General features: G+C 40.2%; 3 protein-coding genes across 19 annotated transcripts; 2 read left to right on the top strand and 1 right to left on the bottom strand.

Annotated features, from left to right (window-relative positions):
• Positions 1-11,929: 11,929 nt before the first annotated feature.
• Positions 11,930-35,495, top strand: LOC122901765 (nuclear body protein SP140-like protein). The gene is made up of 6 exons (XM_044240870.1): positions 11,930-11,986; positions 27,545-27,701; positions 28,607-28,775; positions 31,337-31,420; positions 32,779-32,856; positions 35,152-35,495. Exons 2-6 carry the CDS (start codon positions 27,546-27,548, stop codon positions 35,313-35,315), a joined length of 651 nt encoding a protein of 216 aa, XP_044096805.1. The 5' UTR covers positions 11,930-11,986; position 27,545; the 3' UTR covers positions 35,316-35,495.
• Positions 35,496-42,318: 6,823 nt separating this feature from the next.
• Positions 42,319-143,967, bottom strand: SP100 (SP100 nuclear antigen). Of its 17 annotated transcripts, none has more exons than XM_044241799.1 (28): positions 143,832-143,967; positions 112,794-112,956; positions 111,273-111,441; positions 108,456-108,539; positions 106,593-106,655; positions 105,644-105,793; positions 104,054-104,137; positions 100,880-100,996; positions 100,070-100,150; positions 98,290-98,373; positions 96,879-96,968; positions 95,684-95,737; positions 95,293-95,349; positions 94,961-95,044; positions 90,971-91,087; positions 89,924-89,977; positions 67,794-67,838; positions 62,945-63,016; positions 60,384-60,431; positions 59,010-59,114; positions 56,971-57,113; positions 55,398-55,439; positions 53,009-53,050; positions 47,073-47,188; positions 45,167-45,275; positions 44,815-44,886; positions 44,167-44,310; positions 42,319-42,524 (listed from the first exon to the last, which is right to left on the bottom strand). In XM_044241799.1, the coding sequence occupies exons 1-28, from the start codon at positions 143,852-143,854 to the stop codon at positions 42,399-42,401; spliced, it is 2,538 nt and encodes an 845-aa protein (XP_044097734.1). In that variant the 5' UTR covers positions 143,855-143,967; the 3' UTR covers positions 42,319-42,398. The 17 variants fall into 17 exon arrangements, with proteins under 17 accessions (XP_044097734.1, XP_044097735.1, XP_044097738.1 ...); XM_044241800.1 differs by having other exon boundaries at positions 53,009-53,047; XM_044241803.1 differs by having other exon boundaries at positions 90,971-91,030.
• Positions 120,680-121,234, top strand: LOC122902398 (small ubiquitin-related modifier 2-like). The gene has a single exon (XM_044241825.1). The coding sequence runs from the start codon at positions 120,766-120,768 to the stop codon at positions 121,051-121,053; it is 288 nt and encodes a 95-aa protein (XP_044097760.1). The 5' UTR covers positions 120,680-120,765; the 3' UTR covers positions 121,054-121,234.
• Positions 143,968-144,179: the final 212 nt, after the last annotated feature.

Here is a 144,179-nt window from a genome sequence, read left to right as displayed (position 1 = left end):
CCTCTACCCTTTTTTTTTCTCTACTGGGTTATTTTTTATGTTGTTGACTAATGTAACCTCAGTGGATTTAAGGAAAGTAGCTACACATCTATAAATACTTTCTCCTGGTTTGTCTATCCCTTGCAGAAATTTACATTTTTTACTTGTAAAATTTTAATTTATAATTTATTTATATAATTTTATAATACATTTTTATTTATTTATTTTTATTCTATATTATTTATATAATTTTTTATTTAGAAAAAATATAAAATTTTTAAAAATCTTCACATTTATCATTTCTGGATAAGCTATACTACAAAGGCCTTTCTTTCTTTCTCTCTCTCTCTCTCTCTCTATTTTTTTTTTTAAGATTTTACTTTTAAGTGATCTTTCTACCCAACTTGGGGCTTGAACCTATAACCGTGAGATCAAGGGTCACATGCTCTTCCAACTGAGCCAGCCAGGCATGCTATACAAAGCCCCTTTTCGTGCCAAGTACACAACTAATTTTATCCATGTTTCCTTCTTCTATGGTTTAATTTTTTTTCATTTAAAAAAAACTGTCTTAAATTTATTTTAGGAGTAAGGGCAAAATGTAGCTACTCACCCTGAGACCATTCATCAAATCCTTTATTTCATTCCACTAATCTGAAATGCACCCTCACCATAGTCTCTATTCCTTAGGCATTTGGGGGCTATTTCTGGATCTGTTCTGTTTCAGGGATCAGTCCATTTTTGCACTGACACAAAACTGTTTTAATTAAAGATGCTATATAATGTATGTTTAGATATAATAAGTCTGATCTCACAAATAATTTATTTATTTATCTTTAAAACATAATTATGTAATAACTCAATTGTATGAAAATGTACAAAGAAAAATACAATGAACACTCAGTTTAAAAAATTACATGCTGTTAGTAAATTGAAGATCCTGGATTACCTTCCTCTCTTCTACTAGTAATAACTATTCTGACTCTAGTGTTTAGTTAGCATTCCATGAGCTTATAATACTTCTAACTTCTCTCTTTGCTTATGCCTATAATTATATGCAGTATTGTAATTCATGTTTTAAACCTGCTTATTTGTTATAGAAACTATGCACACTCCTAAACAAACCAACTGGTCAACTAGTCTATACAGTTGTGATGATTAATTTTATGTGTCAACTTGGCTGGGCCATGTGCCTACGTGTTTGGTTAAACATTATTCTGGATGTTTCCATGAAGATATTTTTGGATGAGATTAATATTTATGCTGGCAAGTTTTGAGGAAAGAGGATTGCATTTTGCAATGTGGGTGGGCCTCATTTAATCAGTTGAAGTCCTCAATAGAATTTGAGATTGACTTAACCCCAAGAAAGAAAGAATTCTTCCAGCAGACAACCTTTGAACTTAAATGGCAACATCACTCTTCTCTGAGTCTTCAGACTGCTAATACACCTTGCAGATTTTGGATTTGCCAGCCTCCATAATTGCATAGGAATTCCTTAAACTCTCTTTCTGTCTCTCTCTCTTGATTCCATTGGCTCTGTTTCTCTGGAGAACCCTGATAATACATCAGGCCTCTGGCCTTAGCAGCACCAAGAACTGATAGAAAGTTTAAATTATGTTCTTCCCCATCCATGGCCCCAGTATCATATTCTAAGGAAGAGTTCCCCCCTTCACCAAGGGAAGGGGTGAAGTGGAAAGTTATCTTTGTTAAGCTTTCAAGAGTAACTGGGTAGGAGAGAATTTTCTTGTTGACCAAATAGTTCTTTGGCCCAGGGTTGATCCAGTCTGTGGTCAGCAAAGAAAGGCCTCTCTAGAAGGACCATGTCACAGAAGCAAGACTCCTGCCACACTTTGAGTGACATTTTTCATGATCACAGATCCACAGAGTTACAGTTTCACAAATATCTCCTCCTTATAACTGTCTAGTTGGAGGCACTGTGTTAGTCTCTCAATGCTGCTGTAACAAATTACCACAGATTTTTATTATTATTTATTTATTTATTTATGAAATTGTCATACATTTAGCAGCTTTAAACAACACCTCCTTATTATCACCTAGTCCTTTTGGTCAGAAGTCCTAGCTAGGCTCAACGGGGTCTTCAGTTTAGGCTCTCATGAAGCCAAAACTTAAGGTGTTGGCTGGATCAATTCTCATTGGGAGGCTCTATAAAGAATCTGCTTCCAGGCTCATTCAGTTTGTGGGCAGAATGCAGTTCCTTGTGGTTGCAGGACTGAGGGTCCCACGTTCCCGCTGGCTGTCAGCTAGAGGTGCTTCTCAGCTTCCAGAGGACACCTGCATTTCCAGACTTGTGGCCCAGACTGCCATCTTTCAAAGCTAACAATGGTGTAGCGTGTCTTTCTCACGCTCAGCTTCTCTCTTCTGATTTCAAGGGCTATGGGATTATGTTGGTTGGGTTCTCCCAGATAATGCAGGATCTCCCTATTTTAAGAGCTGCCGATTAATAGCCTTAATTACACCTATAAAGTCCCTTTTGCTCTGCAAGGTAATACAACCATAGGTGTGACATCAGAAAGAGAAGCCAAAATTCTTCCTACCACAAAAGACCATAGAGGTTTTTCCCAGATGAAAGGACTGGCCTCATTCAAAATTATGGTCAGAGCTCATCTCTTGAGAGAAAGAAAATTGCTCTTCAGTGGACAATTTTTCCCACTTGAAGGAATCAAGGATTGTGGGATCACCAGTATGCAGACACAATGTATATTCCAGGCAGTGGGGATGGAGCAGAGACTAGAGAAGGGAGTGCCCATTCTGGGGGCAGAGCTGAACAAACTCACACAGTTGCATGAGGATTCTGAGATGCCCCTGGGAAGGGGTTGGGAACCATCTCAACCTATCATCAAGACATTATAACAGGAATTCAAACAGAAAAAATGAGTGAAACAAAGAGCAGGAAATGATGGTGGACTTTGGGAAGGCTGCAAGAGAGACCTTCCAGGAGTTGCTGTGTAGAGGTCTGGCTTGAGAGAGCACTCAAAGAAGGCAGAGGTCCTTCATACATTCAGGAATCTTCCATTTAGGGGAGGGAGGGATCATGTGGGATAAGGAAATAGAGAGACAGCTGAGAAAACGAATGAAGGGAAGAAAGTGGTGGACCCAGAGTAAAGGATGTAGGAGAGAGAAGCATAAGGACAGAAAACCATGAAACAAGAGGAATATTCTAATTCTAAAGGAAATTGCCGTGAATATTATTTAAATCAAGTTTTTGGATGTTCTGGCAAAATCCATAGCCTCCAGCCGGCCCTAGGTGTGTGTGTTGAGGGGTGGGTGTGGGGACTCACAGCAGACCAGCAATGCACCTTTGTCCTCCCCAACAAAAGCTATGGAAGTTTCCAGCATCTCACAGATTCTTCCCCATGTGCTGGGTCTCTGACTTCTCTGCCTGTCAGATTCCTCTGCACACTGGGAGCTGGCTAGGCTACAGGCAGAGAACTTGAGAATTCCCAGCACTCATTGTCCCCAGGAATGCCCCAACCAGTGGGGATGGGAGCAAGCACAGGGATGCTGCCTCTTTGCCCCTTGGGGGCCGGAGCTGAATGGCAGGGGACAGTTTCTCAGAGTTCCTCACCAGATGGAGCCCCAGATGTCCTTTCCCTGGGGACTGGGTCATTTGCTGGTGTTTCTCCCTCCTCCGTCTCACCCTCTTTGTTACATTTGTGTCTGGGTCCATCTCACAAGCAAATCACCTGTCCCCAGGTCCTTGCCCCAGTTGGTAGCAGAGTCAAAACCCCACCTCTGTGTAGCTTAGGTTTTTGGCTGGGGCTCTTTAACAAAGAGATTTACAAAAAGAAAACAATTTATGGACCCCTGCAGCACATACTGTGTGAGAAAAACCTCTATAAAAGGTAGCCCAAAGCTGTGGCTTAGAACCCTGTTTTATTAGCATCTTCAACAAAGAGTAAAAATCTGCAGAGAAATGACTGGATGGAGAAGAGCAGTTTTAGGCCCCCAAGGGGTTTGCTGTCAGAAGGGAAATACAGTGGGAGACCACTGATAGGGTAAGGTTTATTTGCAGATTCCTCTGGTGCTGATAAGTCCATATCCAGTACAAGGAGAATTCCCATCTGGTCGTTTAGGCCCAAAGGGGGAGGGGACAGAAAGCTTTTCCCGTTTGCAACATCTTAGATGCTTTTGGCTTAAATATTATGTTAAAGAGGCATATTTGGGGCAACACAGGTGGTTTCTTTCACCTGTCTCTGGGGGACCCTGAACTAGCACAAGGCCATGGGTCTCATGTATTAAAAGCGGATTTTAGAATGAATCCAGAGCATGTCACAGAAATCTGGGGAGGAGGCCCATTAGAACAGTGCGATAACTTTGGCTTTTAGTCTGAGCAAGGTAAGAAACCTTTTAAGCAAACCGTGACAAAAAGTCACACCTTCAAGAATCATTCTAGTTCCAGGCAGAGATGTAAAGTAGACAATACTGGTTCAAATAAGCTCAGGTGGGAGAGCCAGCTGGGGGACAGGCTTTGAGAATCCTCAACTCTTAGATATTACCTGTCCAACATAGGTATGGACAGAAGCTGTGAGACTGGGTGAGATCTTGGAGAAATGAGCATAGTCAGGAAAGGCAAGAAGTCCAAGAACTGGACCCTGGGGCATGTCCTCATTTATGGGGACAAACCAGCAGGAGACTGGGGAAAAGCTGCAGAACCATTTCAATAAGATTCTCTCATTAGATTAAGAGTTCAACAACATAAAGTTTGCTCCTGACCTTGACCAGAGCAAGGTCAAGTAACCTTTTTGGTCACTGGTGACTGATGGGGTGAGACCCTTTTTGTGCTGGCTCAAGAGGGAAGGGAGGACAGCAAGTGGAGAGTATGAAGAGCCACCTCTCTTTGGAGAATTTTGCTGTAAAGGCAAGACCAAAAATAGGGCAGTAGCTGGGGGGTGAGTAATGGGACAGAAAAGGGCATTTTTAGAATAGGAGAAACAGTCATGTTTTTATGCTGCTAGGAGGGACCCATCATAGTGGGAGACCCAAGGATGTGGTAGACAGAGGGTAGAATTGTTGGGTTGAGTATTTAAGAAGGAATGGGGTTCACTGTGCAAGTAGGAGGTGTGCTTTAGCTAAGGACACCCATGAATTATTGGTGGTAACTTTATAGGCAACCTAATAGAATATTACATATGAAAGTCCTATTGTAAACATGATAACACACCTCAAAAAGAACCAAAAGGTATGTACCAGAGTTCCTTCCCCTAGGGGTGACTCCACCTATTGGGATGATTTTATACATACAAATTTATGTCACACCTCAAATGTTACCTCCTTAAAGAAGCCTTCCCGACCCCCACAGCCTGTCAGATCTCTCTGATTTTCTTTGTAGCCTTACTCACCGTCTGAAAATAGCTTGTTAATTAACTAATCGATCAACCAATCAATTAATTCTTTGATTTCCTCCTCCTCGAAATATATACTCTGCAAGGGTTATGACCTTGACTATTTAGTTTGCTGCTGTATTCCAAAAAATAGTGGCTGGCCAGTGGTGTACAGGTAGACCAACTCTCTGGAGGAAAAAAAAAAAAGAATCCAAACCCTCCAAAACAACAAGACCCTGATTTGTAACATTTGCTGATTCCTGTGTGTAACCATTCCTACCATGGGCACTTTCAAGCTACCAATATGGCATCAGTGAATAAGGAGTTGGAAAGGAAGGAGCACAGTTGGCTTTCATGAACTGGTACAAGCCAGCTGCACCATATTTGGCACAAAAGCAATGCTCAATCAATATTGGTTGAATGAAAGAATAAGTGACTTATCATTAGCTTGAGCCATTATTCCATTAAAGATATTCCCAGAAGGTTTATGTTTTTCCTGTTGCCTTTCAATCCTTTCCCTCTGCTCTTTTTCTCCCCCAGACATTCTGTAGGTCTCCCACATTGCCTTGCTGAAAGCCTTCCATGACGCTACTCATACCAAATATTCACTGGGTGTTTGAGGCAGTGGAGGCGCGTCTGTCAGGTCCAGACTCTGGGGGCATCTTCCTATTTGTCTCTCTGCCCAGGGCTCCAGATTGCAGGCTTAGTGCCACATTGCTTTCCTTTCCTAGGATCTGCTTCTTTAGAAACTAAGTGCTTCCCTCCAACGCATCTCTTTTTGGGTCTACTCAACTTAAGCTTGGACACATAGCCCCAAACTCATTAATGTGTCTCCTTGCCCCAAAAGACATCTCTTTATTTGGCATCTTGGAGCATCTTCTAGTATCTTGGAGCATAGTGTTGCAGCAGGGAAAACCCTACAACTCTTCTTTTTTTGATGAGTGGGGTTAAATTTGATTTCCACCTCTCCACTCCTTCCCAATAATCTTACATGTCTCAGGAGACAAAAATGACTTTTGTGAAGTTATTTTCTTTTTCAATGCAAAAAAAAAATCTTTTGTAACAAGAAAGAGTCTAAATGGGAAGAGAGACCATTGTAAAAGCTCTCCCTGGGGAATCTTATTGGAATGGTTCTGCAGCTTTGACTGCAGTGCCTGCTGGTGTGGATGGTTAATAAGACTGTCTTCAGTATTACCCAAATGGTTCTCCAACTCAAGACTTCAGAAGGACAACCAAGGAATTATGGATATGGAAAAGCCCAAAGATGAACTTTTGATTCCTCTTCTTAAATGAAAACTCACTTGAGCAGGGCTCTGAAATGTCACCTTTCTGGTCTCACCAGGATTTCTTTTTGGTCATGTCCTGGTTTAGCTAATTCTGTTTGTGTGTTAAATGCAGATACTATCCTGCCCTGTTCTGCCCTGTGCAGTTACTTCCTGGTACTTCAGCTTCTGAAACTGCAGCAGCTCCTAATGAAATCAAACTGTTTTCCAACTGTGATGAAGAGCGTTTCACACCAGTGCTCTCTGAAAAATGACTTGTTGCCCATTATTTATAAATTTGGGAATGATTGTTTTTTTCCTCTGTGCATGGTTCTCTGCCTCTCTTTAGCATTCTTTGCTAGCTGCCTTTGCATTTTCCTGTGTTGTTAATTGTTCACCTGGGCTGAGGTGGGAAAGGATTTATAAGTGTGTTACTTTCTTTGTTATGAGTTTTCATTATATAACAATATGAAGGCCATTCAATTTCCTGTGTGACTCTCTTAAGCCTCTTGCCTAAGGTTAGCAAAATTTCTGTTTTATCACTTTATAGCAAGCTATTAAAACACTTTGACAATTTTATGAGTTGATTAAACATTCTTCAACTTTTCATTTCTTCTCCAAACAACAATGGAAATAAAAATAGTGACAAAAAATACTTATTTATTGAGTACTTACCACAGGCCAAGAATTCTGCTTTTTCTTTTTTTTTGCATATTTTTAAACTTAATTCTCAGAAAAACCCTAGAATTATTCTTATTTTAATATAAGGAAACAAACGCAGAAAGGGATGTGCCCTAGGTCTCTGAAAGTAAATGACAGATCTGGAAATCAAATCCAGGCCTGGCTGATGCTGAAGTCCTTGCTGGTAACCTTCCCACTAAATTCTGAGATCTTCTCCTCAGGGCCTGTTGGAGCCAAATTATTCTCTGGGCTGGAGCACCAATAACAAGAGCCACACTCACCTCAGTAGTTATGAACTAACTCAAAGACTAAATCCTGCTCAAGAGATGGAGGTTGTCTACCTTTAGACCTCTTATGCTGTAACAACTTCTATCTCATTGATCAGTATCTACTGAGATTGCTTCTTTAAAAATTATTTACATGGAGGGACCCCTGGATGGCTCAGTCAGTTAAGTGTCCGACTCTTGGTTTCAACTCAGGTCATGATCTCAGGGTTGTGAGACTGAGCCCCACGTTGGGCTCTATGCTCAGTGTAGAGTCTGCTTAAGACTCTCTCTCCCTTTTTTTCTGCCCCTCACCCCACTTGCTCTCTCTTTCTCTAAAATAAATAAATATATCTTTAAGAATATTATTTACATGGAGGCCAAAGAGATACCCAGCAATATAAAAGGTATTTATTGTCCTGCAATAGACGGCCCAAGATGACTAATGTGAGAGAAATGCACTTGGGATTCACCACAATGACGATGATGGTGGTGGTGATATGGTGGTGATGGTGTCGTTATTGTGTGTGTTGTTAATGGTGGTGGTGGCTGTGGCTGTAGCAATGCTGTGGATGTTGGTGTTGGTGGTGATGGTGGTGGTAGTACTGTTGTGGTTGTTGTTGGCGGTGGTGTCAGAGCCGCTGGTGGTGATGATGATGGTGGTGGTGGTGACAGTGTTGGTGTTAGTGGTGTTGGTGGTGGTGTTAGTGGTGGTGGTAGTGATGGTGTTGGTGGTGCTGATGGTGGTGGTAGTATTGAAGGTGAAGGTGGTGATAATGATGTTGGTATTGTTGGTGTTAGTGGTGATGGTAGTGATAGTGTTGGTGTTGGTGGTGATGGTGGTGATGATTGTTGTGGTGATTTTTTTAGTCGAGGTTTATTTCCTGACTCAACAGCCAAAGTGTCAGATCTTGGACTTTTCTCAGATGTTTTAATTTCTCTGAAAGATATAAGGAGCTATCTCTCCTGTCTATGTTCAGTTTATAATTGAACACTCTTTTTCTAAAATCAGATTATATTCCAGCTACCTTCTCTGAGAACGTGGTAGAGATGCAAATTTTTGGCCCCACCCCTGACCTGCTGAGCCAGAACCTCTGTGGGTGGGACCCAGCAATCTGTCTTTTAAGAATCCCTCTAGGTAACTGTGAGGCTTGCTTGAGTTTAAAAACACTGGTGTAGACACTCATACAGCTCATCTTGTCCACTTGCTCTCCTCAGCAACCTCAACCACCCCTATGGTTTCAATGACTTCCAAATGTCTGAAGCTGAGGCCTGCTTTCTGAGTTCTCAATTCAATATATCTACCCACCCTGCTGGGGAGATATGCCATCTCTGCTTGGATATATCACCAGGACTTCAAATTCAGCAACTCAATAAACATTTGTGTTTCACCTTAAATGTCACTTTCTCATTGAACTATGTTTGTTTGGCCTGCTCACTTTGTCTTTGCATTTTATTAAAATTCCGTGTTTAAGCTGGGCCTCCTCTGCCATATCAGAGCTTGGCAAAGACAGGGATCGGATCTGTCTGGGGATGGCTTACTTGTGAACGCAACCAATATGTAGGTATGTATTTATTTATCATTATTTTTTGAAAGAGTTTATTTATTTCTTTGAGAGAGAGATAGAGAGCATGAGCAGTGGGAAGAGAGAGAAGCAGGCTCCCCTCTGAGCTGGGAACCCAATACAGGGCTTGATCCCAGGACCCTGGGATCATGACCTGAGCCAAAGGCAGATGCTTAGCCGACTGAGCCACCCAGGCACCCCTATTTATTTTTATTTTAAAGAGACAGAAAAAGAGAGAGAGAGCTAGTGGAGGGAGGAGCAGAGAGAGAGGGAGAGAGAATCCTCAAGCAGATTCCTCACTGAGCACAGAGCCGAATGCCTTACTCGCTCCCAGGACTTTGAGATCATATCCTGAGTCAAAATCTAGAGTTGGACACACCAATAATGGAGTCACCCAGGCGCCCAAACACAGCCATGTGATTTGCTATGTGCTGTCTACAACTGCTTTTGTGCTACAGTGACTGCGTATTTGCTGCAGAGAACTTCTGAGTTTGTCAAGCTTAAAGTATTTACTATCTGGTCCTTGATAGACAAGTTTGCTCCAGGCCTCCCCTCATGCATCTCTAGAAAGGCCAGCTGCAGATGCTCTTCTGTGCTATCCCACACTGAGCCCTCTGGGGTGCCAGCCTGGCTCAGTGGGACATTCGGGGCCCCACAACTGGCATAAACTTACTTGACACAAAGGCAATATCTAGGGGGAAACCACCATGGGTCAGGATGTACAAACAAATTTGGCGTTTATATTAACATAGAGGAAGGAAATGCTCATGGCCAGAGGCTGGGGCCGTCATGCCCCAGTTCCTTACCACGTCAAATGCACGCATCCTAGTTCACACATTGTCAAGAAAAATGAAGAGATCGCTGTTTATTCTTTTACTGCAGTGCTGCCAGTGCAACTTTGGTTGAACTTTTATTGCCCCAGGTATTTTATAACTGCAAGAGTTAGAGGTTAAGTAGCAGAGGACTGATAATAACATACATGATTCTTATCAGAAAGTTTTGTAAATGAGTCTTGGCCAGAAAAATGCAAAATGAATTTTGTCTGGGAGAGGTACAACTGCTTCGTGTCTGGTAGGAAAGATGATCTCAGATAATGTCTTGTCCAGTGGGATAGTAACCAGTTTTGTACATATTAACAAATTCATTTCAGCATTCCTTTGACTTGACGGACATGAATCTCACTTCTTCCCAGTCTCCTTTGAACCAGTTTTAATATCTTCTGGGTCCCTCATTAATTAATGAATTGAATAAAACCACTGGTACATGTTCATTTTATATTTGTATGAAGTTGTTTTTTATTTTTATTTTTTTAAAAAATACTAACATGAATGCAACCTATTCATTCCGCCCCCCCTCTCCACAACCCCCATGGATTGCTCTGAAGTTAACTGTCTGGGAAAAGCTTCGTGCCACATACGTGAGGAAGGTAAGACCCAGGGGCACTTAGCAGGGGACAGGTCGATGGAACACTGTGGTTCAAGTTAACACTCTTTTAGGCCATATGGAAAGAGTACCGGTAAACATTTGAAAGAAGTGACTGTATTTGTGCAGTAAAACACTTAAAATTTTTAAAATGTTTTTAATATTTATGTTGGGGAGAAGCAGATTAAACATTTCTTAGTTACTCAGGATTTTAACTCTCAGGATTTGGGACATGAAGTTCTTTGGTTTATAGAGGCTGCTTTCCCTTCATAGGACAGGAGAAACAGGTCAGCTCCAGACATGGTTACACCTGCTCCAGACACTTGCTTGTCCCTGGCAGCTTTTCTGGATCTGGGGCTGTGACGCCATTTTGGTTGCGGTTATCAGTCCGAGAAGACCCACCCTCTTCTCTGTAGGGGGCCCCTCACGAACATACGAAGTGTTTGGTTCTTCTTTCTACTGCATATTTCACAGAGAGAGCTCCCGCTGGCAAAGAGAGCCCTTGTTATGTCACCTGTGGTGTGGAGCCCCTTCTCCACGAGCAATGCTCAGAAGCTGTGCATTAACCCTTATTAGAAAATACTTGGGATGCTACAGGGATGAAGGCCTGCTGATGGCATCTACCTCATACGATTATGTTTACCTTGATATATTCAGCCCCTTTTTTCTCTGTTCATGTGACTGGTGAGATTCTACTTTTGGGAAGCACTCAGACAGGAGAATCTGTAGGGCAATCCAGTGGAAGCCAACAGGCTCTGTGCTATGATGGAGGCTGTCCAGAGCAGCTTCCAGAAGCCATCTCACTGCTCTGAGACTTCAGATACCCTCTCACCCACTACACGAGTCCTTGGAAGGGGGCTCAACTTCAGAACATTTCAGCCTAAGGGGGATATCCAGAGGCTGGGGATATCTTGTCCTTGGGGAGCCCTAAACCCAATGAAGATTTCAAGAACCTAGGAAAACGGACAGCTCAGAAAGGGTGTGGGAAAGAGTCAAAGACACAGGGCTTCTCTTACAATTTGAACAAAGACTTCCCTGTCTAGATCAGGAAAACCGTCTCATGCACCAATTCCTTACGTTATTCAACTCTTATCTAGAAGGACGCAGTGGCACTTCTAACCTTGATATTGAGCTATTTGGTTAGAGGGTTGAGAAGACAGTTCTGTTTTTCCAGGGTGGACAACAGGATGAGTTCAGAGGAAAAAAGTACAAGATAGTGGCCAAGGGTGCTTGCAATAGCAAGATTATGCCACGAGAGGGCAGTGTAGACCGTCTATAGAATCAGAGAGGAAAAAGGGTGCGGAAAGAAGAGGGTGGGGAGCTGGAATGCAAATTTAAAATTTAAAATTCACCTGCCGAATTTAGAATAACGCCTCCACAGTAGTTTCTTTGCTTTCATTCTGCTCTGTATCTCCTGATGAGAACCATCGCCCCAGAAGCCTGAAGCAGGTTCCTGAAGGACCCATTGGTATCAGGTCCCTAATTTGGGAGGTCTTGGGGTCAGGAGTTAGGGAGAGGTGGGCTGGCTAGGGCAGCAGGTGGTGGAAGGTGGAGGAGGGCCTGGATCACCTTCCATTTCCATCAGCAGTGCTGCAGGGTTTCAGTCTCTCCCCATCCTCATCAATACTTGTTATTGTCTGTGAGTGGGTTTTGTTTCTTTTAAAAATGTTTATTACAGCCATCCTTGTAGGTATGAAGTGGTATCTCAATGTGGTTTTGATTTACATTTTCATAATGATTAATGATGTCGAGCATCTTTTCATGGCCTTGTTGATCATTTGTATATCTTCTTTGGAGAAATATTTACTTGTTTGTTCATGTTGCCTTGAGTTATTTGCAGTTTTTTGTTGTTGTTGTTGTTGTTAAGCTTCCGAAGTTCTTTATGTATTCTAAATATGGACTCCTTATCAGAGAATGATTTGCAGATGTTTTTTCCCATTCTATGGTTGTCTTTTCATTTTCTTTTTTATTATCTGGAAAGTATTTATTTTTTAATTACAGTTGACATACAATGCTATATTAGTTTCAGGTGTACAACATAGTGATTTGACGTTTTTATAGATTATGAAATGCTCACCATAGTAAGTGTAGTTCCCATCTGTCACTTTACAAAGTTATTATAATATTATTGTCTACATTCTCTATGCTGTACTTTTCATCCTCACAACTTAGTTATTTTATAACTGGAAGTTATTACTTCCTAATCCTCTTCTCTTATTTTACTTATCGCCTTCCCCACCGACTTCCTCTCTGGCGATCACCAACTTGTTTTCTGTATTTATGAATCTGTTTCTGTTTTGTTTGCTTGTTCCCTTGTTTTTGTAAGGTGGTCCAGCCATTGTGAAAAACAGCTTTTTTTTTTTTTTTAGGTTCCACATATAAGTGAAATCATGTGGGACTCATCTTTCTCTGTCTGACTTATTTTATTCAATGTAATACCCTCTAGGTCTATTTATGTTGCTGAAAATGGCAAGATTTCTTTCTTTTTATGGCTGAGTAATATTCCATTGTATAAATTCCGTTATGTGTGTGTACATCACATCTTTTTTATCCATTCATCTACTGATGGACACTTAGGTTGCTTGTATATTGTGGCTGCTGTAAATAATGCTTCAATGAACTTTAAAGGGTGCATATATCATCTTGAACTAGTGTTTTTGTTTTCTTCAGGTAAATACCTAGAAGTGGAATTGCTGGATCCTATGGTATTTCTATTTTTAATTGAGAAATCTCTATATTGTTTTCCAGAGTGGCTGCACCAGTTTTCACTCCCACCAACAGTGCATGAGATTATCTTTTTCTCCACATCCTCGCCAACACTTATTTCTTATCTTTTTGATATTGACCATTCTAACAGGTGTGAGGTGATATCTCATTGTGGTTTTGATTTGCAGTACCCTGATGAGCATCTTTTCATGTGTCTATTGACAGTCTGTATGTCTTCTTTGGAAAAATGTCTATTTGGGTGCTTTGCCCATTTTTAAATTGGATTTTTTTTTTCAGTTTTTTTTTCAATTTATTTATTTTCAGAAAAACAGTATTCATTATATTTTCACCACACCCAGTGCTCCATGCAAGCTGTGCCCTCTATAATACCCACCACCTGGTACCCAAATCTCCCACCCCCCCGCCACTTCAAACCCCTCAGATTGTTTTTCAGAGTCCATAGTCTCTCATGGTTCATCTCCCCTTCCAATTTACCCAAAAGCACATACCCTCCCCAATGTCCATAACCCCACCCCCCTTCTCCCAACCCCCTCCCCCCAGCAACCCACAGTTTGTTGCATGAGATTAAGAGTCACTTATGGTTTGTCTCCCTCCCTATCCCATCTTGTTTCATGGATTCTTCTCCTACCCACTTAAGCCCCCATGTTGCATCACCACTCCCTCATATCAGGGAGATCATATGATAATTGTCTTTCTCCGCTTGACTTATTTCGCTAAGCATGATACGCTCTAGTTCCATCCATATTGTCGCAAATGGCAAGATTTCGTTTCTTTTGATGGCTGCATAGTATTCCATTGTGTATATATACCACATCTTCTTGATCCATTCATCTGTGGATGGACATCTAGGTTCTTTCCATAGTTTGGCTATTGTGGACATTGCTGCTATAAACATTCGGGTGCACGTGCCCCTTTGGATCACTACGTTTGTATCTTTAGGGTAAATTCCCAGTAGTGCAATTGCTGGGTCATAGGGCAGTTCTATTTTCAACATTTTGAGGAACCTCCATGCTGTTTTCCAGAGCGGTTGCACCAGCTTGCATTCCCACCAACAGTGTAGGAGGGTTCCCCTTTCTCCGCATCCTCGCCAGCATCTGTCATTTCCTGACTTGTTGATTTTAGCCATTCTGACTGGTGTGAGGTGATATCTCATTGTGGTTTTGATTTGTATTTCCCTGATGCCGAGTGATATGGAGCACTTTTTCATGTGTCTGTTGGCCATCTGGATGTCTTCTTTGCAGAAACGTCTGTTCATGTCCTCTGCCCATTTCTTGATTGGATTATTTGTTCTTTGGGTGTTGAGTTTGTTAAGTTCTTTATAGATTTTGGTCACTAGTCCTTTATCTGATATGTCGTTTGCAAATATCTTCTCCCATTCTGTCAGTTGTCTTTTGGTTTTGTTAACTGTTTCCTTTGCTGTGCAAAAGCTTTTGATTTTGATGAAATCCCAAAAGTTCATTTTTGCCTTTGCTTCCCTTGCCTTTGGCGATGTTCCTAGGAAGATGTTGCTGCGGCTGAGGTCGAAGAGGTTGCTGCCTGTGTTCTCCTCAAGGATTTTGATGGATTCCTTTCTCACATTGAGGTCCTTAATCCATTTTGAATCTATTTTTGTGTGTGGTGTAAGGAAATGGTCCAATTTCATTTTTCTGCACGTGGCTGTCCAATTTTCCCAACACCATTTATTGAAGAGGCTGTCTTTTTTCCATTGGACATTCTTTCCTGCTTTGTCGAAGATTAGTTGACCATAGAGTTGAGGGTCTATTTCTGGGCTCTCTATTCTGTTCCATTGGTCTATGTGTCTGTTTTTGTGCCAGTACCATGCTGTCTTGATGATGACAGCTTTGTAATAAAGCTTGAAGTCCGGAATTGTGATGCCACCAACTTTGGCTTTGTTTTTCAATATCCCTTTGGCTATTCGAGGTCTTTTCTGGTTCCATATAAATTTTAAAATTATTTGTTCCATTGCTTTGAAAAAGATGGATGGTACTTTGATAGGAATTGCATTAAATGTGTAGATTGCTTTAGGTAGCATAGACATTTTCACAATATTTATTCTTCCAATCCAGGAGCATGGAACATTTTTCCATTTCTTTGTGTCTTCCTCAATTTCTTTCATGAGTACTTTATAGTTTTCTGAGTATAGATTCTGTGCCTCTTTGGTTAGGTTTATTCCTAGGTATCTTATGGTTTGGGGTGCAATTGTAAATGGGATTGACTCCTTAATTTCTCTTTCTTCTGTCTTGTTGTTGGTGTAGAGAAATGCAACTGATTTCTGTGCATTGATCTTATATCCTGACACTTTACTGAATTCCTGTATAAGTTCTAGCAGTTTTGGAGTGGAGTCTTTTGGGTTTTCCACATAGAGTATCATATCATCTGCGAAGAGTGATAATTTGACTTCTTCTTTGCCGATTTGGATGCCTTTAATTTCCTTTTGTTGTCTGATTGCAGAGGCTAGGACTTCTAGTACTATGTTGAATAGCAGTGGTGATAATGGACATCCCTGCCGTGTTCCTGACCTTAGTGGAAAGACTTTCAGTTTTTCTCCATTGAGAATGATATTTGCAGTGGGTTTTTCATAGATGGCTTTGATGATATTGAGGTATGTGCCCTCTATCCCTACACTTTGAAGGGTTTTGATCAGGAAGGGATGCTGTACTTTGTCAAATGCTTTTTCAGCATCTATTGAGAGTATCATATGGTTCTTGTTCTTTCTTTTATTGATGTGTTGTATCACATTGACTGATTTGCGGATGTTGAACCAACCTTGCAGCCCTGGGATAAATCCCACTTGGTCGTGGGGAATAATCCTTTTAATGTACTGTTGAATCCTATTGGCTAGTATTTTGGTGAGAATTTTTGCATCTGTGTTCATCAAGGATATTGGTCTATAGCTCTCTTTTTTGATGGGATCCTTGTCTGGTTTTGGGATCAAGGTGATGCTGGCCTCATAAAATGAGTTTGGGAGTTTTCCTTCCATTTCTATTTTTTGGAACAGTTTCAGGAGAATAGGAATTAGTTCTTCTTTAAATGTTTGGTAGAATTCCCCCGGGAAGCCATCTGGCCCTGGGCTTTTGTTTGTTTGGAGATTTTTAATGACTGTTTCAATCTCCTTACTGGTTATGGGTCTGTTCAGGCTTTCTATTTCTTCCTGGTTCAATTTTGGTAGTTTATATGTTTCTAGGAATGCATCCATTTCTTCCAGATTGTCAAATTTGTTGGCGTAGAGTTGCTCATAGTATGTTCTTATAATAGTTTGTATTTCTTTGGTGTTAGTTGTGATCTCTCCTCTTTCATTCATGATTTTATTTATTTGGGTCCTTTCTCTTTTCTTTTTGATAAGTCTGGCCAAGGGTTTATCAATTTTATTAATTCTTTCAAAGAACCAGCTCCTAGTTTGGTTGATTTGTTCTATTGTTTTTTTGGTTTCTATTTCATTGATTTCTGCTCTGATCTTTATGATTTCTCTTCTCCTGCTGGGCTTAGGGTTTCTTTCTTGTTCTTTCTCCAGCTCCTTTAGGTGTAGGGTCAGGTTGTGTACCTGAGACCTTTCTTGTTTCTTGAGAAAAGCTTGTACCGCTATATATTTTCCTCTCAGGACTGCCTTTTTTGTGTCCCACAGATTTTGAACCGTTGTATTTTCATTATCATTTGTTTCCATGATTTTTTTCAGTTCTTCTTTAATTTCCCGGTTGACCCATTCATTCTTTAGAAGGATGCTGTTTAGTCTCCATGTATTTGTGTTCTTTCCAAACTTCCTCTTGTGGTTGAGTTCTAGCTTCAGAGCATTGTGGTCTGAAAATATGCAGGGAATGATCCCAATCTTTTGATACCGGTTGAGTCCTGATTTAGGACCGAGGATGTGATCTATTCTGGAGAATGTTCCATGTGCACTAGAGAAGAATGTGTATTCTGTTGCTTTGGGATGAAATGTTCTGAATATATCTGTGATGTCCATCTCATCCAGTGTATCATTTAAGGCCTTTATTTCCCTGTTGATCTTTTGCTTGGATGATCTGTCCATTTCAGTGAGGGGAGTGTTAAAGTCCCCTACTATTATTGTATTATTGTTGATGTGTTTCTTTGATTTTGTTATTAATTGGTTTATATAGTTGGCTGCGCCCACGTTGGGGGCATAGATATTTAAAATTATTAGATCTTCTTGTTGGACAGACCCTTTGAGTATGATATAGTGTCCTTCCTCATCTCTTATTATAGTCTTTGGCTTAAAATCTAATTGATCTGATATAAGGATTGCCACTCCTGCTTTTTTCTGATGTCCATTAGCATGGTAAATTCTTTTCCACCCCCTCACTTTAAGTCTGGAGGTGTCTTCGGGTTTAAAATGAGTTTCTTGGAGGCAACATATAGATGGGTTTTGTTTTTTTATCCATTCTGATACCCTGTGTCTTTTGATTGGGGCATTTAGCCCATTAACATTCAGGGTAACTATTGAGAGATATGATTTTAGTGCCATTGTATTGCCTGTAAGGTGACTGTTACTGTATATTGTCTCTGTTCCTTTCTGATCTACCACTTGTAGGCTCTCTCTTTGCTTAGAGGACCCCTTTCAGTATTTCTTGTAGAGCTGGTTTGGTGTTTGCAAATCTTTCAGTTTTTGTTTGTCCTGGAAGCTTTTAATCTCTCCTTCTATTTTCAATGATAGCCTAGCTGGATATAGTATTCTTGGCTGCATGTTTTTCTCGTTTAGTGCTCTGAAAATGTCATGCCAGCTCTTTCTGGCCTGCCAGGTCTCTGTGGATAAGTCAGCTGCCAATCTAATACTTTTACCATTGTATGTTACAGACTTCTTTTCCCGGGCTGCTTTCAGGATTTTCTCTTTGTCCCTAAGGCTTGTAAATTTTACTATTAGGTGACGGGGTGTGGGCCTATTCTTATTGATTTTGAGGGGCGTTCTCTGAACCTCTTGAATTTTGATGCTCGTTCCCTTTGCCATATTGGGGAAATTCTCCCCAATGATTCTCTCCAGTATACCTTCTGCTCCCCTCTCTCTTTCTTCTTCTTCTGGAATCCCAATTATTCTAATGTTGTTTCGTCTTATGGTGTCACTTATCTCTCGAATTCTCCCCTCATGGTCCAGTAGCTGTTTGTCCCTCTTTTGCTCAGCTTCTTTATTCTCTGTCATTTGGTCTTCTATATCGCTAATTCTTTCTTCTGCCTCATTTATCCTAGCAGTGAGAGCCTCCATTTTTGATTGAACTTCATTAATAGCTTTTTTGATTTCAACTTGGTTAGATTTTAGTTCTTTTATTTCTCCAGAAAGGGCTTTTATATCTCTGGAGAGGGTTTCTCTAATATCTTCCATGCCTTTTTCAAGCCCGGCTATAACCTTGAGAATTGTCATTTTGAACTCTAGATCTGACATATTACCAATGTCTGTATTGATTAGGTCCCTAGCCTTCGGTACTGCCTCTTGTTCTTTTTTTTGTTGTGAATTTTTCCGCCTTGTCATTTTGTCCAGCTAAGAGTATATGAAGGAGCAAGTAAAATACTAAAAGGGTGGCAACAATCCCAGGAAAATATGCTTTAACCAAATCAGAAGAGATCCCAAATCGTGAGGGGGGAGAAATCTCCTCTGATTGGGATCTCCTTTGATTGGGATCTCCCAATCTCTTCTGATTGGGATCACCCAATCTCTTCTGATTGGGATCTCTTCTGATTTGGGGATAAAAAGAGGTTCAAAAAGAAAGAAAGAAATAAAAGAAAAAAAGAATTAAAAAAAAGAGATTGAATTAAAAATTCAGTCAAGAATTTAAAAAGGAATTAAGAAAAAAAAAGATTGAAGAGATTAGGATCTCTTCTGATTTGGGGATAAAAAGAGGTTCAAAAATAAAGAAAGAAAAAAAGAAAAAAAAGAATTAAAAAAAAGAAAATGAATAAAGAAAAGTATAAAAAGAAAATATATATATATTAGATAATCTAGTTAAAAAACGTTAAAAAAGAAAAGGGTAAAAGTTATAAAAAATTTTAGCAGAAGAAGAGAAAAAAAATGAAAAAAAAAATTAAATTAACTGCAGGACTAAAAAATCACAGGCAGAAAGCCATGCGTTCCGTGGTTTGTGTTCTCCTCCTCTGGGATTCTGCTGCTCTCTCCTTGGTATTGAAACTGTACTCCTTGGTAGGTGAACTTGGTGTTGCCTGGATTTCTTGTTGATCTTCTGGGGGAGGGGCCTGGTGTAGTGATTCTCAAGTGTCTTTGCCCCAGGCGGAATTACACCGCCCTTACCAGGGGCCGGGCTGAGTGATCTGCTCGGCTTTGCTTTCAGGAGCTTTTGTTCCCTGAGCGCTTTCCGTAGAGTTCCGGAGGATGGGAATACAAATGGCGGCCTCCTGGTCTCCGGCCCGGAGGATTCGAGAGCCCGGGGCCCGCTCCCCAGTGCCCCCTCAGCGAACAGCTCCTAGTAACTCGCGTCTGCCTAACCTCCGGCCGCGCTCCGAGCTCACCGAGCTTGCGACCAGGTTCAAGGCAGCTCCGAGCTGCGAGCTTACTGTCGGCTCTGTCTCTGCAGCTGGCTTTCCCGTTCCAATATCCGCAAGCTCTGCGACACTCAGACACCCCCGATCCTTCTGTGACCCCGCGGGACCTGAGGTCACGCCGACCCCGCGTGGGCTTCGCCCTGGTTTAGCCTCCGGAGCTATGTCCCTCAGCGGAACAGACTTTTAAAAGTCCTGATTTTGTGCTCCGTTGCTCCGCCGCTTGCCGGGAGCCGGCCCCTCCCCCCGGGGTCTATCTTCCCGTCGCTTTGGATTCACTTCTCCGCCAGTCCTACCTTTCAGAAAGTGGTTGTTTTTCTGTTTCCTGAATTGCTGTTCTTCTACTCTTCGATCTGCCGATGGATTTGCAGGTGTTTGCAATCTTTAGATAAGCTCTCTAGCTGATCTCCTGCTAGCTGAGGCAGTCTCAGCCTGCTATTTCTCCGCCATCTTGACTCCTCCCTATTTTATTCTTTTTGACGTAATTTTAAATGGAGTCATCTTGTTATTTTCTCCTTGTGTGTGTTATAGTGAATAGAAACACAACAGATTTCTGTAGATTAATTTTGTATCCTACAACTTTACTAAATTTATTAGTTCTAATAGTTTTTGACAGAGGCTCTAGGGTTTTTCCATATATAGTGTCATGTCATCTTGAAATAGTGAGACAGTTTTACTGCCTTTGTATCAATTTGAATGCCTTTTATTCCCTTTTCTTGTCTGATTGCTATGGCTAGGACTTCCTATACTATGATGAAAGTGGTGATAGTGGGCTTCCTTGTCTTGTTCCTGATCTTGGAGGAACACCTTTTAGCTTTTTACTGTTGAGTATGATGTTAGCTGTGGGTTTTCCTTTTCACTTTCTTGAGCATATATTTTGATGCACAAAAGGTCTTAATTTTGATGAAGTCTAATTTATCTATTTTCTCTTGTTGTCTGTGCTTTTGGTGTCATCTCCATGAAATAATTGCCAAATCCAGTGTTATGAAGACTTTCCCCAGTTTTCCTCTAAGAGTTTTGTAGTTTTGCCTCTTAGTTTTGGGTCTTTGATCTATTTAGAGTTAATTTTTGTATATGGGGATTTTCACATATGGATATCCAATTTTCCCAACATCTGTTGCTGAAAAGACTATTCTTTTTTCATTGAATGATCATGGTGCCCTTGTTGAAAATCAACTGACTGACCATATGTATAAGAGTTTATTTCTGGTATTTTATTTTACTGATCCATATGTCTGTTCTTATGCCAGTGCCATACTGTTTCAATTACTGTAGCTTTGTACTGCATTTCAAAGTTGGGAAGTGTGAGTCTTCTGACTTAATTCTTTTTCTTTTTTTTTTTAAAGATTTTATTTATTTATCTGACAGAGATCACAAGTAGGCAGAGAAGCAGGCAGAGAGAGAGGAGGAAGCGGGCTCCCTGCTGAGCAGGGAGCCCAACACGGGGCTCGATCCCAGGACCCTGGGATCATGACCTGAGCTGAAGGCAGAGGCTTTAACCCACTGAGCCACCCAGGCACCCCTGAATTAATTCTTTTTCAAGATTGTTTTAGCTATTCAGGATCCATTGCAATTCCATATAATTTTGAGAATCAGTTTCTCCATTTTTGTGAAAAGGCTTTCAGAATTTTTATAGAGATTTTGATGAACCAATAGATTTTGGGGGGTAACATTGACATCACAAAATGTTAAGTCTTCCAATCCATGGGTGCCTGGGTGGGTCAGTGGGTTAAGTGTCCACCTTCAGCTCAGGTCATGATCCCAGGGTCCTGGGATGGAGCCCCACATTGGGCTTCCAATTCAGTGGGGAGTCGTCTTCTTCCTTCCACTGCCTACCGTGCCCCCTTCTTGTGCTCTCTCTCTCTCTGTCAGTCAAATAAAAAAATAAAATCTTAAAAAAGAAGTCTTCCAATCCATGAACATGGGATTTCTTTCCATTTATTTAGGACTTCATTAATTTCTTTCAGCAATGTTTGGTAGTTTCCAGCATACCATGGGAGCCTATCACTTCCTTAGTTAGATTTATTTTGAAGTATTTACTTCTTTTGGATGATATGTAGATGGAATTGCTTCCTTAGTATATATATTTTTAATTATTGGCATACAACTCTGGGCTGTGGATCAGCCTGAAGAGAAAGCTTAGGGTCTTTTTAGGTCTTTTCTGCATCTGTCCCTGGACAGATGTGAAGTGGCTTTCTCTTTCTTTCTTCCTTCCTTCCTTCCTTCCTTCACACCCTCCTCCCCCCATCCCTCCCTCTCTTTCTTTCTTTTTATTGTTATTATTATTATTATCATAAACCTGGTTCCAACGCCCCCACACATACACACAAAACCCAAAAACCACAAACTAATTTGTAGCCAAGCTAGCAATGTATAACCTGTGACAATTCCCTGATCCCAGGACCCCTGTCTTCACAGACTCTAGCAAAGACTTCTTCTAATCTGGGATGTGGAGAAGAGAGACATCAAACTATCGAAGGAAGAAAAGTCACCTGTCAGTGTTGAGAGCCTATTATAGAACTTAATTTTAACTGGGCATATTTTCCTCTTGAAGGTTGATTGTGGTGCTATGTTACCCACATTCTGGGGGGATATCTGCGTATCTGAATGGTTTCTTTTTTTCAGAAAGTGACATTTGTCTTCTTGCCAATTTTGTAAATTTTCAGTGATAGTATCCCCTGTTCCCAAGGCTCCTTGGGACTCTCCTTTTCCATGCAGAATCCACACCAGATATTTAAAACCTCTGGATTTCTATTTGCCCTCTGAACTCTGTGTTCTGGCACACGATGGTGGGTCAGTGTTGGACCTGTCTAGGGAGGCAGTTTCATTTGTTAGCGAGGCTATTGTGGGGGACTTATGGGGATCCCATAATAAGGCCCTTTACATGTTATATTTCAAAGCCACTTAACAGAGAGAGAGAGAGAAGGATCCAGGTAGCTGGAGATCATAACATCAACTTTATTATGAATTGAAACTAGATTGGGAGATGTGTCACGGCAATGAGTTTCCTCATACTGGGCCCCGTGATTAGGGACCTCACCGCAGCCAGGCAGGGCCTGCTGTCACAGCACCCACACCTAGAGGCCTAGAGGCCTCCTCTGTGTCCCCAGGATAGCTCCAGAGAGACAGGCAGGAAGAGACCACACCTTATAGTCCATGTGTCTTCTACAGAAACATCTAAGAGCTTACCTCTCATGGGAAGGAAGAGGGGGCAGTGAGGGACCAGGCATGTTGTGCTGACCAATGTCCTTCTCCTGGGAGAAGACACTGGGAACTGGGAGTGAATGTTCCCCACTCCCACATTTTCCAGTCTCTTTTCTGTTCTTTGCTTCCAATTCTCGTCCACAAGAGGAAGCCCAGACTTTCTGTAGCTACAATGGTCTCTGCCCCTACTGCCTCTCTCTGCCTTGAATTCTGCAGGCTCAGGGAGCCTCGTGCTCTGGGTAATAAAACCTCTGTCTCAGCTCAAACTCATCCCTCAATAGGGATGCTTTTGATGAAGCTGATAAAGATGGTTACCTCTGTGGTCTAGTAAGGACCAAGATACTTGCTGTCCCAAATCTTCCTCTGATTCTGAGTGGTCCAAGCTTTGGATAATCAGAGCTGTCCCTGGGGGAGCAGAAATGTCACATGTCATGAAAAGACCTCTGGTATTACACACCTCCTTCAAGTTCCACCTGGATCTTTCAAAGCTCTGGCTGCTTCTGAGGTTCGGGGCTTGTCTTCTCTATGTAGGTCTGATGCCGTTTCTGAGAGCAGAGCATATTTTATCTTTCCTATCCTTCACTTCCTGACCAGCAGGCCAAAACCTTTTTATTAAAAAGATTTCTTTTTATTTCATAAGCATTTTTCTTTTTAAAGGTGAGGTTACATTCTGTTACGAGTTAACAAATACCTTGAATTAAATTGGCTTAGAAATGAGAAGATACTCATAGTGGTGAACCTAGCAGTAGGACATGGGTTTCACATTTGATCGATTCAGTGGGCCAGTGATGCCATCAGTCATTTGGGTACTTTTCATCTTTCTGGTCTGATGCCTCAGCACCAGCTCCAACCCCCAGTTGTTGGTTCCTCTTGTGGCCGTAAGATGGCTGCCAGCAGTAGCTGGGTGACATCCTGCCTTGTTCAGAGCCACGTGGAGCAAAAGACTGCTGGTTTTATACAGTACCACTAGGCAAACTTCTAGCAACTCACTGGTCCATGCTGGCTTAGTCCTGACCATCCGTGAACCAGTGACTGGAAAAGTAGAGGAATGGGTTACCACCACTGGTGTGGACAGGTGGTCTGGGGAAGAGGAGTTTTGGGGAGCCGATCTGAATGTCTTCTTTCTTTGAGCTGAGTACTCCCAGCATAGATCTCAGTATGTAGGTTTGTGTGAATTCTACTGAGAGTTCATCTACCTCAACCAAGAATCATATACCTCTCCCATAGCTTATGAACCCTCATTCTTTTTTATCTGTCTGCTAATAAATCCGCCACATTGCTGGGACTGAAGCAACAGTCAGTGTTCTGCAGTTCAACACCATAGTCCACCTTCTTCCTCTGGGGGCATGTGGTTGCATCCACGGAGGAGGGAAGACGGGGCTTCAGCAAAGCTTCACCTTTACTCTTTGTATCTGGCTGGAGTTCCAAAGGAGATAAAAGTTAAATAGAAGTGGACAGCTAATAACTGACTGTTCACCCATTCCTGGCTCAAATAGCCTGAAGACCAAAGAAGTGTGATGTTTCTCAATGTGGGGTCTATTGACCACCACATCAGAGCCACAGTCCCACACAACTCTCAGATCCTGGTTTTATGTCATGTTCCCCCTTTTAAAATTTTCATTCCAACTTACATTTAACTTCTACTTACATATTTTAAGTATTTTAAAAACACTTTAGGGCTCCTGGGTGGCTTAGTCATTTAAATGTCTGCCTTCAGCTCAGGTCATGATCCTGGGGTCCTGGGATTGAGCCCCACATCGGGCTCCCTGCTCAGTGGGGTCTGTGTCTCCCCTCTGTCCCTCACTCTGCTGGAGCTCATTCTCTCTCTCTCTCAAATAAATAAATAAATAAAATCTTAAAAGAAAAAGTCATTAAAAAAAGTACACTTTAAATTGTTGAGTGATGGTACAGTGTAAATGGAAAAAATCTTTGTGTCTATATTGCATTGTCTTAATTACTGTAATTTTATAGCAAGTTGAAATTGTTAATCTTTTTCAAGATTATCATGACTAAGCTTGCCCTTTGGCATTTCCATTTATATTTTAAAATCAGTTGGTCAATCTCCACAAAAATCTTACTTGAAACCAACATTTTATTGAGCTCTCTCTCCTCCTCAGAAATCCGTGCCAGCAGATTTTCTCCTTGACGTGAACATCACAGACAGGGAGGTTATGACCAGCATTCCGCTTGTTGCCCTCCCTATAACCGGTGCATGAGAGGAAGGCTCCTTCTCTGGAACAGGACACCACAGAGTGGGCTCGGGTCAGGAGCAGAGCAGGCCCAGTCAGGTTTTGTTGGAGCAGCTAACCAGTAACAGCCCCAGAGGTATCAAGAGTTCATTCTCTTGCCAAAAAACAAGAAAGAACTAGTATGACCCCTCACTGGTATCCCTCAGTAGTGACACTCAGAGTTCAAATATGAGAAGAGGATCAGAAAACAGTTAAAAAGGCAATGAAACTAATAGGCCTCCTCTAGGGTGGTGACTGGGGGAGGAGCTAGCCCTGTCCTGTCCCCCTCCCTTGGCCCTAGCTGACCTGCTACACAGTTACTGCAGGAGGTGGAACCGCCAGCCAAGCAGCAGCACCAGTGCTAGCTCCATGGGTAGCACCAACTCTCTCTGTGGTTGGGGATACCCTGTCCCTGAGGGTCAGAAGCTCCAGAACCTCATGTTCTCCCTGGGGTTGGAAAGCATCCATAAAACTTCTAAAGACATCCCTCAGGTCTGTCTGGTTGCGGGTGAAGGCCAAGCTATGCATGGCCATCATGAGGAGCTCAGCAATGGGAGATAGCATCAATTTTAATTCCATCTCATCCCTTCGAAGTTCAGCCACAGAGCCAATTTGCTGGGTTATCACTATGAAAGGAGGGTTTTTGATTGATGTAGTCCTTGAGATTGATCATTCTGAGACCTCCCCAGGTTCTAGGACATGTTCATACAGAGAAGCATCCCAAAAGAGGCCCCCTCACCACCCCCCCCCAAGAGCAATCTTCCTTGAGACATCTTTTCTTGCATTGGTGTTGCCTGCATTGATGGGTGGCAGTGTTCAGAGCACTGGAACCAGTGCTATCCATCTCTACTTATGTTTTACTGAAGTTACATTGGATCTGTAGGTGAACTGGGGAGAATTTACATTTTAACACTATTTAGTCTTCAAATCCATAAACATGGTATACCTTTGCATTTATTTTGGCTTTCTTTAAATTCTCTCAGGGAGTGTTTTGTGATTTTTCAGTGTAGTGTTCTTGCCCATCTTTTGTTGGCTTTGTCTTTATTATTATTGGTTTTTGATGCTTTTAGAAATAAGACTGTTTTCTATTTGTGTTCCAAATTATTTGCTGCAAGTATCTAGAAATACAATTTATTTTTGCATATTGATCTTCAGTCCAATTACCTTGTTCAATTACGAATGAATTCCAAAATTTGTCCATAATTTCTTTTAGATTTTCTAAGCACACAATCAATTATAAAAAATATTGGTTCTATTTCTTCCCTATTAGGTTTACTTTTAAAAAATTGATTTTCTTTTTTAAGATTTATTTATTTATTTATTTGAGAGAGAGAGACAGTGAGAGAGAGCATGAGCGAGGAGAAGGTCAGAGAGCGAAGCAGACTCCCCATGGAGTTGGGAGCCTGATGTGGGACTCGATCCCGGGACTCCAGGATCACGCCCTGAGCCGAAGGCAGTCGTCCAACCAACTGAGCCACCCAGGCGTCCCTAAAAAATTGATTTTCTCATCTTATTGCATTGGCTAAAATTTCCAGTTAATGTTAAATAGAAATGGTGATAGTGCACATTTTCTCTTATTCTCAAACTGAGTGGGAAAGTACTTAATATTTTACCTTTCAGTATGATGTTAAATGTTGGTTTTCAGCTTTTTGGTGTTTTTTTTTGGTATACTCTTTATTAGATAAAGAAAGTTACTTTTTTCTTTAGTTTTCTGAGCATTAAAAAAAATGAAGAGATGTTGAATTTTATCAAGTGCTTTTTCTGGGTCTATTGAAATTACTATATGGTTTTCTCCTTCAATTTGTCAGTGTGATGGTACACATTCCTTAAATTTTAAATGTTAAAGAATTCTTGCATTTTCACACTAAACCCTGGCTAGTCAGGATGCATTATCCTTTTTATCTATTACTGGAATTGATTTGCTAATGGTCTGTAGGAACATATTTTTCCTTCTGCGTCTATAAGAGATAGTGACCTGTGCTTCCATTTTTGTAGTGTCCCTGTCAGGTTTTTTGTATCAAGTTATGCTGTCCTACACTAGCAAGTTGGACCGTGTCCCTGTTTTCTTTACTCCCTGACAGAATCTGTGTAAGATAGGTAATAGCCTTCCTTAAATGTATGTTCTAAATAATTCACAAGGGAAGTGTCTGGACCTAGACCTTTCTGTTTGCTTGCTTCCCTCCACCCCCCATTTTATAGAACTTTGTTTATTTTTATTTTATTTTATTTTTTTATTGTGTTATGTTAGTCACCATAAAATACATCATTAGTTTTTGTTTGTTTGCATTTTGTTTTGGTTTTGGTTTGTTTGGTTTTGTTGGGTGGGAAGGGCATCTTGCCATCTTGATGTTCATTCTGTCATTGTATTTTTTTCCTTAGGATGTTTTCAATAGTTAAGAACAAGGAGATTTCCCATGAGACTCTTTTGAATCTCTTCAAGCAAAATAAGGTGGAGATAGCAAATGCAATAACAAAGCTATTTCCTTTCCTTGAAAGCCTCAGAGACCGCTCCTTTATCACGGAAAAAATGTATAAAGTACGTTAAGTCTATTATATCACCCATGATAACCCAGCCCACCCTAATTGTTGTGACAACCTGGATTCAAAATTTAGTGTATCATTAACTGGTTGACGGCCTTTTCATACTCTTCACGGAAAGACCTTTTTGAGTGAGTTAATCCTCTAAAAGTTTGGGGGTGACAGAACAGGCAGTCCTCACTAACGAGGCTTCTGTTCTGATTGAAGCTCCTGTCTCCTGTGGGGCGTGTTGCAGTGAGGTGGATGGGAACGGTGATATGGCTGAATGGAAATTGATAGCTTTTTATACAAAACCTATAGCAATTTATACAAAATGACAAAATTAAATAAAATTAAAATAATTAAGAGAATTGGGGCAGTATTCCATTATAAAATCCACTACATCAAATGAAACCCCCAGGGATTTTGTGCTATTATAAATCAGTTTGTTCTGCTTTGTTGTTGTGTCCTTTAAGGTATGTTTTGTAAGGTGTTCTGGAGTCTTGGTATTCAGGTGAATTTGATCAGTGGGTCCTCCTGGGGAAATAGAGGAGGAGCCATCCCTGTACCCTGTGACTGTGCTCCTTACAGCCACGGCAGGACCCTCTCCTCCTTCCCAAAACCCTTGCCGGACTCCTCACACCTGGAGGGTGGGCAATGGTTGTTGAGTAGCCAGCAGAATTGCTCTAAGGTCCACTCGTGAAACAACCTACGCAGGATGAAAATTCAAAAGTCAAGAAGAAGAGTTCATTTGTTATTTTAAGCAGGTGATAAAATATTTAAGAAGTTCTAAAATACTATATGAAAAATAGTAGTCTGTGGAATGAATGTTCTATGCAATCACTTCCCAGTGATTAACTTTGAAACTACTTTAACTTTGAAACTATTTCATATTCTTTTCCTGTTGTACTTTTTTAAAGAAAGGATTCTCAAGAAGCCCATAAAAACTTGGTTCCTGTAGAGAGAGTGGTGTATAAAATTCTCTACTACCTTGAGAAGACCTTTGATAGGTCACTTCTACAAGTCCTGTTCAGCAGGGTTCATCTGAAGGAGTATCCTGATTTAATTCATGTTCATAGAATCTTCGAAAATGGTAATTGATATCCTCCCTTCCCTTTCAGGGTCCATGTCTACTTGTCATTCATTCATTCACTCATTTGCTGGTTTAATAAGTATTCATGAAATGTTTACTCTGTCCCACGACCAGTGCTTGTCAGTGGTCACCGTTAATAATTACAAACATGTTCTCTGGTCTCATCCTCAAAATCATCAGTCATGATTACTCTGCTAGGGTCTCTTGTAGGTTTAATTGCAGCCCTTTTTCTTCTTCTGGGAATGTGTGATTTATTCTGTGTCATGGGTGCCTGATAAAGAGAAAATGTTCCTGGACAAGTTGTGACTTTTTTTTTTTTTTTAAAGATTTTATTTATTTATTTGTCAGAGTGATTACAGGCAGACAGAGTGGCAGGCAGAGGCAGACGGAGAAGTAGGCTCCCGCTGAGCAAGGAGCCCGACGTGGGACTCGATCCCAGGACCCTGGAATCATGACCTGAGCCGAAGGCAGCGGCTTAACCAACTGAGTCACCCAGGCGTCCCAAGTTGTGACATTTTTCTAACATGACCAGACTGTCACCGATTCCCACAGAAAACCTTATTTGAGACCGTCTGACAAAAAGTTAGATTCCCAGACAGAGAATTAAAAGGTCAAAAGAGCCCACCCTGCCAGAAGGAGGGCCAGCGTGTGGAAAGGTGTGGGAATAAGGAAGGCTGATTCTGACATGATGGTTACAGGCAGATTGTGCATTTCAGACACCCTAACTGAGGAACTGGAATTTTATTTTCATAAAAACAGGGAAGTCACACCAATTCTTAAGCAAGGGATAAAGTCAAAAGAAGCAAAAATAAAGTAGGGAGTGTATTACTTTGTGAAAATAGTACACTGATTAAAATAAGAACAATATAATTTCTTTTCTTTTTAAATATTTATTTATTTTAGAGAGAGAAAGACAGTGTGCAGGGGGGAGGAGCAGAGGCAGGGAGAAACTCAAGGAGACTCTGGCTGAGTGAGGAGCCCATTGCCGGGCTTGATCCTGTCACCCCGAGATCACCCTGAGTGGAAACCCAGAGTGGGATGCTCAACCCATTGTGCCATCCAGGCGTCCCTGAGCAATATAATTTCTATACCAATACCCAAGTGAGAGAAAGGAATAGAGAAAATCAAATATCTGCACACAAATTTCAAGTGAATGATTTTTAAAAGCTTTATTGAGATAAATTTTTATACCTTAGGTCAATATTATATTTGTAACCAGCATGTCCTGGGCCATGGGAACAGAGAGAATGGTGGATACCTGTACTGCCCACATCTCAGGGACTCTGATTCTCTTCATGGACTGCAGGGACCCCCCCCCTTTCCAGGTTCAGTGTGCACATCACCTGTTTTAGGTTCTGGGGCTCCCTGAGCTGGGGTACCCTTCACCTACACTTGTTGCCACCCACCTGCCCCTGGGAGATGGCAGCAGTTGCCTCCCACACATTGTTGTCCACAGGAGCTGTGCATCAGCGACCCAAAGCCCAGAATCTGGGGGCTGTGGCCTGGGGTGCAGCACCCTCTCCTGCTGCTCAGTCCTACCTTCATCCCATGCTCAGAGCCCCCAGAGCCCCCAGGGGACCGCCTACACGCACACAGACCCGCTTCACCTTTCCCCTTGTTCTCCTTGAATCTTCCACCTGGTTTTGCCAGGGTGTGAGGCCAGGTCCTGAGATGACAAAGCATCTGTGGCTCCCACTGTTCCGTGCAACTCACGCCTGCAGGTCCTGCCCCAGGAGGAGCTCCTGCCATGGGCCCTGGAGCAGCAGGTTCCCTGACTCTGTGGGGTCCCCTCCTCCCTGAACTCCCCACAGACATCCCCCCGACCTCCCTCCAGGCTTCCTAGTTTATTTTCTTCCTCCTATGTGTGCTGGGTCTCACTAAAGGCAGGAGTGCTGGGCTGGTGTCCCTCCCTCCCCTGATTGGAGACCTCCCCAGCCCTGGGCAGTCCTGTGGGGAGCTCCTCCAGTGCAGTTATCTGTGCTCCCTGCTCAGAGCTGCAGAGTGTCCATCCTCTTTTCCTGGCATCTGGGCCCCTGGGAGGTCTGTCTAGTTCCTCCAGGCGTCCTCTGCTTTGTGTCTTTGGGAAGCGCTCACCCTCCCTGCCCCAACCCTCCTCCTGTCTAGCAGCATCTTTAGAGCAGCTGGGCTTTCTCCATGGGTATGGATCTGAGAGCCTAGCTCTTCTCCCAAAGAATTCCCTCTGTTCCTTGTACAGTTCACAGAGACATTCCACTTAACAGAATTTATACTGAGATAAGTTTTCACTTCTCTCTGGCCATCTTGCTGGGTGATTAGTTACTGTTTATAACTTTCCCACTGCTCCATAATCCTAAAACCCGACAGGCTCATAACCTGTAAGATTTGCGTGAGTGTGTTTTTCTCTTCGATGTGGCAGCAAAAGGAACAAATGATACCAAGTTAGGAGCTGCTGTGATGAACTGATCCAGGGTCCAGAAGTCCCCAACAAGTAACTGGATTCTTGGGTGGTCCAGATTGTGATTATGAGGTGGTGTCCCTGTTTATTTGTTTGCAACCACTAATCAATTTTTTTCTCTGTTCAGTATGTGAAGAAAAATATTTTCCCCAGAAAAATGATAATGAAGAGACACAAAACCTCCCCAACACTGGGCCAAGCTCTGAACAAGGTAATTATGATAGAATACAAACTTTGTTTCCTGGTTACAAAGAGGCCAGAACTCAGGAAGGGCAACTGTGATGTTAGAGAGGGAATCCAGAGGGACATGGGGCAGATGGGCGTGCGTGACTTTGTATCAATTCCAAAATGACGTAACTCTACTTGAATCTAAGACAAAAGGTGGCAAAGACAGAATTTCTGCCCAATAACCTGGAAGGTGGAGTAAGAATCTAAATGTGAATTTTGAGTTTCCAGAGGTGACCTTCAGTGTGAAGCTCTTAAGGGGTAAGAACTCCAGGCCCAGGGTCAACATCAAAGAGGGGACTTTTGATGATGGCAGAAGGGACTGATTTCAATGTTTTCAAGAGTCTAGATATTCAAGGAGAAAACTAGTCACACAGAGACATAAAAGAGGAGGTGGTAGAAAGATGGAAGGGAGGGTGTGGGTACTTTGAGTGAGAGAAGGGAAATGAAAGACAGGGAAGAAAGGGTTAGAAGACACACTAGAAATAGCTGTATTATTAACATCTCACTGGTTGAACATTTGAGGGGGCAGTTGTAGGTTTGGTGCTCAAACTGCCATTGGAGATTAGCATTGTTTATGAGCCCATTTTGCAGATAAGGAAACTGAAATCTGGAGACGGCATGTGTGTGGTTGGCCTGGGGTCAGATGAGTAATCATGTGTGTGTGTGTCTTAATGGAGGTAAAATTCATGTAACATAAAATTAACCACTTTAAACTGTTTAGTGATATTTAGTGATAAACACAACATTGTGCAACTCTCCCCCATCTACTTTCAAAATATATCAGTCGCCTCAAAAGGCAACCCCATTTCACTCCCTACTCCCCTTCTCCCACAGCCAGGAGCCACTGGTATAACTAAAAGGTGCATCTTTTCATTTTTGTGTGTTGAGTGAAGGAAATCAAAAGTTGGAGAGAACAACAATGGAGCCTGACGTGGAAGATGGGAAGATGTAGGGGAAGAAAGCTGGGCAAGAAGGTGGAGGCAGGAGAGTGGCTGGAGGGAAGAGAGATGGAAACACAAGGTCATGGAAGGCAAAGGAATCCGGGATGCAGAAATATTTTCCTAGGTTAGAAGCAGCAGTGCCTGGAAGTTGGATCCTAGTGGGAAATGGCAGGAGAGAGAAAGGGAATGAGGTCTAATATGATGGAAAGAGGCAGAGAAGGGCTTGGTTGCATTTTGGGTGGAGTCTTGGAGCAGGAGGAGTATTTATGCCCCAGGAGCCGCTCACCCTCGTCTCCAATGTCAGAGCTCAGTGTCTACAAACTACTCCTCAGTTCCCTGGTCACTGACTTGTTCCCTGGTCACTGACTCTGGTCTTTCCTTTCCTTTCCTCTCTCTTTAGCACTGGATAAATCCACAGATTTAAGAATAAAAAAGAGGAAGTCAGAGACGGTGTGTACCCCGCTGAATGATGGGCAAGGTAACTATGACTGAATCCCATGTTTTAAAGGAACAGTTCCCTGGGTAGCTCATTATGTGGAAGGAGGAGAGTCCATAGACTTGAGCTCTGCCTCTAGCTCCTCTCCAAGGTGTGGGGGAGGCATGCATGCGGGGTGAGACCAGCAGGGCCTAGGGGATGAAATTTAAAGAGAACCCAAAGATAGGTGCCTCCTTAAATTAAGTTCCTTAGGCCTCTTGCCTGTCACACCCTAGCCCTGTCCTGGAGGCAAGAGAGAAAGAGGAGCAGAAGTCTTTAGTGGAGGACAAGGGTAGACAGGTAGATGGACTGGACCATCCAGTGGGAGTTACAGGGCAAGCATGGTTTTTCCTAAATGGACATGAGATTGAAAATTCTCCTTTGACAGGGAGATAGTTTTATCCTACGCTACAGAAGTTGTCACAGGAACATAGAAATAATATGCTTGATGGTCAGATTGGCCAGTAAGTGGGATCCCTGAGAACACCCTAGAGGTAGAGTTGGGGAAGGGGCCCTGCGCATGCGTCAAAGCCCGATGAGAGACCTGGAGTGATGAAGGATGCAAACTTTGAGATGAGGGCAACACACAAGAAAAGGACTGGGAGCCTACAGGCAGGCAGAGGGTCCAGGTAAGCCTGAGAGAAACAGAGACAGAAAGAAGACAATTTACACCAGGGATAGTGACAAAGATCATATGGAGAGAGAAACATAAGGGACAAAGCAAATGCTGGTAAAAGAGAAGGTAGGGGAGGGGCAAAATGAAACCGTGAAGACAGTGTTCAGTGGGAGTGAATGGAGTTTTGCTAGAGGTCAGTGGAGAAGAGAGGAGACATGGTGGGATATTTAGCATCAGGGGGAGTCAACACACAGAAGCTTCTGCTGCAGGGGGTCGTCCCCACCAATAGTGAATTTTCAGAACCTTGAATCCTGGATGTATGTGTTGGCAAACATTACATTACTGGTGTATTTGTATGGAAGGTTCTACAGAAACAGTCCTAAGAAGTGTGTTTATGTAGACATGTAGTAAGCCACCCTTGAAAAGGACACAAGAAACAACACAAAATTCAGCCAAGATAATTTCCAGCAAGTGAATGAGAATAGCAGGTTAAGAGAAAATAGCAACAATAAGAAGGTAGATTTCGGGGTGAAAAGGAAAACCCTGGAGAGATGGAAAGAGGATACAGAGGTCCTGACACAGAGCAAAGCAGGAGGGGAGCAGGCGAGAGGCAACATGGGGGGGGCAACCTTCTCAGGTGGAATCAGGAGAGAGGGGAACAGGAGGCCAATGATGGAGATAGGTGAGGGTTCTTTCTGGATCATTATGTATTTCAGGGGCAGAGATCGTCAGATAAGAACATCTAGTACAATCTTGTGCTGGGGGTCTGGTGGATATACAGAAGACAATTGTGTCTTATCACCTCAAAATTAACCAAGAAGGCCAGCCAGCAGGGACAGCATATGTCCAACCACCTGAAATAATTAGTAAGGCTGGCCAAGGAAGTCTGATGTGATGACACTGTGTGTCCCAGCGAAGGTGTCAGGAGGTGGCCCAGGGAGGACAGGATGGATGCAGGAGAGGGAGACCCTGGTGCTCAGTGAAGGAACTCTTGCCTAACAGAGGAGAGCTGGGAGGGAAGTGGAAAAGTACTGAAAAGGGGATGCTAAAGAGATGGGTAGAGCAAGATGGAAAGAGGAGATGAAGGTACAAAAGGTGCATCAGGTCAGAAGAGTCAGAGACAGAGAGTGCTGAAAAGAATGTGCTAAGCTGAGAGGAGAAGGAGGACATATGAAACCAGAAAGAGAAGCAGAGGCAGAGAAATAGGGGGAGAGAGAGAGAGAGCTGCAAGAGGAAGAAGAGAGGGAGTGGTCAGCAAATGGGGAGCACCGCGTCCAGTGAGCGTGCCTGGAACACCATTAACCTGTAGGCCCCTGGGTCCCGTGAGAATATGGCACCGTCTGGAGCAGGGACATTCCTGCCTTGAACTGATCCCATCAGGCATGTCTTTCCTGATGTCCCCTTAAGATGGGGTTTCCTGGGGGCACCTGGGTGGCTCAGTGGGTTAAAGCCTCTGCCTTTGGCTCAGGTCATGATCCCAGGGTGCTGGAATCAAGTCCCATGTGGGGCTCGCTCTCTGCACAGGGGGGTGTCTGCTCCCCCCCCCACCTGCCTCTCTGCCTACTGGTGGTCTCTCTGTCAAATAAATAAATAAAATCTTAAAAAAAAAAAAAAGATGGGGTTTCCTGCTGGTTCCTTGGCCCCACATTGAGATCCCTAAGGGGTTTTGTTTCTCTGCGCAGGTTTCGGCGGTGAATCCAGTGAGGAGGATGGGCCCCTGGAAGCTCTGAGCTCTGCAGGATGCCAAGGGCCAGAGGAGGAGGGTGAGGACGAGGAGGAGAGTGAGGACAACCAGCTTTGGACTATAGACCCTGAGGCGTCTGCATTCAGAGCTCCTGATTCCTGATGTCCCCTCCTTTCAGTGCCCTCTACAGCCAATGGTCCTGTCAACACTCCCAACACATTTCCTGTATTTACCTTTTGTGCCATTTTGGGAAATGTGGGAGACAGGGTCTTGGTCACTGAATATGTGTGTTCAGATATAAATGTTACAGTAGAAATAAACTAGAATATTTCTGTTTGTTTATTTTTCCTTTCATGTGGTCATGCCTATTGTGATAGAATAAAAAATAGGTATTTAGTCTTTATCCCTAGTTGCTGGCACAGAGCTCCTCAAACCCTTGGAATTTCCCCAGTGGTAAGAGTGTCTCCATGACGAGGGAGACAAACCATAAGTGACTCTTAATCTCACGAAACAAACTGTGGGTTGCTGGGGGGAGGGGGGTTGGGAGAAGGGGGGTAGGGTTATGGACATTGGGGAGGGTATGTGCTTTTGGGTAAATTGGAAGGGGAGATGAACCATGAGAGACTATGGACTCTGAAAAACAATCTGAGGGGTTTGAAGTGGCGGGGGGGTGGGAGGTTGGGGTACCAGGTGGTGGGTATTGTAGAGGGCACGGCTTGCATGGAGCACTGGGTGTGGTGAAAAAATAATGAATACTGTTTTTCTGAAAATAAATAAATTGGAAAAAAAAAAGAGTATCTCCATGACAATTAGAGGGTTAGAACTTTCAGTTCCACCCATCAACCTCTGGGGAGAAAAGAGAAGTGGGAGATTAAGTTCAATCACCAATGACCTATGATTTAACCAATCATACTTATATCATAAAAACCTCTGAACAATGGGGTCAGGAACCCCTAAATTGGTAAATATGTTGATGTGCTGGGAGGGTTGCATGCCAGAGAGGGTGTGGAAACCCTGGCATGCCCCATCCCCATACCTCAACCGATATATTTCTTCCATTTGGCGATTCTTGAGTTGTGTTCTTTATAATAAAACTGCATCATAAGCAGAGTACTTTCCCGAGTTCTGTGAGTCATCCTAGCAAATTATTGGACCTAGGTGGGCATCATGGGAGCCCTCAAATTTACAAATGGCTGGGCAGAAACATGGGTAGCTTGGAGAACCCATTTGTAGCTGGTGCCTGAAGTAGGGTCAGTCATATGGGACTGAGCCATTGTCCTGTGTGGTCTGTGCTAACTCTGGGCAGTTAGTGTCAGAACTGAACTGAATTGAATTGTTCAACACCCAGTTGATGCTGAAGAGCTGGAGAATTGATTGGTGTTGGAATAACCTATTTATTGTTGGAAAAGACACCACATGGTTGGTGTTAGAAAGAAGCCCACATACATAACCATAATGATGTCTTCAATGTAAGTATTGATTTCTGCCTTAACCAACTTCTGTCATCTGTGTCATCTGATCACAAAAAAAGGTAGATAATTTTTTATTGCCTTGATGCATATATTGTTACCAGAAACTTGGGAAGACAGAAAAAGCCCAAATAAGTCTTTTTGACAGGTGCTCTCTATCATGCCATTAGCTTATATGCAAGCTTTTCCAAAAATAATTTGGGAAATAATGTTTCAGAATTCTAAAACATCAGGAAGGAGTAGACAGAATAACTATTATTTTTATCCTTGTTTTGTAGATGAGAAAATTCTAGCAGGTAACTGCTTAAGAATCTTTTCCCAAATCATATGGAGAATTAAAGGCAGAGCCAGGACCATTGTCTTGGATGCTTAGACCTCAGTTCAATAGATGTGTTTCCTTCAGAAGGAAGAAAGGGGAGAAAAACTAATCGGATGCATCTGCCAGTGTTAGTTGTTACAGGATTTATAACTTTTATCAAGCACTTATTATTTGTCTTCCATGGATTTTTTATGAACAAAACAAATTTGGAAATATGCCCTGGTGTAATAACAAATAAGATAACTTAACATCAAAATGCACATTTTTTCCAACAAAAGATCCATTTTTATTGTTTGCTGTATTTTTTGTGAGTAATAAAACTAAATTATCATTTAGGGAATTCCCATCATCTGTTTTTAACCAACGTGTAGTGTCTTGAGCCCTAGAAGTCTACTTAGTATTCATGGAAACAATTCCAACAGGTTTTGGGTTGGTGAGGGGATTGAGTGAGACTTGGGCAAGTGGGGAGGAAAAGAGAGGGCTCTGATCCACAGTCATTCTAGGATCCATCTTCCAATGTTGTCCTGGGCAAGCAACAGAGGCAGAGGAAGTGTGTAGGGATTAGTTGAAAGGATAGCAAGTAGAAAAGGAAGGTGTTAGGAAGGCCAGAGCAAGATAGAGCAAAGCCGTCCAGATGCCAAATTTTCTCAGCTCCTGGCAACTAAAAACAGTGTTAACCAAGGGAATGTGTTGAATTCAAAGAACAGACTGGAGTGCTTGGAGTTTCATGATCTTCTCTGGTCTTTGATAGTTTTCTTAAGGAATTTCCTTCTCTGTTGGCTTCTTGTCCACACACTAGCCATCAGATTGCTCTGTAGAGAGAGCAGCAGTGTGTTAAAGGGAGGGCTGCAGAGGATACCAGGAGCCTCCAGGTCACCACCTGGAATTATCAGTAGGATTCGAAGGGACTCTGGAGCATTAAGCAACAGAGAATCATATAGCTGGGAAAAATAAAGGTCCAACTAAGATTGCTAAGTTAGATATACAACTTGTTAACTTTTTATAGAAGAGTAAAGGAATACCACCTTTGCAGTTAACTTCTCTACCAGTCTAGAAAGTTCTAATAGTGTATTAGTTCTGCAGTTTACCTCTACTCTTACCAGCCTATTCATTGCCCAAGACTCTGTAAGTTGTAAGTTGTTAATCATATGTATTGTCATATTCTCCCTGAGTGGCAGATTAAGGTGTATCAGGCAATGAACAAAAATTATTCACACTTGGCAAAAGGCAATAAAGCAAAAGGATACATGTCCCTATTTGTTATTTACTACTAATTAGGGCCTGACTTTATGAGCTTACATGTTAACTTACAAATTTTTGTCCAGTAGAGATGCACATTACATGTTCGGTAGAAAAGATAATGCCAAAGACTGTGGGCTTATTCCCTTATTAACCAATTTGGGCTCCAATTTAAGAAACTTGTTTCCGCCAGCATGCCTTTCCTGGCCAACTTTATAAACCTCTGTTCCTTGAATTCTCTGTTGGTGGACCACACATGCTGCAATTAACAAGGAAATTCATTTATTTATTTAGAGAACACCAGGGACAACTATTTGAAAACAAATATTGGAAAAGAGAAACAGGAAGCGTCTAGCTCACCACCAAAAGTTGTGTCAGATATGGTGTGCAAGTCTTGGGTTTGAGGATTTTAGGAATCGGAATTCAGAGCTAGTTTTACCTGATGCATTTTACTTGGAGCACCAAACACATGAAAATGAATCAGTGATATTAAAATCCCATTCACTGCATTTTCTTTTCCTATTTTGTGTGCAAAGACATAAGTAATCTTTATAAATTCATATTTAATAGTATTAGCACTGTTGATTGAATAGATGTGCTCATTTTTGATGTTGTAGAAATATGTTCATAAAATGAGCGCTTTTTGATTAGCTCTTCATGCCTATCTAATACTGAAGTCTTGAATTTATGTGGTGTTACCCACCCATTCTCTACCACCTCTTTATCTTTTATGGAGCACAGAATGCTAAGAACTCTTCTCCTGGATAATAATATTGTTATCATTTGGTCAAAAATCTTGAAAAGCTCAGAAGGCTTACTGTCTAATTACCCTTGAAGAGAAAAAAAAAAAGACAGACAGAAAGAAAGAAGGAATCAGACAAATACTGGCAAAGTCAAGTTTTTGATTTTGATGGACGTCTTCCAGCAAGTTGTCCTGATTCAATCAGTTTAAGATTTCCAGGGACAAAACAAGGCTGTATTCCAACACATTTATTGACTCATTAACAATTTGGGAGAGGACCATACGCTAGAGAACCATGGACATTGCACCAAACGAAGACATAGATAGAGTTATTATACAGTTTGTGAAAGGGTGGAGTTGAAGTATAATTTATAGGATGCAGTGATTTGATAGGTTCAAACCAACCCAGAGTGCATGAAGATCAGGCCTGAATCGTAAAGTGAACCTAGGTTCCTTCCTATTGCTGGAAAACCACAAAGTTATGAAAATACAGAATATTGTCTTTAGAAATCCCATATTGGAAACTGTGCCCCTGGATTAGATATCAAGATTCCATCTCTTTACCAAAACAAGGGTGAGATGCTTTATCCTTGCTGATACCATTTCAACAGCAAGTTTCTGATAGTTTGTCAATTGTGACAACAAAGTTCCTCAGTGAGTGAGGAAGCTCTAGTCATTCAAAGAAAGGTAAGACATTTCACAGCTGCAGCAAGTTCTTAGGAAAATGTTTCGCATTAAACTTGCAGCTGGCCTTCTCTCTATCTGTTATTCCAGTCTCATGAATGACAGGGCAGATTTTTATCTCAGACCGAGCTAATTTCTACTTTTTCAATGCCATTGAGTAAGTAGTGGTTTATCAAAGGACTTTGCAAAAAGAATCTTATTTTAACTTCACCACAATCATGAGGTGTAAGGCAAAACAAATGTTGATAGCTCTGTTTTATACGTGATGAAACCAAAGCACACATGTTTAAGGTTCTCCCTTCTTTCTCTTTCCATAATGCCAAATAGTGAATTAAAAGAACAACTAGAATTACCATCCTTGATTTCTAGAACTCAATCCCATCGCTCTTTCTTTTCTTTAGAAAGGTAGAAAGAAATGATAATCAAAATGTCTTAATCCTGACTGTGAAATGTCAAGATTTACCACTTTTCAATGTACAAATTACTGTTTTCCTCTCATTCTTTATAGACCCCATGGATATTGGAACTATTTTTACTCTGGACATACATGGTAGAAGAGAGATATGTGCAAATGAGAATTCTTAGTGTGCAAATGAATCTTTAACCACATTTCTACAAAACATGAAATCTAGTTGTTTGCTGGATCATTCAAAAGTAGGTAATAAATTCCAAAGAATCCAGATTCATCTTTTTTATTAAAGAGGCTTTCTATTATATGAGATAGAAACTGAACATTCATAATTGCCAAGAGAAGTTTCTTTTTCCTCCTCCCTCCTCCTCCTTCTTCATCTCCTTCTCCTTCTTTCCCTCCTCCTTCTTCTCCTCCTCCTCCACCTCATTCTTCTTCTTCTTCTTCCTTCCTTCCTTTCTTTTTTTATTTTAAAGTAGGCACCACACACAGCAGGAAAGCCTAACTTGGGGCTTGAACTCACAGCCCTGGGACCCTGACATGAAGACCTGAGCTGAGTTCAAGAGTCAGACATTTAACCAACTGGGCCACCCAGATGCCCCAAGAGAAGTTGTTTCTTGCTTGTAGGTGATCTCTGTGGTCTTCCAGGCCATGACTAGAAGGAGGGGTATGGGAGAGATTGGGTGTGGATCAGTGTCCACTCTGGTTTACAGAGGATAGGCAAAAGTGGGTCCTCAAAGCTGCTGGCACTTCTACAGAATGTTCTTCTTACTGGTTTTGTAAAGAGAATGCCCGCTGGGCTCATCTGGAATATAAGTCATACAGCATGTCTCAGGGATCTCTTCATGTGATATATCCATGTGAACATTCCTACCTCTCTGAGCCTTCTGTTTCCTTCTTTGGTACTATGCCAAGGCTTTTGGGGGCATCTCCACCTTCTTTGCTAAAGGCTATCCTTTTGTCCAAGCTTCAAGGAGCCAGTTCAGTCACAGACAGGACCAGGCCAGATGCCCTTGCCAGTGCCTTATGCCCTGATCAGAGGGGATGGCTTCCATATCAATGGAATCTCCATTCTCTAGTCTTATATTCTACCCTTCCTGGTCCTACATCCTTAAAACCCACTCCTACAAGTGTTTCTATCTTGTTTTCAATATACATTAGCCAGTTCTTGGTGGGCTATACTTATGGGCACTACACAACCCTCAAGTTTAAATGACTTAGACAACAAAGTCTTCTTGCTTACTCAAAGCCACAGTTGATCTGGGAGCCCTCCTGGTGTAGTAGTGAATACATGGACCAGGCAGGGTCAATCTCTAGGTTCTGTCATCTCAAAACAAGACCTCTGTAATCAACATGGCAAGAGAGGTTACACAGGGAATTCTCACTGCCCTTCTGCGAGTCAACTTGCAAATGACGTATGCCACTTCTGATCATAGTCCACTGGTTAGTGTCTCAGTCATTTAGCCATGCTTACTGCATGTGGCTGGAAAGTAACGACTAAGTTCTGTGTGGAGAGGGGAAAAGAAGAAAAAACCTTAAGGACCTGATAAAGGAGTCATATAAATGGAAGCACATCATACCATCCCTTATAGGAAGACCCGATATTTTCTATTGTAAATTTCAATCCAAATTATTGAATAAGAGAACTTGACAAGATAATTTTTTATTTTATTTAGAAAAATAAATGAACAAAAATGGCAACAAAAAAAGTTTGAAAAAGCTGTCTGCACAGCAACAGGCGGAACTGTCAGTGGGAGGGACCACAGTCCCTTATCATGTAGCTGCTGAAGACTCTTTTGGGGGCTTGAGAAGTTCTTTATAGATCTTGCATATCAGCCCTTTGTCTGTAGTGTCATTAGCAAATATCTTCTCCCATTCTGTGTGTTGCCTCTTGGTTTTGTTGACTGTTTCCTTTGTTGTGCAGAAGCCTTTTATCTTGATGAAGTCCCAAAAGTTCATTTTTGCTTTTGTTCCCCTTGCCTTTGGAGACATGTCTTGAAAAAAGTGGCTGTGGCTCATGTCAGAGAGGTTACTGCCTGTGGAGGACATTAGGAGAAGGAAGGGAAAAATAAAGGGATGGGGATGTGAGATCAGAGTGGGAGATGAACCATGTGAGACTATGGGCTCCAGGAAACAAATGGAGGGTTTTAGAGGAGAGGGGGTAGAGGGATGGGTAAGCCTGGTGGTGGGTTTAAGGAGGGCACGGATCACACATATTGAGTACTGGGTGTGGTGCATAAACAATTAATCTTGGGACACTGAAAAAATAAAATAAAATAAAATACCCAATGATGTACTGTATGATGACTGATGTAACACAATAAAAAAAATAAAGATGTGTGAGCATAAAAAAAAACTGTTGGGGGGTGAGGGGTGGACTACTTTAGGAAAGAGTGGGCTCCAACTGAAAACTGTGCTCTCTTATTTCCTGAATTGCAAAAATGTTTCCAAAAGTATTCATAAATATGGCCTCTAGCTGAAGTCCAAGCTTGATAAATTTCTGGTTGTCCTGAAAAAACAAAGACAAAAATGAGAATGGCCATAGCAACGGAGCTTGAGCTCTCCATGTTTCGTATAATCCAGAGCTTCATTTTAGACTACCCAAATGTTAAGTGAGAATGAATACAGTTAGGAGTATTATGTTCCCAGATAGCTTGATCATTTCTCTTTATCTGGAGGATAGAGATGCAAAAAAGAGTTCTGTATTATAGTCTAGTTCTTCATCAGAAATTTATTGTTAATTTTTTAAAAATACCAGTGGCTATAGTTTCAAATACAGCATTTATGACTTGCAGCACTACAATGGTACAGAAATGTTGAAGGCAAATTCATAGTATCCCTCTTTCTCCCTCATCCCTTGAGATAATCCTTGTTAACTTTTGGATATAGTGTTAAGAAATTTGAAAGTAAAGAAATCCAAGATTTTGAAATTTGAGAAATTCGATTTGGTATCTTCCTTTAGAGAAGAGAAATACGAGTTGTCTTTTAAATGCCCTTGTCCAGGGGAGTGATGTCGGAAGACCGGCTGCTACAGAGATGCCCCTCCCAGCACTATGGCCCCGTAGGTTCTGCCTGTAATCAACCTCCCATGCTCTGCCTCCGAATTGCAGCACTGGGAACCAGTGAAGATAGGAACAGATATGTCCAGGTTGTTTTTTTTTTTAACATTTAACATTTAACAAAAACATAAATTTTTTTTTTAACATTTCCAAAATGTTCCAGAGCTGGCTAACTTTAATTTAGAAAGTTTTTGGCTATTAACATTCAGGTTTAAGGCACATTCCAAATTACAAGAAACCCTGTCACTGGCCGGGAGCTGGCTTTGTTCTCCTGGTTTTGCAGGGAAGGAGGAACAGATGACTTTCTGGCCTTTTTCTTCTTTTTTTCTCTTTCCTAAGAAAACTCTACGGAGTGAGTTTGGCAATAACAAAGCTGGTGACACATTCTCACCAGACGCTAAGATTACTGTTAAAGGTCTTCCCTTTTACTCCTTGCTGCAGACACAGCGCTCCCCGCAGCCTTTCACTCAAAATGTGTATGCAGCAGAGACTTGTATGCATCTGCCTGGCAAGGACTATTTTTTAAAAAAAAAGGTGTCTCCAAATAAAAATATAAAATTACAAGACTAATAGGAAGCCAAGAGTCTCAGCCACAAGCTAAAGGGGCTGACTGCATGGGTCAAGAAATAAAACGTCTACTTTCGCAGCAAGGGGCCGTGAGGGCTGGGGAGGAAAAGGCGCCCTGAGAGAGGGACCCAGGTCCTAGAGCAGGAGCATGATACACAGAGCAGGAGAGGAGGGCGGAGGTGAGGGGGGAAGCCCCTGCCTACGCATTGCTGAGATCCTGGACTCCAGAGAGCAGGTGCACAGCGGCAACAGCAAACAGTGCATGCGCACACTCTACAACTAGGCATCCGGGGGGCGCCCATTGTCAGGGTGAGTTAGGATAGCCCTAAGGTAATGTCTGCAAGGAGACCTGATTTGTTACTGTTTCCACACCTTGGCCCCCGGGGTTTTTAGAATACTTCCAGCATTTGCATGTGTGTCTGTTTGCCACACGTTGAGGGAAACGGTAGCAGTTACCTGATACAAGAGGATGAATGGCAAAGTGGCTTAATGGAAAGAAAGAGGGATGTAGAGGGAACCACTCACCTTGTAAAAAGCCCTGTGGTTCTCAAAGATGAGACACATGTCCTGCACGAACCCCTTCACTCGGAGGTACAGTTTCTTATTCAGCTTTTTCTTGATTTTGTTTAACCACATGGGTTTTGTTAGGCCATGAGATGCATTGTTACTCTGTTGACAGAGGTGCGGAAGGGCAGGCTGTGAGCACAGTTCAAGTCCACCCCCTGTTACAGACGGAGTGTTTGTGTCCTTCCCAAATTCCTATGCTGCTATCCTAACCCATAGTGTGATGGAATTAGGAGGCTGGGCCTTTGGGACATGATTAGACTGTGAGGATGAGCCTCATGAATGGGATTAGTACCCTTATAAAAATGACCCCACAGAGTTCTCTCCCTCTCTTTCCATCATGTAAAGACACAAAATGAAGTTGGCAGTCTGCAGGATTACACAGGCACCCCAATCTCAGGCTTCCAGCCTCCAGAGCTGGGAGAAATAAATATCTACTCTTTGAGCTGCCTTGTCCATGGTACTTTGTGGTAGCAGCTTAAGGGGCCAAGGACTAAGTAAGCTGACTCAGATGTCCATCAACAAGATGGAGATAATGATGAGTGGACCCACTGGACCCATATCCCAAATTTGACAATGCCGGTTTCGGGCTTTGTTGCTGTTACTTACATAATGTGGTCTTGAGGCAAAAAAGGTGCTTTTTGAACAGCAGTAGACCTTCAAGAGGACAAATTCACATTTCTGCAAAAGAGAGAGGAGATTTTAAGTGAGAAGCATCTTGGAAAGAATGAAGTATACATGCTCAGACAAAATGGATGGTTCCCAAACCTGTGGCCTATGAAACAAACATGGAATGGGAATTTTCTCTGGAATACACATTTTAGTGTTAGGTCATGGGAAATCAAAGCACAGCAGGGGGCAGCTGTTCGCCCCTGGGCCCCATCCCTCCAGCCCCTGCAAGACTGCTGCTTCTCTCAAGACTACAGAAAGGAGGAGAGTTCAGGTTTGTATTTCAACTCACCAGCTGTTCCTCAGGCACCATCCGCCTCTGTAAGACCTCAGATATCTGGTGACATTGTTGACTTGGTTGAAGAGCCTTTATCATGCAGAAGATGCAACTCCATGGTTCCCTGAGAAGTTGGGCATAAGGTCAGCAAAGGTAGATTTTCTGTGACTCAGCCACTGTTTCTACAGCTGCTAAAGTCCTCTGTTCAGGAATGACTGGTGGTTTCCACACTGTATCCAACTTCTCTCTGTGCTAGGGCCCCATTTGGGCATAGTTGGCAGACACCCCTCCCATTTATAGTGGTAGCAGGACTGACAGTTTGTCGAGTGAGCTGCCATGGTGGATGATGGTCTTTCATTCATCTCAAAACTTAAAAGTTCCTAACTGAGCCACTATGGGCTCAGATATGAGCCCTGCCATTTAAAATTGAGAATTGGAAATTGGTACCTTCAGCACTGGAGTCTTGGGCCTCAATGAGCCATCAGACCACAGTAAAAGGAAACCAGCTCTTGTTTCTCAACTTTGCTGAGTAAGCGCAGAGTTATAGGCATCCTCTCCTCTGGCACTGCCATACCTAGGCCTAGAATCTGTGCTGCAGAAACTTCTTGGAAAGAAATCTATGAATAGAATAGTGTCAGACATCTGCCATTTGCCTCTACATTCAATGCCTCTGCCATTCTTCTCTGCTAAGCTCCCTGTGCTGAAGGGTTCTTGATAATCAGGAGGATACAGGGGCACCTGGGTGGCTCAGTCATTAGCGCCTGCCTTCGGCTCAGGTCCTAATCCCAGGGTTCTGAGATTGAGCTCTCATTGGGCTCCCTGCTCAGTGGGAAGCCTGCTTCTCCCTCTCCCACTCCCCCACTTATTTTCCCTCTCTCACTATCTCTCTCTGTCAAATAAATAAAATCTTTTTTAAAAAAATCAAGAGGATACAGTGATCCTTCCTAGATATGTCATTTGCCTTCTCTCTCCTTGGCTACTCCAGTGCTTGCTCAAGGGGCCCATTCCCGAGTACCCATGGTGTGAGGATGGGGACTATACATGGGCACAGCAATAAAGAAGACCTGTCTTCTGCCTCTGCAGCATGCCCAACTGCAGAGCTTTATGCAGAATCCCTAAGATGACACTATTCCTTGGGAACTGCCTGGGAGCAGTTGGATTACATTAGACTCTCCCATTACCAAGGGTGCAATGTTCTGTCTTCCTAGGAACAGACACAATCCTGATGGAAATCATCCATCCTCCTTGGTCACAGAAATTCTGCCTACACTATCACTTACAGAATGCCTTATCAACCTTTATGCTATCCCTCTTACCATCATCTCTGACCAAAAACACATTTTTTAAAAAAGATTTTTATTTATTTATTTGACAGGCAAAGATCACAAGCAGGCAGAGAGGCAGGCAGAGAGAGAGGGGGGAAGCAGGCTCCCCGCTGAGCAGAGAGCCCAACGAGGGGCTCGATCCCTGGACCCTGAGATCATGACCCGAGCTGAAGGCAGAGGCTTAACCCACTGAACCACCCAGGTGCTCCTTTAAAATACATTTTAAGGCAAAAGAAATATAGCATCCATGGTTATCTGAAGGCTCATTACAGTCCCCAATTTTTCAGCTTTTTGATGTTCCCAGAGCAGGTGATATATGCTTTAAACCAGCACCCTATGTATGATGCCATCACCCCTTCAAAGTGCCTAGGTCTGAGAACCAAGTGGGAGATGTGGGGGTGACACTTGCAGAGTTTTTGCTTACCATTAATCTATTGCTGCTAACACTGTTATACAATGGATATTGATACTGTAAGACTTGCTCCCTCTGCATCAGGACACATACAACCAGAGACAAACACTGCAGGTTGAGTGCGCAGAGTGGGAGGAGCTGTGCCACAGGAAGGGAGGGTGAGAAGGGACCAGGGCTTGCTAACCTGTTAACATCTATATGACGGATGTGGCATGTCTCATGAAAGGACTTTGGACAAGTATCACAGCAGAACAGCTTTCCAGGTCGACGGCACACCTCACATATATTTGAGTTTCCTGGCTAGAAGGGGAGGTAATGCAGACATCATTGGAATTAGTGAGATCCCAGAAGGTTGATACATTGAGACTCTAAAAATCCATGGTCTTTGCTTGTGCCCAGAGGATGCTTGTAGATTTCTCTTCTCAAAATATTAAGAAATAACACTGAGTGAAGATTTTGGAAGAAGATATTCTGGTCTGCAGTGAAGTTTGGGAGGAAGTGGATATTAGACCATTAAAGTTCTCTTTACAGAGTCAAAGATTCTGACACAGACTAGCAACAATCACAAAAGAAGATGAATTAAAGATAATCTGAGGAATTTATTATTTTGCTGGCAAAACTTGGCTCGGGAATATAACACAGTGTCTTATCTAGTTATTGCATCATCTAATTGACTCACTGAAGAGGGATTTACCGAGGATTTAATGTAAGAGATTACACTTCTGACATATCACTACATCCTATTTTCTTGGCCATAAGTTTCCCATGATTTGAAGGGCCTGGAGGGGAGGGGAGTTCCTGCACTATGAGTTCTGTGCCTGGAGGACCCCTGGGCCTGTGACAGACCTCTGGTTTGGAAAGACGTAGATACAGATTACCAGGTGGATGCCAGGGAGGACAGAGCTCTTTGGCTCTGGGAGCCTGGGGTAAGAGGTTCCATGATTTAGCTCGGCATGTAAGGTGTGGAGGTGCCGTCCCCAAATGGCCACAGATTGTGGTAACAGTGACCACCACAACTGAAGGCCTAGGACATACCTTCATTTTCTGCGCACATGGAAGACCTATACTATACTATATATTGTAAAGGAGCCACAAAATTGGTTAATGCTAGATTTTTCACCAATCATAATATGTGAGACCTTAAGCCAGATTTAATTTTCTTTTTTTTAAGTTTATTTTATTTGACAGACAGAGATCACAAGTAGGCAGAGAGGCAGGTAGAGAGAGAGGAAAGCAGGCTCCCTGCCAAGCAGAGAGCCCAATGTGGGGCTCAATTCCAGGGCCCTGGGATCATGACCCGAGCTGAAGGCAGAGGCTTTAACCCACTGAGCCACCCAGGCACCCCCAGATTTAATTTTCTTTAGTGAAGTTAAACATTTGATAGTGTTTGTATCTAAGTATTGTGGAGAAACAAATATGTGTTAAAAAAATGGAATTAATAGACCAAAATAAGACTTGGTCAAGGAATGAGCCCATTGGTAGGTAAAGAAATCACATTGTTTTCCTGGTGTGTGTGTTTGTGTGTGTGTGTGTAATAATCTATGTGAATAACATGTGAGTCCCGACATACTACAATTTCTATGTAAGAGTGTGCCTGTGCTGCAGAAATTCCCAGAAGGATGAGCACCTGGCTCTTCTCCTGGGACCACCTGAACAGCAAGAGGGCCAACTGAAGAAGACTATGTGATAGGGAAACATTTCATCCAATGGGTGGCAGCTCTACACTTAGATGAAAATATCCTGTCTACACCATGGATTGGAAGAAGGGTTTACATTCTCTTGTGACAATCTAGGTAGAGAATAATGCACAGATTGGGGGGGTTGTTGGCCAACCCAGCTATGGGTGGTTGGGACTCTTGGTGGTGATGAGGAAGTGAGGAAGTGACAGGGAGCACCATTCTACCTCTTCCTTCTAGAAACACTCTTTATGCTTTGTTCCATGATATTATACTCTTTTGGATTTTTTTCTAAGCCTCTGCTTCTTTTTTTTTTTTTTAAATATTGTCTCTTGATCTTTATTTGACTTATTTAACTTTTGTGTAGAAAAGTCAGGTTGTCATCTAAACAAATGTCAGAAAAATGAAACACATATTTCTCACAAATATGTATTGGAAGAAGATCAGAAAATTCATCTGTTTTCACACAATTTTAGTGTTCATCTATATGTATAATATTTTTAAAATTTATTTATTTATTTAGTTTTTAAATTTATTTTTTATTTATTTTCAGCATAACAGTATTCATTATTTTTGCACCACCCCAGTGCTCCATGCAATCCGTGCCCTCTATAATACCCACCACCTGGTACCCTGACCTCCCACCCCCGCCCCTTCAAAACCCTCAGATTGTTTTTCAGAGTCCATAGTCTCTCATGGTTCACCTCCCCTTCCAATTTCCCCCAACTCCCTTCTCCTCTCTATCTTCCCATGTCCTCCATGCTATTTGTTATGCTCCACAAATAAGTGAAACCATATGATAATTGACTCTCTCTGCTTGACTTATTTCACTCAGCATAATCTCTTCCAGTCCCATCCATATTGCTACAAAAGATGGGTATTTGTCCTTTCTGATGGAGGCATAATACTCCATAGTGTATATGGACCACATCTTCCTTATCCATTCGTCCGTTGAAGGGCATCTTGGTTCATTCCACAGTTTGGCGACCGTGGCCATTGCTGCTATAAACATTGGGGTACAGATGGCCCTTCTTTTTACTACATCTGTATCTTTGGGGTAAATACCCAGTAGTAGAACTACAGAACACTCATGAAAGAAATTGAAGATGACACAAAAAGATGGAAGACCATTCCATGCTCTTGGATCGGAAGAATAAACATTGTTAAAATGTCTATACTGTCTAGAGCAATCTATACTTTTAATGCCATTCTGATCGAAATTCCACCAGTATTCTTCAAAGAGCTGGAGCAAATAATCCAAAAATTTGTATGGAATCAGAAGAGACCCCGAATCGCTAAGGAAGTGTTGAAAAACAAAAATAAAACAGGGGGCATCACGTTACCTGATTTCAAGCTTTACTACAAAGCTGTGATCACCAAGACAGCATGGTACTGGCATAAAAACAGACACATAGACCAGTGGAACAGAGTAGAGAGCCCAGATATGGACCCTCAACTCTATGGTCAACTAATCTTCGACAAAACAGGAAAAAATATACAGTGGAAAAAAGACAGTCTCTTCAATAAATGGTGCTGGGAAAACTGGGCAGCTATATGTAGAAGAATGAAACTGGACCATTCTCTTACACCGTACAAAGATAAACTCAAAATGGATAAAAGACCTCAATGTGAGACAGGAATCCATCAGAATCCTAGAGGAGAACATAGGCAGTAATCTCTTCGATATCAGCCACAGCAACTTCTTTCAAGATATGTCTTCAAAGGCAAAGGAAACAAAAGTGAAAACAAACTTTTGGGACTTCATCAAAATTAAAAGCTTCTGCACAGCAAAGGAAACAGTCAAGAAAACAAAGAGGCAATCCACAGAATGGGAGAAGATATTTGCTTCTTTTTTTCAGGTATCCAATTCATCACCAGTCCTGCCAATCCTGCCAGTCCCATCTCCTCAATGCTTCTATGAGGTCTATGACCACGAGGACGCAGATGTCCTACTTACAACACTGTCTTATTAGCCAAAGCACAGCAGCCTTTTTTCAGGTTCTAAATCATAACAATCAGAATATCATCCATGTACCCAGTGAGCTGAGATGAACTGGGATATATCTCAATTTATAAATTCTTTCCATCTATAAATTCAATATAAGAAGAGAAACAAAAATCACACATAAGAGGAAATTCTAGGGTCTGTATCTTGCCCACGCACTTTGAAAGGGAAAATGTATGGAATATGGAATATCCTGTCAGGGACATCCCTGTATACAACCCCACATGGGCCTGGCATGGACCATGTAAATATTCTTCTTTTTTGTCATAACAGATGACACCCATGGATGCTGACCACTGCTGGGTGGAGGTTTCTGGACCATTATCTTATGAAGTGCACTGTAAGTAGGCCCTGAGAAAGAATTAACAAACTTGCCAATCTTGTGTTGGAAGGTCTATAATCTACGAAGCCCACAAACTCAACATATATCTTTTTAATCTTTTTAGCAAGAAATTTGTCCTTTTGCTTGGCAGTGGTTCTCAACATGCTGTACAATAGAATCACTTGGGGAGCTTTAAAAAAATTCTGATGCCCGAAGCCACATCCTCAGAGATTCAATTAGTTGCATGTGATTTTGATTGTTTGTGTTAGCAAGGTGGGGAGGATATTGGCAGTTTGTTTTAAAAATGAAAACCTAGATGGTTTTCAGGTGCAGTCCTTAGTGGAGACCTCTGGCTTCTAAAGCAGTGGTTTTTGCAGTCAAATGCTCTACCACTGAGCTATACCCCCTAAAGCAGTGGTTTTTGGATCAGCAGAAGCAGTGTCCACTGAATCATGCTGGAAGTGTAAATTCTCAGGCGCCATCCCTCACTCAATGAATCAGAAGCCCAGGAAATTCAGATGGACACTGCAGACTGAACCGCCCTGGCCCACCATGGCCCACAACTTTGGCCGTGTATTAAAACCACCAGAGGAGCTTTGGAAAATCTTGACCCTTAGAACACTAGCATCAGATCCTCTGTGGGTGGGACCTCCAGTTGATTGCCATGTGCGGCCAAGGTTGGGAGCCCAAGGTCTGGTGGGATTTCTTCTGGCAAAGTGTGGGAGCTATGAGTAGAGTCATTATCAGCCTACAAAATCTGCCACAGAAAGGCTATGAAGAAGAGTGTGGACATTCTTATTAGGAGACTCTGGGAAACAAATAGGGTTCTAGAAGGGAGGAGGGTTGGGGGGATAGATGAGCGTGGCATGGATTGCATGGAGCACTGAGGTTTATACACAAACAATGAATCATGGAACACAACACCAAAAACTAATGATGTACTCTATGGTGACTAACATAACATAATTAAAAAAAAAAAAGAAGAAGAAGAAGTGTTGCCTTTTTATCTTCACAGAGGGCTTGGCTGTGAGCTGTGGGAATAACCCTCCATGTCCATTCCAGTTATCAGAAAGGCTGTGCAGACCTCAGAGATGAGAGCTATTCCACTATACAAGGGTCCCACCTCCAGCAGAGGAATCAAAGTCATGTGGTTGCATCTAGATCATGCTAGAGGACCAGGGGCATGGTAACCCTTTTCTAATCCTCTCTCCATAAGCATCCCTTATCAATACAGCTGCACCTCATTCTACAGTGAGAGCCCCCCTGGAGTGGTGCAAAAATGTGATTCGGCCCAAAATTCCCATCTTGTTGCAATGAAAGCAACCAAAGTGTGATTTGGCTTAGAGGGAGGGGTCCTTTGTGATGTTGGCAGACTTTAATGCAGGCACCCGTAGTAAGCAGGGTCTTTAGATCATAAGGGTCCATATATAGTCAAGCACTAGCCAAGCAGTTTGAGTAAAAATGTCTGCGATTTGCTACGTGTTGATAATTTCCATCTTAGCCAGTTCAGGTTCCTGACAGCTTCCTTGAGATGGGCTCCAGGTCTCCATAAAGGACCCTGTGATATTTATCTGCATCACCCACTTGCCCTATGTACATTTCTCTGCAGGGCTGGGGACAGGGTCTGCCCCTGAACTTGCCAGCTTGGCCCAGCCTGTTCCTTCTGGTGGATGTTTCAAACCTTCTTAGCTCTGCCTCTATCTAAGAGTGGATGTTGATGATCTTCCTTTCCTTCCTTATAACCTTCTTTAAAATACTGTTCTTCTCTCAGATTCGCTCCTTATCTGTCATGGGCAGGCCAGCCTTAGCTATTACCACTTAAAGTCCTGGCTCTAGAGACCCCAGTGGTCTAGCGCTCTGCCTCCCACAACTACTCTCAAGGGGAAATAAGGGAACTTTCCCTGAACAAATGGAAAGGAAGTTTCACGCAAAGACACCAACTCCAAAATCATCTCCCTGGGGTGGATGATACGTTTGTTCTCTGCTTGTCACGCACAAGGACACACTCCAACTGAGTGTGAACATGCTTCAGGAAAACGCAGCAATGACACAGGTGATATATGGAGGGACAAGGCCTGGGTTATTCTGAGGTCACAGGTGGGGGAGTCAGTACTTACATAAGGGTCAAAAAAGTCCCTGCTAGGCTCTGGTATTGTCTGCTGAAAAGGAAGAAAGATTGAGTGACAATATTGAATATGATTTTTTCATTAACCACGCATTTGAGTGAACTTCTTTATACAAAGGATTCATGCCACAGCCCCCCCCTTTGCTTTATATCTGTGTTTATGGGTCTGTATGTCTACCTGGAGAATAAAAAATCATGAAATTTTATGTCACTGTCAGTTTGGCCCAATGCAAGCTCCATTCTCTGACTGCTCTTCCCAAAGTAGGCCTTTGTGAAGCCACGCAGGGAGCCTGGTCCTGGATTCCGCAGCTGGAGTTGGAGCTGCAATGAAGGACTCAAGCTGAGGACTGACTATCCATGGCCCCCAGTGACCACAGCACCCAGAGTCCTGGACACCGTGCATGTGTCCCAAAGAACCCCGCTGTCTTCTGCAGCTCACCCAGGGCCTAGTCCTGAAAATAAAATGGATCTAAGGTCCCCAGTCCTGTTTGTCTTCTTCCTAAAGCTAAACACCTCTGCCCTTTCTCCTGAATCCCAAAAGGATGCATTGATCTGGATATCTGTGGAATGACTTGGCCTCCTTCAGTTTGGAAGAATGGCTGCCTAGCTTCTACCTCCTGCCCGAGGCAGTGAGGCCACAGATAAGCCACTCAGTGTGATCCAGAGTGCAATGACCTGGGAGGTAGCCATGCCACTGCTAGACCACTAGAGTGGTGAGTACCCCCCACCCCACCCCAACAGTTATTGTTCCACGTTAGACAACAAAGTTGAAACAGTCCCTTGGATCTGTCACTTTGGCCTCCTGTGCGCTGCCACTGACCAAGCATATGCTTAGTGCTTAACGCTTGTGCCACAGGTGTTTGTTGAATGGGTACAGAAGGGCGCAAACAAATGAACACAGCTGTCACTCAGGAGATGAAGTTTCTTAGTAACCGGTAAATGATTAGCGTGGATGGGGTGCCTGGGTGGCTCAGTGGGTTAAGCCTCTGCCTTTGGCTCAGGTCATGATCTCAGGGTCCTGAGATCGAGCCCTGCATCGGGCTCTCTGCTCAGCAGGGAGCCTGATTCCCCCTTCTCTCTGCCTCCCTCTCTGCCTACTTGTGATCTCTCTGTCAAAAAAATAAAAGATTAGCATGGACTTTTCTGTCTTACTATATTGGAACACCTCAGCTACCACCATCAGGTTTAACAGGAATCTTATGAGCAGGGAAACTGCCAATAGTACCACCTGTCATTTGATGGTTCAAGGGACAGAAGCCTAGGGACGGGGGAAGGAAAAGGCCCTCTGCAGAGATGCTCTGAGAATGGAGGTAGGGACACCTTAAGGGTTGTAAGCCCAGATGGAGATGGCATCTGTGATAGAGGGATGGGAGATGGCCAACTCAATTGACAAACCCGGACTGAGTCACCTTTGACTCCCTAGCACTGGGTAGAGATGTTTGCTCCCCCTCCCCCAAGATTTATTTATTTATTTGTCAGAGAGAGAGCGCAAGCAGGCAGAGTGGCAGGCAGAGGCAGAGGGAGAAGCAGGCTCCCTGCTGAGAAAGGAGCCCGATGCAGGATTCGATCCCAGAATCCTGGGATCATGACCTGAGCTGAAGGCAGCCACTTAACCAACTGAGCCACCCAGGCGTCCTGAAATGTTTGCTCTTAAGCAAATAATGTGTCTTTCTCTAGAAAACCCAGTGGGTGCAGGCCCTTGTGACAGAGTTGTTAGCATGAAGTCAGTGGAGCAGGTAGCCCCAGAAACCAACTTTGTGAAGACTGTGACTTTTTGTACAGCAGAGGTGGACCAAGGGGACCTCTGTTGGAGGTTAAGAAAATGGAAGCTCTTCCATCTCCTTTTTTTGCACCACACTGGTTCCTTCTTGCACTTGCTCTTGGAGAGGACACGGAAAACACCAACTATTCTATCTCCTTCCTTGGAATCCATGCACCATGGAAACCACTAGTCCATGAACTCCACATGCGACTTTGAGGGAAAGAGAATTCACCCCCATAGATGGAAATGAGGTTTACAAAGCCCCTCTGGGGAGCCCTGATGCTTTCATGCAGACACCCAGCTCCAAAACTATCTCTCTGGTGTAGTCTCTCCACAAAGCAGATCTTCTGGGTTAGCAGTGTCTCACCCCTGGCACATCATCCTTCCAATCTCTCTGTTCTCTAAGGTGGTATCTCCATAAATGGAGTGAATGTTCCCTTAAAGAAGGATCCCTTGGAGAATGACTCACTGTGGAAATGCACGTGTGCATGTGAAGCAGAGGAAAGATACAAAAGAAAGGGAGAGAATGCGATCTGGGTTGTTAGCTTCGCCAAGCGACACACGGCTATTATCCATCCCAAGGGGGCAAGACACTGACAGAAAGTCATGTGATAATTACTTTTCTTCTTCTTCTTCTTGGTGGCTCTGGTAGATATTTTTTCTGAAAGAGAAATGAGATTAATGCTATAATGGGTCTTTGTTTCTACTCTGAGAGCTTGGCATTCCACCTGCCCTCCAGATAGGTCCCACTGTCAACCCAAATTCAAGGTGTCTTCATGGAAAATAATGTCCCTCTCCAAACCTGTAACACACTGTTCTTTCTTACCCAGACTTGATTTTAAGATAAGCTTTAAAAATTGCATCCTCTCTTGTTTTCCTCATAGCCTCACCAGGCTTTTCCTCACCATGTCTTCTGCACCCACTGCCTCCTTTCCATCCTCCAGGACCTGTCTAGCTTATGTGTCTGTACCTCACATGTTACAACTACTCCACGGCCACATACCTGGAGAGGGGCAGACAGTGGGTAGGCCCCATCAGTGACCCTGGGCACACAAAGATGTCTAGGCCTTTGGGGAGACAAGTAGGATGAGCCTTACAGAATGGGTGCAGATGATGAAGAGTAAACCATGCTCTGACAGAATGTTTTGGGATCCAGAGATGGGTGAGTACTGTAGGCTGAATAATGGCCCCCAAAGTTGGTCAGACCCTAAACCCCAGACCTCTGAATATGTTAACTTCAGTGGTAAAAAGGACTTTATGGATGTAATTAAATTAAGGATCCTGCAATGGGGACATCATCCTGGTTATCTGTGCAGGGCCAATGTAATGACCAGCATCCTGTTGCCAGGGAGACAGGAGGGTTAGAGTGAGGAGTAGGAGATGTAAGGATAGAACACGATGTTGCAGTGATGCCAGGAAGGGCCTCAAGCCAAGGAACACAGACAACTTCCAGAAGCTGAAAAAGGCAAGGAACAAATTCTCCCTGGAAGGCTCCAGAAAGAACCAGTCCTGACAACACTTTGACTTGAGCCCAGTGAAACTGATTTCACACTTCCAGCCTCCTGACCTGTTAAGATAATGGATTTGTATAGTTTTAAGCCACCCAGGTTGTAAAGGGAGCAGCCTCAGGAAACCAGTGTAGTGAGAATGCTGTTTGAGTTGGGCCTTGAAGGCTGAGAAAGGGTGGCTCAGGCCCAGAGGTGGTAAAGGTCAGGTGAGGTCTTCATGGCTGCCACACTCCACACTCCAACCCATCCTGCATTCTCTGATCAGACTAATACTTCTAAAGCAGTGTTTCACCTGTGTTAGTCAGTCCCAAAACTCCCCGTGATTCCTCCATGATTAAAGGAAGGGTCCAGACTCCTTCCTCCAGCCTCCAAAGTCTAAGGAACCCCCCAATTTAAATTACTTTCCTGTGACCCCATTACACAATGGTGATTATTTATGGCCCCATCAGGGCCACAATTTACTGTTCCACCTTCAAAAGGATAAGAGCTCATGCATTTAGAGGATTAAGCTATAATATAAAGCAGCCAAGATGCTTCTGAGTACAATGTTAGTAGGTAACACATGCCCTGTGGGCATCGCGACAGTTTTCTGAACACTGAGAAATTCTGATAATGCTGGTGAACGATGGAGCTGGTGAACGATAACACTAAAGCCTGGACATAAGCCACTTGTCATTGGGATACCTTAATAAGGTCTTTCAGGGTGAATCCGCCACATCTCACACTTGTCTTCCAGTTCTTGGATCGTGAGTGGTTTCCTTCAACTTCAAATTCCCTGAGGGTGAACCACCTTCCATCCACACCCTGTATACACTTCTCTGAGGTTCCTGTGAGACCAAAACAAGGAGTTTCCAGGAGTAACCCCTGCCCCTGACTGCAGAACCTCCAGGATGTAGTCTCCATCGTGGACCTGGGCATGTGGGCAACATGACTTTCAGTTGCCCACAGGCAGCCTGGAAGGCAAGGGTGGAAGAAAGCTCCTGGTCCTGTGTACCTATGTCTTTGACGTTTGTGCACAAAGGACAATAATTAGCACCAACATTTATTTTTAAAAAGTATCTCAGTATATTCAAAAGAGGAAAATCTGAATGGCTCTGAAGATGAATGAGGAGGACTCTTTTCCTCCCCTTCTCTGAGAGCCAGGCTGAGTTTCAGAGGGGACAGACGATGTCCCATGGGTGACCATGTGGCAGCTGTTGTCACACATCTTCTTCCTCTTGCACAATATTGACCATCCAGCTAATGGAAATTAGTTATTTCTCATATTTTGGGGGCACCTGCATGGCTCAGTAGGTTGAGCATCTGACTCCTGATTTTGGCTCAAGTCAGGATCTCAGGGTCATGAGATTAAGTCCTGCATTGGGATCCACACTGGGCATGGAGTCTGCTTGGGATTCTCTCTCTCCCTCTCTCCCTCCTCCTCTCTCTCCCTTTCTCTCTCTTCCTTTCAAAAAAATTATTTCTCATATTTTGGACTCATAGCTACTTTATGGGAAAAGTGATTATGGAAATGTCAAGTGGGAAAAGTTAAATTAAACATCTGCAATATGGTCATAGGGCAAACACTGATACTTCTTGGTGCCTAAGAACTATATTTGGGGAGGAGGGGAATCAATTATGGCAGATGAACATTTGTACTGTACTTTAACAGTTATGATTTGCGAAGTATTTTATATCTTTCTTCTCATTCTCCCCCCTCATAATAACATGGCGAGGCAAGTTTTATTATTATTCCCATTTTGTATGGGAGGAAGTTCAGGATAAGAGAGACTAGTAATTTGGCCCAGATAGAACGACACTTGTGGTATCTGAAACTTGAATCTGGGTCCTCTAATTCTAAATTCTGTGCTCCTCCCCATTGGCACAAGACTGTACATATGTTAAGGGGAATGGGGCTGTGAACACTGTCACCAGATTTTTCAAATGTGTACATATTCCACCCTGATATTGAAGTATTTGGTCTTGAATTGGGTGCTAGATGGGCATCCTGGGGATAATCTCCTTGGGGAAAGGAGAGATGTCCTGTTATATTTATTAACTGTAAGTGTGGAAATGCCATCTTTCCTCCAGCCAATCTGGGATGCTGTACAGAAAAGAGCTAATGGGTTAGACTGGAGGCTGCCATCTTTAGAAAGTTCTGCTTGCAAGGTTGGATCTTGGCTGGCATTGGGGAACTTGCAATTGGGGGGGTAGGTATCACCATTCCCAGACCTTAAAAGAGTGTCTCACTGTCTTAAACCATTTATATGAACAATATAAATGGTTTATGCCGAAAACCTGCTTTCCTTCTGGGAGTCTGGAATTTTGGCATGTGCTAGGCAGAGGACACCTATGTGACTAACCCCTGATAAAAATCTGGACTCCAAGGCTGGGGGCAGCTTCTCTGGTAGATGGCATTTCACATGTTACTACAATTCATTGCTAGAGAATTAAGTGTGTCCTGTGTGACTCTATTGGGAGAGACTCTTGGACACTGGCACCTGGTTTCCTTTGGACTTCGTCCTGTGTGTTTTTTCCTTCCTTGATTTTGCTTTGTACCCTTCCAGTCTAATAAAATATCATCATAAGTTCACTATATGCTGAGTCCTATGAGTCCTCCTAGTGAATCACCAAACCTAGGGATGGTCTTGGGAGACCCCCAACACAGGCATCTACCCCCTGAATAATATATTATTCACATGGGTATTTTCCAGTTAAAAAGCACAGAAGATCATGAAACCCACCTTGTATCATTTTCTCCTTATATAAAGTCCCCTTTGCCTCTCCACAGGTCACAGGAAGTTCCAGAAGGTAAAAATTTATACGTGTATCTCTGGGAATTCTTGGACCTGTAAAGAAGCATTATTTTTTTCATTCCATCTTTCTGAAGAACTGTGCACTGTTTTGATCACACCCATCTTGAGATCTTTTTTTTATAATTTAAAATGTATGGGAGGGATTTCCCCCTGAACTCATTACCCTTCTAGGTCTTTCTTTTATGGCAGATTAGGAGCACAAAGATAATGTCATTCTCCGAAACCCTACATTAAAAGCTTTGGGCGGAGGTGTCTGAATCTCCAAATTTGTTGACCACAACTCCCCATTGTGCCATGATTTTCCTCCTTTTGTATTGTTGCTTTGAAGTTGTGTAGCTGGAGATAAAACTCTCCACTTTTAGTTTTGTCTTGAGGAATCAGCTCAGGGACAGAAAGCAAGATTGCAATGGGGCACCTATCTGGGGCAGTGTCTCTCTTCTCTCCTTGCTCTCTGCTTGTTTCACTTCTCCTTCATGTGAGCTTTCTCTGTGGCTAAAAAGGAAACTCAGAGTAGAGTGTGCTAGAAGTGCAAATTACTCAGGGAGGGGACCTCTGCACATACTTTGGGTGGGGGCACTGGGATCTGATTCTGCTGAAGTAGGCATTGCAAGTCTTAAAATGAAGGAACACCTTCAGAGGCAGGTGCTCCTGCCTTTCTGACCAAAACTGAGGGGGATTCATTAAAAACACAAACTGGGGCTTCTCTATGGAATGGGAAGTATGGGTGGCCATGGTCCTTTCAGAGTTAGTTCTGTTAGAGCTGGAGTGGGCCTAAGAAGGTCACTCAGTCTAATTCACCTGTCACCCACCCATTTACAGAGAAGGAAATTGAGGCCAAAAAACAAAAACAACAAAAACAAAAACCCACAAATGATAATCCAAAGTCACACAACCAAAAGAAGTTTGGAAATTAGGACACAAGTCTTGTATTACCACCTACGGTCCCCCTTGATGGGCAACCTGTGGCTCTCTATGTGGGCAAGAGAAGGGTCAGTTGAATATCATGAAAGTCATATCTTTTATATTTTTTCTTTATATTTCCTTCCTCAAAAGTTATCAATGTAGTAATAGAAGCTTTCTACAGGTCCAAGAAGGCCTCTCAGATCAACTGGCTAATCAATGGAATGGGTATTATATCATCTTGTCTTGTTGTTGAAGTTAACCAAGGCCAATGACTATCCTAACATTTGTTACTTATTCAAAAAGGCAATTAAGTAAAATGATTGATCACTCAAAACACAGAGTATAAAATAAGAATTTAGATACTTAATTATTAAAAGTATATTATATACGTCCTTTTACCTCTTTTTCTGCCTCTTCTCAAAGACCTGGTGATGACTGGTTTTCTCCCTGAGAAAGTAAAAAAAAAAAAAACCACAAATGTCTCTTGTTTATAACATTACATTGCAAATGGTAGTGTTTTACAAAAATACCATTCAAATGTAACTTTTCAGAAGCCTGTCTAGTACTTGAAGAAATGTAGCAAATGTGTCAATGAATCAGGAGTCAGGAGCTTTTTCCTGTAAACTAAGAGATAGTAAATACTTAAGGTACCTAATTGCTGTTGTGACTATTCAAATCTGCTGTTGTATTATGAAAGCATCTGTAGATAATATGGAAATGAAAGATGTGGCTGTATTCCAATAAAACTTTACTTACAAACAGCCAATTGGCTGGATTTGTCCTGTGGGACATAGTTTGCTGAACCCTGGCCTAGACTTAGTTACAAAGATGATACTTAACTGAGATTCATCCTATATTTCTTTTACTATTATCTCCAAATAAATTTGAAACAGTATTTTGTAGATTTCTGAAGCAACTTGGTGAGAAAAATAGTGAAATTAGACATCTACTAGTTGCTTCTTTTCTGTCAAGAACTATCCTTAGACCTTGCCTCTATTAACTTACTTCATCCTTAGAACAAATTATCACAGGAACTAATAATATCCCCACTTTACAGATGAGAAAATCAATGCTTACAGAAAAGAAATACAGATTAAATGAAGATGCTGAAGATTTCCTTTAGTAAAGAGACAGAGATAAAAGGCAGTAATACAAGGTTTCAAGGGAGATTTCATGGGGGAATCTACAGGCCAGATAGCTTCCCCAAACCCTAAACCTGAAAGAAGATATTTGTGCTGAAAGTGGGGGTAAAAATGAGCAAGGAGATCAAAACTAACTCAATGAAGGGGAACTTATAGAAATTGATGTCCAAGTTCTAAAAGGCACAAGGTTAGAGACAGCCCAAAGGGTTGACTTTAAATACGTCCCAGAAGAATATAGTGTCTGATTTATGTTTTGATTGCATCCAAAGAAAGAGTAAGTCGTGTCCATGTGCATGTTTGGGTCTGTCATTATTCAGATGTTCTTGAAGGTTGGGGTCAGAGACACACACTTGATGCTTTTTCAATCTAAAGGTCTGTACCCATGGCTGGCATCCTGGGGTACTAATTTGGATAGTTCAGATCTCAGGAGAAAAATCTCCAGATGCTCAACTATAACTCATCTTTCCTTTAAATAGATTATGATCAGATGAGGCTGGAAAGGTTTTTTTTTTCTTCAACCAATCACAAAAAGCCTTCATTTGTGAGTCCTTTGCTATAACAATTAGCCAAAGGGTTTTTAAAATCTCAAGATAAAAATGGACCCATGAGATGTTTATTGATGAGTCCTATTCTGAGAGGAATCACATCCCAAGGTCAAGCATGTTCTACCCTACAAGGTATTACCTTAGGAAGTTTATCAAGATATTATGAAGGTATACTGAGAGAAGGGTTTCCCAAACCTGCATAAAAGAATCACCAGCATGGCTATTAGGACTAAAGACTTAAGACATGTAAAATAGGAACATGTAGACTACAAATAAATAGATGAAGTTTTTAAAAAAAAGTGCTCTGCACTGATGAGTTCCAAAGAACATGACTGTGCCAAGTAAGGTAGTTAGTATAATTGCCAGGTGTAAAAAGTCATCCATGTAAGTGTGGCTTTCTGTGGAACACCCCTCTCCTGTCACTCATGGTGCTGAAGTGATAGGTATACCCAGGAAAACTAACCAGTCCTGGTTCACTCTCCCACCTTCCTCCCTCCTTACTGCCACCCCTCTCTTTGCCTGCAAGGGTTAAGGCCCACTGTCCCATGAGAAGATACCGGTGCCCTCTCTGCTTTCTCCTTGCTTTCTCTGTCCTCTCCTTTTTCAAAGAGGTAGCCAAACTTATACCCCAGCTAGCCCTGGTCATAATCTGAGTCTGTTGAGCAGTAGCCATTATTGGCAAACATACATTCTCTTGCTATCAGTTTCTCTCTGTTTAAATCCTCTTGGGACTAGCGTGTGAGCTAGATTCTCCTTTCATCAAAACCGTAGGATACGAAGCTCTATATGAGGTTGAGACGGGCCTTGGAGGACAGTCAAGCTATTATTATTTATCTTACTTTATAGATGAGTAAACTGAGGCAGAAGAGGTAAACTGACACTCTCCAGTCCACACGATTACCTCGAGGTCATGGGACATGAGGAAGGACAGGTACATCACCTATGAATTACACTGTGTTTCATGTCTAAAACTATGTCCAGTCCTGAAAGTTATCCATTCAGTGGAGGGAGCACTGCATTGTCACCAAGTGTCCTAGGTTCTGGTTGCAGATTCATCACAGAATTATTTTTTTGTGGTATTATCATCTTTCTCTCCGTGTCACCTTTCGGAAATTGACTAAATCTGATATATTTCTCAACAGTACAGCTACATAAAGCAATAGGGAAATAGATTTGTTACTAAAAGCATAGAATAAAGCACGAGAATTTAGATGTTTAGCTACTGAAAATGGAAAATGTATGCTTTTTTTAAATTAATTTTTTTTCTTTTTACCTTTTTGTTTGCCTCTGTTCCATAAGGCTCTGTTACTCAGAGTTTGGATTCTATGTCTGCCTCTCCTTCTCACTGAGAAAACAAAAATATAAAAATGATGCTGCTGACATGTTACTAAACAACCAATGAGTCAATGAGGAACTCAAAGGAGAAATAAAAAGAAAACATATAGAAACAAATGAAAATGAAAACACAACAGTCCAGAATCCTTGGGACACAGCAAAAACAATTTTAAGAGGGAAATATATAGTGATACAAGAATACCTCAGGAAACAAGAAATATCTCAAATACATGATCTAACCTTACACTTAATGGAACTAGAAAAAGCATAAATAAAGCCCAAGTTTAGTAGAAGGAAAGAAATATAAAGACCAGACCAAAATTAAATAAAATAGAAACCAAAAGAAAAGAAAATACCAATGAAGCAAAGAGCTAGTTCTTTGAAAAGATAAACAAAATTAATAAATCTTTAGCCAGACTCATCAAGAAAAAAGGAGAGAGGAAACAAAATCGGGAATGAAAGAGGGAAAATAAGAACCAACACCACAGAAGTGCAAAGTATTATAGAGACTGCTATGAAAAAATATATGCTAACACATTGGACAACCTACAAGAAATGGATAAATTCCTAGAAACATACAATCATCCAAAATTGAATTAGGAAGAAATAGAAAATCCAAACAGACCAATTATTAGTAATGGAATTAAATTGACAATCAAAAAATTCCCAACAACCAAAAAAATCCAGGACTAGATGGAGTCGCAGGGGAATTCTACCAAACATTTGGAGAAGAGTTAATGCCTGTTCTCCTCAAACTATTAAAAAAAAAATAGAAGAGGAAGGAAAGCTTCCAGAGCCATTGTATAAAACCAGCATTACCCTAATACCAAAACCAGACAAAGATGAAGACAAAGATGAAGGAGGAGGAAGAGGAGGAAGAGGAGGAGGGGAAGGAAGAGAAGGAGGAGAAGAAAGAAAAGAAGAAGAAGAAGAAAAAAAAAAACAAAAGGAAAGAAAGTCAACTACAGGCCAGTATCCTTGATGAACAAAGATGCAAAAATCCTTAACAAAATACTAGCAAACTGCATTCAACAATACACTAAAAGGATCACTCACCATGACCAAGTGGAATTTATTTTAGAAATGCAAGGATGATTCAGCATTTGCCAATCAATCAGTGTGATATACCACATCAACAGAATGAAGGATAAAAATCAATCTCTATGAAAATACCAACAACACTTTTCATAGAACTGGAACAAATAATACTAGAATTTATATGGAACCACAAAAGACCCCCAAATAGCCAAAGCAATCTTGTGAAACAACAACAGAGTTGGAGACATCACATTCCCAGGTTTCAAAATCTATTACAAAGCTATAATAATTGCAAACAGTGTGATATTGGCAAAGAAACAGACAACACAGATCAATGGAACAGAATAGAGAGGCCAGAAATAAACTCACACTTATGCGAAATTAACTTACGACAAAGGAGGAAAGAATATACAATGAGTAAAAGTCTTCAAGAAATGATGCTGGGAAAACTGGACAGCTACGTGCAAAGGAATGAAACTGGACCACTTTCTTACAGTATATTCAAAAGTAAACTCAAAATGGATTAAAGACCTAAATGTGAGACCTGAAAGCATAAAATTCCTAGAAGAAAAGACAGGCACTAATATCTTTGCCACCAGCCTCAGGAACATTTTTTCGGGACCTGGCTCCTCAGGCAAAAGATATAAAAGCAAAATAAGCTATTGAATCTACACCAAAATAGAAACTTTTGCACAGAGAAGGAGAAACATCAACAAAATGAAAAGGCAACCTACTGAATGAGAGAAGATATTCACAAATGATATATCCAATAAGGGGTAAACACCCGAAATATTAAAGAACTTATACAACTCAATGTTTAAAAAATTGGTTGAAAATGGGTAGAGGATGTGAACATTTTTTCTTTTCTTTTTTTTGTCAGAGAGAGAGAGACGGAGAGAGAGTGAGCACAGGCAGACAGAATGGCAGGCAGAGACAGAGGGAGAAGCAGGCTCCCTGCCGAGCAAGGAGCCCGATGTGGGACTCGATCCCAGGATGCTGGGATCATGACCTGAGCCAAAGGCAGCTGCCTAACCAACTGAGCCACCCAGGCGTCCCGTGAACATTTTTTCTAAAGAAAACCTACAAATGGCCAAGAGACACATGGAAAGATGTTCAACATCATTAATCATCAGGGAAATTCAAATCCAAACCAAAAGGACAAGAAATAAAAAGTGTTGGTGAGGGTGTGGAGAAAAAAGCAACCCTTGCGCACTGTTGGTGGGAATGTAAGCAGTGCAGCCACTGTGGAAAATAATATGGAGCTTCCTCAAAAAGTTAAAAATAGAAATAGCATACAATCCAATAAATCTACTCCTGGGTATTCACCCAAAGAAAACAAAATACTAATTCAAAAAGATTTATGTTCCTATGTTTATTGCAGTATTATTTGCAATAGCCAAAATATGGAAGCAATTGAAGTGTTCATTGATAGATGAATGGATAAAGAAGATGTGGGGTGTGTGTGTGTGTGTGCATGTGTATGTGTGTGTGTGTGTGTGTGCACGCATGCGTGCTCACGCATGATGGAATATTACTTAACCATAAAAAGGATAAGTTCTTGCCATTTGTGACAACCTCGATGGACTTAGAAGGTGTTATGCTACATGAAATAGGTCAGATAGAGAAAGACAAACACTATTTAATTCCACTTATATGTGAAATATAAGATACAGCACAGATGAATAAACAAACAAACAAAAAGCAGAAACAGGTCAGTAAATACAGAGAACAAACTGATGCCAGAGAAGAGGAGGTGGGAAATGAGCAAAATGGGTGAAGGAGAGTGGGAGATAGAGGCTTCCATTTATGGAATGGATAAGTCACAGGCACAAAAATTACAGCATAGCAAATACAGTCATGTCTAGAGATGGTGACAGTTTGGGGAACGAGCTATACACCCACTGGGATCATGAGAAAGCACGATTCTCATGGGCTTCTCTGGGGAAGGGAGGAGCTCAGTTAGCTTTTCTTGAAAGATATTCTGTAAAGAAAGATGATTTGAATGGACAACATGGCTCTGGCAGGTATGTGGCCCTCCCCTAAGGGGGAAGTGGTAGGCAATCAGCTGGAACTCCTGAGTTAGAGGAACTTCAGTGGAGAGAGTCTTTCTAAAGAGGGGTTCTTTAAAGAGCCCATAAACATGGCTCATGCATTCTCCATATGTTGGAGACATGAAGGACATAGCCCACAAGAGGGCTATTCCTGCTCCTTATGCCCTTCTCTCCCTCTTCCACAACTTGAACTAGCTAAAAGCACTGATACTGAGGAGGGTTAGACAAGAGTGTGGATAAGAGAAGAGGCTGGTCTCACCCAACTTCCTTACTGCCTATCAGCTCAGGCTTCTTAATACTGAATGAGAGTATCACTGCTGTCAAAAGGGAATAACACAGGGGCACCTGGGTGGCTCAGTGGGTTGGGCCGCTGCCTTCGGCTCGGGTCGTGATCTCGGGGTCCTGGGATTGAGTCCCGCATTGGGCTCTCTGCTCAGCGGGGAGCCTGCTTCCTCCTCTCTCTCTCTGCCTGCCTCTCTGCCTACTTGTGATCTCTCTCTGTCAAATAAATAAATAAAATCTTTAAAAAAAAAAAGGGATTAACACAGCTCCAGGGCTTACCTAAGACTTCATCTTGGGGCAGAAAGAGAACTATTTCAGAGAACAGTTTTGAAAAGGAGTTAGAAGGAACAAAATCAATTTGTGCTTAAACTACCAATTTTAACATTTTAACAAAACAGGTAAGACAGGTTTCACAAAAACTCAGAGGAACAAAATCTTGGACCCGGGTAAGTCAAGCTAAGAAATAACTAAGACAATACAGGCAAATATGAAGATAAAATGATAGAGATGCTAGAAATATATGTGTTCATTGTCTACTGCACGGACAGTATGCTCTGCCTGAGTTTAGTTTAAATAACTGTGTCCCAGGCTTAGTTCTGAGGTGACACCAGGACTCTAGCTTCTGCTTAATTAATTCAAGTTCCCTCTGTTTCACCTTGTTCTGTTGAGGGCTGTGTTCATTAGTTACAACAAACCTTTCTAACATTTTCTCCTGGTCCCTCATTTCCCATTCAGGGTTAGCTTGTCTCTGGCCATGTAGCTCTGTGCTTGATCCAGGTTCCAGCTCCTATTCTTGCCACGGGTCTTAGGTGACAAGAGGCCAGGTTTGAGCCAATATGAGTCAGAGTTTTCCTCCAAATATGAAGAAGTCAGTGACTCTGGATAAAAACATGTAAGGCAAGTAGGCAGATTGCTATTTGTCCCCCACAATCACTCTCTTCCATAGGAATAGAGTTACAGCTAAACCCATGACTGCCTCACTACAGTTTATAGTTCCTGGCCTCAATGGCAGCTAGCTCTGGTCATAATACCAAATTTTGGGCAACAGGATGTGAGCAAAAGACCTTGGATCTTTCCATTAAAAGAAATCAATAGGTGATTTCCCTGCCCATTTTTCTCCCCCTGGCTGGGAGACAATGGCAACCACACTGGCTCTTCTGGACCCAGAGACAGAAACCATGTGTTGAGGAAGGCAGTCTCTTCCTTCCATTTCTGGGTTGTTTGATGAAAGAGAAATAAATGATATGGTTTAAGCCACTGTATTTCGGGCTCTCACTGTTACAACAACTTAGCCTGTACTCTAAACAGTCATTATTTATGAAATCCATTGAAGATTTCTGGGGTACAGGAAAGATGGGTCTAGCAGGAAGACCAGGGTTGCAGTAAGTACACAGACATGAATTCTCAGACTTTTACCTTTTTGGAGATTGCTTTTTTTAGGTATATGTCTTCTCTTTCTTCCTTAAACATAAAAGAAAATAAGCTTAACAGGTCAGTAAGCTTCAAATATTTTAAAGTCTTTAGTCTACCTTTGTAGTGCTAAATCTCTGGCTACCAACACATCACCACACTGAAAACAAAAATAGCAACAAAAATAACCACATTTATGCCAGTCATTTACAGTATATTTTTACCTACTTACGTGAGGTTTTCTCATTCACAATAAAGAAAACACAAAAGGTAGCTGAAATCAGATAGGAGCTGACAGAGAAGAGGGGGAGTGTCACAAGGGTCAAGGAAAAGTAGATTTCAGAAATCACAAGTGTATGTCCAGGAATTTAGGGGTTTGCCTTGAAAAGCTGAAGCTATAACCCATGTTTCTAACAGCCAGAACTTAAGTATGAAATAGAAAAAAAAATTGGAAAAATGATGACAAATTTAGAAGGGATAAAAGAGATTATTTAAGGGCGATTTATAAAAGATGAACCAGGGAGTTTAGAAAAATTAGAAAGAAAATAATCAATGGAAGATAGTCAACAAGTCAGCATATTTCCTAAAGAAGAAAATCAAAATAATAGAAGCGCTTTGATATAAATTAAAAAAAAAAGTTTCTGAAATAGAACAAAAAACTGACTATACTTAAGTACACATATATTTCTGCCCTACAGCAGAAAAAATTGACTCCAAACTGTCAACCCTGGTATATATTCCAACAAATTTACTGGACTTTAAAGATAAAGAAAAAAATGGAATGGGCAACCTAGATAAAAAAATGTTAAGTCATTTTCAAGGGAGGGGGATCTTGCTATAGAATTTTCTTTAGTAACAAACACCTAATGTCACAAGAAAGTAGAGAAAAATCTACAAGATGCTTCTAGAAATAGCGAGTAAATTATTTTTCACATATAAAAAATAAAACCAAATACTTTTGAACAGGAAAATTCTGGGACTTTTGTTTTTATGAATAATTATTGAGAAAACCACTTGAGGATCCACCTCAGCAAACCAAGATAAACTGGAAAAATTTTGGCAAAAAGGATTAAAATAAAAGCGGGGATGAGGTCACAGAGTGGGATATTAAACATACATGCGCTGACAATATAGAAATGGTATAATAAAAATATGTGTGAGGAAGGGGGAAATATGGGTGGTAGAGCAAGATCATTGTCTGTTGGACTCATGGCATGTTATTCGGACAAATCAAGGAGGCATGTCAAACACACTTAAGAGCTGAAAGATACATATAAAGGTAACATCATGATGGATCTAGAGAGGATAATGCTCAGTGAAATAAATCAAAGACAAGGGTACCTGGGTGGCTCAGTGGGTTAAGCCTCTGGCTTTAGCTCAGGTCCTGACCTCAGGGTCTTGGGATCGAGCCCCACATCGGCCTCTCTGCTCAGCAGGGAGACTGCTTCTTCCCTCTCTCTGCCTGCCTCTCTGCCTACTTGTGATCTCTATCCGTCAAATAAATAAATAAAGTATTTTTTAAAAAATCAAAGACAAATGCCATATGATTCCACTCATTTGTGGAATTTAAACAAAACAAATGAGCAAAGAAAAAAAGAGACAAATCAAAAACTGACTCTTAAAAACAGAGAACAAACTGATAGTTTCCAAAGAAGAGGTGTGTGGGGGAGATGGGTAATTAGGTGAAGGGGATTACGAGTACATGTATCATAATGAGCACTGAATAATGTATGGAATTGTTGAATCACTATATTGTACACCTGAAACTAAAGTAACAGTGTATGTTAACTATCCTGAAATTAAAATTAAAAAAAAAACCTATTCGACACCAAAAATAAAAAAATAACATTATGACCTAAACTTGGGTGGGAAAGGAAAGAGTGGACAAAGAAATAGGACACATGCTAAATTTATCAATTTGGGGGGGTAAGAAATTAATGGGTACTACCTAAAGAGGGAGTATATAAAAGTAATTCTAAGAGTAATCACTAGATCAAAAATACAAACATTTCTAAATATCAGAAGTACACACTTACTCCTAACCAGTGAAAATATGAGAAATGAGTACAATTCAACCATTCATTTCTTTTAAAAGGGAAAGACCCAGAAGTGGCTCACATTTCTTCAGCTCTGAGGCCATTGTCGAGAACTTTGTCACAAGGCTAGGCCCAGGGAAGACTGAGAGGTTTAGTCTAGCTAGGTAGTCATGTACCCAAATAAAACCACTGGAACAGAAATGCAAACCTTCCTATTAGAAGTACATACATGCACATAAATGCACAGAAGTCAGAATACAGAGTGTTGACATTTTCAATATCCAAGACACACTAGAATATGTAATAAAAATTAGTATGACACAAACAAGACCATGCATTTTGGTTTTATCTATAAAAGTAAATGGACATAACCCACTTATTAAAATAAAGATTTTGAGATTGAATTACAGAGTAAACTCCAACTTTTTTTTTTTTTTTTTTTTTTAGATCTTCTAATTTATTTGTCAGAGAGAGAGACCACAAGCAGGGGGAGGAACAGGCAGAGGAAGAAGCAGGCTCCTTGCTGAGCAAGGAACCTGATGTGAGGCTCCATCCCAGGACCCTGGGATCGTGACCTGAGGCAAAGGCAGATACCCAAACGACTGAGCCAGCCAAGTGCCCCTAAACTCCAACTTTTAATCCTATACAGAAGACTTACAGAAAAAGATACTTTATAAATATTGAAAATAAATGTATAGGCAAAAGTATATTCAACATACATCAACAAAAAGAAACCAGGGAGTCATGGTCTGAATATCAAAAGAAATGTAATTCAGACCAAAAAGTTTTAAGCCAGTAGTAATTATGGGAGATACAATGAAAAATAGATAGCAACCACTCCTAGTAGCAACTTTATTTTTACCACCCCAGTCTATGAGAGGTCAAGTGCACAAAACGAGGAGGCCCAATTAATACATTTAACAAGGTGGATATGATTAATTCATATTCTACTCCATGTCCAAAAAATAGAGAATGCACATTTCTTCCCACTTGGGGCCAAGAGGAAATATAAATCCAAATAGTAGACTATCTAGCAAATAACGATAAATCATTTCCTATGAGAAACTATGCATTATCTAATTTTAAAAAACACTAATTTTAAAAAAAAGAATGAAAAAAAACATGTATAGTCTTCATTATTCATGGAGTCCATATCTGTGAACTCACCCACTTGCTAAAAGTTACCTTTTTAATCCCCAAATCGATACTCATGGCACTTTCATGGTCACTCATAGACATGGGCAGAGCAGTGGATCATTCAAGTCACTGATGGGACATTTATTCAGTGCTTTCGTTGGTGATTGTGTGTTTAAAATAGTAGTAGTGCTGATGTGCTATGTCATATTCCTAAGCACAAAAAGGCTGTGATGTGCTCTATGGAGAAAATCTGTGTGTTAGATAAGCTTTATTCAGGCATGCGTTCTAGTGCTGTTGGCTAGGAGTTCAACATTTATGAATTAATGTATACATTAAATAAGATATCTTTAAATAGAAGCATTCACAAAAATACTCACAAAAAAGGGTATGTATTGATTAGTATGTTGTGGCCAGAGGTTCACAGGAACATGACCCTATACTTCCTCTAGAACCAATGGTTCAAAGTTAGCAAATTCTGTGTTTGGGTGACTTTATAGAATGTATCTACTCTGAATAGTGAAAATTGGCTGTATATGTACATATATATGGATATGTATATATGAGTACACAAGCAATGTGTTTTCAGAGTCCATCCACTTTTTTTCATTGTTTTTTTATTTTAAATATTTTACTTTTCTCTTTTTTTTTTCTTCAAGTATTTTGCTTTTTATTCTCAGAATTTATATTTGGTCCTTTTAAAATAATTTCTATTTATTTATTGATATTTGCTATTTGGTGAGAAATCTTTTCTAACTTCTCATGTGGCTTTGTTAAACACGTTTAAAATAATTGATTTAAAATCTTTTGTCTAGTAATTCCAGTGTCTGGTCTTCCTCACGTACGGTTTCTGTGTTTCCTGAGTACGGAGCCATACTTTGTTGCTTGTTTCGCATGTCAAGTAATTTTTTCTTAAAAACCAAATATCTTAAATAATATGTGATAACTCTGGAGATCAGATTATCAGATTATTTTCCCAAAGTTTTTTGTCATTGCTGTTTGTTATTATTCCTGTTGGTTTTTGTTGTTTATTTAGTACTTTTTTTCTGAACAGATTCTGTAAAGTCTGTGTATTTTGCCGTGTGATTCCTGAAGTTTCAGCTCAGTTTAGTGGTGAATTAATGACTGGAAGGAGATTTCCCTAAAGAGCTGGAAGTGATAAGCCTCCCAGTATTTGCCAAGGGGCTAGAAATGCCTGTGTTGATGCATGCCTTCAATGCACAACTAGGCAGTTGACAATTGCATCCTCGCTGTCACTTCCTGCTTACACAGAGCCTCCTGGTTAGGCAGAGGTGACAGGTGAGGGTTATCTTAGGTCTTTCCTGAGCCTGGGCCCAGCCCTGGGTATCCTAGACCTTTGTGTGGCCTTCCAGATGGCCAGGAATATTGGGGAGTTCTAGATATACATATATATGTATCTATATTTATATACTATATATAACATATAACATATGTATAAAATTATATATTATACTATAATGCTATATATGAAATACTACATATTCATGTATAATAAATAAGCTATATATGTATGTTTATATGTATAAAATACAATTTTATAACTTTATGTTTTTTACATAATTATGTATTATATAAATATAATATTTTAAAAGTTTATACATTTACATATTACATATTATATAATTTATAGAAATGTAGAAAAGACTCTCGCCCCCTGCTCCCATTCTCTTGCAGCTGACTTGTTTATATCTCATTTTTCTCCTGCATCAGGAGGCGGCAAGGGGTGTTAAAGACCTGATAACGGTAAGACACAGAAACTGGTTTTTTTAGGCAGGCAGAGAGAAAACAACTATTTGCATTTTATTATCAAGAAGAGACCAAAAATTGAGAATACTTTGTCTTTTGAACAGAGTGAAAACCGACTTTTTATTTTATACCAGTGTCTTTAAAATTTATTTATTTTAATTTTAGTTTATCCTGACCACACCTAAAATTTGTTTCCAAAGATTTTTCTTTACAAACTTTTTACAACTTTTTTTTGCATTTAGATTTTATCCTAAGCCATTTTTTTAATATAACCACCTCATTTAGGACAAAATTACCTTTTTTACCTTTAACAAAAATGTATTTTCATTTTTTTATATATCTCCTACTTTTTTACATAGAGTTGTGTCCCTTATTTCCATCAGACTTACAGTTGGTAGAATTTTTCACCTTTAGAAATTTTAATTTTCAGTGAAGACCAAGGAGTAACCAATTGTGAACTGTTACACCAGAATTCTTGAATGGCAAATTTGTGAATCAGTTAAGCACAAAACATGTTTACCAATAGATTTAAATATCCTTAGTTCTTTGTAGTAAGTTAAAAGCGTAAACCTATGTCCAGTAATCAATGTTTTAGCACTTTATCCCATTTGGAAAAGACCTAGATGTTCAACAAATTTTATTTCATTTATTATTTAAGCAAAACTTTAAAGTTTCGGTTTACCAAAGATTTTGACAGTTATCTGAACAATTACCCATGAAAACATTGAGACAAACAATTAACTATCAGTTTAGTCATCTTTTTGTTAACAAATTTCAACAGAGATAATATGAATTTATTTGGCCTTCAGCAAATCTCAGTAGAATAAGTTTTACATTTAATGCTGATAACTTTAAAGGCATGTCTATCTTAATGAAACCAACAAACTTAACTTAGTTTAAATACTGATTGAGGTTCCACTTGGGCCCACCCTGTTTTCAATTTTTACCTGAGACACTGGGGTCTGTAAAAGTTACAGAACAGAGCGAATAAGAGTCCAAGTAGACCATATAGCAATTGGAATTGGTTTTCCTTTAGCAGGCAAAAGTTTTAACTCCTGTCCTACTTTTTCCCATGTCTGTAAATCTAAAGTCCCTAATATAGGGAATTAGGAGCAATATTCTTTAATTACCTTTAAAAGCTCCAAAAGTTAGCCCTTGCTGACTTTTGCTTTTCCCACCTTAGAAGCCAGCTCAACAAACATACTTAAGGGTGATAGTCCTTTGTGCTCTTTATATTACCTGTACCCTGCGATATATTACCCATACCCACAACTCAGCAGCGGGAAAAAGGCACAGCCGTGCAGAACTCATGTTGGGGCTTCTTCTCCTGTTTCATTTCTCTTCTCTCATGTCCCCATTCGGTTGCCAGTTGCCGCCTCTGGACGGCAATCCCTGATTTAGGCATGTACTTTAAAGCTTCTAAGGTTTTTTTTTTTTTTTTCTTTTTAACAAACTTCCCCAATACTTAAATCATGAACAAAGTCTTGTTGACTAATTAGGCTTACTTGTTTGGTATATAACACTCTAGTTCTAACTGTTAAAATGTTATGTATCACAAAATAACTTAGTTTCCTTGTCTAATTGTATCATAGTACTCTCCTATCAAATCATTAACAATGTCCATTTCTAAGTTTTTTTGTCATTTATAATTGTTTTTATTCTCTTGTAAAATAAGTAATATTTTAAGCAGTACATTATTCTAAGGGATGGTTATATCATATTTAATTATATGTAATTGTCATATTCTGTATATATTTTATTTATAATTTTTATGTATTTGCACATATGAAACATTCATATTTATATATTATATATTCTGTTTATCTATATAAATACATTTCTATGTTTTATATATTTTTATATTATATATATGTATGTAATTTAAATTATTTATTTGTAAATAAGCAAAACACATGAAATGTACACTTACATACATGTTGGTGTGTTATATGTATGTTTCCAGAATCTGCCGATTTCTGAACACCTGCACTGCTACCGGCTCAGTCCAGTCCAGCAGCACCCTTGCCTAGGTCATTACAACAGCCTCCTTACTGATCTCTCATCCCACCTCCTGAAGTCTCTCCACGTGGTTTACAGAGAAATCCTTTAAAATAAATATAAACCTATGGTTTTATATTTAAAACCACTCTCCATGTGGTTTACAGAGCAATCCTTTAAAAACTTAACTGAGATTATATCATTCCCCAGCTCAAAATTCTCCAGTGTCTTTTCCTCTTATTGAGACAAGAATCTAAAATTTTTATCATGGCCTATGAGGTCTTCATGACCTTAAAAATCACTTTCCACTCGCTTTCCTTAGTGCCCCAGCCAATAGTCCCCTTGCCATTCCTTGAAAGATCTTACACATCCTGCCTCAGCCTTTTGGCCTGAGGTCTTCTCAGCCTAAGCACCATGGATTATTCCTTCACCTCATGTGACATCTACTTATGTTTCAGCTTGTCAATGAGGAGTTCACTGGCCACCCCATATAAGATGGCATGTTTCTGCTCATGCTAGGTTGTTGCTCAGTAAGCATATTTGCTGCAAGCATTTCACTACAAACATTTTGCAGTTTGACTAACTGACCATGCGTAAGATGAAAGATAAAAATCATGAAAGATAAAATCATGAAAAATAAAAGAGGGATATTCATTAAAAAAGACATAATGAAACATGAAAAATGAATAGCAAAATTCAAAGGACTTTATCAGGCAATTCAAAAATATTTGAATACATTCAAAATGTGTAGTGCGGATTCATGGTAATACTCTACAAGGAACTGATTTTATTTTGTGAATTATACCCAAGCACTTGCCTTCAAAGTCTTTTGCTCATAGTATTATACATTTTATTTTTACTTGTTGATTTTTCTCCTTGTTCAGCATGGCATTTTTTTCTTTTTCCACTAAAAATTCCTCCATTATTAAGAGAAGTATCAGTTTCCAAATACTGGGATGCATATCTGTAACTGAGCTTTGTATTGCATTGTGAAAGTTTCCTACAGTGTTGTTTATTCTGAGCATATTGTCACATGCCCATCGACAGACATTCCAAAATTCTGTGGGAAATGTAGGCTCAAAGTGTACCACTGGGGGAGGAGTCAAGATGGCGGAGAAGTAGCAGGCTGAGACTACTTCAGCTAGCAGGAGATCAGCTAGGGAGCTCATCTAAAGATTGCAAACACCTGCAAATCCATCGGCAGATCGAAGAGAAGAAGAACAGCAATTCTAGAAACAGAAAAACAACCACTTTCTGAAAGGTAGGACTGGCGGAGAAGTGAATCCAAAGCGACGGGAAGATAGACCCCGGGGGGAGGGGCCGGCTCCCGGCAAGCGGCGGAGCAACGGAGCACAAAATCAGGACTTTTAAAAGTCTGTTCCGCTGAGGGACATAGCTCCGGAGGCTAAACTGGGGCGAAGCCCACGCGGGGTCGGCGTGACCTCAGGTCCCGCGGGGTCACAGAAGGATCGGGGGTGTCTGAGTGTCGCAGAGCTTGCGGATATTGGAACGGGAAAGCCGGCTGCAGAGACAGAGCCGACAGTAAGCTCGCAGCTTGGAGTTGCCTTGAACCGGTCGCAAGCTCGGTGAGCTCGGAGCGCGGCCGGAGGTTAGGCAGACGCGAGTTACTAGGAGCTGTTCGCTGAGGGCGCACTGGGGAGCAGGGCCCCGGGCTCTCGGCTCCTCCGGGCCGGAGGCCAGGAGGCCGCCATTTGTATTCCCATCCTCCGGAACTCTACGGAAAGCGCTCAGGGAACAAAAGCTCCTGAAAGCAAAGCCGAGCAGATCACTCAGCCCGGCCCCTGGTAAGGGCGGTGTAATTCCGCCTGGGGCAAAGACACTTGAGAATCACTACACCAGGCCCCTCCCCCAGAAGATCAACAAGAAATCCAGGCAAGACCAAGTTCACCTACCAAGGAGTGCAGTTTCAATACCAAGGAGAGAGCAGCAGAATTCCAGAGGAGGAGAAGACAAACCACGGAACTCATGGCTTTCTGCCTGTGATTTTTTAGTCTTGCAGTTAATTTAATTTTTTTCTTTTTCATTTTTTTTCCCTTCTTCTGCTAAAATTTTTTATAACTTTTACCCTTTTCTTTTTTAACGTTTTTTAACTAGATTATTTAATATATATATATTTTTTTCTTTTTTATACTTTTCTTTATTCATTTTCTTTTTTTAATTCTTTATTTTTCTTATTTTTCTTTCTTTATTTTTGAACCTCTTTTTATCCCCAAATCAGAAGAGATCTTAATCTCTTCAATCTTTTTTTTTCTTTATTCTTTTTTAAATTCTTGATTGAATTTTTAATTCAATCTCTTTTTTTAATTCTTTTTTTCTTTTTTTTCTTTCTTTCTTTTTGAACCTCTTTTTATCCCCAAATCAGAAGAGATCCCAATCAGAAGAGATTGGGAGATCCCAATCAGAAGAGATTGGGAGATCCCAATCAAAGGAGATCCCAATCAGAGGAGATCCCTCACTCAATCGTGAGAGGGGAGAAATCCCCCCTCAAGATTTGGGATCTCTTCTGATTTGGTTAAAGCATATTTTCCTGGGATTGTTGCCACCCTTTTAGTATTTTACTTGCTCCTTCATATACTCTTAGCTGGACAAAATGACAAGGCGGAAAAATTCACAACAAAAAAAAGAACAAGAGGCAGTACCGAAGGCTAGGGACCTAATCAATACAGACATTGGTAATATGTCAGATCTAGAGTTCAAAATGACAATTCTCAAGGTTATAGCCGGGCTTGAAAAAGGCATGGAAGATATTAGAGAAACCCTCTCCAGAGATATAAAAGCCCTTTCTGGAGAAATAAAAGAACTAAAATCTAACCAAGTTGAAATCAAAAAAGCTATTAATGAAGTTCAATTAAAAATGGAGGCTCTCACTGCTAGGATAAATGAGGCAGAAGAAAGAATTAGCGATATAGAAGACCAAATGACAGAGAATAAAGAAGCTGAGCAAAAGAGGGACAAACAGCTACTGGACCATGAGGGGAGAATTCGAGAGATAAGTGACACCATAAAACGAAACAACATTAGAATAATTGGGATTCCAGAAGAAGAAGAAAGAGAGAGGGGAGCAGAAGGTATACTGGAGAGAATTATTGGGGAGAATTTCCCCAATATAGCAAAGGGAACGAGCATCAAAATTCAGGAGGTTCAGAGAACGCCCCTCAAAATCAATAAGAATAGGCCCACACCCCGTCACCAAATAGTAAAATTTACAAGCCTTAGTGACAAAGGGAAAATCCTGAAAGCAGCCCGGGAAAAGAAGTCTGTAACATACAATGGTAAAAGTATTCGATTGGCAGCTGACTTATCCACAGAGACCTGGCAGGCCAGAAAGAGCTGGCATGATATTTTCAGAGCACTAAAGGAGAAAAACATGCAGCCAAGAATACTATATCCAGCTAGGCTATCATTGAAAATAGAAGGAGAGATTAAAAGCTTCCAGGACAAACAAAAACTGAAAGAATTTGCAAACACCAAACCAGCTCTACAGGAAATACTGAAAGGGGTCCTCTAAGCAAAGAGAGAGCCTACAAGTGGTAGATCAGAAAGGAACAGAGACAATATACAGTAACAGTCACCTTACAGGCAATACAATGGCACTAAAATCATATCTCTGAATAGTTACCCTGAATATTAATGGGCTAAATGCCCCAATCAAAAGACACAGGGTATCAGAATGGATAAAAAAACAAAACCCATCTATATGTTGCCTCCAAGAAACTCATTTTAAACCCGAAGACACCTCCAGACTTAAAGTGAGGGGGTGGAAAAGAATTTACCATGCTAATGGACATCAGAAAAAAGCAGGAGTGGCAATCCTTATATCAGATCAATTAGATTTTAAGCCAAAGACTATAATAAGAGATGAGGAAGGACACTATATCATACTCAAAGGGTCTGTCCAACAGGAAGATCTAACAATTTTAAATATCTATGCCCCCAACGTGGGCGCAGCCAACTATATAAACCAATTAATAACAAAATCAAAGAAACACATCAACAATAATACAATAATAGTAGGGGACTTTAACACTCCCCTCACTGAAATGGACAGATCATCCAAGCAAAAGATCAACAGGGAAAAAAAGGCCTTAAATGATAAACTGGATTAGATGGACATCACAGATATATTCAGAACATTTCATCCCAAAGCAACAGAATACACATTCTTCTCTAGTGCACATGGAACATTCTCCAGAATAGATCACATCCTCGGTCCTAAATCAGGACTCAACCGGTATCAAAAGATTGGGATCATTCCCTGCATATTTTCAGACCACAATGCTCTGAAGCTAGAACTCAACCACAAGAGGAAGTTTGGAAAGAACACAAATACATGGAGACTAAACAGCATCCTTCTAAAGAATGAATGGGTCAACCGGGAAATTAAAGAAGAACTGAAAAAAATCATGGAAACAAATGATAATGAAAATACAACGGTTCAAAATCTGTGGGACACAACAAAAGCAGTCCTGAGAGGAAAATATATAGCGATACAAGCTTTTCTCAAGAAACAAGAAAGGTCTCAGGTACACAACCTAACCCTACACCTAAAGGAGCTGGAGAAATACAAGAAAGAAACCCTAAGCCCAGCAGGAGAAGAGAAATCATTAAGATCAGAGCAGAAATCAATGAAATAGAAACCAAAAAAACAATAGAACAAATCAACCAAACTAGGAGCTGGTTCTTTGAAAGAATTAATAAAATTGATAAACCCTTGGCCAGACTTATCAAAAAGAAAAGAGAAAGGACCCAAATAAATAAAATCATGAATGAAAGAGGAGAGATCACAACTAACACCAAAGAAATACAAACTATTATAAGAACATACTATGAGCAACTCTACGCCAACAAATTTGACAATCTGGAAGAAATGGATGCATTCCTAGAAACATATAAACTACCAAAATTGAACCAGGAAGAAATAGAAAGCCTGAACAGACCCATAACCAGTAAGGAGATTGAAACAGTCATTAAAAATCTCCAAACAAACAAAAGCCCAGGGCCAGATGGCTTCCCGGGGGAATTCTACCAAACATTTAAAGAAGAACTAATTCCTATTCTCCTGAAACTGTTCCAAAAAATAGAAATGGAAGGAAAACTCCCAAACTCATTTTATGAGGCCAGCATCACCTTGATCCCAAAACCAGACAAGGATCCCATCAAAAAAGAGAGCTATAGACCAATATCCTTGATGAACACAGATGCAAAAATTCTCACCAAAATACTAGCCAATAGGATTCAACAGTACATTAAAAGGATTATTCCCCACGACCAAGTGGGATTTATCCCAGGGCTGCAAGGTTGGTTCAACATCCGCAAATCAGTCAATGTGATACAACACATCAATAAAAGAAAGAACAAGAACCATATGATACTCTCAATAGATGCTGAAAAAGCATTTGACAAAGTACAGCATCCCTTCCTGATCAAAACCCTTCAAAGTGTAGGGATAGAGGGCACATACCTCAATATCATCAAAGCCATCTATGAAAAACCCACTGCAAATATCATTCTCAATGGAGAAAAACTGAAAGTCTTTCCACTAAGGTCAGGAACACGGCAGGGATGTCCATTATCACCACTGCTATTCAACATAGTACTAGAAGTCCTAGCCTCAGCAATCAGACAACAAAAGGAAATTAAAGGCATCCAAATCGGCAAAGAAGAAGTCAAATTATCACTCTTCGCAGATGATATGATACTCTATGTGGAAAACCCAAAAGACTCCACTCCAAAACTGCTAGAACTTATACAGGAATTCAGTAAAGTGTCAGGATATAAGATCAATGCACAGAAATCAGTTGCATTTCTCTACACCAACAACAAGACAGAAGAAAGAGAAATTAAGGAGTCAATCCCATTTACAATTGCACCCCAAACCATAAGATACCTAGGAATAAACCTAACCAAAGAGGCACAGAATCTATACTCAGAAAACTATAAAGTACTCATGAAAGAAATTGAGGAAGACACAAAGAAATGGAAAAATGTTCCATGCTCCTGGATTGGAAGAATAAATATTGTGAAAATGTCTATGCTACCTAAAGCAATCTACACATTTAATGCAATTCCTATCAAAGTACCATCCATCTTTTTCAAAGCAATGGAACAAATAATTTTAAAATTTATATGGAACCAGAAAAGACCTCGAATAGCCAAAGGGATATTGAAAAACAAAGCCAAAGTTGGTGGCATCACAATTCCGGACTTCAAGCTTTATTACAAAGCTGTCATCATCAAGACAGCATGGTACTGGCACAAAAACAGACACATAGACCAATGGAACAGAATAGAGAGCCCAGAAATAGACCCTCAACTCTATGGTCAACTAATCTTCGACAAAGCAGGAAAGAATGTCCAATGGAAAAAAGACAGCCTCTTCAATAAATGGTGTTGGGAAAATTGGACAGCCACGTGCAGAAAAATGAAATTGGACCATTTCCTTACACCACACACAAAAATAGATTCAAAATGGATTAAGGACCTCAATGTGAGAAAGGAATCCATCAAAATCCTTGAGGAGAACACAGGCAGCAACCTCTTCGACCTCAGCCGCAGCAACATCTTCCTAGGAACATCGCCAAAGGCAAGGGAAGCAAAGGCAAAAATGAACTTTTGGGATTTCATCAAAATCAAAAGCTTTTGCACAGCAAGGAAACAGTTAACAAAACCAAAAGACAACTACAGAATGGGAGAAGATATTTGCAAACGACATATCAGATAAAGGACTAGTGTCCAAAATCTATAAAGAACTTAGCAAACTCAACACCCAAAGAACAAATAATCCAATCAAGAAATGGGCAGAGGACATGAACAGACGTTTCTGCAAAGAAGACATCCAGATGGCCAACAGACACATGAAAAAGTGCTCCATATCACTCGGCATCAGGGAAATACAAATCAAAACCACAATGAGATATCACCTCACACCAGTCAGAATGGCTAAAATCAACAAGTCAGGAAATGACAGATGCTGGCGAGGATGCGGAGAAAGGGGAACCCTCCTACACTGTTGGTGGGAATGCAAGCTGGTGCAACCGCTCTGGAAAACAGCATGGAGGTTCCTCAAAATGTTGAAAATAGAACTGCCCTATGACCCAGCAATTGCACTACTGGGAATTTACCCTAAAGATACAAACGTAGTGATCCAAAGGGGCACGTGCACCCGAATGTTTATAGCAGCAATGTCCACAATAGCCAAACTATGGAAAGAACCTAGATGTCCATCCACAGATGAATGGATCAAGAAGATGTGGTATATATACACAATGGAATACTATGCAGCCATCAAAAGAAACGAAATCTTGCCATTTGCGACAACATGGATGGAACTAGAGCGTATCATGCTTAGCGAAATAAGTCAAGCGGAGAAAGACAAATATCATATGATCTCCCTGATATGAGGAAGTGGTGATGCAACATGGGGGCTTAAGTGGGTAGGAGAAGAATCCATGAAACAAGATGGGATAGGGAGGGAGACAAACCATAAGTGACTCTTAATCTCATGAAACAAACTGTGGGTTGCTGGGGGGAGGGGGCTTGGGAGAAGGGGGGTAGGGTTATGGACATTGGGGAGGGTATGTGCTTTTGGGTAAATTGGAAGGGGAGATGAACCATGAGAGACTATGGACTCTGAAAAACAATCTGAGGGGTTTGAAGTGGCGTGGGGGTGGGAGGTTGGGGTACCAGGTGAAGGGTATTATAGAGGGCACAGCTTGCATGGAGCACTGGGTGTGGTGAAAAAATAATGAATACTGTTTTTCTGAAAATAAATAAATTGGAAAAAAAAAGTGTACCACTGTATAAACCATTATGAAGGCAACAATTTTATGTAATAGAAAAATGTGAGTACTGAGTCAATGAAGAAATGAAACCAAACTGCTGACCAGTTATTTCTGAATTTTTTTATGACCTTACAGCCAATTAGTTATGTGGGAAAAAATGTAGCAAAAATATCTATGGCAAAGATGCTTACAGTGAAAATGCCAGATATAGTTTCTGTTACTCTATACCTCCATTACTCTATTTTTTTCCTCACTTGAGCTGAGATGAAGGGAAAAGCATCTGATGTGATATCAGATCAAGTGCCAAGGTCCCGAAGCAGAAAATTATTTAGTTTGTTTGAGGAGGTCAGAATGGTATGTGAAGAAAAGGATGGAAAGAAATGAGATTTTAAGAGGTAATCAGAGGCATCTAAAATAATATATATTTATTTGTGTATTGTCTATATTACCCTAGCCATAATGTAAGCTCAATGAGATTTTGTTCACTTCTTTACCCCTAATGGGCAGTTTTGGCAATAGATACTTGTTGAATAAATAAGTGAAGAAAATAAAAAGAAAACAGAATGAATAGGTAGTGAGATATGTCATGTTCATGAATTGGAAGACTCAATATTTTAGATATGTCAACTTTTCCCAAATTAACCTAAGCAATTTCTATAAAAATTCAATCAGATTTTCAAGGGAACTTGACAAGATGTTACCAAAACTTATATGAAAGTGAAAATGTCCAGAATAGCTAAGATGATTTTGAAAAACAAATTGAAGAAACTTGCTCAACTAGATATCAAGATCTTACAAAGTTGTAGTACTAGAATGTGCTATGTATCAATGCAGAATTAGATAGAGCAATGGCTCAGACTAGAAAGCTCCCAACAAAACCATATAGACATATGGTAGCATGGTGCATGCCCTATGTGACATTATATTGGAGTAATTGGAGAAGCTGAGACAATTGGTTATCCATGTTGGAAGAAAACTAACCTCTACCTCATATCACACCAAAAAAGTCAATTTCAAAAGGATTAAAGATCTAAATGAGAAGAGAAATAGGAGTGTCTTAGCCTGGTATTCCCCAAAGCAGATTTTGAGATAAGGGTTTGTGTTCAGGAAGTTTACTTGTGAAACCGTGTCAAGGATCTGGGGTGGGGAACTGGGAAGAAGCAAAGAGTAGGAGAGAAAGCCAATTGGGATGGTTGCCACTGTGGTTAACTGGGTCCTGATCCTGGTGGGGATCCTTTGAAGAACTATTTTAAAAAATTGTTCATCTTAGAAATGGAAGAGACTATTTATTCACTGGATCCTATCTTTCTTTGGTTAAGAAATGGATAAAAGCTAAAAATGGATAAAAGACCTCAATGTGAGGCAGAAATCTATCAAAATCCTAGAGGAGAACATAGAAATAACCTCTTCGACATCAGGCACAGCAGCTTCTTTCAAGACATGTCTCTAAGGGCAAAGGAAAGAAAAGTTCCAAAATGAACTTTTGGGACTTCATCAAGATCAAAAGCTTCTGCACAGCAAAAGAAACAGTTAACAAAACGAAAAGACAACACACAGAATGGGAAAAGATATTCGCAAATGACTCTACAGGCAAAGGGCTGATATCCAAGATCTATAAAGAACTCCTCAAACTCAACATTCAAAGAACAGATACTCACATTAAAAAAATGGGCAGAAGACATGAACAGACACTTCTCCAAAGAAGACATACAAATAGCTATCAGACAAATGAAAAAATGTTCATCATGATTAGCCATCAGAGAGATTCATATCAAAACCACATTGAGATATCACCTTACACCACTTAGAATGGCCAAAATTAACAAGACAGTAAACAACATGTGTTGGAGGGGTTGTGGAGAAAGGGGAACCCTCTTATACTGTTGTGGGAATACAAGTTGGTGCAGCCACTTTGGAAAACAGTGTGGAAATTCCTTAAGAAATTAAAAATAGAGCTACCCTATGACCCTGCAATTGCACTACTGGGTATTTACCCCAAAGATACAGATGTAGTAAAAAGAAGGGCCATCTGTACCCCAATGTTCATAGCATCAATGGCCCCAGTTGCCAAACTGTGGAAAGAGCAAAGACACCCTTAACAGATGAATGGATAAAGAAGATGTGGTCCATTTATACAATGAAATATTATGCATCCATCAGAGAGGATGAATACCCAACTTTTATATCAGCATGGATGGGACTGGAGGAGATTCTGCTGAGTGAAATAAGTCAAGCAGAGAGAGTCAATTATCCTATGGTTTCACTTATTTGTGGAGCATAAGGAATAACACAGAGGACATTGGGAGAAGGAGAGGAGAAGTGAGTTGGGAGAAATTAGAGGGGGAGATGAACCATGAGAGACTGTGGAAACAAACTGAAGATCCCAGAGGGGAGATGGCTGGGGGTTGGGTGAGACTGGTGGTGGATATTAAGGAGGGCACAGATTGCATGGAGCACTGAGTGTGGTGCATATACAATGAATCTTGGAACATTGGAAAAATGAAAAAAAAGTTAAAAAAAAAAAAAGAAAGGCCATTATCAGGTGATCACTGCAGGCCACCCTCAGACAAGCCACGCTAGCTCCATCCTCTTGACTGGAGAAACCAGTTTGTCAGGGACAGATTCCTTCACAACCCTTCAGGCCCAGGCTCCTGGGAAGAGGTCTGCCTCCCCTTCCACCACTGCTTTCCACACATGCTGCCTCCCCCTGCCTCTCCTGTGAGGCCAGGAGGTTCACCCAGCTATGGTCAATCTTTATAGTCCTCCTGAGAACATGTAGTCCAGAGGTAGCCTCACCTTCATAATGGGATCTACAGAGAACCAACAACATTGATTACAACATTTCTAACCATAACAAAGAGTCAACAATCAAAAATCACAAAACTTCAAAGAAAGGGACTAGGGTGCCTGTGTGGCTCAGTCAGTTAAGCTTCCAACTCTTGATTTTGGCTCAGTTCATGATATCAGGGTCGTGAGATCAAGCTTAGTGCGGAAACTGCTTAAGATTCTCTCTCTTCTGGGGCACCTGGGTGGCTCAGTGGGTTAAAGCCTCTGTCTTTGGCTCAGGTCATGATCTCTGGGCCCTGGGATCAAGCCCCTCATCAGGCTCTCTGCTCAGCAGGGAGACTGCTTCTCAGCAGCACCGCCCCCCCTGCCGCCTTCTCTCTCTGCCTACTTGTGATCTCTGTCTGTCAAATAAATAAATAAAATCTAAAAAAATAAAGTTCTCTCTCTTCCCTTCCCTCTGCCCCTCCCCTAACTCATGCACGTGTGTGTGCTTTCTCTCTCTTAAAAAAAAAAACAAACAATCCACGTGCCAATTTGTAATTTGTAGTTTTCTGATATTTCTTTATCCCTCCCTTTATTTACTGTGCTTTCCTTTTTTTTGCTTTAAGTACATATTTTGTACAATTATATACGTGGATTCCATTTTTCACAAAAAGAATTAATTTATTCATTTAAATTACTCACCCAAAATATTCTTGGATGCATCAATATGTAAAGGCTTAACTATTTCTAATGTACAGTTTTTTCTCACCTGCCGTGTAGCAGGAAGAAGGAATTCCTGTGACGCTAGTACATTGGACCTGGGGCAAGGACAGCTAAAGGAGGAAAACATGCTAAATATTTGGAGTACAACAACGGCCTAACCTTGCAGAATTAGCCCTTCTCTGTTTCATTATCATAGGCAAATATGAAGCCGCTCACCTTGCATTTAAAACTCACGATTTCTGCATTGTTGGGCTATGTGAATAAGCACAAGTGTCAGTGGGAACAAGTGTTGTGATTCTACCTTAAGCCATGCTGCAAATGAGATCCTTGACTCTGCTTCCAGGTGAAACTTCAAGCTTAAAAAAGAAAGGGAGCTCTGGGTTCATCAGAGCTCTGACACCATCAGTAGGGGTCACTGTGAATTGTCTGCTGTATACCTCTGCTGAGCTATGGGGAGTTCATCTGCAGCCAACAAGGTTCTACCCAGTCTTTAGCATAAGCACGAGCTTGTCCAGTCTTTCAAAATTCTCGACTGCTCTACTGAAGCCTTCCACACCCCTGTTTAGGGGGATATTCCTATCACCCCCAAATCTGGCTCTTTCTTCCATTCTGCCGAATTCCTCATGCTAGTCCAGTCAGCAATCATAGACAGTTTTGAAGGCTGTGCTTCTTCGCCCAAAATCAGTACTTTGAAGGAAGACTGAGTTTTGGTGGTTGTCAATGTATATGTGGTCTGATTTAAAAGGAAGGAGAAGTTGTGGATGGGTTGGGAGGTACAGTGGGTAAACAGAGCAGAGAAAAAGGGATGTATGATGAAGCTCATGAGGATGAGTTCAGGTAAATGGAACGTGGATAAAGAAAGGTTGTCAGTATTTGGAGATAAAAGAAAAAAAATAGAAAGTATCTTAATGATGCCAGTAATAATACTTAGCCTATATGTAATAATGTGTATATAATATTATTAAGATGTATTCTTTTAAGAAAAGGTATCATTGGAGGGCCTGGGTGGCCCAGTCGGTTAAACGTCTGCCTTCTGCTCAGGTCAGGATCCCAGGGTCCTGAGATCCAGCTCCACCTTGGGCTCCCTGCTCAGCAGGGAGCCTGCTCTTCCCTCTCCACCTGCCCTTCCCCCACTTGTGTTCTCTCTTTCTCTCTCTCTAAAATAAGTAAATATTTAAAAGGTATCATAAACATCATCAGCTAAATACTGAACAAATCATTCACATCATGTATTTAGGTAAAGACAAGAAAGGAAATCTGAAAATAAAAAACACAGGGGATCTCAAGCTGATTCTGGTTTAAGAAATAAGAGAAGAAGCCATAGGAGAAAAAAAAAATCTCTATGTACCTGTATTACTGTTTTTAGGTGAAATTCTTTTCATGCTTTTCTCTATTTTCTGCCAAGTAACTATTTCTGAACTCTATAGGCTTGCATTTCTTATATGGTTATCTAACAAAATCCAGTAGTCAGATTTGAAAAATATAAGTCTTTATAACTAACAAGCACAGGTGCCTGTGTGGCTCGTTCGGTTAAGCATCTGCTTTCCACTCAGGTCATGATCCTGGGGTCCTGGGATGGAGCCCAGAGTCAGGCTTCCTGCTCAGCAGGGAGTCTGCCTCTCCCTCTCTCTCTCCCTCACTTGTGCTCTTTCTCATGCTCTCTCTCTCTCAAATAAATAAATAAGAGCCTTTAATACAGAAAGAAATGGAGGGAAATTTCTCCTCAGCCTATAACTGTGGAAGGAGAGAGAGCACTGTGCACCATAAACTAATATGAAGAAGATGATTTGACAAAGCATTAAATTGAGAAATTTCATTAAAAAGTAAGTCTTATTCTCCAGTAAAATATGGAGATATGTCTCTTCATAACCATTACCAATTTGTTCTTTTCTCTGTTAATAAAAATTTGTCCTTGGGAGAGTTAATTTGAATGGGTCTTGTAATATTCGCCCAAATTAGAAATTACCACTTCTCATCAAACCAGTTCCAAAGAAACCTTAATTCCGATTGGCTGTCTTGATAATTCCTGGGCCTGGCCATCAAAATTTTTTAAATTTTAATTCCCATGTAGTTAACATACAGTGTTATACCAATTTCAGGTGTACAAAATAGTGATTCAACAATTCCATATTGGCTATCATATTTTAACTGACACCTGGATCCCTAAACTATATAAGTGCTTTTAAGATTTTATATTAAATTAGAAAAAAAAATCCTTGGCATTCTGAGTTACTCACATGCAAGTAGATAATAAAATGACCACAGATTTCCTACTTAAATAAAGACTTTGAGAGCCTTGTCTCATTTAAGTTCAGGTATTATGTAATGGGGAAAAAAGATATTCATAATAATAAATTTGTACACCATGTAAGAATTTTTTAAAAGTGTAAGAAAATTTTTATTGGAAGAACATTAAATAAGATGTGAAAAAGTGGTCAAAAGTCTCTGTTCTCCCAAAATCAATCTGCATTTTCAATGCATTTCTTCCTTTATTTTTTCGGAGTTTTTGTTTAAATTCTAGTTAGTTATCACATATGGTAAAACTGGTTTCAGGTGTAGAATTCAGTGGCTTATCACTTACATATAACATTCAGTGCATATCAAATTAGGGATTCCAGTGGATTTGGGAAGGAAGTGAAGAGGGGGTCTTTTTGAATTTGATTCTAATATTCACCCCCAGTGAGTCATCAGGATTGTGCTACCTTTGAGATCTTTCTTCTTTTCTGCAGCCCCTTTGCTTTCAAGAGAAAATCTAGTATATAGACAGGCAAAGGCATTGTGTGATTAAAGTGGCAGTTCAATCACAATGTAGTAGTGTGGGTAAAATTTTTGAAATTCCAACCTCACATAAAAACAAAGAGGCAAAACCCATGGAATTATAGATGTAAAAATTAAAAATGACCAGGTGCTTCAAAAATTTGATTCTAGAATCAAAGACAAGATTTTTTTAAGTCTTCAGCTAGAAATGGCTATTATAAAAATGATGGGAAACTCAAGAGCCAGAGAGAAAAAAGCTGACAAATTTGAGTACCTAAAAATTTATAACGTCTCTAGGACAAAAGAGTCCATTAACAAAACCCAAGAGAAAAACAACAGAGACACTTGGGTGGCTTAGTCAGTTAAGCACCTGACTCATGATTTCGGCATGGCTCATGATCTTAGGGTGCCATGCTCAGCAAGGAGTCTGCTTGGGATTCTCTCTCGCCCTCTTCCTCTGCTCCCCCACCCCCACTCTTGCTTTCTCTGTCTCTAAAATAAAAAAATAATATTAAATTAAAATAAATAAATAAATAAAATAAAAGGAAAACAAATGGGGCAATATATTAGCAACACATATGACAAAGATTTAATGTATATATCAGATAAGCTTTTCTATATTCATTCAGCAATGTAAGAAAAAGACAAACACCACAACAGGAAACTAATACAGCATTCTATGACAGTTACTTCAATAAAGAGGAAAAAACAAATGACCAATAACAAATGAAAAATGCTCCACCACCCTCAAAATGAAGGCTAGTACATGTGAAAGCACCAAGTAAGACTTTTTATAGTTCAATTAAAATGTTGAATGTTTTTACTGCTTAGGTATAATATATTAATTTTAAAAAGTAAGAAAAGGAAAAGCATGTATAGAATTACCACATGAAGATATATAAAAATATACTCCAAACTGAGTTAATATATAGAAAAATTCTGGGAAGACATAGACCAATGCTTATAAGAAACATATTTTAAAATCAGAATAAAATGCAACATGAAGATATAACCATTTTTGAAAAAAATTGTTACTTTAAAAGACATTCATTTTTTCTTATGAAAGGTATAAAAAATGATGATAAGCTTTAGCATTAAACACCACTTCATTTGTAACATAAAAATTAAGCAAATTCTTATTCATTCTTACTTATTTTCTCATTGTGTTTTCCCGAAGTAGAATTGTTTCCAATAGCCACGGTATCTAAAAAGTAACAGGTGGTGGTCATATAACTGTAATTTAAAAATAGAAGTTATAAATCTTAGGACAATTTACACTGTGGAAAACTTGAGTTTATAATGATCTGAGTATCATTTCTCTGTCTTCCTTCTAAAGGAAACAGACAGGTACTGAATTGATATCAAAAGTCTTCCTTTATTTCTCTGGGACTTTGAAAAGGCTCTGAGGTTCTTAAGGACATCAGTTTCCTTGTTCATGAAATATGGATAGCAACTGTTATCCTGTTCAGGCTTTAAATTTTTTATGACAATTAAATAAGACCTTATTTATAAAAGCTAATGAGAAATCACTGTATCAGTCAACATTCTGAGGGCATCCTTCAAAACTATATGCTGTTTAAGAATAGTTATCTAGAGTCTTTGTTTCCTGGCAGGTAAACAGGACCATTTGTCTTTTGAGGCTTTTCCATGGTTGTGACAAAGTGACACTATTATCTACCAGCTGAAGAACTCTTGGATGTTTTTATTCCATGGACAGGGGTGGATGTCCCTGTATAAATCCAATACTTTAGTAATGATTTACTAATACTAATACTAATACTAATACTAATACTAATACTAATACAAATGAGATGCTGCCATTTTTACCAGTCTATTTCTACCAGATCATCCATGTAACTACACAGGCCCACCTTGTTTAACATGACTTTATAAGGATCTCTTGCCTCCCTGCCATTCCCAAAAGGCTCAGGTTAAGCAAATGCAGAGAATAGGATTCTGGTATGGATGTATCCCTTCCTTATCAAAGTGTGCTAGAAGTCCAGTGCAGCAGGAAACAAAAACTCTTGATTTCAGACTCCTGACATCCTGCAGCTGAGAGCCCAGTGACCTTTCACTTCCATAACTGGCCATTCCATTGGTGAGGTGCCTGATGTCCTTGATCTCTGATTAACTACATACTCAGGGTCTGTGGTATCTGAAGAACCACCTCTACCCCAAGACCCTCAGGCAGCCTTACCCATTATGACAGATGCTTGGCTACTCTCAGTCCTTTCTCCTTGATCTCTTGAAATACCTTCTGAAAAACACATGACACAGGAACACTTTGCACTTCCAAGTCCTTGTGGCTCTGCTCCTAAATTATGATTTGTAAAAAGTCTTCATTTGCATCTGCTCTCCTACAAAGGTCCTCCCTTCCCCCACCCCTCCACTAAAGGATATCTCCACCTCTGAAATCTCTTTCTTTGTTCCCCATTGTCTTTGACCCTTCCTTTTCTTTTTGCCCAAATATGTATTTTTGTTCACCTATTTTCATTAATAACTTTTCCTATCCATCCATTTATGACATTTTAACATAATTTTATATTTATTTTATGTGATATTATTCTTTTCTAGAAATATTATTTTTATTTATGTATATGTATATATAGAATTAAAATAGATTCTGTAAATATTCTGTATAAATACTATAATAAGGTAACTTTTGCCAGACAAATTTCCCAATGTTAGGATACAGGAAGTAAACAGTATTTTTCACTTACTCAAGGAGTTCCTAAGCCTCTTTCAGGTGCCAGGTGCTGAGATAAAAAGATGGGTGCTGATAATAATTCAGACACAAGACTACTGAAGCATCAGTGCTTGTCAATCTTATGAGCCACCAGGGAATTGACACAGAAAAAAAATGACTAAATATATTGAAATATGAAGAAGCATGTGCAAGGGTCTAGATTCAGCAAAAACAAGTAACCACAGGAGTTTAGTATATCTGAGCATGAAGTGAAAGAATAAGGAGCATTGATGGGATGGAGAAAAGAGGCAAGAGCCCTAAGGTAAGTAGCTTTGGAAGTCACATGAAGGAGAACTGACTTAATCCTAAAGGAAGTTAAAGGACATGGGATACAGTTTTGAGAGATCAATTTAGCTAAATCACTTAGAATACATTTGGTGGGAACAAGATTAGAAGGAGAACAGGAACTTGTATATCTAGTACAAGTGAGCAATGATACAGATATGGACTAGAGTGTCAGAACTGGGAATGGAGAAGAAGGGACAGGTTGGAGATTTAAAAGGAAGAATTGCACACTGAGATTTTCCCGCTGGCCCGGGCTGGGAGTATTGATAGAGTTAGGTGACAGATGTGGTGTATCAATTGAGGAGATAGCAGTGTCATGCATGACTCCGTGAATTTCAGCTTGAAAGAATGGGAAAATTAATAGTGTATTTTAGAAACGGAACACTGGAGGAGCAGATGCTGGTTTTAGGAAGACGATGTGCTCAGTTTTGGAAATGTCCAGTTTGAAGGTTTTGAAAAACACCTAAAGTGGTGAAGGCTAGGAGCTTCAGAACCTTGGACAGAGATCATTCTGCCATTGGATGGATGGTCTTAGCTGCATAAAGGATGAGCTTAGCTGCTTAAGAGGACTGGGCTAGGCTGGATATGTTATGTTTAGGTACTATTAAGTTGTGGATGGTGAATGAAATCATAGGAGTGGATGAGATGCCAGGATGATGTTTCTTGTAATCTGGGTGAGTTACAGGGGACACTGATACCTGGGAACACCTTGCCCTGAAAACTCACTGCTATTGTGAAGCATTTCTTGCACCAACATTGCTTTTGTCTCCTGACCATTTCAGAGCCCATAATTTCCCCATCTTGCTTCTCTTCCTTTTACACTCACCATTTTTCAATCATCTTTTAACTCTTTTTTTATATGGTCCTCAGTGTGCTTCTTCATTCTCTTCTCCATTAATTAACATAACATGTGTACTTCTTTCCATCTATTTTCCTATGCTTTTATCCCTGGATCTAGTTTTATTATTGAAGTAATCCTCTTTCTGCTGTCACTTTCTTTTCTATTTTCTTTTTGCTTCTAGTCTGTTTCTCTTAATCTTCTCTTGATCTTTTGGCTGTTTCTACAATTACAATCTTTGTCTTTATATTTTATCTATATTCAGCTTAATCTCACAGACTGCTACTGTCATTCATGAATCAAAGGCCTACTCTTGACACTGACCACACTGTTGGCCACTATTACCTTCGTCAGTTCTCTATGGGCTTTTCTACATTGCAAGACTCAGCCAGTCATGGACTTTATTACCACGTTTCTGGTACAACTCTTGAGAGTTATCTTGAAAAATCATCACTCTTCCCCACAAAACTCCCCAATCTGGTGATATTTGGGTTCCATGTCCACTTGAAAAAACTTGAAGTGTACTCAGTCAGATGTCTTTCCAATTGGAGACCGCAGCCTGTTTTTCATTCTTCCTCCTCCATTATCCATTCAGTGTCACCTCCCTCTGTTCAGGAGCACAGCTCTTCTTTCTCTTTTGGCTCCCTCAAACCTGCTGAAAGCAGTCCAAACCTGGGCACAAGTCTATGTATGGGAATGTGTGTGCATCTGTGTGTGTATGTAAATGCTATGTTTTGGGGGGAAGAGGTAAGTTAAAGAAAGAAGAGCTTTCCCTCTTTGCAGACAGGAAAGCAAAGATAATTAATATAACTGGCTTCTCCATCAGATGCTTAAATGTTGGCATCTCTTCTAACTCTATTCCTCTATTCATCTGAAGAGCTTTGAATTCACAAGAGGATACTGAAGAGAAATAAGAAGATGACAGACTACAGACAGGGACCACTTTGATGTGGTCAAGCCTATTTATATTCACTATTCAGAGCAATTGAGAAAACACCTACTCCAATGACTATACCTTATATCCAACAAAGATGTGCTCTGTCACTTTTTCTATCTGGCCACAACTCATTCTCCTTCTTATTTCTCAGTTTTCTGGCCACTTCCCTGACTTACCCATTTCTATCTCCATTACTTGATTCTGTGAACTTCTCTCCCTGATTTCCCTTGTCCTCTGTGTTGTTTTCTCTCTTTTCTCTTGATGTTCTTAATCTCTGTGCCTTTTTATTTCTCTCTCTTTTTAAAAAAGGCTTTATTTATTTGGGAGAGAGAGAGCATGAGAAGAGGGAGGGTCAAAGGGGAGAAGCAGACTCCCTGCTGAGCAGGGAGCCTGATGTGGGACTTGATCCTGGGACTCCAGGACCATGACCTGAGCCAAAGGCAGTTGCTTCCAACTGAGCCACCCAGCTAACCACGTTTTTATTTCTCTATTCATTCTTTTGGTTCTGCCCTTCCAGGTATTTTGTATACCTTATAGCTGGCACCACTCCTACCATCTTATTTTTCTTCATGATTTTCATTTTTATCTGTTTATTTATCTATCCATCTAATCATCTATATAGGTGTTAAATAAGTTTTCTTGCATCAGGCACTGATACAGTCTGCTGATATTATATCATAGGTCCCTTGTACCTCCTTTTTGGACTTTGATCACTAGATACAGCTCTTATATTCCTGCCTGTTAATACAACAGTCATACTTTTTGACCTTTGGTCAAATTGGGCAATTTGGTCAAATGTCTATTTCCTCATCCCAATATAGGGATAACAGAAATTAGCCTCCCTAAGTCCCGAGGATATTGTGATGACAAAGTAAGATCTTATTTGCCAAAGTACTTTAAAATAACACAATATAATCAAGTTACAATGTGGTGGACATCTGTCAAGAACTATACTAAAGTTTGAAAGTTGTGGATCTGAAGCTTTTATTTCTGTCTATAATTACATAGCAGACCAGTTGTCTTTTGAGAATTTTACAATTACAAATGACATTAGTACCAATCAATGTATCACTATAGAAATCTAAGATCTTAGTGGTAGTAGGCATGACAGTAGGTATTAAAAAGATACCACCATTTTTGCTATTCATTTCTTCCACAACCGCAGTATATAATTACATACATTTATTCGGTAGGACTCAGCCTGTTAAACATGAATTTATAATAATTTCCTGTCTCCTAGTTTCTAAAATGCTGAAAAGGAGTTCTCAGGATTAACTGGATACAGGTCTTCAAGGTGCTCAGAATAGAATGCATCAGGAAACAGTAGCTTTTAATTCCTGACATTCTGCAGACCAAGGCTTGGCATCCTAATCTTCTTTACCTGACCCACTTCTTAGGACTGAGCTAGAAGATTCCTGAGGTTCTTCTGTATCACTTAATTCTGAATAGTTAGCACTGCTGATCCCTGCAGAAAGAAACAAAATTCCTTAGCAGTCTCAGTCTGTGTCCTAGGAACAAATCTGGCACCAAATTCTTTAAAAGGAAAATTAGAAAAGGAAGTTCATGTAGGAGAAGCAGGAATATTCCTACTACCAGGCTACCTTGTAGCTCCATCTGACTTGTTGGTCAAGGTTGCTCCAGGAACCACCCCCAGGGCTTGGCTGGGGGACAACGTTGCCAGGGAAGGCACTCGCTTTTGTCATCATGTCTTACCCTCTCCACTTGTTGGAACACACTTCCTCTTCCAGTTCCCTTGCTTATCCGGGGAGTCTGTGGAAACAACATTTTCAAGATGTCAAGGCCTTTACCAGTTGGGGTCTTCAATAATCATAAAGAGCAGAACAGCCCTCCACTCCCGGAGTTACTTTATCCTATTTAAGCAAGTAAAGAATATACTTACATTGCACTTGTACCATTGAACTTTTTGAGGCCTACATGTTGTATCAATTAGTCCAGCCCACCCAATTCAAAATGTATAATGTGAATCCTTTAAATTACCAACAAATTAATTTTTTTGTTTTAGGGGATATAACAAAATTTTTTGAACAAAGTTTTTGTAGTAAAGAAAGATATCTGTTACATCAAGATTTTTAATTACTCTTACATCTTTTCCTCTTGGGTATCCCCCAAAGAGATTTGTTTCCAATATCCACAGGATCTAAAAAGTAAAGGAAAACACAACCAGTAATCTACAACTAAGAGTTGTAAATCTTATGACTACTCACGCTGTAGATATGATTTGGACTAGAAAGACACTATGATGATCATTTCTGTCTCTTCCCATCTAAAGGAGAAAGATCACTACTAAATGGAACAGAGAACCATAATCCTTTGGCCCCAACTGCAAAATCAAAGAAGTTTTGAAAATCCATATTTTTCCAATAGGTTTTCAGCTAACTACTTCAGCAGTGAATCTGGACTTGAGCTGACATGACTCCATGTAAAAACTTTATTTCTCACACTTGGTGTGAAATCACACAATTTGTTGCAGGAATATCATTATAGTATATTTGAGAATGGGATTCTGTCCCAGACCCTGTTGGATTTTGGTGGTGGCTGGGGGGTAATATATAGGATATAAACCATATGGCTTCTCTATTTTATGCCTGGCTTCAAATGTTTTGAATAAAATACTATGGATGTTTGCTAAGAGTCCAGCCTGTTTTGTCTCTTCTAGTAACTTTCCACACAAGATGTGTGAAGATCCTTAAATGTTTATGTGCCAGAGTTTCCTCACCTGTGGAGTGGAGACAGTAACAGTTATCTGGCTACCTTTAAAGTTGTCATAAACATAAAAGGATATCTTACTAGTGAAGATATTTTTAAATATTGTATAGACCAATGTCATATTGGGGTCAACTGTCAAAAGGTATAAATTAAATTTGATGATCATAACCAGAAGCTTTTCTTTCTGCCAATAATCAGAGTCTATGATCAGAATCTTCTGATTTTTGAACATGTGTGCGACAAAATCAAGCAACAGCAGATACCCATTTTCTCTGCTCTCTAGAAAATCAGAGTGGGCAGGGGTGGAAATCACTACATAATTCAATACTACTTTGGGGTCAATAAATCTGAGAGCATGTCGTAAAAATGACACTACCATTCAACTAAAGCCATCTTGTTAAACCTGAATTTATAATGATTTCTCTCTTTGCACTTTTCAGAATGGCCAGATGTGATAAATGCAGAGAATAGGATCCTAGGCTGTGGAGTGTGCTCGGAGTTAAATGCCCAGGAAACAAGAACTCTGAACTCAGATTCTTCGTGTCTGGGAGTCCAGTGACGTCAGTACTTACCCTCCTCATCAGTATCACTTCTCAGTACTGAACACGAGGCTCTTGGGGGCCCCTCATCCTCACTGGATTCCAACTCAACAAATCTTTTCGCTGTGGAAGAAGAAAGTGTCCCTTGAAAGTCTCAGTTTATGACAAAGGAACCAAGATGGTTAAAAAGCCATGGCAAGAATATCCCCAGGACATCTTGGGAGTCTGGTATCATAGAAGGCAGATTTCCCACTTGGCTACTTCCCTAAAGCCCACTTGAGTCCCACATCCCCCTATCTCAAACTCCTTGGAAAGTTTACTTGAGATAAAAAAATTTAATTCTATTGGGTTTGAGCCCTTGACTTTTTTGGGTTGCTTGTTACAACCATTAGGCCAACTAATTAATACTAAAGTTAAAATACAAACCACCCTAAATTAAAACAAATTTATATTCTACTTTGAAAGATATACCAAAGAATTAGAATGGATCTTTTGTAGAAAACACTGTTCATTTGTAACCACCAAGAGTTTTTATTTTCCCTTATCTACTTTCCAAACTCTTTCTTTGGATACAGGCAATTTTCTGAAATCCGTGTGGTCTATAAAGTAAAAGGGAAGAAACAAATATTTGTATGCAACGATCTTACAAATTCTGTGACAGCTCAATGGGCTTGCAATCATAACAATCCTTTGATGATCATTTTTCTCTCTTCCCTTCAACTAATCCAATTCTGATGGCCTGGAGTATAATGCTGAGTTCCTGCTTGGCTCTCCTTTTGCTCTCCATGTAAATTTTGGAAAGACTCTTCAACATTACTAGCCACAGTTGCCTTATCTATAAAGCAGGGATAACCTGGTTACCCTATCTCCCTGTTAAGGTTTTTTATGAAAATAAAATGAAGCTTTATTTATAAAAGCCCTTTAAAAAATCACAATGTGAGCCAATAGTTAAGTAATTTGGGTTTAAGAATAGCTGATCAGAAGTCATTCTCCCATCAATAATTAAATAGCACAAATTATTCTTTGAAGGCTTTCTTAAGTTTGGAACTGAAGACAATACTGTCAACAAACAGAGGTGCACCATGCTTACTCTTTTGAATAGAATATAGAGCATATTGGTAGAGAATAGATACATTACCGCAACCCTTTTGCATTAATACATGATAGTGCATAGAAAAAAAGTTTGTCATTTTACCAGCATATTTTTGCTACATTTTCTATACATCAGTCAAATGGGCCCATGCAGTTTAACAACAATCTATAGTGCCTTCCTGCCTCCTTCTACTTCCCACAGGGTGAGAGAAATTAAATGCAGAAAATAGTCCCTAGAAGTTATAGAATCAAGGCACAAAGAGCATGCTCAAAAGAAGTTTCATCAGAAAAACAGCTCTGGATTTAGACTCCGAGTATTTTTCCTCCAGGGCTGCAATCCTAATGCTCTTACCCAGCGTAATCTGAAGTCGTGAGCAGGGAGCTTCTTGGGAGTCTCCTCTCTTACTTGATTCTAATAAGTCAAGATTATTGGTCACTGCACAAAGGAAGAGGGCTTTTTAGGGGTCTCAGCGTGTGACCAAGAAACTGAAATACTAGCAGGAAATATCCTCATAAGAAAAGCTAGAAAAATCTAGAAAACCCATGCAAATTGTGGTCTGCAACAGTGCTACCCTGGTCTGTCCTTCTAAGCTACCTGCCTTCAATGGTAGTCCCGCTCCATTCCCTGTCCCCAGAGGCAAGGGGCAACTTTGCCCTGTTTGCTCTTCCCATACTATCTCTCTTCTACTTCTTACCCCTTCCACTGTCACTTCACACTTTCTTCATCTCTGCTGTTTCTAACCCTGGAAATCCTTTGTCAACAACCTCTTCTGGTCCCGCCCAACCCAGTGCATTTGCAAGGCTGAGAAATAATCCTTGTGTCTGCCTCCTAGACATATTTGGGACTGCCTTTTAGAGCAGTTTGCTATACTAAGACAGAAGTTAAAATGTGTACCCTTTAAAACCTGAAGTGAATTTACATTTTACTTTGATGGATCAGTAAGTAATTAGAATGATGTATCATTTAAAATATTGTTCTTTGGTAACATCAGGACCAGGTAATATTTTTACTTGTTTTTAGGTCTTTTCCAAGTATGTTTCCCTGTTTAGGCATGTTTCTAATAACTTCTGGGTCAAGAAAGTAGAAAGGGAAAAAAATCACCCATGTGTGCACAAAAGATCTGCAGACTTTAGGACCACTCATGCTACCCACAAAACTGTGGAAACATTTTGATAATTTAGAAAATCATTTTTAGCTTCAATTTTAAAGAGCAAAAATTCAGAATCCAGGATGCTGTCTTGTCTGTCCCTTTAATTCTCCATGGCACTTTGTAGAAGACCTTTAAACACTGATGTGATTGTGTTTTCTCTACAATGTCTGGGGTACTTAAGAATTTTTTAAAAAGTTAGAGAGGAGTAGGGAATTTGGGTAAATTGGAAGGGGAGGTGAACCATGAGAGACTATGGACTCTGAAAAACAATCTGAGGGGTTTGAAGTGGCGGGGGGTGGGAGGTTGGGGTACCAGGTGGTGGGTATTATAGAGGGCACGGCTTGCATGGAGCACTCGGTGTGGTGAAAAAATAATGAATAATGTTTTTCTGAAAATAAATAAATTGAAAAAAAAAGTAAGGTATTATTTGCAAAAGTCCTTGGAAGAGTCATTATCGATGCCATGACTTGCTGAAGAACTCTCAAAAACAATACTTTGGGTTTCAGAGTGCTCTATCTGAATCTTTTTTCTGCTAACACCGGTTAGCTGAATGAGTTGTCTTTTGACACAATTCAGTTTGTGCTCAGATGATGATATGATCTTCTAATAAAGGACTATTTAGATTTCTGTTCCCTACAAAAATCACTGTAAAAATCCAATACCATATAAGCATAGAAACTAGCTAGTTAAAAAAAAATTTCATCATTCTGGTAGCCCCTTTCTCCTATATAATCAATACATGGGTGTTTGTATTGAAAAATAGGACCTATCAATTAATAGGCCTCATCTTAAAAAACTATATATACAATGATTTTTTAATCTTCCTGCATTTCCCAAAAAGGGAGAGTAAAATAAATGCAGAGACTGGGATTCCGGGATAAACTGAATCTATCATACAGAATAGGCACAGAATAAGGTGCATCAAACAGTAGATCTTAATTCAGCTTCCTGTAGCCAAAGCCTGCTTTCTCACTTACTTACCAGGTCCACTTTCCAGTGTTGACATGGAGTCTTCTGGGGCCTTGTCTTCATCACTGTTTTCTTCCGAGTCACTGCTGATCACTGCACAGAGGAGCAAAGCCCTTTAGCTTCAGGGTGGGGCCAATGAGCCCACATAGCAGGCAATTCAGCAACAGGACCACTAGGGAAAACTAGAAGCTAAGTTAACTCAAGGCACCCTAGTCTGTGCTTGAATGTGTGTGACCAGCAGGTTGCTCCAGTCCTAAACTAAAAGTGATGGAATTCATGCACAGAGGGCAGCGTTGCCCACCCCTGCCAACACTCTTCTTCCCCCACCTTCATGTGACCTCCTACCCCTGCCCTCATGTGACCTCCTACTCTTCCCCCCCAACCTCTGGGCTCCCTATATCTTTTAGTCTCAATTTACTCCACTTTCCTCTTGGCTTTGCCTATTTCCCTTACTTATGCCTCTTTTTCTGGCAGTGGTATCCCACTATAACTCTCTTTGTCTTCATGTGTTTCCTTCTTCATTCCCTCTCATGAATTTCTTGGCTCTCTGAAGTTTTTTCCTTTTCTTCAACTTCTACCGCAATACGTTCTTCTTTCGCTTTAGAAATAGTCTTCCTTACGTTAGTACTTAAATCTACTATTTCTGTCTTTTTCTGATTACTGGGATTTTCTCCTGTGGAGCTCACTGTGTATGATGCTGGTTCCTCCTCTCTTGCCTCCATCCAAGGTCAATTGGGCTGCTTCGATGGACGCTGATGACAAGTCTCAGCTCCTTGCCTGGAACTGGTGACTCAAATTACACACTCTTTCAGTCAGCCTTACCTATTACATCAGATGCCTGGTTAAGTGTCGAGCTGAAAAATGGTTTTTCCTTCTTTATATCCACCAGATGCACAGAACAGGAATTGACTTGGATTCCATGGTTGGATATCGGTGAACCTAGATCAAATTGTAATGAAAGAAGAATTTTCATTTGTCTCCCCCAAAGGGAGTACACACTGTTCACTACTATTGATAAGTCCTTCTCCCTGTAAATCCACTGCAGGGGAGAAGCTCTGCCCCTCCATCCCCTTCTTTCCTGCTGCTTAACTGTGCCCCTTTCTCTGTGCCTCCCTGGTTTGGGGTTTTTTTTATTTGTTTTTATTTTCTCTTCTCATCTTTCGATGAATTATTTTTTGCTTTTCTGTTTTTAAAGATTTGTTTATTTATTTTAGTGTGGGCAGAGGAAGAGAGCATCTCAGGCAAACTCTGTGCTGAGCATGGAGCCCGACGTGGGGCTCTGTCTCATATCCCCGAGATCATGACCTGAGCTGAAGCCAAGAGTCAGATGCTTGGTGGGTGACTGAGCCACCCAGGAGCCCCACTTTTTGCTCTTTTAAAAATAAAAATTATATTCTCAGTAAAATGTGCATTGAAAAAAACGGGCAAATCATAAATTTTGAATCATCACAAAGTAAGCATATCTGGGTAACTGTCACTGTGGTCAAGAAATGGAAGATTACGCATACCCTGGGAGCCTCTTAGTGATGCCTCCCACTGACTGTCTCCAGCATGTAGCTCAAGTTAACGACATGCTCATCCCGACTTTGTCTTTTTTTTTTTTTTAAAGATTTTTATTTATTTATTTGACAGGCAGAGATCACAAGTAGGCAGAGAGGCAGGCAGAGAGAGAGGAGGAAGCAGGCTCCCAGCGGAGCAGAGAGTCTGCTGCATCCCAGGACCTTGGGATCATGACCTGAGCCAAAGGCAGAGGCTTTAACCCACTGAACCACCCAGGCGCCCCTCATCCTGACTTTTAATACTACTTATGATTAATTTTGCCCCTTCCAAAATATACATGTTTGTATAAATTATGTCCCTTCCCTCATTTGTTCTTTCTCTGTCTCTGTCATTTGGTGAGGGCAGGGAGACAATTTGGCTTCCTTTCTCAACATTATGTTTGTGAGAATCATCTGTATTCATTTTGCTTTTTAATTTCTGTATAGTATTCCATTGTGGAAATAACCCATGAAAAAATAAAACCATAAAAAATTCTTTTTTTTTTTTTTTGGATTATTGGATCTTGCTGTTTCAAGATTTTGGCTATTATGAATAATACTGCTTTTCTGTGTGTTTCTTTTCTCTTTTTGAACATAGTGTGCATTTCTATTGGTTTCAGCTGAGGAATGTAATTGTCAAGTCACAAGCTGTGTGTATTTTCAACTTTGGGACTATATACCAAACCGTATACAGTGCAAAGGCAGAGATATAATTGAGAGAGCTTGACAATTCAAGTAAACAAGCAGAATTTGGTATGGTGGGAATGTGGTGAAAGAGTGTGTCAGGGGAGATTATGCAACTGTATGGGAGGTACCCTTCAACACTCCACACCAAGTTATGTTGACCTCATGCTGAGGATCACAAGAGGGCACTAAGGTTTAAATGGGAAAGCCATATGAACTGGTTGGCACTTCTGCAATGCTCATTGAGCTGAAGTATGGAGAACAGATTGAGGGGAGCAAGATAGGAGGGAGGAGGCCAGCAGGAAAGTTCCTCTACTTTGAAGTGAGAAGTGATAGAAATCTGAATTAGTGTAAGCATCCTGGACATGGAGAGAAATGGGCAGGTTGGACATATTTTGAAGCTGGAATTGACAGAAATGGCAAATAAAGTAATGGTTATTTTAATCCACTGAATTTCAGGACTGTTTTTACACAACAACAGGTAACTAATATAGCTTCAGATCTTTGATTACAAGTCTTCAGGCACCTAAAGGGATGAATCTTGAAGACAGGTCTGGAGCTACACAGGTGTGTGTAGGAATCCACAGATCACAGGTGGTGACTGAAGTCATGGAGACATGAGATGCTTGGATAGAGGCCCATTTTTTTTCTGAGAGAGTGAAAGGGTCATTTTGGTAATTATAGATACCTTAATGATGTCTTCTCAGTGGTACTGAGGAAGAGCCCTCTGTGTCTTTTTTTCTGGTGATTCATCTTTTCAAATGGAACAATGTTCCATTTTTGTCTTCTCTCTCTTAATTTGGTCCACTCTCTTATCACTTTTTCACTCATGGTCCCTTAACCTATCCTCTACTCATTCCCTTTAGGCCTCCTCCCTATTTTTTCTATTTACTGATATTAATTTCCTTCTGTCTATTTCTCTATTCATACTCTTTTTCTCAACATTCTTTATCACTATCTCCCAGGATCCAGCAGGTTCCAGGGTGAGTCAGAAGAGGTGCCAAGGGGACAAGAAAATATCAAAAATAAGATTTTCTTTCCATGTGTCCCAGGAGCCTCCTTGCCTCATCCTAGAACTAGCCCTGCTCTCCCCTACCAGATTTTTCAGTTTATCCATTCTCTGTTACATTTCCTACTTTCTCCTACTTGATCTCTGTTCCTTAATTATTAGTATGTCTTTCTGTATGCCTTTTCTATATTGATTTTTGTCTTTGTATTCATTTTTCTCATCTCAAGCATTCCAGTTATCACCAAAGTTCTCCTCCTATGTCACTGTCTCTCTACTCGAAGTCCCTCCAGTTGCCACTTCTTTTTTTTTTCTAAAAGTCCTTCACCAGAGCTTCTGTCCTTGAAAATCTGACCAGCAGTATCATGCATGGCTTCCATGTTTCTGTTACAACTTCTGAGAAGCAAGTTGCAACTTATTTCTTTTCACCAACTCCACAAAATGGTACTGTTTAGATTCTATGTCAATTTGTCTAAAGCCCATGTTGTTCCTGTACTTTGTCATTTGTTGTTCTTTGGTTCACTTTTTTAATATTTTCTCTCTCTGTATTCTCTCCTCAGGGACATGCCCTTCATCAAAGAGCTCAGCTCTCTTTCCCCCTTGCATCTCACATGACTTAGAAGTAGCCAGAGGCTGTGCACAAGGCTGTGGGTCTTGGATATTGTTAGGTCCAGGGAGGTGGTTAGTATCAGAGAACAAAGGAAAACTTTTTCTCTCATAGAAAAACAAAGATAGAATTAGAAAATTGGTAAGATAAGTGATAATTACTTTTTCCATCACAGGGCAATGGGATGGGTGTGTCTTCTCTTGTGTCTCCGTTATTCACTTGGATGGGTTCTTGTTCACAGGACTCTGAGGATAAAAAAGACCACAGCTGAGACCCTGCAGAGCCCTCCCTGTTTTGCCTATTTGCATTTTGTTACACCGCACTTGACTTCTCTTTTCTTCTCATGTTTCTCTTTACAGCTTGTCTGTAATATTTTGTCACCTTAACCTTCACCCCATGAAAGTGTTGGTGCTTCAGTGATTCTGTGATCAAGCTCTCCCTGACTACTTTGAACTTTTCTTTCTGTCTCTCTTCTCTCATGGGGCACTGTAACTTTTCACCCTTTGTCTCTTCATTTATTCTTCCTAACTTTTTCCTTTCCTCTCCTCTCCTTTCACTTTTTTTCTTTTCTTTTCTCCTCTTTTCTTTTTTCTTTTTTAATTTAGGAAAACCTAATTTAATAGGCATACATATGGGGAATCCACATGGACATGGGATTCCAAACATCATGAGGCAACATGAAGCTTATATGAACTTGGGAGAGGGATAGGGGCCTGAGGATACATAGGGGAGAAAAGTCATTAGCAAGAAAGTCAAAGGAGATGTTTGGAAAAACATGTAACATTGTTCTATTATACAGGTAAGTTCTTTCTTAGGTAAAGAGGAGTCTCTGTTAGTATTTCTCTTCCTGGAATAGGCTCTCCTTTCCAGGATATATTGAGGCAGTTATGGAGAAGGCAGAGCACCTTTCCTGCATCTGCTACATTTTTATTTTAACTCAAAATAATCTTTATGCCTAAATGACACATTTTAGGGCAGCTTGCCCTGGGCCTCAACACTTAAATGTATACTGTGAAGTTTTCTTTTTCTTTTTTCTTCAAATTTGGGTATCTTTAAACTTAATATCCAGTTTCTTCTGCTGAGGCTGTATGCAAACTGATACTACTATAGCATGTCCTGATTTTCTCTGCCTTGCTCCTTAGCCAGAAACAATCTTTTTTTCCTCTTTAAATTTCTATAGCATGTACCCATGTCTCTCACAGCCCATATTTCTTATTTTGCTTTGTATTTTATTTGTCTGTGTACTCCTTTAATTTTCTTAGTAGCTTTTGAAGATCTTAAAGTCAGAATACATTTTCAGCCCCTAGCACTGCAACTTTTCTATCAATAAGAGGTATTCCAACACTGAGAAAATTTAAAAGCACCAGGAACATATTTTGTATATTTTCCATTACATGTAGGCAAATATTGCTCTTTCAGTTAAACAGTACAATTTAGTTCATTTAGCATTTTTATCAGCAGGAAAATTGTAGAAGTTGGCAATTTCGATCTCACCCAATACCAGCTTTTAATCCAGTAAAAAATAAGTAGCTTGCAAAAGCTAACACTTTTTTTTTAAAAAAAGCTAACACTTTTTAATTTCCTTCCTCCCATCAATATATCAAGTTGCATTCTTGCCTTCTCTATATCTGCATGAGCTTCCCTTCTTTGTTAATAGAAGTTTCCTTAAGTTCAGCATGACTCCATTCTTTGCCACCAACAAGGACTGCTTAGGCCTCTACAATCATGCAAACCCAGGCAATCAGTCTTACCTGCTGGCTCAGATTCTTGGGCATATTCCTCATTTGCTTGTTGGACTTCTTGTGCATCATTTTTGTCACTGGTTGTATCTGTTCTGTTTCCATTTATCTGCTCTGGTTCGCAGAGGTTCTCCAAGGGCCCATTTTCAGATGGGGTTGTACCTAAACCATGTTTTAATTCATAGATATTTTATTTGCCCTCTGCATCAATCAGGGTCCAACAAGAAAATACAAATCACTCTAAGGTTTTGCAGCACAGGGAATTCCATTCAGGGGTTGGTTATACAATTGATATATACATTGAAGTCCAAATAGGAGAAAGCAGTGACCAGAAGAATACTTAATAGGACACTGTGGGAGGGACCAAGGGTGTGCTCCGAGGTCAGAGTCACTGGGTGGATAGAAGGTGGCCCATGGGGGGCGCCTGCAGCGGGGAGCCTGCTTTCCTTCCTCTCTCTCTGCCTGCTTGTGATCTCTGTTTGTCAAATAAATTAAAAAAAAAAAAAAAAAAAAAAGAAGGTGGCCCATGGCTGGCCTGCTTGGTGGGAAGTGGCATCATGGATGAGATGCAGCCACTGTCAGATTTGTAGACAAAGGCAGTGATGGGGAAATATCCAGCTTCTCCCTTTCTCCTGTTCTCTGATACCTTGTTAGTGTCCCATGTCTGCAACCCAGCAGGAAGCCGGCAACAAAGGGAGCTAGCAAGTAAGTCCACAGGGGCCAGTGGTCAGAGATAGAGGGCAGAGCAGAACAGGGGAAGGTAAGGAATGAATCCTAGGGCAAACACTCCAGGACTTCCTTATAGAAACTGAGAAGTAAAGACAGAAATTCTGGGCAATCAGTGATTAAAAACACACACACACCCCTGAAATCACCCTCCTCCTGGCCCCCGCCACCTCTCAGCACATTCCAGAATGGGACAAGAACACAAAGGGTCAGAATACAGTCAACAGGAACAGACCGTGATAAGATGAGGATTGCGGGCACGACGAGGTCAGGCTTGGATAACAGTTTTCACCAGTTCCTAGGGGGAAGAAATTGCAAGTTCATTTCAGAAATTCAAGTATTCTCTGTGCCATTCTCCCCTAATCCCATTTTTTATAAAGCAAGAATTGAAGATCCCCTCCAGGTAGCCATACAGAGATTATGTGGACTTGACAGATCCCATGCAACCCTTGCAGTTAGACCCCAACTGGCACAGTAGAGGAATGGGGTCAGCTGCACCCCGGGCTAAAAGGGTCTTAGCCAGACCACTTCACTGCATGTCCAACTCGAAGCACTTGAGTAACTGGTGATGGCTTATCCTGACTCCCATGGCCATAGTGAAGCTGCCTTTTTCCCAGAGCTTTCCCTGACCAGTGGAATTACTCAGGTCCTACATAGCTCTGCTGATTCATCCCCACCTCCTCTTCCTCTACACCCTCCCTCTACACATCTGTTCCGTCTTTCTCATTGGCCTTTCCTTGAGGATTCCATGTCCAATTCTCCTCTACCTCCTTTCATTCTTGGTATTCTTTTTTCTGTATCTTTCTCTGCATATATTTCCCTTTTGTTTCATGCTTCTGTCTTTTCCATTAGAATACTGGAGTGGCAGTACAGGGTTAAGAATGCAGGCTCTGTCCCAGCCAGAAGAAACCACCCATCATTAACTGAAGAATGAATAAGCAACATGTGATGAATATATCATACAAGGGAATGCTCTTCACCAAGAAAAAGGAATGAAGAACCACATTCATGCCACAACATAGATGAACCCTGAAAATACTGAGCTGTGTGAAAGAAGCCAGACATGAAGGGCATGTTGATATGATTCCATTTACATGTAATGTCTGGAATAGGTAAATCCAAAGAGACAGAAATGAGATGAGTAGTAGCCAGAGGCTAGGCAAGAGGGGCACAGGGAGTGATATGGAGTTCCCTTCTGAGGTGATCAGAATGTTTTGCAACCAGACAGAGGTAGTGGTTGCACAATATTGTGAATGCACCAAATATCATTAAACATACACTTTAAAATGGTTAATTTTATGTTATGTGAATTTTTACTGTGTGAATTAACACACACACGCACACACACACACACACACACACACACAGGCTCTGGGTTCAGAAGGCCTGGGTTCACCCTTGCTCATCTGACCTTAGGCCAACAAAACACACAGCCTCTGGATTTCAATTTCCTTATCTGTAAAATGGGCACATAAGCAATGCCAACCTCCAATGGTAGCCTGACCACTCAACCTACAACCGTCCCCATAAATGTTCAACCAGTGAGATGTTAATAACACAGCTATTTCTATTGTGTCTTTTAATCCTTTCTTCTCTTTCATTTCCCTCCTTCTCTCACTCAAAGTACCCACACCCTCCCTTCAATCTTTTTACCACTTCCTCTTTTCTCTCTCGGTGTGACTGGCTTTCCCCTTGACTCTCTGGGCTCTCGAACAACATCCCCCACATTGAAATCAGCCCTTCCGCCATCATTTTATTTTGACCATGGCCCCTTTACAGCTTCACATTGATCTTTTCCTACAGGGACTTTTTAAAATCACAATTACTTCCTGATAGCGAATCTGCTTACATCTGGTTTACTCTCACACTGAGATTCTGTCCCTTTGTCTTGGTTATAGACCCAATGGTCTCTTGTCATAGCTACTCCTCCAGGATTTGGCCTCTACTTAGACACGTATGCAAACACCCCTCCCTGCCTTTTCCTTGGTCCTTAACACTTCTTCCTGATTCCCCAAATACACTCAGGACTCAGGGCTGAGTTCCCTTTCTCCTTTTCTTCTCTGCAGATGAGAATCAGTGTTTATCACGTTACAATCACCTTGTTCAATGCTCAGCTGGGTATTAGGACTGTTGTCCTCCTCTTCTTCGTCACTTTCTTGGTAATTAATTTTCTCTTGGATTGCTGAAGACAGGGAGACAGAAGGAGGCAACAGGAATCCCATCAGAGACCAGGAACAACACCTCGAAATTACACAGTTAACAACTCCCAAGCCTCAGGTCACTCAATCTCAGTGCCTCTGATCCTCCTTGTAAAGCTCCCCCATCATCCCTAGGATAGAAAAGGAACTCCCAGCAAGAGAGTCTATGTTTCCCACACAGAAAGGAGCCACTCCAATGTAAGGAAACATCATAATGGTGTTACTCTTATAAAAGAATTTGCGGATGGGCAGAAAAAGCATACATCAAAGTAAATAATAGAAGTGAAATGTGTTTCTGAACTGTTCAAACTGAAAGGAAGAAATAGGTATTTCCTCTGGGGAAGAGCTAGGCTCTCAGAGAGATCCACAGGTATGAAAGAAAAAGATGCTCTGAAGATGCTGCTAGACAAGAGGAGGGTTGGGGCAGGGAGGGTGAGCGCTTCCCAAAGACACAAAGCAGAGGACACCTGGAGGAACAAGACAGACCTCCCAGGGGCCCAGATGCCAGGAAAAGAGGATGGACACTCTGCAGCTCTGAGCAGGGAGCACAGATAGCTGCACTGGAGGAGCTCCCCACAGGACTGCCCAGGGCTGAGGAGGTCTCCAATCAGGGGAGGGAGGGACACCAGCCAGCACCCCTGCCTGTAGGTAGGTGACCCAGCACACATGGAAGGAAGGAAATAAACTAGGAAGCCTGGAGGGAGGTCGGGGGGATGTCTGTGGGGAGTTCAGGGAGGAGGGGACCCCACAGAGTCAGGGAACCTGCTGTTCCAGGGCCCATGGCAGGAGCTCCTCCTGGGGCAGGACCTGCAGGCATGAGTTGCACAGAACAGTGGGAGCCACGGATGCTTTGTCATCTCAGGACCTGGCCTCAGACCCTGGCAAAACCAGGTGGAAGATTCGAGGAGAACAAAGGGAAAGGTGAAGCGGGTCTGTGTGCGTGTAGGTGGTCCCCTGGGGGCTCAGGGGGTTCTGAGCATGGGATGAAGGTGGGACTGAGCAGCAGGAGAGGGTGCTGCACCCCAGGCCACAGCCCCAAGATTCTGGGCTTTGGGTCGCTGATGCACAGCTCCCATGGACAACAATGTGGGGAAGGCAACTGCTGCCATCTCCCAGGGGCAGGTGAGTGGCAACAAGAGTAGGTGAAGGGCACCCCAGCTCAGGGATCTCCACATACAGGTGATGTGCACACTGATCCTGGAAAGGGGGGGTGTGTGTCCCTGCAGTCCATGAAGAGAATCAGAGCCCCTGAGATGTGGGCAGTACAAGTATACACCATTCCCTCTGTTCCCATGGCCTAGGACATGCTGGTTACCAATATAATATTGACAACTGCCTTTATTCCATTTCAAACTGGACTGACCTGCTGTTCAAATTATTTTGTTTTTAATTAGATAGGGTGACTACTGACACAAGTTGACAAACCACATGCTTTATACATGCTTTTTAATTTTTTCCTTGTTTATAAAAACTGTTGATATCTCTTTATTGCCTACTAATAGCCTTTCAATTGCTTAGCTTTATACGGTTAACTTCCTAAAATTTTCTTCAAATTTATCTCTCATGAATCAGCTCCACATTCTGCTTCTCTCTGCGACAAATTGAATTTGTCTATGAGGACATACTAGGTCCTTTCACACTCCATGCTTGATTGCATAGTGCCAACCCTCTTCAGGACACAGCGACAGTCTTCTTATGTTTTTATCCCTTATCTGGAGAACTCCACTGGCACCAAACTGTGTTGGAATAAAAAGTTTCCCAGTCAAGTTAAAAAAAAAAATATATATATATATAGATAGATAGATAGATAAAGAGCATTCTCTTAACTCTTGCAGTTCTTAAAATAAATTAAAATAAAGTTATTTTTAAAATAAAATAAAAATCATGTTTTCCCAGGAAAAAAAAATTGAGAATTAAGCCTTTAGTTTTGTGATCATTTGAATAATGTTTGTTTCACCCCTTGTGGAGAAAGAGTTAACAGAATCAATTCTCCTTCTTTAAGTGTAAATTTGACCTTGGGTTAACTTTCTGGCTCATTACTTTGGAAACCTGATGAAGGCGGGTTTTCTTCTACTAGGCCAACATCGGCCTAGTTAATACCTAGTTTAGCCCTAGTTTAGAGTTAAAAACGACTGATAAATTGCATGTGGATGGGGAGGGACCATCTACAGACTACAAAGCAGGCTTTGGTCTTCCTTCAAAGTGGTGACACTTACAACTTGATTTGTCCCTAGTAGGGCTCCCGAAGGTTACGACTATAGTGCTGTTACATTACTGAGCACTGTTACATGGGCATGGTGCTGCTAAGCCAGAGTGCAGCCTATATCCACAGACACTCGATGGAGTAGTAGTTACCTTGGTGGACTGCTGTGTGGGTCTCCACAAGGAGTCCCACAGAAGAGGAGCAACTGATGCTGCTCTATGGGGATGCTGGGTTTCCTATCATTTGTCCTTCTGAGTAAATCTGAAGCCACTTTGGCTCTGATTGTCCTGTGAGTCCAAATGCCTAGTTAAGCAGACCTCTACTCTAGGTGGTTGCTGTACCATAGTTATTATACCATAGCTTTGAGAAGGTTCACAATTTGTATTTTCTCTACTGTTATATCCCCCTTGCCTCAGCACTGCCTGTGGAACATTGTAGGCGCTCAGTATATATTTGTCCAAAAAAAAAAAAAAGTGGCCCTGGGTGTCAAAAGGTAGATAATAAACCCAATTACCAAATTCGAAGCTCTTGTAAATGTGATTTAAATTAGGGTATTCTTGCCTGTTGACCTCACTGAACAATGCTTCCAGAAGTGGCAGGTCAAATGTCTTCTCCAGTTCATTGAGAACATTATACACCACTCTTGGTACAGGGACCAGGTTTCTACAAGAATCTTGACAATCCTTAAGAAAATATTGAATAGAGAGAATATAAATACAGACTTCCAAGTTACAGAAGAGCCCTAGAAAATGATTTCATGGGTAATGTTTTCCAATTTCCCTCCACACGTATCTTCTCATAAAGTTTTAGAATTTCTATTTATTTGTTTAGATACTATGTGAAACAAGTAAATCCTGCCTCCTTAAAAACATTCACTTGTGAAACAGATCTCTCTTCACCTTCATCTACATTAAATTGCATATAAGTAAGAGCAGTTTTGAAGAATAACAGTGGGTTCAAAGTTAAATGATGTGTAGCCCTTTAGGAACCTGGCCAGATGTTTTAGGAATAGACTAAGAGCAGCTGTCCTGTTCCAGGGATGACCTTTCCCCTTTCCCCATGACGGACTTGGCCTGGAAGAACTCAAGGAAACCATGTGACAGTTCTCTCCTTTTGTGAATTTGGCCACAGAGAATGTATATTCATACGGCAAAGAGAAGACTTGAATCTCTGTATGTCCAGCAATGCCTATTGATAAAATCAAACCCAAATTCCAAGACTCCAGAAATACCACAAAAAAGAAAGAGAAATAGAAAAAACAAAACAAAAAAGCCCTAAAAACTGAAAACTGCTAGCAAAAGAATAATAATCATCAATTCCCAAATTTCCTAATAGGACATCAATTCCCTGTAGATTTTAATGTTCTCAGATCTAAGCACTCAAATTGATGCCCACTGAAATGATATCTGTCAATTATTTTTTTTTAAGATTTTATTTTTTTTTTATTATTATTTATTTGAGAGAGAGAGACAGTGAGAGAGAGCATGAGCGAGGAGAAGGTCAGAGAGCGAAGCAGACTCCCCATGGAGCTGGGAGCCTGATGTGGGACTCGATCCCGGGACTCCGGGATCACGCCCTGAGCCGAAGGCAGTCGTCCAACCAACTGAGCCACCCAGGCGTCCCTATCTGTCAATTATTATTTTATTAAATTAACTCACTTAAGTTTTACATCAATTTATTAAAATTACCTTTAATTCTCAGTTTATGTTATATTCTGTGTGTTCCTACAAGGCATTACACATCTATGGAGCACCTCTGTTTCAGGTTCAGCCCATTTGCTATGCTATTCAGCCCAACTCCAGGGGGCAGCACAAAGCACCTTTCCTTCAGGGAGAAGCGGGATTATCTCTGGTGACAACTGATTCTCCTTTTCCTTTTTACCTATGGTAACACCTGCAACAATACTTGAAAAAGTCCCCACTTATAGGAGACTCCTCAGTCAGTTACTTGTGCCTGATGTTTGGGTCCAAGATATCAAAATATAACTCCATTTGGGGCCAGTTTACCAAAGAGTGACATAATAAACATCACTTACATCATACATTTTATTGCTGATGAGTTCACGGTCCCGGAGGCACTCAAAGAAAGGAAATGGCTTTTTTATTGCATTTGAAATCTCCACCTTGTGTCTTTTGAAGTGTTTGAATAGAGTCTCATAGACAAGTCTGTCATCATTGTACTGGTCTTCCGTGGATGTCCTAGGAAGGAAGGATACCATGTGAAAATGGTCATGAAGATTCCAAGATGCTTGTGGAGGCTGTAAGATTTATAGGAACAATAAGCTGGGCAAAACTAACATATATAAAGTAAATAGGGCTGAGCAGAGACAGAATAAATGGAATTGAAGTAATAAGCAAAGACATGATGAAGCAAGCATGAAGGTTAAGAAAGACTTAAGTGTGGGACCGAAAAAGTCTATTCCAATCTGTGTGGGTCAAAGTCATTATAAAGATACCTTCACATATCTGAAATATTTTTGTAATTAAAAAAATTAAATTTAAACAAAATTGAGATGGAGTGAACAAAGGAATGAAAAGCAATGGAATAAACTGTATTCCTTTTAGAAAAAAGGAAAGCAATGGGATAAAAGTTTAACCTTGAAAATACTTAACAACTAAGAGGAAAAAAAAAATATCAGAAAGATAAAAACCAGTTCTCCCCCTATAGCTGTTAAGAGAAATGCTATCCTACATTATAAAATTAGTTTATAAAGGATAAGATGTGATTAATAGTGACATGAAACAGTATAAATTTATAATATCACAAGAATATCAAACATTTCTCCTGGGACATCTGGTCCTACTTTGTGTTAATATAAATCTATCCTGATTATTGTTATATATAGTGAATCTTTTCAGGCATCTGAATTTCAAAAATCACTGATGTTTCTTGTGAAAGTAATTTTAAACCTCAGTCTCTAATTCCAATTTTTAGTTGATCATTTTATTGCTCTGATAATAATGTTTTAATCAACATCTTGTATTACACAAAGACTTAGAAGCTTTCTTTGTCAAACCAGAAGAGAATTATTGCCACTTCCCAGCACTTAGTATGCCTCAGGGAATAATAATGTCACATCGTTATGTCAAATTCCTGCAAAAGAAATGTTTCAGTTCAAAGACTGCAGATAGAAAAGAAGCATTTGTCTTCTCTTTTATTAAAAGCCCTGCTAAAATGATAACAAAGAAATTCACAATGACAAAGAGAATTATGGGGCAATGAGCCCAAGAGAGATTTCAATGAAAATCTCAAAAACAAAAGTGGTCAGAAGAGTGCTAATAATTACTGTTGTAGGTGAAGGGTGTTCCCAGAGGTCAGAAAAACAACAGGTATGCCCTGAAGAATCCCAAAGAGGCAGTAGAGATCACAAGGGAGACAGGGTGCTGAAAACATACATGTTATTTTAAAAATGGAGAATGGAACAGTGTACCTCCAGCCCTCACCCTACAAGCTGACCACCTAGAGCCAGGCAGCCTCTCAAAGGCAAACATTGCTGACCTATTACATGTGTGAATTTTGCCTCTTCCTGGGTTTCATATACGTGGATAATCCATCATGTTTTCTTTATGCCTGACATTTGCTCATCATCCATACTGCTGGATGAATGGAAGTTTGTTCCTTTTTGTAGCTGAAAGTATTCCATTGTGTGGACCTACCACAATCTGCTTATTTATTTTCCTGTTGATGGACACTTAGATTGATTCCAGTTTGGGACTTGTATGAATAAAGCCGCTGTTCTTGTACACTTCCTTTTATGGCATGACGTTTTCATTCCTCTTGGGTAAATAATTAGGAGCAGATCATTGCATGAGTATGCTTAGCCACTTTAGAATCTGCCAAACTGTTTTTCGCAGTCTATTAGAAATAGTTTTTCTCATTTTACCCATTCTCATGAGTATGATGTAGGCTCTCATACAGTTTTAATTTTATTCCTTTAATGACTCATGACATTGAGCATGCTTTCATATGTTTATTGGCAATTCATGAATCTCCTTTTGTAAAGTGTCTGTTCAAGTTTTTGACCCATTTATATTGTCAGGTTGTCTTTTACTATTTACTGATGTGTAGCAGTTTGTTTTACATTATGGAGAGAAGTGTTTTCATTTAATTCATGTATTAAAAACATTTTCTTCCAGTCTGTGGCTCACTTAACCATGTGTTTTGATGAGAAATTTTTAATTTTGAGGAAGCCAATTCCATCAGTTCTTTTATTCTGTGGTTAATAACTTTAATGTATTAAGAAATCTTTGCCTACCACAAGTTAATGGAACTATTAAAAAAGCAATTTACAATGTAAGCATGGGTTTATTTCTGGATTTTCTATTTTGTACCACTTATCTGTTTGTCTGTCCTTATGCCAATAGCATATTGGCTTGCAGACTCTATAGCTTATAGAAAGTCTTGATGTCAGTTAGGGAAAAATTGTCTTGGCTTTTCTAGGTCTTTTGTTTTTCCATATATCTCTTAAAATCAATTTGTCAGTTTCTACAAGAAAGGCCTTTGGGATTTTTATTCAGTTTACACTGAAACTTCAAATAAATTTGGTGACAACTGATAATAATATGGAGCTCCAATCTGTTAACATTGTATAGCTCTTAACATTGTATAGCTCTCCATTTATTTAGTTTTCCTTCCAGAAGAGTTCATAGTTTTCAGTACAGAAGTCATATACCTCTAGGCTGGGGAATTTTAGAAACAAAACACATGAATGAAGGGGAAGGGAAGGAAAAATAAAATAAGACAAAAACAGAGAGGGAGGCAAATCATAGGAAACTCTTAACTATAGGGAACAAACAAGGTAGCTGGAGGGGAGGTCATGTGGGGATGGGGTAATTGGGTGATGGGCATGAAGGAGGGCACTTGATGTAATGAGCACTGGGTGTTACATGTAATTGATGAATAAATTTTACCTCGATACTAATAATACACTATGTGTTAACTAAATTGAATTAAAAAAAGAAGTCATACAAATCTTTCATTAAACTTATTCCTAACTAGAAATGGTATTGGGAATACTCTGTTACAAGGTATCTGTGCTACAGATGAAATGGTAGAAACTATACTGAAATCTGTAGGCAATCACTACAAACATTTGAAAAGAAGTACATGAGAGACTGTAGACTCTGGGAAACAAACTGAGGGTTTTGGAGGGGAGGGGAGTGGGAGGTTGGGTGAACCTGGTGGTGGGTATTATGGAGGGCACATATTGCATGAAGCACTGGGTGTGGTGCATAAACAATGAATTCTGGAACACTAAAAAATTTTTTTTAAAAATTCCTAAATTCATAGAAGTTTGAAAACTAAAAAAAAGAAAAAGTAAAGAAAGAAGTACAATTGATATGTTAATAGAAGAGACAAGATAGGATCATATAAAATGCTAACTTAAAACCAGACAAGGCAGAAAAAAAGAAAGAAAAAGAAACAAAGCAAATGCAAGGACTAAGGAACAATAACAAACATGCTAGATATTGATGCATTTTATAAATAATTACATTCAGTGTGAATGGTCTAAATACTCCAATCAAAAGCTGAGCTTGTCTGTGGGGGAGCTAAGATGATGACATAGTAGGACCCTAGTCTCAACTTGTCCCTCAAACACAACTAGATAATTATCAAATCATTCCGAATACCCAAGAAATCAACCTCAGGACTGACAGAACAAACGGCATGATGAGAGGGAGAGAAGAGGCCACATTGAGGAAGGTAGGAAGTGCAGAAACATGGCTGAGGAGTGATACAGATCACAGGTGCTGCAGAGGGAAGGGAGCCCTGGTTGTGGAGAAAGGTGAGGGAGAGAGAGAGGAGCATACAGAGTTATGCACAAGGAGAACACTTCCCAAAGTCACTGGCTGGGAAAATGAGAGGGGCTGGCTGGTTTTCGTGAATTCTTGCCACCAGTGGGGCTTGAAGACTGGAATTTTAAAGGTTGGTGGGCATGGTGAGATAGAGCCCTGAGGGCATTGCTCTGGTCCTGGAGTAAAGGCAGGGGAACAACCCTGGGACAGATGGTACAACAAGAGGGTCCCCTGGGCATGCAGTGGGGAGGTTATTCACTCTTCTTGGAGCACATCCCTGAGTGGTAGCATTCACAGAAATGCCTCTCCAGGGACAAAGTTGCCAATGAACTATTTCTGTCCCCCACCCCTTAGCCTAAGCACAGAGCCACCTGAATAGAGCAGCTCAGTCCCAACACTGGCTGTCTAGTCTGCTTACCCCAAGTCCCACACCTCTGCAATCTGGCATGACTACCCTTCTCAGTTAGATCTCCCTCAGTCCAAGCACAGTGAGACCCACCCCCAGAAGATCAGCATAGGTTCCCATCACAGCACATCCTTAAAGTTTTTAGTTTTAAAATTTTTATTTACTTATTTTTTTAGAGTGAGTGAGTGCAAGCAGGGGGAGGGGAAGAGGGAGAGAATCCCAAGCAAACTCCATACCAAGCACTGAGCCTGACACAGGGCTCTATCTTAGAAGCCCAAGACCATGATCTGAGCTGAAACCAAGAGTCAGTTACATAATCAACTGAGTCACCCAGGTGCTCAAGTTTGGAGTTTTAAAAGTTAGCAGGTTTGGGATAGAGCCTGGAAGGCACTGTGCTGCTTCAGGAGAAAAGGCAGGTAAGCAACCCAGAGGCAGACAGTGTGAAAACAGCTATCTGAAAAATGCCTGGGATGCAAAGGGGGATATTATTCACTCTTCCAAGAGTGCTTTCCTGAGAGCAGCAAGCATGGAGACCCCTGTCTGGGAACAAAGCAGCTGGCTGGTACAATTTCCTTGCTCCACTCCTCAGTATAAACACAGAACCACCTGCAGTAAACAACACAGCACTGACACTAGCTGCCTAACCTGTTTACACCAAGTCCCACATCCCTGTGCTCTGCCAGTACTTCCATTCTTGGTCAAGTTTACCTCAATCCCAGCCCATGGGCCTCTTCCCTAGAACACCAGCAGAAACACCTGCCCAACCATATCTCCCAACCAGATTGTTCTGCAAGCCTTCAGTTCTAGTGGAAGTAGCATCAGGTTTCATTTAATAAGTAGACCTGAGCACATCTAGTTAAAGCTTGTCACATGCTGACCAAGGAGCAAGCATTGTCCACCGCAGAAAGGAGAGCCTCTGCAGATGACTAACCTGAAAGACAGAGCAGCCAAAGTGCAAAAGCAGACTGCATGTAGCACACACCAGACCCAGTCCCTGAAGCACCAGGTCCTGGACACTATATGACATCTTCTTCATGAAACCATTACTTGCAGGAGCAGGGAACATAATGGGCTTTTCTAACACATGGAAGAAGACAGAGACTTTGATAAAATGCAAAGATGGAGGAACTCATCCCAAATGAAACAATAAGATAAGGTCACAGCCAGAGAGCTAATTGAAACAGATATAAATAATAAACTTGAGGGAGAATTTAAAGCAATAATCATAAGGACACTCACTGGGCATGAGAAGAGAATGGAAGAGTTCAGGGAGGCCCTTACTGTAGAGATAAAAGAGTTAAAAAACAGTCAGAAATGAAAAATGCAGTAACTGAGATTTGAAACAGATTGGATGTAATGACCATGATGGAATAAACAGAGGAACAAATAAGTGATATAGAAGAAAAAATAAAGGAAAATAATGAAGATGAATAAAAGACAGAAAGAAGAAATACAGAACATGAGAATAGACTTAGGGAATTCAGTGATTCCATAAAGCACAATAGCATTCATATCCTAGGAGTCCCAGAAGAAGAAGAAGAGAGAGAGAAGGGGGCAGAAAATTTATTTGAGGAAATAATAGCTGAAAACTTCCCTAATCTGGGGAAGGAAACAGGCATCCAAATCTAAGGGGCACAGAGGACTACCATCAAAATCAACAAAAGCAGGCCAACACCAAGACATATTGTAATTAATTTGCAAAATACAGCAATAAAGAAAACAATCCTAAAAGACAAAGGAAGCGCCTAACTTACAAGGAAAGACCCATAAGGCTAGCTTCAGATCTCTCAAAAGAAACCTGGCAAGCCAGAAGGGAGTGGCATGATATATTCAATATGCTGAGTGGGGAAAATCTGCAGCCAAGGATACTCTATTCAGCAAGGCCATCATTCAGAAAAGAAGGAAAGCTAAAGATTTTCTCAAACAAAAACTAAAAGAGTTCATGACCACTAAATCAGCCCTGGAAGAAATATTAAAAGGGACTCTGAGTGGAAAGGAAAGACCAAAAATGACAAAGATAAGAAAGGAACAGAGAAAATCTCCAGAAATAAAAGAACAAATAATAAAATGGCATTAAGGGGCGCCTGGGTGGCTCAGTGGATTAGGCCACTGCCTTCAGCTCAGGTCATGATCTCAGTGTTCTGGGATCGAGCCCCGCATCGGGCTCTCGGCTCAGCAGGGAGCCTGCTTCCCCCCCTCTCTCTCTGACTGCCTCTCTGCCTACTTGTGATCTCTCTCTCTGTCAAATAAATAAATAAGAAATCTAAAATAAATAAATAAATAAAATAAAATAAAATGGCATTAAATGCATATCAATCAATAATTACTCTGAATGTAAATGAACTAAACTCTCTAATCAAAAGACATAGGGTAGGGCGCCTGGGTGGCTCAGTGGGTTAAGCCACTGCCTTCGGCTCAGGTCATGATCCCAGGGTCCTGGGATCGAGTCCTACATCGGGCTCCCTGCTCTGCGGGGAGCCTGCTTCTCCCTCTCCCACTCCCCCTGCTTGTGTTCCTTCTCTTGCTGTCTCTCTCTCAGTCAAATAAATAAATAAAGTCTTTAAAAAAAAAAAAGACATAGGGTATCAGAATGAATTTTTTTTAAAAAAAAGACCCATCTATATGCTACCTACAAGGGATTCATGTTAGACCTAAAGTCACAAGCAGATTAAGAGTGAGGAGATGGAGAAATACCTACCATGCAAATAGATGTCAAAAGAAAACTGGAGTAGCAATACTTAATCAGACAAACTAGATTTTAAACCAAAGACTGTAACAAGAGATGAAGGACACTACAAAGGACATAATAAAGGGGACCATCCAAAAAGATGATCTAACAGTTGTAAATATTTATGATCCCAACATGAAAGCACCCAAATATATAGAACAATAACAAACAAAGGAACTCGTTGATAATAATACAATAATAGTAGGAGACCTTAACAGCCCACTTGCATCAATGGACAGATTATCTAAGCAGAAAATCAACAAGGAGACAATGGCTTAGAATGACACACTTGATCAGATGGACTTAACACATATATTGAGAACATTCCATCCTAAAGTAACAGAAAGCACATTATTTTCAAATGCACATGGGACATTCTCCACAGTAGGTCACATACTGGCTCACAAATCAGGCCTAAACAAGTACAAGAAGACTGAGATCATACGATGCATATCTTCTAACCACAATGCTATGAAACTTGAAGTCAACTACAGGAAAATTTGGAAAGACTACAAATACATGGAGGTTAAACAACATGCTACTAAATAAATGAATTAATTAACCAGAATGTCAAATAAGAAATTTAAGTATACAAGGAAGAGAAAAAGACAAAGACAAAGGGGTGCCTGTGTGACTTGGTTGGGCATCCAACTCTCAGGTCATGATCTGAGGGTCATGAGATTAGGCCAGTGTCATTTTCCATGCTGAGCATGCCTGCTTAAGATTCTTTCTCCCTCTCCCTCTGCCCCACCTCCCTGCTCATGGACTCTCACTCTCTCTCTCTTTCTCAAAAGCAAACAAACAAACAAACATGGAAACAAATGCAAATGAAAACACTACAGTCCAAAACCTTTGGGATGCAGCCAAAGGAGTCATAAGAGGGAACTATACAGCAATACAAGCCTGCCTCAAGAAGCAAGAATAATCTCAAATAAACAACCTAACGTTACACCTAAAGGAGCTTGAAAAAAAATAACAAACAAGCTTCTGCCACTCCTGGTGCTGCTTGTGTGCTCGTTCGGTGCGGACCTGGTACCTCTTTTGTGAAGCGGCAGCTGAGGAGACTCCGGCGCTCGCCATGGCCGACGAAAAGCCCAAGGAAGGAGTCAAGACTGAGAACAATGATCATATTAATTTGAAGGTGGCGGGGCAGGATGGTTCTGTGGTGCAGTTTAAGATTAAGAGGCATACACCACTTAGTAAACTAATGAAAGCCTATTGTGAACGACAGGGTTTGTCAATGAGGCAGATCAGATTCCGATTTGATGGGCAGCCAATCAATGAAACAGACACACCTGTACAGTTGGAAATGGAGGATGAAGATAAAATTGATGTGTTCCAGCAGCAGACAGAAGGTGTCTACTAGAAAGGGAACCTGCTACTTTACTCCAGAACTCTGTTCCTCCAGACCAAGAAGACATTCTCAATTAGAAAGCCGCAATTTGGTTCCACCACATCCTGACTACTACAGTATAGTTTTCTCTATTCTTTCATTTTCCCCTTCCCCATTCCTTTATTGTACATAAAGTAACTGTGTATGTGCACAAGCATATTGCATTTTTTTAACTAAATGGCCAATGGTATGTTTTGATCGACATCAAATGGAGATGGGATGGGGGAAAATACTGCTTCTGTGAAAATCCCCCCCTCTCCATTAGTGGCATGATCAGTCGGCTCTTATCTTTATATTCCAGTAAGTTATTTTGCTCTCACTGTTTAACAAAAAAAAAGAACAACATAAAAACCCTTGCATACCTTGTTCGATTGGAGAATTTTAATGTTTTTCATTTATCATTGTAAAACCAAGGACAATTTTATAACTTTTTTGTACGTAGCTGTTACATGTAGGGCAATCTGTCTTTAAGTAGGGATAAATTACTCTAAAAGAAATGAATCCTAGATAGTTTTCCCTTCAAGTCAAGCATCTTGTTGTTTAAATAAACTTCTTGTTTAAAATGAAAAAAAAAAATAACAAACAAAGCCTATGGCCAGCTGCAGAAGGGAAATAATAAGGATTAGAACAGAAATAATTAGATAGAAACTAAACAAACAAACAATAGAACAGATTAATGAAACCAGGAGATGGTTCTTTCAAAAAATTAGTAAAATTGATAAACTCTTAACTAGACTTATGAAAAAGAAAAGAGGAAGGACACAAATAAAATCACAAACAAGAGAGGCCAAATAACAACCAGCACCACAGAAAAGCAAACAATTGTAAGAGAATATTATGAAAAACTATATACCAACACATAGGGCAATCTGGAAGAAATTGGTAAATTCCTAGAAACATAAACTATCAAAACTAAAACAGGAAGAAATAGAAAACTTGAACAGATTGATAACCAACAAAGAAATTGAATCAGCAATCAAAAATCTCCCAACAGGGAGATCATATGATAGTTGTCTTTCTCTGCTTGACTTATTTGCTTTTCTGAAAATAAATAAATTGGGGGAAAAAAATCTCCCAACAAACAAAAGTCCAGGGCCAGATGGCATCACAGGTGAATTCTACTAAACATTTAGAAAATTGTTAATACCTATTCTTCTCCAACTATTCAAAAAAGATAGGAATAGAAGGAAAAGTTTCAAATTCATTTCATAAAACCAGCATCATGAAGATCCCAAACCCAGAAAAGACTCCATTAAAAAAGAGCTACAGGTCAATACCCCTGATGAACATGGATGCAAATATTCTCAATAAAATACTAGCAAATTTAATTTAACAGTATATTAAAAGAATCATTCACCATGATCAAATGGGATTAATACTGGCTTGCAAGTGTGGTTCAATATTTGCAAATCAATCAGTGTGATACACCACATTAATAAAAGAAAGGGTAACATCCATATGATCCTTTCATATAGGTGGAGAAAAAGCATCTGACAAAGTATAACATCCATTCATAACAAAAACCCTCAACAAAGTAGGATTAGAGGGAACAAACCTTGATATAATAAAGGTCATATACAAAATAAACCCCTATAGCTAATATCATTCTCAATGGGGAAAAACTGAGAGATTTCCTTCTATAGTCAGGAAAAAGGAATGTCTACTCTCACCACTGTTACTTAACATAGTACTGGAAGTCCTAGCCACAGCAATCAAACAACAAAAAGTAATAAAATGCATCCAAATTGGCAAGGAAAAAGTCAAACTTTCACTATTTGCAGATGATATAATACTCCATAGAAAACCTAAATGACTCCACTAAAAATTGCTAGAACTGATACGTGAATTCAGTAAAGTCACAAGATACAAAATCAACATACAGAAATCTGTTTGTTGATTTTTCTACACCAATAATGAAGCAGTGGAAAGATAAATCAGAGAATCAGACTAATTTACTATTGTGCCAAAACAATAAGATACCTAGCAATAAAGCTTACCAAAGAAGTAAAAGATCTATACTGTGAAAACTATAAAACACTGATGAAGGAAACTGAAGAGGACACAAAGTGGAAAAACATTCCACACTCACAGATTAGAAGAACAATTGTTGTTAGAATGTCTGTATTACCCAAAGCAACCTACACATCTAATGCAATCCCTATCAAAATACAAACAACATTTTTCACAGAGCTAGAACAAACAATTATAAAATTTGTATACTCCAAATAGCCAAAGTAATGTTGAAAAAGAAAACCAAAGCTGGAGGCATTACAATTCTGAACTTCAAATTATATTACAAAGCTGTAGTGATCAAAACAGTATGGTACTGACACAGAAACAGACACATGGGTCAACAGAACAGAATAGAAAACCCATAAATGAACCCACATCTATATGGTCAATTAATCTTTGACAAGGCAGAAAAGAATGTCCAATGGGAAAGAGTCCCTTCAACAAATAGTCTTGAAAAAGCTGGATAGCAACATGCAAAAGAATGAAGCTGAACCACTCTCTTACACCACACACACCAAATTGAAAATGGATTAAAGACCTAAATATGAGACAGGAAACCATTAAAATCCTAGAGGAAAACATAGGCAGTAACCTCTTTGACATTAGCCATGGCAACTTCTTGCTAAATATGTCTCCTGAGGCAAGGGAAACAAAAGCAAAAATAAACAATTGAGAATTTATCAAAATAAAATCTCTGCACAGTGAAGGAAACAATAAACTAAACAAAAAGGCAGCCTACAGAATGGGAAAAGATATTTGTCAGTGACATCTGATAAAGGGTTGGTATCCAAAATTGATAAAGAACTTTTAAAAATCAACACCCAAAACCCAAATAATCCAGTTAAAAAATGGGCAGAAAACATGAATAGACATTTTTCCAAGAAGACATACAGATGGCCAAGCAGACACATGAAAAGATGTTCAATATCACTCATCATCAGGGAAATACAAACCAAACCACAATGAGATATCACCTCACACCTGTCAGAATGCTAAAATTAACAACACAGGATACAACAGGTGCTGGCCAGGATGTGGAGTAAGAGGAACACTTGCACTGTTGGTTGGAATGCAGATTTATGCATCCAGTCTGGGAAACAGTATGGGGGTTCCTCAAAAAGTCAAAGATAGAACTACCCTACAATCCAGCAATTGCACTATTAGGTATTTACCCAAAGAATACAAAAATACTTTTTTGACGGGGTACATGCACCATTATGTTTATAGCAGCATTTTCAATAACAGCCAAATTATGGAAAGAACCCAAATATCCATCAACTGATGAACAGATAAAGAAGGTGTGATAAACAAATAAATAAATATGTATACACACACATATATGTATATATGTGTATATATATATATACACACACACGTACATACAGTGGAATATTACTCAGCCATTAGAAGGAAAGAAACCTTGTCATTTCAAATGATGTGGATGGGTGTTACATTAAGTGAAATACATCAGTCAAAAAATGATAAATACCATATGATTTCACTCATATGTGGAATCTAAGAAACAAAACAAATGAACATAGGGAGGGGGGAAAAAGAGGAAAACCAAGAAACAGATTCTTAACTACAGAGAACAAACTGATGATTAACATAGGGAAGGTGGGCAGAGGGATGGGTTAAATAGGTGACACTTATTGTGATGAGCCTTGGGTACTATATATGTGATGAATCACTAAATTCTATACCTGAAACATTATATGTTAACTATCTGGAATTTAAATTTTAAAAAAATAGGAAAAAAAAAAGCAGAGATTGCCAAAGTGACTGCAGAAACAAGACCCAACTACATACCATCACCAAGAAAAAAACTGCAAAATATAAAGATTCAGGTTAAGAATCTAAATAAGAAAGAGATTTATGCTAACACTAACAAAACAAACATACAAAAAAGATGGAGTAGTCACATTATTTCTACACAAAAAAAACTTTAGAGCAAGAAAAATGTTCAAGGAGAAAGAGGGTATTTTGTACAATAAACGTTCAGTTTTCCAAGAAGACTTAATAACCCATGACATACATCTACCTAAACACACAGCATCAAATTACGGAAGGTAAAAGTTGATAAACAGTAATAGAAATAGACAAGTCTGTTACTACAATTGGATATATGAAAAGCCTTTTTGTAGTAATTAATAGATCAAGCAGGTGGAGAAGCAATAAGGTTGATTAATAGATCAAGCAGGTGGAGAATGCAGTTGGCCTGAACATCACTATCAATCAACTTTATCTATTTGACATTTTTAGAATACTACATCCAACAGAAGAATACACATATTTCTCAATGGATTACAGGGAATAACAACCCTCACTAAGACAGACCACACTGTAGGCCATAAAACACATCTGAACAAATTTAAAAGAATATAAATCATAAAAAGTATATTTTCAGACATCAGGAAATTAAACTACAAATCAATAACAGAAAGAGGTAGAAAATGCCCAATACTTGGAGATTTAAAAATACACTTCTAAATAATGTCTGGGTCAAAGAAGAGGTCTCAAGAAAAATTTAGAAATATTTTGAACTGAATAAAAATGATCATACAACTTATCAAAATTTGTTGGATGAAGGGGCACCTAGGTGGCTCATTTAAGCATCAACTCTTGATTTCAGCTCATGTCATGATCTCAGGGTTGTGGGATTGAGCCCCATATCAGACTCTGTGCTGGGTAAGGAGCCAGCTTAAGATTCTCTCTCTCCCTGTCCCTTCCCCCACCCCACTCACTTGTGCATGCATGTCCACACTCTCTATATTTCTCTTTAAAAAAAAACTGTGGGATGCAGAAAAAGCAGTGATCAGAGAGAAATGCATTCATTAAATGCAAATATTAGAAAAGAGGAAAGATCTAAAATCAATAATCTATGTTTCTCCACTTAAGAAACTGGAAAAGGGAAGAAAGGAGCAAAATGGTGGAGGAATAGGAGTCAAAAATATCCCAGGAGTTCAGCTATATAGTTATCAAACCATTCTGAACACCTACAAACTCAACAGGAGATAGAACAGAAGAGCAGCAATTCTAGGAAAAGAAAATTAACTGCTTTCTGAAAGGTAGGACACATGGAGAAGTGAATCTGAGGCGACAGAAAGATAGACCTCAGAGGGAGGGGCCACCTCCCAGCAAGTGAGAGAGGAGCGGAGCACAAAATCAGAACTTTTAGAAGTCTGCTCCACTGAGGGACATCACTCCAGAGGCTAAGTGGGGGTGGAGCCCTCATGGGGACAGTTTGGTCTCAGGACCCATGGGTCATAGAAAGACCAGGGATGTCTGAGTGTGGCAAACCTGCCAGGGATCGGAGTGGGGAAACGGGCTCCAGAGACAGAGCCAAGGAGTGCGCTCTCAGCTCAGGGTTACCTTAAACCATGATCTGAGGCACAGTCGGGCCACTGCTCTTTAAGCAGGGACCTCACAAGGGGCAAATCCAGAAAGACCCCCTTCTTCCTCCTAGGGGAGGAGTGGTGTGGGAGTGCATGGCAGGAATCTGCTGGGTTTGGAGACTCCAAACAGGGCCATGCCCAGAGACAGAAATGCTTGGTCACAGGCTGGGTGAGCACAGAGTGTGGCCAGAGACCTGGGAGACAGGAGGGACTGACTGCTTTTCTCTGAGGGCATATTGAGGAGTGGGGCCCTGAGCTCTCAGCTCCTCCGGACTGGAGATTGGGAGGCCACCATTTTCATTTCCATCTTCCAAAGCTGTATGGAAAGTGTTCAGGGAGCAAAAGCGCCAGAGAGTGAACCCAAGCAGATTGCTTAGCCTGGCCCCTGGCAAGGACAGGGCAGTTCTGCCTTGGGCAAAGACATTTCAGAATCACTGCAACAGGTTCCTTGCCCAGATCAGCAAGAACATCCAGCCAAGTCCAAGTTCACAAATCAATGAGAACTGCAGAACTCCAGAGCTAGGGGAAAACAACACATAGAATTCATGGCTTTTTTCCCCATGATCATTTGGTCTTTCAAAGTTAAAACTTTTAAATTTTATTTTTTTCATATTCTATTTGTTAACTTTTCCTCCTTATTATTTTAAAGTTTTTAACTATTCTATCTTATCAATATCTTTTTAAAAATCTTATAATTTCTTATTTTTAATTCAATTTAATTTTTTCAGTGCTCCATGATTCTTTGTTTATGCACCATACCCAGTGCTTCCACGCAATACTTTTAAAATTTTCATTGTTACAGTCGTATTTTATCCTGTCATTGCATTTAACCTTATTTTTTGTATACATATAGGGGTTTTTTTCTTTAAAATTTTGAGATACAATTTCTTCAAAATAGATCAAAACATACCCTAAACCTAGCACATGGCTTTGTTCTAGTCTCCAGCCTGATCACATTCTTTCCTCTTTTTTTTCTTTTTTCAAACCAACTTCTTATCAATTCCTTTTTTAGAATCTTTTTAAATTTTCATCTTTACAGTCATATTCCATCCCTTCATCGTGTTTACCCTTACTTTTGTATATAAATCGGTTTTTCTTTCTTTAAAATTTTGGGAGGTAGTTTCTTCTAACAGATGAAAATATACCCCAAATCAACTGTGTGACTCTGTTCTATTCACCAGTCTAATATATATATTCTTTTTTCCCCCTTTCTTCTCCCCTTTCAGGTCTCTTCTGATTTGGGTAGTGTATATTTTTCTGGGTTCATTACTACCCTTTTAGTATTCTGTTCTCTCATTCATCCATTCTCATCTGGATAAAATGACAAGATGGAAGAACTCACCACACACACACACACACACACACACAGAACAAGAGGCAGTACTGATGGCTAGGGACCTAATCAATATGGACATTAGTAATATGTAAGAACGAGAGTTCAGAATGATGATTATTAAGGTACTAGCTGGGCTTGAAAAAAAGCATGGAAGATATTAGAGAATCCCTTGCTGGAGAAATGAAATCCTTTCTGGAGAAATAAAAGAACTAAAATTTAACCAAGGTGAAATTTTAAAAGTCTTTTAATGAGATGCAATAAATAATGGAGGCTCTTACTGCTAGGATAAATAAGGCAGAAGAGAGAATTAGTGATAGAGAAGACCAAGTGATGGAGAATAAAGAAGCTGAGGAAGGATGCCTGGGTGGCTCATTTGGTTGGGCAACTGCCTTTGGCTCAGGTCATGATCCCAGAGTCCCAGGATCCAGTCCTGTATTGGACTCTCAGCTCCATGGGGAGTCTGCTTCTTCCTCTGACCTTCTCCCCTCTCATGTTCCTTTTTTTTTCTCTCTCTCTCAAATAAATAAACAAATAAATAAAATCTTAAAAAAAAAAAAAAGCTGAGCAAAAGAGAGACAAACAACTACTGGACTATGAGGGGAGTATTTGAGAGGTAAGTGATACCATAAGATGAAACAATATTAGAATAATTGGGATCCCAGAAGACGAAGAAAGAGAGGGGGCAAGGTATATTGGAGTAAATTATAGCAGAGAATTTCCCTAATTTGGCGAAGGGAACAAGCATCAAAATCCAAGAGGCACAGAGAAGCCCCCTCAAAATCAATAAAAATAGGTCCACACCCCATCATCTAATAGTAAAACTTACAAGTCTCAATGACAGAAAACCCTGAAAGCAACTTGGGACAAGAGGTCTGTCACATACAATGGTAGAAATATAGATTGGCAGCAGACCTATCCACAGAGACCTGGCAGGCCAGAAAGGACTGGCAGGATATGTTCAGAGCACTAAATGAGAAAAATATGCAGCCAAGAATACTATATCCAGCTAGGCTATCATTGAAAACAGGAAAGATTAAAAAAAACTTCCAAGACAAACAAAAACTAAAATAATTTGCAAACACAAAACCAACCCTACAGGAAATATTGAAAAGCATCCTCTAAGCAAAGAGAGATCCTAAAAGTAACAGAGCAGAAAGGAACAGAGACAATGTACAGTAACAGTCACCTTACAGGCAATACAATGGCACTAAATTCATATCTTTCAATAGTTACCCTGAATGTAAATGGGCTAAATGACCCAATCAAAAGACACAGGATATCAAAATAGATAAAAAGACAAGACCAACTGATATGCTGTCTACAAGAAACTCATTTTAGACCCAAAGCCACCACCAGATTTAAAGTGATGGGATGGAAAGCAAATTACCATGCTAATGGACATCAAAAGAAAGCTGGGGTGGCAATCCTCATATCAGATAAATTTATATTTTAAGCCAAAGACTATAATAAGAAATGAGGAAGGACGCTATATCATACTTAAAGGGTCTGTCCAACAAGAAGATCTAACAATTTTAAGTATCTATGCCCCTAACATGGGAGCAGCCAATTTTATAAACTAATTACTAACAAAATCAAAGAAACACATCAACAATAATACAACAATAGTCTCTACTACACCCCCTTTACTGAAATGCACAGATCATCTAAGCAAAAGATCAACAAGGAAATAAAGGCTTTAAATGACACACTGGACCAGATGGACATCACAGATATATATAGAGCATTCCATCCCAAAGCAACAGAATAAACATTCTTCTCGAGTGCACATGGAACATTCTCCAGAATAGATCACATCCTGGGTCACAAATCAGGTCTCAACCAGTACCAAAAGATTGGGATCATTCTCTGAATATTTTTAGACCACAATGTTCTGAAACTGGACTCAATCACAAGAGGAAAGTTGGAAAAAACTCAAATACGTGGAGACTAAAGAACATCCTACTGAAGAATGAATGAGTCAACCAGGAAATTAAAGAAGAATTGAAAAAATTCATGGGAACAAATGAAAATGAAAACAACTGTTCAAAATCTTTGGGACACAGCAAAGGCAGTCCTGAAGGAAAGTATATAGCAGTACAAGCCTTTCTCAAGAAACAAGAAAGGTCTCAAATACACAACCTAACCCTACACCTAAAGGGGCTGGAGAAAGAACAGCAAAGAAAGCCTAAACCCAGCAGGAGAAGAGAAATAATAAAGATCAGAGCAGAAATCAATGAAATAGAAACCAAGAGAACAGTGGAACAAATCAATGAAACTAGGAGCTGGTTCTTTGAAAGAATTAATAAGATTGATAAGCCCCTGGCCAGACTTATCAAAAAGAAAAGAGAAAGGACTCAAATAAATAAAATCATGAATGAAAGTGGAGAGATCACAACCAACACCAAAGAAATGCAAACAGTAAGACCATATTATGAGCAATTATAGGCCAGCAAATTTGACAATCTGGAAGAGATGGATGCATTCCTAGAGACATATAAACTACCACAACTGAACCAGGAAGAAATAGAAAACCTGAACAGACCCATAACCAGTAAGGAGATTGAAGCAGTCATCAAAAATCTCCCAACAAACAAGAGCCCAGGGCCAGACGGCTTCCCAGGGGAATTCTACCAAACATTTAAAGAAGAATTAATACTTATTCTCCTGAAACTGTCCCAAAAAATAGAAATGGAAGGAAAACTTCCAAACTCATTTCATGAGGCCAGCATTACCTTGATCCTAAAACCAGAAAAAGACCCCATCAAAAAGAATTACAGACCAATATCCTTGATGAACATGGATGCAAAAATTCTCACCAAAATACTAGGCCAGTAGGATCCAACAGTACATTAAAAGAATTATTCACCACGACCAAGTGGGATTTATTCCTGGGCTGCAAGATTGGTTCAACATCTGCAAATCAATCAGTGTGATACAATACATTACTAAAAGAAAGAAAAAGAACCATATGATACTCTCAATAGATGCTAAAAAAGCATTTGACAAAGTACAGCATCTTTTCTTGATCAAAAATCTTCACAGTGTAGGCAAAGAGGGTACATACCTCAATATCATCAAAGCTATCCATGAAAAACCGACAGTGAATATCATTCTCAATGGGAAAAAACTGAAACTTTTTCCTCTATAGTCAGGAAGTGGCAGGGATATCCAATATCACCACTGCTATTCAACATAGTACTAAAAGTCCTAGCCTCAGCAATCAACAACAAAAAGAAATAAAAGGCATCCAAATCACCAAAGAAGAAGTCAAACTCACACTCTTTGCAGATGATACAATACTTTATGTGGAAAACCCGAAAGACTCCACTCTAAAACTGCTAGACAGAGACATAAAATTTGTTAAAATCAAATATATGCAAATTTTGATATTTCAAATGTAACCAAAACAAAAAATAAGGTTATTCATAACCATATCAAAGCAAAAATCAAGAAACAGATAATGGAACCAATGTTCTATGGATGTTGAAAACACTTCACCTCTAATTTTTAACACTTCACATATTAAAAAAATGATCAAAATATACACACTCTGGGACCCCCTGGGTGGCTCAGTCAATTAAACATCTGACTCTTGATTTTGGCTCAGGTCATCTCAGAGTGGTGGGACTGAGCCCTGGGTAGGTCTCTGTGCTCACAAGAGAGTCTGCTTGAGATTTTATCTCTCCTTCTCCCTCTGCCCCATCCCTCCATCTCTCTTTCTCATAATAAATAAATAAAATCCTTGGGGTGCCTGGGTGGCTCAGTGGGTTAAAGCCTCTGCCTTTGGCTCAGGTCCTGGGATCCTGGGATCGAGCCCCACATCAGACTCTGCTGGGCGGGGATCCTGCTTCCTCCTCTCTCTCTGCCTGCCTCTCTGCCTACCTGTGATCTCTGTCTGTCAAATAAATAAATAAAATCTTTTTAAAAAATTAAATAAATAAACAAATAAATAAAATCCTTAAAAAATGCACAGGCTCTGGATAAATAAGCAAGAATAATTTATCATTTACTCTTGTGACATAAAAATAAGGCACACACCATTTCCCCCAATGTCCATGAAATATGTACAATCTGGATCATAATCTTGGCCACAAAAGAAATCTCAATAAATTATAATAAGTGGATGCTGAACAGGCTATAGGTTAAAGAAAATAAACCAAACAGAGAGTTTACAAAAGAAAACAACAAGTACTGTGTTGGATCAAAGATAATATAGACCTTGTGGTTAGAGACTATTTCCAAAATAGAGGAGGAGTAATATTCCATTGTATATATACACCATATCTTCTTTATCCATTCATCTATCAATGGGCACTTGGGCTGCTTCCACATCTTGATAGTTGTAAATAATGCAATAAACACAGGGATGCATTTATCTTTTTGAATTAGTGGTTTTTTTTCTTTTGGTAAATACTCAGTAGTAGAATTACTCAATCATTTGGTATTTTATTTTTAATTATTAAAAGAATGAGATCTTGCTATGATCTCATGATGAGATATTATGCTAAATTAAAGAAGTCAGACAGAAAAAGACAAGTACCATATGATTTCACTTACAAATGGAATCTAAAAAACAAAACAAAACAAACAAACAAAAAAAACCCAAAATCAGACTTTTAAATTCAGAGAACAAACTAGTGGTTGCCAGAGGGGAGGTCCAGGTGATGGAATGGGTGAAATAGGTAACAGTTATTAAAAGATACAAAGTTCCAGTTATAAAATAAATAAGTCACAGAGAGGAAAAATACAGCAAAGGGGATACAGTGAGTAATATTGTAATAATGTTGTATGGTGACACATGATTATACTTATCCTGACGAACACTGAATAATATATAGAATTGTTGAATCAGTACCCTGTACACCTGAAATGAATATAATATTGTATGTTAATTATGTTCAATTAATAAAAAGATCAATAATAAAAAAATTTAGCCTAAAAAACATGAAACCATCATAGCAAGGAAAAAAAGAGGAAGAAAAAGTTAAATAATGAAATGAGTAGAGATGGTTCAACATTAGGATATCTCCTTAGATAATTTAGTACATCAACAGACAAAAAGGAGGGAAAAAGCACATAAGTATATCCCTAAATTGTTTTTTATTATCAATTATAGTGGTTATTTTTTATTTCATTAACATATAATGTATTATTTGTTTCAGGGGTACAGGTCTATGATTCATCAGTCTTACACAATTCACAGCACTCACCATAGCACATACCCTCCCCAGTGTCCATCCCTCCCACCCCTCTCTTCTCCAGAAACCCTCAGTTTGTTTCCTGAGATTAAGTCTGTTATGGTTTGTCTCCCTCTTTGGTTTCATCTTGTTTCATTTTTCCCTCCCAATGATCCTCTGTCTTGTTTCTCAAATTCCTCATATCAGTGAGATCATATAATTGTCTTTCTCTGATTGACTTATTTCGCTTAGCATAAGACCCTCTAGTTCCATCCACGTCATTGCAAATGGCAAGATTTAATTTTTTGATGGCTGCATAGTATTCATATGTGTACACACACACACACGCACACACCACCTCTTCTTTCTTTTTCTTTTTTTATTTTAAAGATTTTTATTTATTTGAGAGAGAGAGAGATCACAAGTAGGGAGAGGGAGAGGAAGAGAAGCAGGCTCCCCACCTAGCAGAGACCCCAATGTGGGGCTCGATCCCAGGACCCCGGGATCATGACCCGAGCTGAAGGCAGAGGCTTTAACCCACTGAGCCACCCAGGTGCCCCCCACCTCTTCTTTATCCATTCATCTGTTGATGGACATCTAGGCTCTTTCCATAATTTAGCTATTATGAACATTGCTGCTATAAACATTGGTGTGCATGTGCCCCTTCAGATCACTACATTTGTATCTTTAGGGTAAATACCCAGTAGTGCAATTTCTGGTTCATAGGGTAGCTCTACTTTCAACTTTTTGAGGAAACTCTATACTGTTTCCCAGAGTGGCTGTGCCAATTTACTTTCCCATTCATAGTGTATGAGGGTTCCCTTTTCTCCACATCCTCACCAACACTTGTTACTTCTTGACTTTTTGGTACTAGCCATTCTGAAAGGTGTGATGTGATAGCTCATTGAGGTTTGGATTTGCATTTCCCTGATAATTAGTGGTGTTGAGCATCTTTTCATGAGTTTGTGGGCCACCTATTGGTCATTTTTGGGAAAATGTCTATTTAGAGGCCCTGCCAATTTGTAAATCAGATTAGCTTTTTGCTAGTGAGTTGAATTCTTTATATATTTTAGACATTAACCCCATATTGAACATATGATTTGCAAATATTTTCTCTTATTCATTAGGTTACCTTCTCGTTTTGTTGATTGATGCCTTCTGTTGCTATGCAGAAGCTTTTTAATTTGATGTATTCCACTTGTTTATTTTTGCTTTTGTTGCTTTTGCTTTTGGATCAAATACAAAATTCAACACCAAGACCATTATCAAGTAGTTTATCAACTATGTTTTCTTCTAGGACTTTTATGGTTTCAGGTCTTACATTCAAGTCTTTAATTCATTTGGGTTAGTTTTTGTATACATTATATTCTATTTATGAGGGGTATATAAAAAAATAAAACTTCTTCAGTCAAGAAGACTGAAAATAAAGGGACTGGAAAAGACACACTAAGCAAATGCAAAGAGTGTTTTGCGAAAAAACCTAAAATTAGAAGCAAATAGAAGTTATGTTGAAAAGCCTTACAAATAATGTAGGTTATTTCATACTGATAAAATATACACTTCACCAGACCATATTGTAGAAGTCATGATCTATAAGAAAATGTCTTTAAAATACTGAGGGGAATACATTACATGTTAATAAAAAATAAATTTTTTTAAAGATTTTATTTATTTATTTGACAGAGAGAGATCACAAGCAGGCAGAGAGTTAGGCAGAGAGAGAAGGGGAAGCAGGCTCCCCGCTGAGCAGAGAGCCCGATGCGGGGCTCAATCCCAGGACACTGAGATCATGACCTGAGCCGAAGGGAGCGGCTTAATCCACTGAGCCACCCAGGCGCCCCCAAAAATAAAAATTTTTTAAAAATAAAAATAAAATACTGAGAGGACATATTTTATAGCTAGATAGTGGCAGAGCTAGGATTCAGAACACCCCTCCCCAAACTTTCTAAATACCCCCTGAGCTCCTATCCTCCCTCCTGGCCAGCATTAAATAGCACACGATGAATCACTATATTATATTACTCTTCAAATATGGAGAAGCTGCAAAATCACATGTATTAGGCCACAAGAAATTAACAATTGACTATGAAATGAAAGAAAATCTTAAGGAACACTTTTTCTAACCATATTTGATAAGACCAGAACAAACAACCAGGACAAAGAAAGATCTCCTTCAATCCTATTCACTGAGAAATTTTCAAAACTCCTTCCAAACAGTCCTTAGTTCTTATTGTTGTTGTTGTTTAAGATTTTATTTATTTATATGACAGGCACAGATCACAAGTGGGCAGAGAGGCAGGCAGAGTGAGAGGGGTGGAAGCAAGCTCCCTGCTGAGCAGTGAGCCTGATGCGGGACTCGATCCCAGGATCCTGGGATCATGACTTAAGCTGAAGGCAGAGGCTTAACCCACTGGGCCACCCAGGTGCCCCCAAACAGTCCTTCGTTTAAAAAGTAAATCAAAATAGAAATTACAGAAGAGTAAGAAACAAACTTTAATGAAAACATATAAAACCACAGACATATAAAAACCAGATATACCCAAAGTGGCACCAATTCATGGCTTAAAATGTATTTATTAGAAAACAAGAAACATTGAAAAGTAAATTAAATTTTAAATCAAAGTATTAAGAAAAGATGTAAAGGTAACCCCCAACTGAAGATAAAAATGAAGAAAGGAAAAAAATACAAAAATATAATAAAGAACAGTAGGATTTAATTAAATTTCAGACAAAAGATAAAAATAATGGATTGATAACAATCAATAGGTGATTCTTTGAAGAGACAACAAAATGCAAAGTTTGATCAAGAGAACAAAAGAAAAGACATAAATAAACAATGCTGGGAGGAAAGAAAATGAGTTAAGGAAAGATTAAAACTGCAGTTAAAGAAAAGGTTAAAACTTTACAAAAGAAATCCTTGTATAATTTTCTACCAATAAATATGACAATCTAGGAAAAATGGCTACTTTTTAGGAAAATACGAATCATCAAAACTGAGCCTCAACATGAGAACTAAATAGAAATAAAAGTAATAGGTATGTATAATGTATTTCAAGACCAATCCTAACCCTGCTGCCTCCCCCACTACAATATCAGTTTCAAATAGTTTTATAGACAATTTCCAGCAACCCTTCAAAGAACAGATAATATCCATATTAAATAAACCATTCCAATACAATTTTATAAATTTTCAAATCACCCTAAATCATTTTTTAAAAAGATATTATTTATTTATTTGACAGACAGAGATCACAAACAGGTAGAGAGGCAGGCAGAGAGAGAGGGGGAAGCAGTCTCCCTGCTGAGCAAAGAGCCTAATGCGGGACTTGATCTCAGGACTCTGGGATCATGACCTGAGCTGAAGGCAGAGGCTTTAACCCATTGAGCCACCCAGGTGCCACACCCTCCATCATTTTAAGACTACTTTATTTTTGCTATAAATACCAGATAAATGAAAGTCCTCAATAATTAGCAAACCAAATTCAGCATGCATTAAAATGATCATACACCATGATCACATGGGACTTATTTCAAGGATACAAGGTGGTTCAATATCAGTAAAACAATCAATATGATACAAACTTAAATAAAATGAAGGACACAAGTCTTATGATCATCTCAACAGATGCAGGAAAACTATTAGATCAAACTCAATACTCATTTATGATAAAAACTCTCAACAAAGTAGGGTTAGAGGGAACATATCTGAACATAATAAAGGGCATAAAGGACGTACCAACAACTAACACCATGCTCAACAGTGAAATGTTAAAAGCTTTTCCTCTAAGATCATAAACAAGGTAAGGATGTCCCCTACCTTGCTACTTGTTTTCAACATAGTACTGGAAGTCCTAACTATAGCAATCAGACAAGAAAAAGAAATAAAAAGCATCTGAATTAGTAAAGAAATAAAACTGTCACTGTTTGCAGAAGATGTGATACTATATATAGAAAACCCTAAAGACTCCACCAAAAAACCTGTTAGATCTAATAAACAAATATGGTAAACTTGCAGGATATAAAATTAAAATACAGAAATATGTTGCATTTTCTATACGTGAATAACAAACTAACAGAAAGAGAAATTAAGAAAATGCTATTTACAATAGCACCCAAAATAACAAAATACCTAGGAATAAATTTAAACAAGGAGGTCAAAGACTTGTACTCTGAAAACTGTAAGACACTGATGAAAGAAATTAAAGATGACACAAATAAGTGGACAGATACACTAGGGTCATGGATCAAAACAAATTAATGTTAAAATTTCCATACTACTGAAAGCAATATAATTCCTATCAAAATACCAACAATATTCTTCACAAACTAAAACAAATAATCCAGAAATTTGTATGGAAACACAAAAGATCCCAAGTAGCCAGAGCAAACTTGAGGAAGAATAACAAAGCTGGAGGCATGACAATCCCAGATTTCATGCTATACTACAACAATATGATAATCAAAACAGGATGGTACTAGCACAAAAATAGACAGAAAGATCAGTGGGACAGAATAGAGAGACCCCCCCAAAAAACCCACATTTATACAGCCAAATAATCTATGATAAAGGAGGCAAGAATATACAATGGGGGAAAAGACAGTATCTTCAATTAGTGAGGCTAGGAAAACTGAACAGCTACATGCAAAAGAATGAAACTGGACACTATCTTACACCATACACACAAATAAACTAAAACTGGATTAAAGTCCTAAATGTAAGACCTAAAAGATAAGACTCCTAAGAGAAAAATAGGTAGTAAACTCTTGGACATTGGTCTCAACAATATTTTTTTAAAGTAAGCTCTATGACCAACATGTGGCTTGAACTAATGACCCCGAGATCAAGAGTTACATAATCTACCAACTGAGCCAGCCAGGTGCCCCAAATGATCTTAATGAGATTATATATATATATATATATATATATATATATATATATATATATTTGTATCTCTTTATGCAAGGGCAACAAAAGCAAAACTAAACAATTGAAAACACCTGAAACTAAAAAGCTTTTGTACAGTGAAAGAAACCATTTACAAAAGGCAACCTGGTGGAAGGGAGAAGATATTTGCAAATGATCTATTCACAAGAGGTTAGTATCTAAAACATAAAGAACTGCTACAACTCAACACCAAAAAAATAAGCAATCCAATTAAAAAATGGAAGGAGGACCTGAATAGACATTTTCCCAAAGAAGACATACAGATGGCCAACAGACAGAGAAGATGCTCAACATCACTGATGATCAGGTAAGTGCAAATCCAAACCATGAGATGTCACCTCACACCTGTCAGAATGGCAAGAATCAAAAAGACAAGAAATAACAAGTGTTGGTGAGGATGTGGAGAAAAAGAAATATTTAATGCACTGTTGGTAGAAATGTAAATTAGTACAGCCACTATGAAAAATGGTATGGAGGATCCTCAAAAGATTAAAAACAGAAATACTGTGTGAGCCAGGAATTCTACATCTGGATATTTATCTGAAGAAAATGAAAATGCTAATTCAAAAAGATATGTGCACCCTCATGTTCACTGCAGAATTGTTTAGAAAGCCAAGATATGAAAACAATCTAAGTTTCCATCAATAGAGGAATGGCTAAGGAAGATTCCGTAATATATATTATATAATGGAATATTACTCAGCCATAAAAAAGAAGGAAATCTTTGTCATTTTCAATGACATGGATGGACCTAGAGGGTATGACATTAAGTAAAATAAGTCAGAGAAAGACAAGTACTGTATGATTTCACTTACATGTGGAATCTAAAAAAATAAACAAATGAATAAACACGACAAAACAGAAACAGACTCATAAATACAGGGAACAAACTGATGATTGCCCAAGAGGAGGTAGGTGGGGGGACTAGGTAAAGCAGGTGAAGGGGATTAAGAGGTACACACTCCCAGTTATAAAATAAATAAGCCAAGGGGAGGTAGGGGCACCTGAGTGGCTCAGTGGGTTAAGCCTCTGCTTTCGGCTCAGGTCATGATCTCAGGGTCCTGGAATCAAGTCCCGCATCAGGCTCTCTGCTCAGCAGGGAGCCTACTTCCCCCTCTCTCTCTGCCTGCCTCTCTGCCTACTTATGATCTCTCTCTGTCAAATAAATAAATAAAATCTTAAAAAATTAAAAATAAAAATAAAAAAGCCAAGGGGATGTAGAGTATAGCACAGAGAATACAGTCAATAATAATCTAATAATTTTGTATGGTTACAGGTGGTAACTAAATTTACTCTGGCAGTGGTTTCATAATGTATATACATGTCAAATCACTATGCTGTACACCTAAAACCAATATAATATTATATGCCAATTATACTTCATTTAAAACAAAAAACAGAACCCAATAAACAAAAAGACAAAACAAAAGACACCAACTTGCCTGGGTGGCTCAGTGGGTTAAGCCGCTGCCTTCAGCTCAGGTCATGATCTCAGGGTTCTGGGATTGAGTCCCGCATCGGGCTCTCTGCTCAGCAGGGAGCCTGCTTCCTCCTCTCTCTCTGCCTGCCTCTCTGCCTACTTATGATCTCTCTCTGTCAAATAAATAAATAAAATCTAAAAAAAAAAAAAAAGACACCAACTTGCAAATTTAAGAAAGTCTAGAGACCCCAAAAAGGATAAACACAAAACAAAAAAACAAAATTTAAATATTTAAAGAAACAAACAAATCTAGACTTACTACAGTATAAGTGCTGAGAGAAAAATCTTAAAAGCATTCATAGGACAAATTCAGGAACCAGAACCAAACCTCAAGCAATAAACTTTGAAAAATGACAGTTAATCAACTAGTCAATCCATGAGTGTACATTGCTGGTGTGGTGGGGCAGGATGAAAAAATCTCCCCCAACTCCCACAAGGCAATATAGCTTTCTGTTGGAAAAACTGTGAAAGTTGAAAAAAAAATTAAAAAAGTTACTGAAGAGATGGAACTATGGTAAGGCATTAGCAGGCAAAAGTCAAGTCAAAAGGAGAAACCAGAGACGGAAGCAGGCACAGAGCCACTTTTGACTTGATGGAATGCTGATTCAAGGGAATCAGAACCTCAGGTTTGACAACTTTAAGGGGTGAGGGGGACAGAAGTGAAGTCTGGAGTCCACACAAGGTGGAGGGTCCAGCAGGAGTCCCGGCCACCACCACCACATCTTCCCAGTGAGAATGGAGTGCAGCGGGCAGCTCTGGAAAAACGTGGCTTCCCCCAGGTGCTCTCAGACCCAGACCTGTGTTAAGGAGTTCCTGGAGGCACCTGAATGTGGCAAACCAAAACTCTTTCCAAAGTCGTACCTTCATTGCAGTCCTTGATTTTACCTAAAAATAATTTCCCCAATACAGTGCTAGTACACAAAGACACTGAGCAAAAAAACCTTTGTGAACAGAACATTATGTTTCCCTTTTCTTTGTGGGAAGTGGAAAATGGTAACTTTTTAGTGGAGAAGCCTGGCAAACACCACCTTCATTCAATGATGAAGGTCAACTTCTCTGGTGATAAGTCAGGTTGGCATATATCCCCTGATGTGATGTGATGAGGAGGGCACTTCACCTCCTTGGTACACTCTCAGAAAACCCATCGGCCCAGGCTAATCCTGAGAAAATCATCCAGATGAATGCAAATTAAAAAGAAGTCTACACATTTCTGCAAAGAAGACATCCAGATGGCCAACAGACACATGAAAAAGGGAAATACAAATCAAAACCACAACGAGATATCACCTCACACCAGTCACAATGGCTAAAATTAACAAGTCAGGAAATGACAGATGTTGGCAAGGATGCAGAGAAAGGGGAACCCTCCTACACTGTTGATGGGAATGCAAGCTGGTGCAACCACTCTGGAAAACAGCTTGGAGATTCCTCAAAAAGTTGAAAATAAAACTGCCCTACGACCCAGCAATTGCACTACTGGGTATTTACCCTAAAGATATAAACGTAGTGATCCAAAGGGGCACGTGCACCCAAATGTTTGTAGCAGCAATGTCTACAATAGCCAAACTATGGAAAGAACCTAGGTGTCCATCAACAGACGAATGGATAAAGAAGATGTGGTATATATACACAATGGAATACTATGCAGCCATCAAAAGAAATGAAATCTTGCCATTGGTGACGATGTGGATGGAACTAGAGGGTATCATGCTTAGCAAAATAAGTCAATCAGAGAAAGACAACTATCATATGATCTCCCTGATATGAGGAAGTGGAGATGCAACATGGGGGGTTAAGGGGGTAGGAGAGAATAATGAATGAAACAAGATGGGATAGGGAGGGAGACAAACCATAAGTGACCCTTAATCTCACATAACAAACTGAGGGTTGCTGGGAGGAGGGGGTTTGGGAGAGGGGGATGGGGTTATGTATATTGGGGAGGATATGTGCTATGCTGAGTGCTGTGAAGGGTGTAAACCTGGCGATTCACAGACCTGTACCCCTGGGGATATAAAAATACATTATATGTTTATAGAAAAATTTTTTTAAAAATTAAAAAAAAAAAAAAAGCAGTCTACAGAACGCCTGACCAGTACTCTTCAAACTGTCAAGGTCGTGAAAGAAAAGGAGAGACTGAGAAACTGACACACCAGAAGTGAGTGGCGTCCTAGATTGGATCGTAGAACAGTGTATAAATGTTTATTAATAGAAAAGCCGATGAAACTGAAAAAAAAAAAAAAAGTCCAGAGTTTAATTCACAGTGATGTTACCAATACTGGTTTTTCAGTTTTGAAAAATGTGCCACAGTCATGTCAGAGGGATAATGTCACAGGAAATGAATCTGGGTGTGCAGAATGTAAAAGCTTTGTACTCTCTCTGCAACTTCTCTGTAAATGTAAAATTATTCCACAATTAAAAGCTTGTTTTAAAAAAAAGTATGAGTGAGAAACAGCAGAAACAACAGAAAACAGGGCCAGCTACAAACACCTCCCATGTTGAAAGTATTAGATACCAACCTAAAATTTCTTTAATCTGTTAGATCTTTTATAAAACCTTTTTATAAAAGAAATCTACAGCAAACATCGTCCATAACATGCAGTGATAAAAACTTTCCCTTTGGGATTAGGATCAGGATGGAATCATTGCCATCAGTACTGGGGATAGACTTGAATCCGCCATCTTAAGAGCTCAGGAGCTGTGGCTGAACACCAAGCACAGAATTCATCGTAACTTTTCCCCCTTACATGAATTATTTATAACAGAGGGCGCATCTAGCTTATGAAATCAATAGCATAAAAATTCTACACTGTAAATTTTAAGCTTTAATAAGATCGAGTCATCATAAACAAAGTTCAAAGACAAGGAGAGTGTATTTATAACTCTCAGAATATTTAGCAAATTCTCCTTTCTCGTTAAAGAAACGACAATCATGTCAACTGAGTAACACTGGACAATAAATGAACCAGCAATTTATGGAAGAGGCAAATGGCCAAAAAACACTGTCCAGCCTCCTGTGGAATCAGGAACATGCACAGTAAATCAAGATGTAACTTTTATCCACCACCTTTGCAAAGTTTGGGTGTGGGGAGAGGATTTCTCTCATTTGATATTGGCTCAGCTACTTAGAAAGACCATCTGGCAGGATATATAAACAAGTAAATATTAGTAACCTTTGCTTCCACAATTCCACTTTTTTGGTTGTTGACATGAGACGAATACTTGTAAATGTGCAAAAATATAAGGAAATAGGTGATTCTTATTATAGCTTGTTGGTAAAGCGAACAACTGAATATGACCTAAATGTCCATCAGTGGGGGCTGGGGAGGATGGTTTAAGACTTACGATATATCGATTCTATGGAACAGCATAGAGCTCTTAAAAAGAATGGAGTGTATCTATACGAAGGTGATTGCTAGGATTTTCACTCTTAAAATAAGAGAAAATGAAAAATGCAAAATGGGATATACAATATAATCCCATTTATTAAAAAGGCAAGTCACAATATGCATATTTAGGCAAAGAAGCTATATATAGAAATGCACAGAAAAAGATCTGAAAGGCTCTTCAGGAAACACTTAATAGGACCCAACTGGAAGTTGCAGTGGGGTAGGTGGGAAACGGGGCTCTTGCTCTTGACATACTTCCACTTTTTGTTTAAAATCTTATGAACGAGAATGTATAATGCATTTCTCTTGTAGTAAATAATAAAATGATTAAAATATTAAGTAATATTATTTCTGACCCATTACTAGAGAAAAAGATAGGATTTTCGCCCACTACACACCCTCCCCCCTTTTTTTGGGTCAGAGACACAATCCATTCCAGAACAGAAAATCATAGTCAAGATCAAACCCCTGAGCCTGCACTTCTCTTGGGTGCTCTGGAGCCTTTCTCCTCCTTTTAGGACGGGGACCCAGCCAGAGAGGAGCAGGGCCCGAAGGAGGCCTCTCCAAAGGATAGGTGTGAGCCCACAGCACCCCACGTTTGAGCGTAAGTCAGGTGTTGACTCTGATCTGCATATCTTCTCAACAACCTTCTTTGCGGTGAGTCACGAAGGGAGAGGAGGCCGGAGGGAAAGGAGAAAGTTCAGAGGTCATGAGGAGACAGCAAATCCCTGTCACAAGCCTCATAAAGGACCGGGACTTCAGACAGGCCTCCAGCTGAGCCGGGTGACCAAAAACAAAAAGAAAGAAAGAAAGTCATATGTGTGGTGGAAAGCTGGATCAACACCTCATTTCCTCATTACCCCTTCCTGCCCTTAGTATATTACAAGCCAGCATTCTTATAAACCAGGTCTCAAGTAGAGATTTAGTTTAGTGTCCCAAGTTCAGGGTCCTTAGAAAGACAGGAAGCAGTCCATGGCCAGAGAGAGACAGAGGCGAGAGGGAAGGAGATTGAGACTGACCTGGTGCTTTCTCCATCAGCCATCTTCCCCCTCTGGCCCACCTGGGCCCTGCCTGGGCCTCAAGTGTGGCCTCTGAACCCTCCGTCCCGTGGCCTGGTTCAGGGTGGCTGCGGGAGCCCAGAGCAGGAAGTTTGTGAATTGCCTCACACCCAGAGAGCTCCGCCCAAATGGGGAAAAGAGAAGTGAAAGTATCTCTGAGTTGCCGGGCATTGTTTCCTTCCTGAAGCTCCACGATGATTCTTAGGCCCCAAGACACAGAACAACAGGAATGGAGGCCGAGGAGGGACAATCAGGGCCCCGAGGAGCAGAGCCAGGCCCCAGGGGGCCACTTGTGGGCACAAAGACACA

Source organism: Neovison vison, chromosome 3 (genome assembly GCF_020171115.1).
Source record: "Neovison vison isolate M4711 chromosome 3, ASM_NN_V1, whole genome shotgun sequence".
NCBI lineage: Eukaryota > Metazoa > Chordata > Mammalia > Carnivora > Mustelidae > Neogale > Neogale vison.
Note: the sequence above shows the minus strand (reverse complement) of the source record. Positions and strands in the feature narration are given on the sequence as shown.

What these genes read in the sequence shown, in the direction of transcription:
- LOC122902398 (XM_044241825.1), top strand. Translation starts at nt 120,766, where the DNA reads ATGGCCGACGAAAAGCCCAAGGAAGGAGTCAAGACTGAGAACAATGAT.
- SP100 (XM_044241799.1), bottom strand. Translation starts at nt 143,854, where the DNA reads ATGGCTGATGGAGAAAGCACCAG. An exon ending in TCAGCAATAAAATGTATGAT is followed by an intron (nt 111,442 to 112,793) that starts GTAAGTGATGTT and finishes TATTTTCTTAAG; the next exon opens with GATTGTCAAGATTCTTGTAG. An exon ending in TGTTCCAACAAGTGGAGAGG is followed by an intron (nt 95,045 to 95,292) that starts GTAAGACATGAT and finishes TTCTTTCTGCAG; the next exon opens with GGATCAGCAGTGCTAACTAT.
- LOC122901765 (XM_044240870.1), top strand. Translation starts at nt 27,546, where the DNA reads ATGTTTTCAATAGTTAAGAACAAGGAGATTTCCCATGAGACTCTTTTG. An exon ending in TGGGCCAAGCTCTGAACAAG is followed by an intron (nt 31,421 to 32,778) that starts GTAATTATGATA and finishes CTCTCTCTTTAG; the next exon opens with CACTGGATAAATCCACAGAT. An exon ending in CCCGCTGAATGATGGGCAAG is followed by an intron (nt 32,857 to 35,151) that starts GTAACTATGACT and finishes TTCTCTGCGCAG; the next exon opens with GTTTCGGCGGTGAATCCAGT.